The sequence below is a fragment of the Sceloporus occidentalis genome, unplaced genomic scaffold (genome assembly GCF_023333645.1).
Source record: "Sceloporus occidentalis isolate IW3139 unplaced genomic scaffold, rSceOcc1.0.p SCAF_7, whole genome shotgun sequence".
Classification (NCBI taxonomy): domain Eukaryota; kingdom Metazoa; phylum Chordata; class Lepidosauria; order Squamata; family Phrynosomatidae; genus Sceloporus; species Sceloporus occidentalis.
Window position 1 is genome coordinate 43,868,621 of NW_028316987.1, and position 121,896 is coordinate 43,990,516.

Consider the following 121,896-nt stretch of genomic DNA (forward strand, 5'->3'; position numbering starts at 1 on the left):
ATATTTATTAATAAAATTTGGCACCGCATAGTTTGAAAGTGGGATCTGACTCATGACCAAACAAGTCATGAAAACTGTGGGCTAGACAGTGTTACATTTACAGTTAGATGGATCCATAATTGTTTGACAGATCAAACCCACAGAGTACTCACCAATTATTGTTCTTCACCCTGGAGAGAAGTGACAAGTAGGGTGCCTCAGGATTCGGCTCTGGATCTGGTGTCATTTAACATCTTTATAAACGATTCAGACTGGATGATGGAATAGAAGGCACACTTATCAAATTTGAAGATAACACCAAATGGAGCGGGTGGGTAGCAAATATTCCAGCGGACAGCGACAGAATTCCAGAAATGACCCTAACAGATTGGAGAGCTGTGTCAGAACCAACAAAATGAATTTCAACAGGGATAAATGTAAAGTACTATATCTCAGCAGAAAAAACAAAATGCATAAATATTGTTAAGCCAGCTTGAGTGCTATACTAGAAAATAGGCAGGAGGATTAGATGATAGATAGATAGATAGATAGATAGATAGATAGATAGATAGACAGACAGACAGACATCAGGTCTGCCGAGGCTGTGCTACATAATTGCTCTGTCTCACAGATACATAGGAAGCTATCTCATGCCAGGTCAGAATATTTGTGCATTTAGCCCAGTGTTTTCTATTGGCAATGGTTCTCTAGGGTCACAGTCTTTCCATCAGCTACTGATTTTGAGATTTCTGGGAAGCATCTAACTTGGTCTGATGTTGCTATCAAATGCTGCAGAGAGTACTAGAGATAAAGGGGAACAGGGTAGAAAGGGGTAATACTTACATTTTACTTCTTCAGTAGACTGAGAAATAGTGTTGCGAAGAAACCTCTCAGGAAACCTCTCTGGGGAAAAATACCAGAGAAATATATGGGAAGCATGGAGGCCAACAACTAGAAGATGCATACAATGAGGTGCACAGCAAAAAAGACACAGATAAGGGAAATGGAGCACTAGGGTGGTGGAAGGGAGACAGACAGTTAAAATCATGACGTGTCTTTAGCTAAAAAAAAATTGTAGACATGATATTCCAAGTGATCCAAGCTGCATGTTTCTTCTTTAAAATTTGTTGAAAAATGAAGTACTAGTTCTATGGTAACCTGCAGATATTCTATCATTATACATTATGCCAGCAAATATGCCCACAGCATTAGTGAAACATTGCTGGATGTCAACACAATGGCTCTGTTTTGTGATATAGTCCTGTTGCTGAGGCAGCCAAAGCTGACACATGCATTCTGTCAGTGTTTCATTTGAGCAGGCCTTTACCTGCCTGATGCAGACAACAGGAGGCAAGCAAGATTCCTGCAGTCTACACAGACAGTTCCAGAATGATTCCTACATTCTGCGCCATTTCACACATTGTATAGTAGAAAAGCGTGGTACGTGGTCAAGAGTTGTAAGAGCCAGTGTGTTGTAGTGGTTTGAGTGCTGGACTGCAACTCTGGAGATCAAGGTTCGATTCCCCGCTCAGCCACAGCAGCTCATTGTGTGACCTTGTGCAAGTCACACACTCTGTCAGCCCCAGAAGAGTCCATGACAGATTTGCTTCAACAACGAAAGCCAGAAATGACTTGAAGGCACACAACAATAGTGGAAAACCTAGCTCCACCCTCACTGAATGTGCATTCAACAAGGAACTGCAGCTCATTCATGCTCCATGAGGCAAATATTACCTGCACTTATATTTTTACATGTTTAGGTGTACTCAAGACATCATATCTGAAGTGCCCCTCAGAGCAAGGCTTTTCAAACAGACATCATGTCAGCTATTGTAGGAGTACTTTCTGTGCTTCTGGATGTGCATAATACAGATAAGGTAGCCAAATAGACATTTGCTTTGAGAACATGATTGAAATGTAAAAAAAAATTGGCTAGCAGCTCAAAGAACAAAGTTTTGGGTGCAAATCAAGTTTGGAGCATGAGCCAAACCAGAAAAACAAGGCATTGGTTCTGAAGAAATGTCCAATTTCTAATTAAGCAAAATCTTTCCCCCAAAAGGTTGCTATCAAAGGATTATTTCACATGACATTGTTAGAGCTGATGGGATGAACAGTGGCTCTCTTGAGGTCACCAAGTAATGTAAATATAAGACACATTAGTAGTATTTCACAGGTTGACCTGCAATTTAAAAGAATTCTGAAATTGCATATTGTAAAATGCTAAGTAAAATAGTACTCGGCATTGTAAACCAAAGGCATTAACTGGTATTCTCAGTGTTTGCTTCCCGTAGGCTTGCTTTAAGTGCTTGTGACAGCTTTTTCTGGATGGAAAAGCAATGAAATGATGACTAAAGCACTAATTATTTCTAGGATGGCATAAGCATTAAACTTCAGAATACCAGAGCATACAACATGTTCAAGGACTAACATGATTCTACAGAGTGGTTGCCAGTAAGCCTATGCTTCTTAGAATATCTTCCCCATATGGCTTGTTTGGAAGCCAGATTTACAATCCAGATCCCAAATTTCATATGTATGAAAGACATCATTCCTTGATAGTCTGGGCAGCATAAGGATCATCATGGTATATATTACCTGCACAACTGATTCTCTGGGATGATTTTATTGGGAAAGTATTTCAACAGAAAAAATATTTGATTTTTTAATCAATTTTTAAATTGTAAAATGCAACATAGTTATAGTGTGAGTGTGCATGTGTGCCTTCAAGTCAGCGGTTAAATTATAGTGAGCCCATTAATTTCATAGGGATTTTTAAACAAAGAAATGCCCACAGGTAATTTTGCCAATTCCTTCCTCTGAAATATAGCCTATAGAACCTGGTATGTCAGTCTCCTGTCAAAGTACTAACCTGGGCTACTACTGTTTAGCTTTCAAGATTAGACAGTATCTGATGCATTTATGTTATTTCATCTTTAAAAAATCACTAATGTTGATGGCTTGCAAGTCCTGTTCATTTCAGTTGTTAGACTTTAATTGTGACTAACACTGGATATAACCCACAAAACTCCCTTACTGATTTCTTCCTAGATATATCAGTGCACACTGAAGCCCTGTAACATTCTCTCCTTTCTCTCCTCTTAGCTGGCATCTGAGATTAAAGTGGCTTTTTAAAAACTTCTGTTTGAGAAGATTCATTTATTAGGAGAAGTTTGAGAACTCTTGACTGACTGTTGTTCCATTGAATCCAACATTGGAACAATCTTAAATTAAAGACATGATACCCATTAGTTTTAATGTCAACAGACTGGATTCAAATTTAGTCATATTTATGGTGGACCCTTTGAAATTAATTGGGCTTGAATGAGTCATCATGACTACCAAGTCCCTTTGATTTCTGTGAATCAGCTCTAAATATGGCTAAACCTCAAAGGCTGACCGTTTTATTTGTTGATTTTGCCAGAATCTTATCCAATGTGCTTTTACAAAATCAGCTGAGATCAGGATCGTGTTTAATGGAAAGTTTTTCACTTGGATAACTAATTCAGGAAAGAGTCAGCAAATTGGTTACACTTGCAAATGTAGAAGAACTGTTCTGAAGCAAAATGTATGTGCCTTTATATGATGTTCATGAAAGTCATAGCTTGGATAAATTTAAAATTATCCCAGTTGAGAGAAAGAGAAAATGTGTTTACTATCTGCAGTTTTTATTAGCACTTACACTTCTTGAAATCTTGGCTGTTACAAACTCTGCTCCCTAGTCTATTGGGAGAACATTTTTGAATCACTGGACAAGATGTGGTCCTCCAGATATGTTGGACTATAACACCCATAAACCCAGGCCAGCAGAGCCAAAGTTGAGGAACAATGGGCATTGCAGTCCCAAAACATTTTGGTAGCCACATGTTCCCTTATCCTTTAAAAAAAACAACAACAGATGAATCCTGCAATGGGTATAATATTGGAGGCCTTTGGAATAATTTTCCAAAGAACACAGAGAGAGACTGCAGTCTAGCAAGTTCATGCAGACATGGGTACATCAATAAATCAGTAAGGTTTATTCTCCCGCCCACAGCCTCTCACTCACTTCACTTGAGGAAAAACCTTTGCATGCACACAAAGCTGGGAAGGCAGAGTTATGTCCCTCCACTGTTATGAGTGAGAAAACTAATCTGTGAAGGAGCTTTGCATGTAGTATATCAAATCACACATGAAATCTGTGAGTGGTGCCAGTTGAGAGCACAGATGTGCATAGAGAAAGTTCGGTATAGCAAGCCATCATTGCTGACAATCGTTTCACAGCTCAGACAAAAACCCAATTAGCAATTCACAGTTTTGGATCTGCAATTAATTAAATAGTGAGTTTATCATACTAATCAAATGTCACATGCTTTCAGTGCTCATTTTAGCGGACGCACCAATTTACACCTTTGTAAGTGAAAAGAGAATGTTGCTTTGATATGAAAGTGAGAAACTAAATAAACATTTCAGACATAATCTCTCTTCAGCACCAGAGTTCGTCCTCTTGTTATGCAAATAGCTTTAGTGATGAAAAAAGTGAGAACGAGGAAAAACACAGCAATGGCAGATTTTTCTTTTTACTCAATAGCTTGTTATTCACAAAGCAACAGCTGCCCTCCAAATGCACTATTGACTAAAAATGAGTGGGAGTAAAAGACTTGTCTGCTAAAACTGACCATTGTAAAATATGGTTGTTCTAACACAGTGGTAGGAGCTGTGCAGCCCTAACCAGCATAGTCCCTAGTGAGGAATATTTGTACTGTAATTGCAGTTGAACAGCTTCTGGAGGGTTGCAAGATTTTTGCCCCTAGTCTAACAGTATGGAATACCAGTTTTATTATAGAGACCTTTTCTGGCCTTTAATTAATTCAGGCTAAGAGAAGTGTATTTGATTTTTTACATCAAACTTTAAAAACAAGAAGCAAATCCAGGAATTTTTACATACTCTGCAATTCCCAACAAGAATAAACATGAGTAAAACAAATATCTATGAATGTCTTAGGCATCTATTGGATATCATAAAAACATACTCTCCAACAATTTACGGATGAAAAGGATGAGATGTGTGGCCAAAAAACATCAGAATGAGGTCAAGGTTGCATACGTTAACAGTGAGATGGTAGACATAAACTAGGAAAGGCTGCAGCAGTTTGCATTTGCCTGAGCCTAGTGGGAAGAGCAAAATTCAACCCCTTTTTTTCTGCTTTCCCAGTTGAGTTAATGGAATTTAAATTATTTTGGCATTTTGAATTCACTTTGGAGTAACTGAAGCAAGCCATGTGGGAGGAGGACAGAAAAAATGGGGCATTTTAAAAGCATCTGAAAAAGTGGGATGTTTGTCACTCTCAATGTAGTAGTTGTTAAGGAAAAAGCAACATGGGATATACAGTGAGTGAAATAAAACTTGTATGTGAGAGTCAGGGTGACTCAGCAGAAGCAATTAAGAGCTACACAGGTGTAGAAGGTAATGTGATTAGCAAGTCCTGAATGCCAAGGACAGAAATGCAAAGTGGATAATTGAACACACCTGAGAATTGTTAAGTGGTCAAGGCTGAGATGATGAAATCATTAATTCTGGGTAGAAACAAGAGAACCAATGAGAGTGGATGTACACGCCCACTGGGTGGATACTGACAAGAGTGGGTGGTATTATCCAAGGACTATAATAATGACTATGAATCCTAATGTATTTTGTGGGTAGTAGTAGTGAGGAGTTGTGTTGGATAGTTTTGGAGCTGTATATAGTAGAATAAAGTAGATCTTTTATATAAGACTATTGAGTTGTCTGGTGTCTTGGGTGAAGATACAAGAGCCAGCTGGATCCTGTAGAAGTGTGAAGACTTCTGTGGAAGCAAGAGTGAGAAGGCTTGGAGAGTTTGTCAGGGTCTTCAGCCTATTCTCTGTAACTCTGCTGCTTTTGAAGCAAAGCTTTAACCACTGACCAAAACTGGTCAGCGCCGGTGTGTAACAAGGTGGTGAGTTCGAGCCAGAGGTGAAGAGCTACAACTCCCATCATCCCTGACAGTAGTAACCCAGGTTTCAATATTTTAAAAAGTGTGTCATAACTTTAGACGATGGCAATGTCAAACCCTCTGGAAAAACACACCAAGAAAACCCCATGATAGGTTCAGTTTAGGGTCACCATAACTGAGAAACAACTTGAAGGCACATAAAAACAACAAACTTTGCAGAACGTGTGTGTGTGGATGTGTGTGTGTGTGTATGTGCATACATATGTGCATGAGCTTTCAAGGTCAACTTTTGGTGACCTCTTGAAATTCATAGAGCTTTTAAAGAAAATAAATAGTTTGAGTTGGTTTTTCCAGTTCCTTCCTCTGAAATACAGCTTAGTAAATCTGGTATTTATTTGGGGTCTCCCATCCAAGTATTAACCAGAGCTGACCCTGCTTAGCTTTGAAGATCAGGTGGGATCTGGTGCCTTTAGGCTATTTAGGCAGATATCAAGATATCAGGATTAATTTGTTGTTATTGTTTTGTGCCTTCAGAGGATTTGTTCAGAGGAGGTTTGCCATTGCATTCCTCTGAGAGTCTTTGACTTGCCCAAGGTCACCCAGTGGGTCTCATGGCTAAACAGGGAATCGAACCATGGTCTCCAGAGTCATAGTCTAACACTTAAACCACTATGCCATGCTGGCTCCCATCAGGGTATATAAACATTAAAAAAAATAAAGACACTATTACTAGAGATCTTACTAATACTTGCTATCCCCAGCAGGATGACTAGCAGGAACAATAGCATCATCTGCCAGCCCCTTTGGACTCTGTTCCTTCTGGGTTCAGCTGCAATCTCCACAGTAAGTGAAGAAGAAATTGATTTTTCCAGCACTGGGCTATTGTTATAAGCTTGTCTACGCTATTTTTAAAAAGTTTTAAAAACCACCCACCCCCCAAAACTGCGGTGATAAAGCCACACAATACATGGCTCTATCTGTTTCAGATTTAAGGTGGTCTATGATGAGGTTTTTATGATCCAGAGTTAACATCAGAGTTTGCTCTGGAATTTATCACACGGGAGGAATTTCTCTTAATTTCGTATGAAAAGACAGTGGGGCCAGAACGCATTCACGTGAATTCGCTAGCTCAGCGAATTTATGTGAATTTGAACTGACTTCGAACTGACTTCCCATTGCCCAAAAATAGCTTGCCATTGCCCAAAATTGTGTGTGGTAGTCTATCACGCAATAACGTGAAACCCCATGATTGCATTCAGTTTGCCATTGGATTATACGTCCAATTTCCCTTGTCTGATAAACTCCTCTGACAGGTGCCACCATTTAAATGTCTGGGCCAGTTTCTGAGACCTGAACACTGAGGCCATTCCCTCCTCCCTTGGCAGTGCTGTCACTGTTGCCTCACATCTGCTAGGTTTTAAGTTCAGACAAGGCAGCCAGATCATATGAGGGGCATACCAGCAGAGGTGGCGCTGCCAAGGGAAGAGGAGAGAAAAACCACCATTGGACCAGTGATGGTGCTTGCCAGGATTTGTCCTGGCTTTGAAAAATGGAAGGGACATCAGGGGTGGGTGCGTGGTGAAGCAACCATTGTGGACCCAAGAAATTTTGCAAAGACATTCAGGTAGTGTAGACAATCTACCCAATGTCCCTGTAGAAAAAAAGGTATGCAGGGTAGCTCTGGAGTAGGTGCAGCAGCAGGAGTCTACTCAGACCTGATGAAGACCTGCTCCAAATGGAGGTGAAAACTTCAGTACCTGCTTTTTTGAACTCTTCCTAGAGGTGTTACTATTGGGGCTTTCATGATTATGGCCTCCATTTAAAAGTTTATTTCAGCTAGGGTTGCCATACCTGACGACCTCCAAACCGGGAAAAATGTAGGACAAGGTTTAAAAATGTAGGACCTTTTAAAAAAAATTTCCTGGCCAGGAAATTAAAAAAAAAGGTCCTACATTTTTAAACCTTGTCCTCCTTCCCGGCTTGGGAGGAAGCCTCGGCCTCCTCTCAGGCCGGGAAGGGGCATGGGATCACCCGTCATCGCGGCCATCGCCACAGTGGCAAGTGGCCTCCTCCTCCTCCCAGGTCCCGGCGAGGCCTTGGAGGACTCTACGATTGCAGAGCCACCTACAAGGCCTCGCTGGGGCCTGGGAGGGAGCGTCTCCTTGGCCAGAGTTCCGACCGTGGAGAGCGCTCCTAGGCCCCAGCGAGGCCTTGGAGGCCCCCACGGCGCGTGCGGGGGCAGAGGTGGCTGCAGGTGGTGCCATCCCAGTTTTGGCGCCAAACCGGACCGGGACTGGGTCGGCACCGCCCAAAGAGGGATTGTCCCGCCTACAGGCGGGATATGGCATCCCTAATTTCAGCATAACCTCTACTGATTATTATTCTTGTTCATAGCCCCTTTAATCTAGCCCTATTTACTGTTTCCTTTGCTATCTTCTGTTCATATAGAATCATAGAATCATAGAGTTGGAAGAGACCACAAGGGCCATCCAGTCCAACCCCCTGCCATGCAGGAAATCCAAATCAAAGCATCCCTGACAGTTGGCCATCCAGCCTCTTCTTAAAGACCTCCAAAGAAGGAGACTCCACTACACTCTGAGGGAGTTTGTTCCACTGTCGAAGAGCCCTGTCAGGAAGTTCCTCCTAATGTTGAGGTGAAATATCTTTTCCTGTAGCTTGCATCTGTTGTTCCGGGTTCTGTTCTCTGGAGCAGCAGAAAACATGCTTGCTCCCTCCTCAGTATGACATCCCTTCAAATATTTAAACAGGGCGATCATATCACCTCTTAATCTTCTTTTCTCCGGGCTAAACATCCCCAGCTCCCTAAGTTGTTCCTCATAGGACATGGTTTCCAGACCTTTGTGTGTTTAGCGATGTGGCTTTCTGGTGTCAACTGCTTTCCAAGTCATTATAAACTTTTAATAGATTTAATGGAAGGCAACAAACAAATGCTTTAAAATGTATGTGTATGTACAATCTTGAAGGCACATACATGGTGTTTTTTGTTTTGGTTTGGTTTTTGTTTGTTTGTTTGTTATTTTTCTTCATTTCTTCCCCCAAACAACTAGCCATGCACCAATCCAGCACTAGGATGCTATAGATTCCTTCCTAGCCTTCAATTCAACATTGCTACAAACAACTCCAGAAACTGGAACTGGGGGAACTGTCCGAAGTAAGCAAACAAACAATTTTTCAAAGTTGGCTTAATTTATATAGATTTTGGAAAGAATTTGCTTTCCTTTGCTGAAAACTTGGAACTCTTTTGTAACTTAAAATTATTCACAATCCTAATTATAACAGCAATACTTAATCTGGAAAGTACAGAATTAAGAAAACATGGGTGGATATGGACAGAAAGAGGGGCATCCAGTTCATGCTCCAGCTCTGCCATAAACATGAGACACAGCAATTCTCTTTCTTTCTCGCATGTGCCTTACTGTTTTGTATATTTGTTAATTGTAAATGGTTTAGGGAGCTGCAGACATACAGGATAACGTAAAGGAGAAGGGATCTACACAGACTTAAAGTGTAAGAGAAAACTTCAGAGAACAGTGTAGAGTGCCAAGAAAAATCCATGTAGAAATCTGGTCTCCACTGTTGGTGAAATATCATCTTACCATTTCCTTTTTAGACCAGAACTCGCTTCTTCACTCAAGATGGATGTCTCCCCAAGCTTCTAGTTTGATACCCTGTCATAATTTAATAAAAGTTCTGTACTTTTTCTTAAAATTCTGTGAAGCACAGGACGCCAGCCATGTTCTTTGGGTACCCAGATCAGTCTCTGAAAGAGAGAACATCCATACAGACTAAAAAAACCTTCTAGGATTTAGTACACAAAAACAAGGTAATGGAAGCAGGAAATGAAATGCAAACTGAAACAAACAAACAGGTGGAGAGGAAAAAAGAGATTATCTTGCTCTCCTTTTCTAAAGCCTTCCACATAATCTACTTGTCTGGGGATGTATTACACAGTAGTTAAGAACATGAAATATGAAATGAAAAATCCATAGTTCACAAAGTTCAGCGACTAATTACTGGGTAACATTAGTCTTGTCCTCCTCACCCTTATCCTGCTTATTATATGTGTGATTATAACTGCCCTGCTTTGCAGGGTTCTTCTTAAGACGTCTGTGAAGTTCTTTGTGCCCTTACAAAACATACTTGATTAATATTTACAATACATTTCATATCTTATTTTTATATTATGCCCTACAGTTTTTAGTGAGAACCCTTTTCTGTTTTACACAGAACTGCATTTTACTTTATCCTTTTTAAAATTCATTATAGCATACTTAGTAATTTGTTTTTGCTGTGCCCAAAATAAAGTATCAGTATAAGTGACATCATGTTGCAGTTCGCATGTCCAAGGACATACCCTTTTCCAAGATACTCCATTGTTTGGCCTCATATATACACACACAGTCATTCTTGCTTTTTCTGTTAAGACTGACTTAACAGAGGTTATGTAAGAGTGAGTTTTGTGCACTGGCAAGAGGATGACCCTTTCAGCTTAAGTGATGGTTACCCTGTTCTTGCTACTCTTTAATAAGATCTCTTCTCTTTCCTTACAATGATCTGTCATCATCTGAACACTAACATCATTCTGTTGCCATAACCTGAGAACAAGCAGAGAGGAGATGCAACATAGCCACTGAATTTAATCCTCTTTTTGTCATAGTGAATAGCATAGTAGACAGATCCCTAGCTGCCCTTTATGTAAGAATCATTATCTCTCAAAGAAAAGAGATTTGATGTATGATATTTTCTGCCTATAAGCTGAAAAAACAGGGTGATAGAATGCAGCAGACAGAATGCCTGACACCTTTGCCAATTGCAAAACATTCTGTTTCTCTGTATTATGTTCTTCTCCCAAGTACAGATTTCACATCAGGACTATCAGGTGTAGTGGCATTCCCATGTTGTTAAGGACCATCCAAAGTTTTCGTGATCTACATAGTCAAATGCTTTGCTATAGTCTATAAAGAACATGCTGATTTTATTTCTGGAATGTCTTGGTATGCTTGCTTAGCCGTGATATGTTTTTAGTGTGGCTTCTAGTGCCTCTTCCTTTCTTGAACCCCACTTGCATCTCTGGGACTTCTCTCTCTGTGTATGGTTGGAGTCTATGCTGCAGAATTTTGAGTATAATTTTGCTTGCATGGAAAAGTAATGCAATGATCCTATAGCTGCTTAGAAGATTCCTTAGTAGTAGTTTGACCCTTGTATTGATATATGTAGTTTTCCATGAAACTTCTTTGAAAGCCATCAAATTATCAAAGTCAGTAGTTTGGTGAGGAACTAGAGCTCTCTTGGTGAGAATTCTAACAATATAGCAGTGTCTCTCTTCCCCCCACTTTCCCTCTTTGTCATCTGCTTACTTCAATGGCTACAAACTCAGTTCAAACTGGAAAAATAGTTGGCACTCAATTAACTCAAGAGTGAAGAGGAGGAGATGAAATCTGCCCTTCTCAGTAGGCTCAGGCAAAAGCAAATTGCTGCAAGCCTCTCCTAGATTGTATATTCTTCCTCATTAATAATTTTTTGACATCTTGCATTCTTCTCCTTTCTTCCCTGCTGAATTAATTGAGTGCCAACTATTTTTCAGTTTGAACACAGTCTGCAGAAACAATGGAAGTAAGTGGAGGGCAGAGCAGAAAAGTGGGAGAAAGAGAGAGAAACTGGGACATTTTAAAAGCAGCTGGGAAAGTGGGACAACAAAGGATTAATCAAGATTGTCCCTGCCAAATTGGGATAGTTGGAGAATAGGTATCCCTTCCACCCACCGCCTCTTTTCTTTTCATACTCCTTTCTATCCACGCTGATTTAATTTTTTTTAAAGTGCCAGTAGTCAGTGGTGTAGAATGTCATAAACTGATGTAAACAAAGAAAGTCAACAAGTTCAGAATACCTAATGTTTCTTAAGAGTGTTAATTGTTTAGCAGAAAGCAGTTTTATCCTACAGTGTAGGAAACCATATGCCATGAGGTGGAAGTGGGAGAGATATCCTTCAGAACTAGAAGAATATGCTTGAGATCAGCATTAGGCCTTGTATATTGAAGAATGATAATATGATTCATGCAGTTAGCAACAGTACCTTGGGATGCTGTGGGAGGAAAAGTGAAAAATATATGCAAAATTTCCACAGTTTATTAATATATATTTCAACACATTATCATTGCTTCTTAGAAAGAACTCATTATGAATTGAATTCTCTCTCTCTCTCTCTCTCTCACACACACACACACATATGACAGACAGAGACATGGTTCCTTAGGACCTAATAAATGTAGCTGACAATTATAAGTTGAACAAGACTAAGGCTATTTCAGGAAGATGTTTTTTTGTTAACCTTTGCAGATTGCTCTTCAGTATTTAAATATATTATGCAATCTAGAAATGAGCAAACTTTGGAAGGGAAGGGAGACTGTACAGAATATATTCCAAACAGAATTTAAACTGGTGGGTTCAAACCTTTTCTGTTGTGGTTCCCACTTCCTTGCCTCTGAAATTCCATCTCATAGCATAAGAGGAAAATTATTTTCATTGTTACATTCAGATCATCACTGAGCTGTGAAGTTGAACAGATGACCTTAACCAGGGGTAGGCAACCTGCGGCCTGCGGGCCGGATGCGGCCCGGCGAGGCCTTGGGACCAGCCCCAGCCCGGTCCTGCTGCCAATTGCCGACGGGGCCTTTGGCCTCTTGCGCGCAGGGGTAAGGGGGGCAATTGTCTATAGACGCCTCAGAAACATGCATTTATATTAACATTTTTTTAAAATCAGCAAATTTTTTTGCGTGTCCTCCACTTTTTTTAAAAAAGTGTCCACCATTTGAAAATGTTGTCCTACATTTGTCCCAGTTTATTTGTTTATTTTAAAAAATTTAAATTATTTAATTATTTATTTTTTGGCTTCGGCCCCCCAGTTGTCTGAGGGACAGCAACCCGGCCCCGGCTCAAAACGGTTGCCTACCCCTGACCTTAACAAACTCTTCTTTTTAGCCAAATCTACTTTGTAGGACTGTTATGGGTTATGATGGGGGGAAATGAAATAAAGATAAAGAGATATGGAAATTATTTTAAAAGACCATACTGTCTCTGAGGATTGGTGCTAATTTAGGGCATGACATTTGTAGATGCCATGCAGAGGTATATAATTTGTGTAGTCTTGAATGCCTCATATAAAAAAACCTGTTCATGTTAAATTGATATAGTTAATCACATTATATCTTGTAAGAACTTCTTTTGTTTCTGTGACATGGCATCTGATCTTTCACATATTCTTTCAGTTGTTTTGGTTCCCTTAAATTAGGAGAGGTTAAGGCATGAATAATCTTGTGGGGTGATGTTGCGGATGTGCCACTATTGAGACTGCCTGCACCTTCCCCCCAAATTGTCATGATGTCTTTCTAACTTTTTTCATTTTCCAAACTCCCACTAAAATGAGAATGCAGAATGATTACCAGTAAGTATGTACTAATAGATTTGCACTTTTAAAATGCACCAAGATGTTGTTCAGTTAGTTACGGTCCCAAGAGCCACCACATGGGAGAACAGTTTTGTCAGTTCCTTTCCTCATTTTTTATACTCTGTGGAAGCTGTTTCCCTACATGTGTACAATGTACAATGTGTACTTTGTATAATGTGTAGTATTGTGCATATTTAGTTACACTGGAGAGATAAAAACATTTTTTTGTTCAAATATAACATTGTTTTGCATTTACTCAGTGTATTGAGATGTATCTCTGTAATGTAGTGATCCTTATGGCTTTCAAATTACTGGCCCTAACCCTTGAAGCAGACTGAGAGCTATTGCTACTTCAGACAGATTGTCCTTTCATGTTCTGCATCAGTTAGAAAATGCAGCATTATATCTTGAGCCAAAAAGCAACCATCACTTTCTAATCTGCAGCTGCTCCTTCTCAGGTTTCTGTCCTGTTTCCCATTTCCTACTCAGAGTACTTAGACACTATGGGAGCCAATACTGGTGGGCTTATACTAATCTGCCCTACCTTTGTGGTCCTATTCTCAACATAAGTCAGTTGTACCAAGTGTAGGTGATAGAACACATGGTTCTTTTCTTTATATAAACCCCCAGGAGGGGAAAAGGCTATAATGGAGGGAGCAAGGTTAAGGATTCTCTGGAGTTTTTGTAGATCAGGGTCTATGTATGGCAAAGTCTTTCTTTACATTATAAAGTTCATGATTTTACATCTTGGTTTCTTCAGTAGTTGTCACTTGTTAGTATCAAAATGGCTTTCATGTGCTGACCTCACTAAGCAGATTTTATGCTAATATCATCCCATTTAAAGCAGCATTTGTGCTATTAGCTATGATTAGGTAGAATCACTTCCCTTGGAAATGATTCAGTCATGCAGCTCTCTGGATAATAGCTCTAGAGGAACATAGGCAGGGAATTATGAGAACTTGAGATACATTTGTTAGGATCTTTGTCTAAGCCAAATAAGAGCTCACTTTGAGGTCTTAACTACAAACTATTTTGGCATGGTTTGCACATCCTATGCAAATTAGTCATGAGATAAGCTAGTATTGTTATCATTCTTCTTCCAATATCTTAGGTTAGGGCCTCTTTCTCCTCCATCTCATGTGCATTTCAGAAAACACAAGAATTTCTTTCAAAATTGCTTAGACAATAAAGTTACTAAAACTTGCAGTGAGTCTTTGATTGATGAAACAAACATCTCTACACTGACCTCTAAAATAAGTGAGAATGGAAAAGCCCTTTATCAAAATGTGTTAAGTGGAATAATCTTTGCAAATGTGGAAAATACATTGGCTACTAAGTCTTCCTACATAATATTTCTCTGTTGGCCAATTGGAATCTGCATTAAAGAGAAAGGTGGAGTATGGCTGAGACAGCAGTGAAACCCTTGAGCTGCAGTGAAGATAGAGGGCTTTCAGATCAAATATATTTTGCTGGTGAAGAATAAAATGAAAGTCTTTCCCATTCTAAGTACATGTCCTCTAACTGTTTCAGTGTGATAAGAACAGTCTAGATCAATCCTGTGTCATCCCACTTTTTCACTTGCTTTAAAATGTCCCAGTTTATCTCTCATCCTCTGCCTTTCTCCCCTTTGTCTTTGGCTTATTTCAGTTGTGATGAACTGAGTTAAAAGTGCAAAAGTAGTTTGCACTCAATTAACTCAGCAGAAGAGAAGAGGAAAGGACAAGAGAGGGTGAACCCTTGCCTATCTTGGGCAAAAGCAAACTGCTGCAACTTACTCCCCCAGCTTGTGTATTCTTTTCCATTAATAACTTTTGCCATTTTGACCACATTCTGATGTTGCTTGGCTACATGTGTCCCTGTTTTCTTTTGTGAAATGTTGGAGGATATGCAAGTACAAAAGCCAAATAGATTGGCAATCAAATCTTTTGGTGATGAGAAAACATCTTCCATCACATTGGAATGCTAGCTTCAGGGGTGCAGGGCTTTCCCTTCCTACGCTTTGCTTCTCCCTTCGAGACCATACTGTCTGAGATGACCCTTAATTCGGGTTAATAGCTGGCCTGCCCCTGTCACAGATGAGGACCTCATTGTGTGATTGCCTCATTCACAGAGGGGGAAACCAATGCTTTCTACTTGCAGCCTCCCATGATTACATTAATTAAATGCATTTATACACATATTTTCCCATGGTTTCTTCTATCTTTTTTCTTTTGTGCAAATAAGTGGAAGAGGTTTCTAATGTTATTTGACCAGCAATATGAGCAACATCCTTTTTGAATTGTGGTACCGAGAACTGGACACAATCTTTGTGGCATGTAACGGCTGTGGAATATTATTGGCATGTTCAGGCAGGAAGCTCCAGAGTCCAGAGTGCCTGAGATATCTCGGTGCGGTACCAAGTGCAGCAAGTGGGGATGGGAAAGGTCCATGCCTTCATTTTGTCAGTTTTAAGTACATTGGCTGCTTCACTTTCATGTAAATGTTGCCTTTTCCCTGGTTACCAAGCATCTTCTAAAACTCTTTTGCTGTATATGATTTCTGAATTCAAATGAGGGATGGGAAATGAATGAGCATCCTCCTCCTCCTCCCAGTCCCTGCCAAACAGAAGGTAAATCTAGATTTTTGATGAATGATTGCTTTCTGTTCTAGAAAAGTGTGAAAGGGGAAAGATAAATATTAGAAAATGTAAAGGCTACAGAAATGGATAGAGGAGGGAAGGCACTGTGATATGCATCAGGTTCCTTTTTAACAAAAATCTATTCTACAAGATGGAAGGAAATCATACTTTAACTTCTGTGCGAGGTAAGAAATGATGAGCATCCTTTACATGATTGGGAGAAAAATGCACTGGAGACACAGATTCAAGCTTTGAATCAGGTCCAGCTCGCATCAGCTTCTGATTCATTATCTTGCATGTTTCAGTTGAAAAGCAACATCCAATTAACCATCCAATTAACAAGGGCAGGATCAACAGGTTAAAAAAGGTCATTCTTGCTGCACAAAAGGCTTGTGGAGAACATTGCTATTTTTTAAGCATCTGGGTATGTGGAAGAGAAAGCTGCCTTCTTGGTACTTCCCAGCTTTGGGACTTTGGTCCAAAACACACTGCAAAAATAATCCATCTTGGGACCAATTTACTCCCTGGCTCAGTGCCAGTGAATTCTGTGAACTGTAGTTTAATTTAGTCTTCTTTGTCAGAGAGCTCTGGTGCGACAATAAACTACAGTTCCCAGGATTCCCCAACACTGAGCCAGGGAAAGTCGTCTCAAACTGGATTATTTCTGCAATGTGTTTTGGACCTTTGTGTTTTAGGATGCTCAGTTTTCACCAGTTTTCTTCCCTCTCATTGTCACTTACAAATTTCATCATTTCAGCAATTGATTATGTAAAGCAAAGAACGGTCATAGTCTCCTTCAGGATTGCTTACTTTTAACTGTGCTCGTATTGCTGTTGTCTGTTTAGTTTTAATTGTGCTATTATTAATTCAAAGAGATAGTCATGTTAGTTTGTTTTGGCAACAGAAAATATAGAGGAATCCAGTAACACCCACTGAGACTAATTGAGAAGAAGGTTTCATAAACTCATTCTATTTCATCAGAGGCATTTCACCAAAGTTTATGTTAGAAATTTCTTCCTTTCATTTAATCTGAAAGATGCTATTGGACTCCGTTATGTCTCATTATTAATTGCTTCTTAAGATTGCTGGTTGTCTTATGCATCATATGTATGGACTTGTCCCTCCATATTCACTAGGGTTAGGGGCACATGATCCCTGTGAATATGGGAAAACCACAAATAACAAAAACATCATGTTTTTACCTGAGAGGACACCTCTCTAGGAATCTCTAGAACCTCCAGTGCAACTCTGTGGTCAACGTCCAACAGACACTGACTATAGGACTGCACTGGAGGAGCTACAAATGCCTAGTAGAGTATTCTCTCCAGGAATCTCTAGGTCTTTCAGTGCAACTTTTAGTTAAAGTTTACCATAGAGTTGCACTGGAGGACCTAGATATTCCTAGAGAGAAAACATTAATAAAATCCGTGAATAATCAAATCCACAAATATCAAATCCGCAAATATGGAGGGATGAGTGTATATGTAAATAGTCTTAATGAGTTGAGGACCAGCAGAATGTGATGTAACACTGATGGCACCTGTTATTCTTCTGCAACCGCTTACCATGCTTCCCAGTTTTGCACTGCTTACAACAAATTACAGCCAAGAAACACAACATGTAGCATAGGCAAAAGCTTTTATTGGCAGCATCAAGAAAACTTTGACATGATTATTGATAGAAGAGAACCTGAAAGAGAAAAATAGGTATTGGCAGATACAGTAGGCCTGCCACATTCACTGGGGATAGAGGCACAGGACCTCTGTGGAAGAGAAAACACCACAAATAAAAATCCACTATATTTTTAAACTGAGAGAACCCCTCTCTAAGAATTTCTAGGTCCTCCAGTGCAACTCTATGGTCAGCATCCAACAGATGTTGACCATAGAATTATGCTGAAGGAGCTACAAATGTGTAAAGAAGTGTTTTCTCTAGGAATCTTTGGGTCTTCCAGTGTGACTCTATGGCCACTTTGTAGCCAGTAGCATCCGCACCACTGGAATCATTGAGTGCAGGGGGGATTTCCAGGGAGATAGCCAAAAGGGTGCACTCAGCCCTCTCCTTCGCTGCAGTGGTGCCAGCCTTCTGATAAGGAGACTTGCCCTGCCACATCAAAGGCAGGAGGGGACCACTTAGCCCTTTTCACCCTGCAGTGGGAGGAGGGCCTGACCAGGTTTACCCCTCTCCTGGGTTGTCACCCAATGTGACCCATACCTCATAGTGAAGCCACAGCTTCCAGAAGCATTGTTCTAGAGCAGGGGTAGGCAACCTGCGGCCCGCGGGCCGGATGCGGCCCGGCAAGGCCTTGGGACCGGCCCCAGCCCTGTCCTGCCGCCGAAGCCTTTGGCCTCTCGCGTGAGGGCGTGGGGCCTTTGGCCTATCAGGAGGAGGTGAGCAAGGGGGGGCAAGCGGCGGGCAAGGAGGGCAATTGTCTATAGATGCCTCAGAAACATGCATTTATATTAACATTTTTTTTAAAAAATTAGCAATTTTTTTGCGTGTCCTCCATTTTTTTTTATAAAAAAGTGTCCTCCATTTGAAAATTTTGTCCCACATTTGTCCCGGTTTATTTATTTATTTAATTTTTTTAAAAAAATTATTTAATTATTTATTTTTTGGCTTCGGCCCCCCAGTTGTCTGAGGGACAGCAACCCAGCCCCCGGCTCAAAAAGGTTGCCTACCCCTGTTCTAGAGGACCTAGAGATTCCTAGAGATAAACATATTAATATAATCCGTGAATAATCAAATCTGCAAAAATCAAAATTGCAAATGTGGAGGGACAACTGTATATAGAGCTCTGTCAATACATCAACGGGCAGGTTTTGTGACCATGTAAAGTTGTACTGTTGATAGAGGTATTGCTGTATTTTGAAGTGGTATGAGGATATGGTAATAGAGTTAGCCTGGTGTAGTATTATTGCTTAGAAAAGAGTTAATGCTTCGAAAAGTTATTTTAGGGGCTATAACGTCCAGAAATCTCCAGGTAGCATGACCAGTGTCTCTGTGAATGTTCCCCCCCCCCCCGAAACTCGAGGGAAGTTTGGAAACATGGACTAAGGGCATTAAAGAAAGATGATAAATAATTCCCTAATGAATTCCATGATTCAGTGAGAAGCCTGCGTGGAGAAACTCTGAGTGCCTGGAGCTTGCAGTATTTATTACAGGTGTCAGATCTAGATTCTAGCAGAGCCTTTTGCGTGCCTAATGGAATCCACAGGAGTCTGCTTAGTTGAGTGGTGTTATTTTGATAATATATACTGTAAACTGAGGTTGCTGACAGTTGTCTTTAGAATAATGTAAAGAAAAGAGCTTGGAACATGTCAGCGACGAAGGAGAGGGATCATCCAATACAGAAGACAAAACAGGCAAAAATTGCATTCGCTGCACAAGGAGGGCTCCCCATAGAGAAAGTAGGTGATTTACTGCCCACGCTTCCATTTACTTGTGCTGAGATTAGGATAAGATACAGTGCAATATAATTTATGTGGTATTTTATTTGATTTTATGTTTACAGTGGGTTCTGTATCCCAGTGGGAAAGTCAGAGAACATTACAGATCTCTACCACAGCTCCCACAGAAACATAAAAGAATTAGAAGGAGAGGCTAAGTTCTTTTTATTTCTGCATTAACCTCTCCTCTGTAATCAGGGAGAGAGAAAGAGAGAGAGAGATGTGCCTAACAATGACTATCCAAATTGTTCCTATTGACAGCATAGCAGGCTGCAAGAGCTGTATGCTAACAAGCAGATATTCTCAGATTGTGCTCCATGAGTTCTGTGACAGGTTGGAGAACATCTATATTTGCAGATTTGCCCTGGCAAATATTATAACTGACTTGACAGGACTCTGCTCACAAAAACAGACAAATCTACCATATATTAGAAATTAAATTACAGTTACTGACTAGGAGCTGTGTACAAACTTTGAACAGCAGAAAAATATATATGCAGTAGTCCATGGGGATCCCCAGCAATTTTCAAATGGTCCATGGAGGCAGACGTGTGTGTGAGAACTGAGAGAACCACTGTTACAGAGAAATTCTGAGCCACATTTTCTGCTTATGGAGTACTTATGCTGCAGTTGCCTATTTTACATTTTTCTGACCAACTTTGCTATGAAATAAAACACTGGATTGCAGAGAGGTTCTATGGGCTACACTGGAGGCCTTGGGGGCCATATGAGGCCATGGGCCAGACTTTGCTCACTCCTAAGATAGTGAAGCAGTTGCCCCAGGTGGCTGGAAATTATAAGTGGCAGCCACTCAGGTCATTCCTCCTGAGTACATCAAATTTTTCCTCTCAGTTGTCTGACAGAGAAGTATATGTCATATGACATATCCCTAACCCTCTCAATGCTTAACTTCGAAGCTTATTGCACACCTTTTCCCCCTGTTATGGGAATTGGAAGGGGACACTGGGGGCCGTGTGCAACCTGGAAAAAACAAAGTTTATCGCACAGCAAATCATCCTCAAAAGGGCCCTGTCCCATTCTCCTGGCGTCAAGCCGTCCCCATTCAGTGCTGAGGGGTGCCATTTTCCTCGGTTCAAAGACTTCCGACCAGAACATTTAATGCTCCTCAGCACTGAATGGGAATGGCTTGACACCGGGGGATGGAACGGGGCCCTTTTGAAGATGATTTGCTGTGCGATAAACTCCGTTTTTTCAGATTGCTTGTGTCCCTGAGCGTCCTCTTCCAGTTACCATAATGGGGGGGAAAGGTGTGCGATAAACTTCTTCCTCAGATATGGTGGAAGACACCATCCTATCCACAGACAGTCCAGGCAGCTTCTGTCCATGCAATGCAGAAAGGGCATTCCCATTGTCTCAGGCCAACAACATACCCAGGGCCAGCCTTATCCTTTACACAGGCTCTTTAACAGAAGTGAGTGTCTTTACAGCTGCAGAACCCTAATGTGGCTGGCTCTTGTTATTGTGTTCCTTCAAGTTGTTTCCCAACATGTGGCAACCCTAAGACAAATCTATCCTGGGGTTTTCTTGGCCAGATTTGTTCAGAGGGTGTTCCCTTTACCTTCCTCTGAAACTGAGAGAGTGTGATTTGGCCAAGGTTACCCAGCGGGTTTCATGACCAAGCTGGGAATCAAACCCTGATCTCCAGAGTTAAAGGTCAATGCCATGCTGACTGCCTCCCATGTGCCTGTTAAAAACACATCTGCTTCAGAAGGAAGGAAAACAGCAAGGCTCCTGATTCCAGACCAGTTTGCTCTATCCTGTGCAGTTTAGCAAAGCAATCAATTCATTTACCTTGAGGCTATATTCCCCTGCCACCATCTTTTCCCACACCTCAAAATTAAGGATGTAGCAGAGAGAAGGTTTTTAATCTGTTGCCTTGGAGTTTCATTTGGTGCTTCCTGGTTCTTGTGTTATTATGTGAAAGAATAAATAGCAGTAACTACTTACTTTCAGTGTGTCTTGCATTATATTAGACATCTCTGCCCTTTCTGTCTAAAATAAACAGTGAATCTCCTGGCCTTTTGCCAGTCCTTTTAATTGCAATTACCTACCCCAGTGCCACTCCAGATCTCCTTGTTTTTGTAACTTAAAGTGAATAGATGAAGACAAGAACATTTTCTAAGGAGGAGAGCAAAGCACATTTGGGGCTGTCTCCAGATCTGAGTGGGTTGTTCTCAAGAGCTTTATTTGGTAGCAAAGCTGATATAAGTTACGGCTGCAAAATAAGCTTTATTGGTGATAACTGATGCAGCAGATGATCTACAGTAGAAGAAAGCATTATAACCCTTTTAGCTGTAAACATCCCAGCTACCCTGAATTGTATAGAATAATAAACCTCCTCTAGCTACTACAGGGGCCTAAATAACTTAAGGGCACCAGATCCCATCTGATCCTGGAAGCTCAGTAGAGTCAGTCATCATTACTACCTGGAAGAGAAACTGCCAATGAATACCAGGTGCTGTAGGCTTTACCTCTTCTCTGAGAAGAGTGGCAAAAACTGAAAGCTAAGGGGGTATACATATGGGCGGCTCCATGCCCCTCGTCGGTGCTGTGCCAGCTGCATGGAGCAATACCAACATGCTCCCTAAAAAGAAGCCGCTTCTTTTTGGGAGCATCATGATGGCACGGGGATACTGCGCCCCGTGTGGGCAGGGCCATGACAAGATGGCACATGGGCGCCGATTGTAGGGCTGGGTGCATATAGACGTGTAGCCCTCAGGAGCCCTAAAATCGGCTTCAGGCCGGTGCAAAGCACCAGTCTGTACCAGGCCTAAGTCTCTCACTAACCCCACTCTACTCTCTATGCTGTGGCACTGCTTTTGGCCTTTCTGAATGCCTGGTCAGAAAAATGGCAGCAGTGGCTGTTTGGTGCTTCTTCTCAAAGGAGCACTGCAAGAATTAGACTTTAAAGGATCTTAATCATTTGTCTATATTTGTTGGCTTTTCTGGGTTAAAATCAGACAACATTATTACATTAAAGTTAAAGGCTATAATCACTGCTAATGTAGTTGCCATGTTCTCTGCTTTGCCTTTTCATCCTCTTTGATACGTGTGCGTTTTCTTAAACCTACCTGTGCCTAGTTGCCTGCCATACACATTGCACAACCATGATTTACTGTAGTTCCTTCCTCATCCATCCAGCCTTTTGGGTGAGCGCAAAAAGTTTTGCCTGTCAGAATTTTGTAAGTTCTATGGCATCATTTTCCTTTACTTTGTCTTTTACATCCTTTGTTACATGGCCCTAATTTTTACTCTTGACTTATCCATGGGTCATATCAAAATCCATAATTTTGGCTCCAAAATTTGCCTTTGATTTATATATGAGGTTGACTTATAGTTGAGTATATATAAATCTGTACTATACTATTGCGAACAACAGATAGCATTTCATGCATCTTACCCACATAAATATATGGTTGATAAATTCTTTGTAAGGCTAAGAAGTCAAACATTGTTTTAAGTGCAAAGAATATCACTGTGCATGTGCTCAGATAGAGTGAGCCTACTAAAAATAAGAATCCAGGCTATGTACTTGTTCAAATGAAAGCGTTAAAACAGAGAAAGCCATAAATGCCAAAGTGTTCCTTCTTTTGTTCATCGGTTTAACAAGCAGGTATTGCCAAACCTATCCAACAGTTGTCTCTGAGCAGGGAGTACTGGATTTTTCTCCCAAAAAATCAATAGTGCAATATTTGTGATGGCTACCTACCAAAAAAATTAGTGCCAGGGAAGAGAACCTAGAGTTCTTCAGCTGCTTCTGTGCCTCAGAACAAAGTGTTACAGGAAGAAGAGACAGGAGCACATGCACACGCAAATCATACCAGTGCAATCAATCTGTGTGGAGGTTGTATTATGATCATTCATGCCATCTGTGTCTCTGTCTCTACAATTAGAACTCAGAGTTCTGAAAATGAAGAGAATTCCTTTGCCAGTGCTACTGTTAACCATTATCTATGCAATAAAATGTGGTGATTCAAGCAAAATGGCTGGTCTGCCCTAAACCTGGTACCTTTCTGGTATGTTGTATAGCATTCATCATCTTAGCCTGTTTTACCTCCACAATGCTGTGACAAAGAATTCTAGGTTAGAACCTGGATACTGTCTGAAGATGATAGGAGTCCAGCTTTCACATCTATACACAGAAGTCAGAAATACTATGGCATTTTTTGGCAAGCCATAGTTGGTGTCACTCAGTGCGGGGGGGGGGACTGCCTTGCCCTCCCCCAACCAGTGAGACCACTGCCACCACCACCCCAGCCCCTCAGGATCCAGCATAGCAAGAGCTATGCTGTACCATGAAGCAGTGGTGTTACCAGCCCTGGTACCACCTTGGAGGGGAGGGGGACTGCCAGGGAGCTTGGCCAAAAGGCTCCGCTCATCCCTTCTTCTTCCCCATTCTTCCTCATGAGGAGACTGCCATTGTGATGGGGAGAAAGGTGCCCTTGGCCTTGGTCTCCCCCATGGTGGTGGTGGTGGCTCCTTGAGGAACCACCACTACCACCACCACAAGGTGTTCTGCCCTCTCCCCAGCAGGGGGAGGTCTTGATCGGGTGTCACCCCTCTTCTGCGGTGTCACCTGGTGCGAACCATATCACCGCGTGCACACTCCAGTGATGCCACTGCACATTGATATTTCTGAAATGGAAAAAATACAGACAATTAAATTGTTTTAATGCAAGTTTTTTATTAATTCCAATTCCTTTGCCACCTACTGTCACATTGTAAATTATGCAGCAAAACTAACTATAAGCTTACTGATAATTTTTCAGAGTATTATCATGTGCAGATGCAATTCAAATGGCTCCTCAGAACTTCCTCTAGAGACTTCTACAGTGCTTTCCTTATTCTAACACATATCCTTGAAGCCTGCTGATGAACCAAAATGACTCCAAAGATTAGAAGGCTGCACCAAGGAGAGGCACAAAACTTCACTAATTCATTCTTATTTGAGATCTTTGTTTCTTTTTGAGGTTGTGTTGTAATTCTCACTCATTAGTGTTACACATTAAGGATTGCTGATAATATTTTCAGCGTCATTGACCTGTCAAGGTAAAGCTATGCTTTAGGGTTTCCCAGTGCACTAGAGGCTTGGGGTCATGTGGATTTTCCTACAATTACATGTGGCCTTTTCATCTCAGGTAGCATACCTGGGAGGTGGCAGTAAGGCATTGAAGGAAACACCTCTATACTTGCTACCTTTATTATGGAGGAGAATATTGTTCCATTGGCAACACAAAATATAGATTCGTCCAGTGGTGGATGGCTGGTGGCATGTCACTGGAGAAGTGAATCTGTGCTGGGTTTCAGATCAGAACAAACTTTACTTTTCCACTTGTCTTGTTGTTGTGTGTCTTCAAGTCACTGCTGACTTATAGTGATCCTATCATCAGGTTTTCTTTGGCAAGATTTATTAGACATGACTTGCCACTGACTTCCTATAAGGTTGAGAGATGTGACTTGTCCAAGATCACGGGGTGGCTTTCCATGGTTAACAGGATATTAGAACCCTGGTCTCCCAGAGTTCTGGCCCAACATTCAAATCACTACACCATGCTATCTTCTCCTTTGCAAAGAACCTTGAATAGCTCCATTAAAGTTCAGACTAAAACCTGGAATGGTTTGGGTTCCCAAGTGCCACATGGGATCCTCCAAAGGCTGCCTGCAGCCCACTTCCCACACAATTTCCATCCTTCAGTCAGAAGAACATGTGCAAGTGGCCAAACTACAGGGTTGGTCCAATATATGTACCAACTGCATGAGCTGACAAATAAATAATAATAATAAATAAAACTTTTATTTCTACCCCGCTTTTTGTGAGAACAAGACAACACTCCTTTCTGCTCCACATACAAAAGTGAACTGGACTGGCAATTGAATCTACAGTCACCACTGGTGATGGGACAAGATCCTCCACTATTCTTCATCACATTGCTGCTCCCTCCCCACAAGCACATTCTGCTCAATGTGAAATGCTGCCTCACCAAATGGCTGCCAAACTATATAATTATTGCCTTCCAAATGGCAATGTTGATGAGCAGCTCCTACAAAACTCTGGCAAGATCACTAAGGATCACTAAACTGTGGTAACAATCACTAAAGAAAGTCAAAGAAAATGGTGCAACGACAGGCCTAATATTAAAGAAAACAAAAATAATGACCATAAAGGATTTATATAAATTCAACCTAGATAACGAGGAAATCAGAATAGTTAAAGATTTCCCATACCTTGGATCAAAAACTGATCAGAACGGAGACTGCACTCAATAAATCGGAAGAAGATCAGAAATGGGAAGGGAAACTATGAAAGAACTAGATAAAATCCTAAAGTGTAAAGATATACTAAAAGTACACTAAAGTTAGAATCATTCAACCCACTATATTCCCCTTCACCATGTACAGCTGTGAGAACTGGATAGTGAAGAAAACAGTTGATACTAGAGAAGAATGCTGAGGATACCATGGACAACTAAAAAGACAAATGGGTCCTAGAACAAATCAAGCCTGATCTCTTCCTGGAAGCCAAGATGATTAAACTGAGGCTGTCATACTTCAGCCACATAATGAGAAGGCATGGCTTATTAGAAAAAGACAGTGATGCTGGGGAAGGTGGAAGGCAGTAGAAAGAGAGGAAGATCGCATGCCAGATCAGGCATGCTCAATCAGAGAGACCATGGGCCTAAGCCTGCAGGATCTGAGGAGGGAGGTAGAGGATAGGGGGACTTGGAGACATCTTATTCACATGGTCACCATTTGTCAAGAGCAACTCGAAAGCAGCTACCAAGAACAAGATGGGAACATCTAACTGCTGTAGACTCTGTATCTTTCCAAAATGTGTCCACCTTAAAATTACTCAGGTAGTTGGCACCAAAAAAGCCTCCTTTCAAATGCAGAAAACAACTCATTCCACCTTAGCTGTGCTTCCTTATGTAAAAAGTGCTAAACAGGAATAATGAAGAGTATCTGTGACCATGTGCACAGTACCTTTTCCCACTCCCAAATACCCATATCCAACTACATAACTCTGGGAGGACGAAGGGAAAACATACAGGTAAAAGAATAAAGTTTTAATTAAGCGTCCTTTCTGGTAATTAAACATCTCTGTTATTGTACAGAAAATAAGCATTTCTGTTATCATCTGTTGTACAATCGATACCTACTGCCATATGCTCACATGTGAAATGAAAGCCCTGCATATTCATTCAAGCATTATGCTTTATGGCACATACTTACTGAAGCATTACTTATGCCGCTAATTGCCATCGTTCTCCCTAGGTAGGTGGCAGTGCTGAGAATTATTTTCATGGGTCACAGTCTGGCCATTAAGCATTTTGGAGAGATGATTTATTTCGATGCTGGCATTAAGCACATGCTTAGAACACTCCTGCAGAAATCAGTGGGATTAAAAACTGTTTAAGGCTGGTGAAGCTCATGCCTCCACCTCTTAGGACTACATCTCCTTTGTTTACTGAGGTATAGTATTACTTTTCAGGACATTAGATGAGCGCTGTTCTTGCAGGAATAATGTCAGTTTTTTAAAAATGAGAACATAACAGATGCAGAGCAGCCACTATCGCACATCATCGTAATTGTGTGACTGGGGCTACTTATGCCATTGCACTCTGTACCTGACTCCCCCTTAACCCTGCCTCCCTGCCCTATAAGCAGCATGCCATTTGGGGTTTTTTATTTTAACTTTTTCATGCAACTCCAGAGCTCTGCTACTATGAAGTAAGTTTTTAAAAAGAGAAGAAACAGAAATAGATAGATAGATGATAGATAGATAGATGATAGATAGATAGATAGATAGATAGATAGATAGATAGATAGATGTAATTTAGGCTACTTAGGAATAGCAAGGGGGAGGGAAAGACACTGCCACCATGTGACTGGTAGTAATGTTTAGCACTTGGGGACAAGTATGATTGGGAGGTCATTGATGGGTTTCCCCATCAATGAAAAGAGTTGTCCTAAGTGCACTTGGGGGACACAGCAGCTACTAATTGGAGACGGCTTGGTGTGAAAGGTATCGCCAAAGACGCTTCCTTCTGGGCCTAATCATGGTTTAAAAGCCATGCATAGTATTCTCCTCAGACAGATGATGCTAATGTGAACTGGTCCATCTTTGTACTGTACGTGTGCATTTGAACTTGGAAACATTATTTCGTGGATAACGGCTCCCAGAATCTTCTAAGCCTATGATCAGTGGCTACAAGGGCGGCTGGGGATTCTTGGAATTGTAGTCCACAAAGCTCCCATGTGCCTTCATCCTTTACAATGCCAGGTACAAAAGAAAAGCCTGCTGTATTGGCAAGCACAGAAGCACACCACTTTCCAACTCTAATCAACATGAAATATATAATAACATCATTAAATCTCATCTTTTCTTTCCTATAGCTTTTCCTCCTGACCCTAGCACAGTGGCAGTGTAATCAAATAAAAGAGGCAACAAGAGATAATCATTTAGAAGCAATTAGAGGATTTAGACATGACAAATAATAGGAAGGCGGAAACTGCGAGACTGGAGCTGAAACTCAAGATAATAAAATACCCAGTGCAGCAGCTCATCATCCATTGTACAGCACAATTAGGTGAACTTTCAGCTAAGAAAGAAAAGGCAGTGTGTTGGTAAATGGTCAGCAAAAGTCTAACGGCAGAGTGCTTTGGGGGCTCTTGTGTGCTTTCTTGGACAATGTCCCAGCAGACTTGAGAAATAAGGAGGTTCTTGTTGGTTCTGATACTTTAAGGAGTTTGCAATTTTTTTTAAAAAGGTTTTTCCTGAAACTTCCACAAGGTTCAACTTAGGCAGACTGTATGCCTCCCATCCAAGGACCAGCCTAGCTAAGTACAGAGAGCCTTGTCACCAGGAGGCTAGCTAACTAGGCAATGCACTGGCCACAGCAACCATTTAATCAATAATGGTGGAACATCTGTGCTCTTCCTTGGTAGAGGGACTATCTGCATCAAGGAGGTTATTCTTCAAGGGCCATTTCCATTATATATTTAAAGTAACTTACTGTAACAGCAGAGTGAGCAAGAGAGAACAAGCTACTAGTAATAAGGAGTCTGGTTTATCTTTCAAGATTGCTCTGAGGTAGAGAACTTTTGGTCCTCCAGATGTTGCTGGGCCACAACTTCCATCATCCCTTACATGGGCCAAAACATCTCAAGGGCTAAAATTTCCCAGCCTAATAATTTATTGTAATAAATATTCTAATAATTTATTGATTTTACATTTTATGTGTATGAATACAGCCATTGTTTTCAGAATCTCTCTATGAGCGACAGCCTCTTTTTACTGAAGAACAGAGTTCAATATGTCTATATCTAAACTATCCACATGTGTGCAGGATTGTTTCCTAGATAATAATGAACAGCTTATATTCTGCACATAGCTGGGCCAGGCTCTTATTTCACCAGAGACAATGGACAATACCTCTATCACCACCCCATGTATAGAAGAATCACACAGAAGTAGCAACTGAATCTTATTTCAGTATTGGCAATTCAGCAGGGGTCTGCCATTCTTGAAGGCACCAGAGAAATTTGAGGGATTCTGACCAGACAGTATAGTACCCACACAGTTGTGCCCCGCAACTGGAGGATTGGGTGGAAGGAATGATTGAGGTTTCATTGCTGTTTCCCAGCATTTTCCATCTGAGGCAGTTGCCTCATTCTGCCTAAAACAGCCCACATTTCTGTCCTCAATTAAAGTTCAGCTTCCAGGCTTCTTCACATAAGATCAATACACCATTATGATCCTCCTTCATTATTGGAATAGGCCTTAAAATAAAGGTGGGTTTGCACATACAGTGTTGATCAGGCTCACTTATTCCTTCTGCTGATAGGGAGAGGAATATCCCTCTGGATCTGGGATCTCATTTTGGGAGAAAAGTAAAATATAAGTGCAATAAATAAATACATAAATATCCATGCACGAGGGAAAATTGAAGTGGGTTTTCTTGAGAGCGTACTGCAATAAAAAGCCAAATGTATGTGTCTCTAATCACTCCAGATTCTATCTGATCTTGGGAGCCAAGCAGGGCCAGCTCTGGTTCATACTTGGATACTGGGAGACTGCCAGCAAATATCAGGTACTGTAGACTATATCAGAGGAAGAAAGTGGCAAAACTACCTCTGAGTATTTATTGCCTAACAAAACCCTATGAAAGTCATGGGGCCGCCATACATGCACAGGCAACCTTATGGAGTGCACACACATACACATGCACTCTAAAATAAGTTTTGAAATATCAGATAATTTGATTTTATTAAATAACTATGTCAATTTTTAATAAAAATTATGATTATAGATATTAAATTGACACTGGCCAATGGATTATTTACAGGAACAAAATGCATTCTTGCTGAGCAATTGGACAGAATCTACAATCTAAATTTCCTGCTCTATCACATAAATAAAAGAGCTACAGACTATTTAGTAAAAAACAAGCCTGGAAACTTAAATTTTAAAAAGGTGTTTTAGTAAGATTCTGAGCCAAGAGTTGTGAAGTCCTTGTCCTTCCATTCCTGGATATTCTGATCTGATACAATGATGTTTTAGAGACCCAGAGAGAGGTCTGAAAGCTCCACTTCCCATTTTGGGTACATATCAGGTGCCTTCTTGGACTTATTACTTATGTATTAATTTATTTATATCCTGCCTTATTATGTCCAAACATCTCATGGCAAGTTTTGGGAATGTGTGTCAAAGTAATTGTTCAGTTGCTGCCTTGTGCATTGGATAAGCTGTTTAATAAGTTGAGTAACTGACACAGAGCTCTTGGGGAAAACCAGTGGAACAATCCAGACTTCCTCAGTCAAGTGAAATCTGAAGTTATTGAGCTGGAACTACCATCAGCCTCAGTCAATGCAGCTATTGAAGGAGGCTGTCTGGCAGTGTTGCCTAATGGATTCCCTGTCAGTGGAGCGCTAATCCCACTCTGGGTTGTAGTCTTAACGTTTAGGGCAATCCAATATGCTGGATCTATTTGGGGGTGCACTATCTGAAGATAAGGGGTATATTTTGGGGATAAACACCTTTAATGTTGGGACAAAAATCAAGAGCCAATTCACTGCTCCATTGTCACGGAACCCAGTGGAATCTAGTTGGAGATAGGTGCTCTAATCCAGAGATCATGCTGTTAGAAACACACTTGAAGAAGAGCGGGGGAGAGAAAAAACGTGGCAGCACCTTTAAGACTAATTGGTTTTTATTTTACCATGAGCTTTCCTAGGTATAAACTCACTTCTTCAGATGCAGTAATGAGTGGTACTAAGCCCTCATGTATCAAAGAAGCGATTTAACATGGTCTGAGGTCACTCAAAATGTTACCTTTTAACGTATCTATATATATTTATAGTGTGTGTGTGTAATCTCTCTATATGTAATCTATAACTTCCAAAATCCTCCAATCAGCATGACCAGTGATCATGTTGGCTGGAAGATTTTGGGAACTGTATGACTTTAAAATTCTGTCTGGAGGTCATTTTGTAGTAAGACTTTTATAGCCTGGCTCAAACACTGGATAAAAATTTGGAAAGCTCCTGGATTCTCTTCCTTGATAAAAGTGCAGAAGTCACTTTTCTCCCAGCTCTTTCACTGAGTGTGTCTTTCAGAAGTGTGAGAAATGGCTTGCTCTCTGAGCTTTTCTATTTGGCTGTTGCCATGAAGAAGGCCTGACTCTAATTGCATCCCAGCCTTTAGCGTAATCCTCAACCATGCATGCATTCTGCTGGGCAGAAGAAAGGCAAGAACAGCTGCTTATCGGAGGATATTTTTTTCTTCCTTTCAGATCAGCTTTTTCTCATTAAATTGACTGGTAGGCCAGAGAGATTAAAATCTCTCTCCCTCAATAGCATGCATGCAGATTCTCACCAAGCAGCGTTTGGCACGAAGCCATCATCCACTGCCAGCCGTCTTTGAAAGCTATGAGTAATTGGTACAATTGGTCAAGATGAAATTGCTCATAATTGTCACGACTGGGCTGTTCTGCACTGCCATTGCCAACACTAGCAACATTCTGCTTTTTAATAAAGAGAAGTTCTAAATATGTACAATATTCACACAGTTACAAAACTGGTGAACTGGGGCAACCCTACCATTAGGTGGAATAAGGCAGCAAGATTTGGGGTGCCGTCAAAGGGCAGCAAGTTCATAGTTGTTGCTTGTTGTTGTCTTTTCTTGCTGCTAGATATAGGATGGGATTTCTATCCCATGTTTCCAAATAACTGACCTGGCTTTAGGTGCCATGCCTTGCCTAGGCTGGGAAGCCATAGTGGTCGGTAGTTCCCATGTTAGTGAGGTGATGGATCTGTTCTGTTGAACCTTTAAAACAACCATTCAAGGTCCTGAACCTGTTTTGGAAATATAGTGCAGCACTTTCAATAGATCTGGTTCAGACAAAAACCCAGAGTTTATTCAGTATGCCACTGACAGAGAAGCTGCCCACCACCACTAGTGAAGGGATACTGTGGGAGTGGGACATGCTGCTTTGCCTCAGGCAGCAAAATGCCCTGGTTTAGGTTTCGGCACACTCACAAACATTTGCTCAGGAGGAAGCAATTAACTCGGAGCTCTGACAGGTAACAGCATCTAAAGCAGCCAGAGGAAATCAATCTCGCCTGTAAGTGTCCATTTGCAAGGGAGATATGCAGGAGAGAGGTCAAGTCAGTCTGAAGTACTAAGAGTCAAAAAGGGCTGTCAGCCAATTCAAGAGTCTGAGATTCAAGATTGTAATACGTTGCCCCGGGAGGCATTGGTTCTATATCACTGGAGTATTTTAGCTGTGGTTGAATAGCCATAAAGGATGCTATAGACACATTTGAGATTCTACATTGATCAGGTGATTGGACTAACCTCCAAGCTACCTTCCAGCTAACTGAACCAACACTACAAAAGCGAGACTGGACATAAGGTCTTATTTCATACAGTAGACGTTCATATCAGCATAAAATCCAAGCAGTAGATATGGTCAGCTCACCAAATGTAATGCAACCAAGTGATAATGTGCATATTTAAGTCATCCCAAGTGTATTGTAACAAGTACAGGAGACCAAGAAGAGAGGTAAGTACGTAAATGTATGAAGTACATGTGGGTAGTGAATCCACTCTGAGCTTGAGTCCAAGCTCAAAAAGGACTATGCAAGCTGTGGATCCTATTTTAGGACCAGTGTTCAGAATCTTTTATAGTTTCTTTAAAGTTCAAACCAAAATCCAGAATGGATCTACTCACATGGAAGCCACCAGCCACCACTGGTCTGAAAATAATGCTGTTACAGACAAGTGTTCAAGAATGTTCAATCCTGTTAAAGACATATATTGCATGGATGAATGTCTGTTCAGTGGCATCTATCTTCCAGGCAAAAAGGCTGTGAAGACAGTTGATTTCTTCAAGATGCCTCAGTTGAACATGTCAGGAAATTCATATCTAATGTGTGGAAAATTGTTGGGAAGCCTTCCCCAACAGAAGCAAAGAATTTAAAAGAGATGAAGTTTCACAATTCATAAGATGGTGGTGACAATTCAGATAACAGTGCATTCTTGAATGCATTAGATTGGCCTAGTTTATTTTTGTACTGAAGATCCCACTTTGCAACCAGACAGGTGCTTTCCACTCTAAAGTTAGCACAATGACCTTTCCCATACAATAAGCTCTCCTCTGCCAGTAGCCACTTGCAATCAAACGCCAGAAATTTTATAACCTGATGGCATGCTATGTGAGCTCTAGCATTCCTAAAGGGCCCTGCTATATATTTGCATTTTCCATTAACAGTTGTCAGCTCAAAGTCACTAATAGTTTTCACCTTCAGCTGTCACAAAAGAATAGCTGGAGAGCGTTGGTGGTGTTTTGGGGTGTTTTTTTAATTGCATGGGTGAGGCAGCAAAACAAGATACTAATAATCTTTCGGTGATCCAAATTAATTCAGGAGAAAGTTATCAGTCTGATTTCAGTTAACTAACACACCACTTATTTTTTTCTGATGGTTTACACGATGAAAGAATTTGCTGCAGAATCTATGTAGTGGATAGTTCTTAGGTCTCTCTCACACAAATTAACATTCTATTATTATTATTATTATTATTATTATTATTATTATTATTATTATTATCTAAGATCCCTTCTTTCTCCCAATATAGGGACTCAAGGTGGTGAACAGCAGATTTAAAACATTGCAATGTAGCCTGGAAAACGTAATTTAAGGACTGTAACTCCCAGAATCCTCCAGCCAGCATAGGGATCAGGATGCTGCTTTTCATGGCTATGTATCTTTCCTAATGTCAAGCCATAACTGTCTGCATTGCAAAGTTTGCAGAACTGATCCATTTCAGCAGGAAACTAAATTAAACAGGCGACCTAATGTGATTTCCTTGCTATTTACTTTCTGAGGTCTTAAGCACATCTCTCCAATGTTCTGCTGCCTGTATTTTATCCAAGAGGAAAGGCTGAACTTTTATTTAGAAGGTCAATTCCACAGCAGAAAAGGTTACCCTGTTTTCATATACTTTGCCTTGTGCGGTGTAGGTGTCAGGTGATATCACCAGTCACAGCATAGCCTCTCTTGTTTTTTTGTTTCTTGGTTTCAGTCTGAACCAAACACAAATTCAGTACCTGATGATTTGATGCAATATATTACAAGGACAGACAGGGATAGATTTTCTTAGAGTTAGTAATTGCACAAAAGAACTGTGACACATATTCCTTGCAACCTGCCCTTTGTTACAGACCACAGCAAAACAACACAGCTATCATGTGTATTGGCTTTTTTGGCAGCAGCTAATTGGTGGAAGCTTACATTTTCCATCAAAACAGAGCGGATGGTTCAGTCTTTGGAACAACAATTCTTCGGAAGGCTGGGGTGAGGAGCAGGCTGCATTTGGATGAATTGTGATTTCCATAGCTTCTGCCCAGTCTGAAGTCTGAAAGATACATTGGTTTAAATGCCTTACTAGCCCAACAACCTCAAAAGCACCAGATCCTCACAGATCCTGGAAGCTAAGCAAGGTCAGTCTTGGTTAGAAGTTGGATGGGAAACCACCAACAAATATCAGGCTATATTTCAGGGGAAAGAACTGGCAAAACCACCTCTGAGTATTCCTTGCCTAAGAAAACTCAATGAAAAATTCATTGTCAGCAGATAACTTGCAGGCATATACACAAGTTTTCACTGCAGTCATAGTAAAACCTATGGTCTTGACCAATGCAGAAATACTCTGGCATTAAAACTATCAGCCTCCCCCTTTGGGTTCTCCAGAACTTATCCACATGTTTTCAAGCTTTAGTTAGTGCGTTACAGAATTTACAAAACCGCATCATACCAAGGTTTTTTAGAGCCACATACAATAAATTAAAATGCAACCATACTATTGAGCAATAAAAACAAATTGCCACATTTTAAAGGATTAGAAATATGTTTTCAAAAGGTGGGAGGGGAGGTGCTCAGAATGCCATGTTTTATGCCCAGTTTTTAATTCCATGCTTTTCTTCTTAGAGAATTCATATTTCTTGGTTAAGAACTATACAAAAATGCCCTTAGGTTCCAACTGATGTGGGTTAGTGTTTGGAAGCTTTGGAAATGTTCTCTGCTTCAGACAGTCCTACAAGACAGAAAGGCCTTCTGTTACTGGAAATGGATTTCAACTGTTGCTATGGAAGGGAAGTTTCTCATTTCTCTAAATAATTTGGCCAGAAGCTGTTTTGGCCTTTAACTGGAGAACTGAGAGCTACCATATAATACGACTGTAAGTGAGAGGATTTGTCATCTTATATGCCAATACAAGCTATGTTTTAAAAAAAACCTTCAGCATTTCTTTCTACATTTTATGGAGCTAAATAACTCTTCCCTAAGTAGACTTGGCTGTCATCTGTCCTCTATTACAATTGGTGATGATGAACGAGACAGAAGAGCCCAATATAGCATCCAAACCTGAAGTTACAGCACTGTAATTTTGTTTTTTTAATTTAAAATGTCATCTGTTGCTGCCGGTGCACATATGTTGCCTTGTTTAAAAAAGAAAGTGGAAGCGTTAAGTATGTTCAAGCGAAACCTGCAACAAAATGTTGCAATACAGAGTGTTCCTACTCAGCTCCCTCTTCCAGTATACTCTAATTCTTTTCCCCTCCTACCCAGTCCTCCCCATCACAACACAAAACCAATTCCAAGACTACACAAGGTGTGTTCATTGGGTTCTTCTTGGAATTACTTCCATACTTGTCTTGGACATTACAGATTACAGTATGCACAAAATGGAAGAATACAGCTGTGTCCATGCAGTTAGATTGGTTGCTAAAACTGAATGACTTGGTGGAACTAGACAAATTACTGTATCAAACCTAGGCTGCATCTGCACTGCAGAAATAATCCAGTTTGACATCACTAACTGCCATGGCTCAATGCTATGAAATTCTGGGATTTGTAGTTTTGTGAGACATTTAGCCTTCTTTGTCAGAGTGCTCTGGTGCCACAACAAACTACAATTCCCAGCATTCTGTAGCATTGAGCCATGGCAGTTAAAGTGGTGTCAATCTGGATTATTTCTACAGTGCAGGTGCAGCCTTAGTGAAGGCTAAAACAACAGACTTTTTAAAAGAAGAGTGGAATCCAGTTATTGACTATATGAGTAAAAATTGGGGAGAAATAGTACTTCTAGGATTTGGAGAACAGTAGTTACAAGAAACAAGTAGAACTGTCTTTCTTATTAGTAATTACTAAAATAATAAATTTGAAATGCTTTGTACTGTATTTAACTTAGGGAAAGTAGAACTATTGGCCAACTATAACCATAAGCTGGCAAGTTGGAAGTTAGTTAGTGTTTTAGTAATATGTAGTAGCTTAGGTGAGCATTGTTTTGTGTTTATAATTTACATTACAAAAATGGTGTGTTAATACAAATATGAAATATATAAAAAAGTAAACATAGTGCCACATAGATAGTGTAGTAACTGGCACTGGAGAAGAACTGAAACAGAATAAAGGTCAAGTATGGCATTTTCTTGTGTAACTGTCATGGCAGCTGATGAGGCAGCAGAGGGAAAGGGGGATCAGAGTGCTAAAGGCAAGAGTAACCTAGTTGCTGCACAAAAGTCAGCCATCAGGGTTGATAGTATTACTATTTAATGCCCTTTTGGCATAGTGAAAGATAGTGGGCACCTAGAATTTTATCATTCCTGAGGATTCTCTTGGCATGCTTAATTAAGAAAGATGAGAATATGTTCCAGGGATCAGGGGGGCATTTTCTGCTTTAATCCTTTCAGTGTGCCACAGCAGTGTGCCTGACAGAACCTGGAAATGATGCTTCAGGTGATAGGAAGTTACTTCCAGGTACCCAAACAAAAAAGCAATTTGGTGTAGGACTCATCAGTTGTAGTTCTGGGAAATGTCAACATTTATCCCACACTGTCTAGTCTAGTACAACTCAGAATGTCAAGGCTACGACAAAAAAGGCCCTGTACCTACTGGATACCAATCAGTCCAACATATGTACGTACATCTTTTATCTAGTATTTTCAGGGAGGAAGAATAACAAATGTTTGCAGGGGGTGCTAACTCCTTTGACATGATTGAAAAGTTTCTGGTAGCTCATAATAGCATTTATGCCTTTGCAAAGATAGTGAACTTAAGAAATGATTTATGGATCCCTGGATAATTTACAGATGACTGCTAGAACACAAATGGTAGAAAACATCAACTGCAAATCAGTGAACATAGGTTGGGGCTCCTCTTTAGCTTAAGAACACAAATCCTACCACAAAAGTAAGGTGATCAAATGGAAAATCACAGCCATTATCCCCTCAAAGGTAAGTGTCTGAACATAATCTCTATTTGTGCTATTCAGTGGGTCTAACAGAGGTTCTCTTCCAGATGTTTTGAATCATTACTCTCACAATCCTTAACCAGCATGATGGGATTTGGTGTCTATCACATTCAGAGGGTAGATTTAGTTTTCCAGGCAACTATTCTTCTTTACTACATACACTAGGTTCAACTGAGATAATGGCCTGCATTGCTTTCTAAGTAATCCAAAATAGATTTGAGCTAATCATATTATCATCCTACAGAGATGTGAACAGCTTCTCGTAGTTCTGTCATTTTCTTTGCTACCTGATGCAGCTCCTGCGAAAAGCCAAAGTTTAATGATTTTACTGAGAAATCTTAATGACAGCTATCCTACTTTTGCTGCTGGAAGGAGCAATTAATAAGATTGCAATCCCCTGGCAATTATCAAGGGATAATTGCCCCAAACCAGTGCCATGCAGAAGCATCACCAACATAAACAGACATGCATACATGTCTTCACTTCAGCTGCCCTTGTCTAGCTTAGCAAAAGCAAAAGAATACTGAAGTTACGTGTCCATATCAGCATGACAGATCAGCCATTTTAAGCAATAATTAAGCTGAGACACGTGAAACACCAAGTATTCACTTCTCTCACCGCTGAAGACCCATGTGTTTATTCTTTGTGTAGGTCAAAAAATAAAATAAAAGCAACAACTGTCATTGTTGACAGAAGCAGACATGACTAGTTGGCTTAGAGAGCCTGTTTCTCCTGCACTGTGACTCAAGAAGCATGAATAACTTTCTCTATGTATGTCTTAAACCAGTTTCTTAGAACCTTTTCCTTTTTCTGTTTTTTAAACTTTCTCAGACGTAGACCTTTGATCATTTCAGGTTCCACATACACACACTTCAGACAGCTTCACATATAACCTCCATCATGTACCTCTTTAAGATGATACACAAATATGACATTTATGCATATATGTGGGTGTTTTATTCCAAGGACATATGATCTCTACTGCAGAAGCATACAACACAGATGGGGAAGCACTTAGGCCTCATTATTGTTTTTGGACTACAACTCCTACATCTCATACTATTGCTATAGCGGCTGGGGCTTCTGGGAGTTGATGTCCATGGGATCTGGAGACCTGAATTTTTTTTTTTCATTTCCATTACCCTTGAATCATATTGATATGTTACACAAAATGTACAGTTGTGGTACTGCTGAAAGGAGCCAAGCCAAATGGTTAGTGGCACATCCCATTAAAATTTGTGGCTCAGCTCCCATGAGCAATAGCCATGGAATTTAACAGATGGAAGGCCTAATGCTGAGGCCTTCCAGATGTGTCTGACCACAACGTAGTGTACTGGTTATAGATGATGAGAGCAGTAGTCCAAAAGATCCAGAATACTTTGAAAAATTATATAGCACAGAGGAGGCATCACAGGAACAGAGTGTAACCATGGGAGATTATTCAAAGATGACTTTTCTGTGGTTGGCTAGTTTAGCACAACAACTTTACAGGTGAAGTAGGGTCTATAAATCTTACTAAACACAACAGGGCTCTTTGTTAGCTAAGGCAGAGCAGTAAAAAGCTAATCCCTCTGCCTCCAATCAAAGTGCACAGGACCCCAAGTTGGAAATCCTGCAGGTGCTGCCCCCATCCCTAAAAAATACAATAACAAGAATAACTCTACAATAAGAAAAAAATAAGTATTTTTAAAGTAAGTTTACATAGGTAGGTTTTTACATAAGACATAAGTATGTTTTTATTTTAGCTGTTGGTTTTATGTGTTATCTTTTAAAATTGTGTTTTATATTTTAACATGTTGTACCCCACCTCAAGCCTTGAGGAGAGGCAGAAAAGAAATAAAATAATAATAATAGTAATTAATATTATTATGTGATGATCCTCTCAGCTAAACAGCTCAGGTTTTTTTAATTTTCCTATTCACTAATAGTAAGAAAAGGTGAGGAAGAGAAGTAAAACCATACAATACTGGAACAATACAACTTGCAACAGGGCAAGGCAAATGCACAGCCAAGACAGGAATCAGACTGTTGGCACCAGAATGCAGATGGCGAAGGCAGATTTAGAAAACCCAGCAGGATTCTCCATGAGCCACTCTCAGACTGCATACTCCTGTTTGTGAGCACAAAGAATCAAATCGAGATTCCCCAAGACACCAGCTGGCATTTTGATGTGCACACTTGTTACTGCAGATTAGAAAGCCAAAGATCAGAGCTTAAAGGGAAGAGCTTGTCATATTTGGAAACATTTCCCCCTTTTTCTCTCTCTCCGTCAAATACGTCTGCAACATTTTCCACTGAACTGTTTATGTCTTATAGTGCTCACCCACAAGCTTGTCTCCCAAATGCCCAAGTACTCCAAAATGACCCTGAAAATTTAGTGGGACCTTTCGGAAATGGGAAACAGCTTGATTTTTTTGTTTTCTATTAACAAGTCAGATTGCGGGCTGCCTGCCTTTGGGAATGATCACTGGAAGCAAACAGCTTAAGAGGAATGAAAATTTAAATCAAGTCAGCCTCCTCTACTAGTGAAATGAAAGTCAAAACATTACTGTCTCCAAACTAATTCATATTTGAGGTCGTTATCGCTTCAGTTGGGCCTGGAAAGTCCTATTTATCTCAGTGGGACTACTCTAAGTATTAATAAATGTAGATCCAACTCTATGAACTCATCAAATTCTGCATTTTGGAAATGGGTAAGTTAAGATTCTGTGTGTTTGTGCCTTCATGTTGCCTGTTGATTTGTGGTGACACTATGAATTCCATAGGGTTTTCTTATTTCTCTCTAAAGCAAATGTGGGTAAGCTCTGGACTGCAAAATATAATACTGCCTGATCTTTTGTTCCTCCAAAGGATGGCAGTATGGTACGAGTGCAGCCATTTGGGGCAAATGAAAAAGACATTGTCAGTCCCAGCTAATGTTGTTTAGTAGTTTGAGTATTGGACTACAACCCAGCAGGGTTCAATTCTTTGCTCAGTCATGGAAACCCACTGGGTGACTTGGGAAAGTCACAGCCTGAGAGAAAGGTAAAGGCAAACCCCCTCTGAACAAATCTCACCAAGAAAACCCTGTGAGAGGGTCGCCATAAGTCAGAAACGACTTGAAGGCACACACTACCAACAACAACAGTCCCAGTTGCTTTTCAGACTACAAGTATGTTATGAGATGGAGCTCTCCTCGCCCCAAAATAAAATATTTCCACAGTTGTTATTGTTGTGTGCCTTCAAGTCATTTCCAACTGAAGGTGATCCTTATCATGGGGTTTTCTTGGCAAAATTTGTTCAGTGGAGGGTTGTCATTGCCTTTTCCCGAGGCTGGGAACCTCAAAAAAGACCACCAAACAAGAAATGACATGACATGTATCTTTAGAAAGATACGCAAACCAACACCTACTGAGTATGGACATGTTAAGATTGCTACCTTTAGCAAGCTATAGCCTGGAATGGATTTCTATTAGACTGGTAAGATTTTGATGCGATTAACACACATCCCTCCAGTCTTAGCTTAAATTTAAAGTGAAAAGAAATGGGATTCACACCTACCTTTAATCTTTCTCAGTCCTAACCTCAGATTATTATTAGGAACTTTTAAAAGAAAGCCCAGACTTAATTATTAACATTTTGGTTGAAATTCTGCAATTTTAAAAGAAAGACTAGAAATACTGTACAAGCATTTCAGCAGTAATCCTATGTACATATATCTGGGAATAAGCTACATTATGTTCAACCAGACTTACTTCTTCACATACAGGCATTACAGCTGCATTGTTGACAAAAACAATGCTAGTCTGTAGAATCAGTACGTAGAGAGATCTTGTAGCACCTTTGAGACTAAGTGAAAGAAAGAAGTTGGCAGCATGAGCTTTCATAGATTCAGTCTACTTCCTCTCTCTACAATGTTATTCATTGTTGTTCCTATATGCGTTCAAGTAATTTCTGATAATGGCAATCCTAAGGCAAAGCTATCATAGGGTTTACTTGGCAGAATTTGTTCAGCAGGGGATTGCCCTTGCCTTTCTCTGAGGCTGGGAGAGTGTGACTTGACCAAGGTCAGCCAGTACTTTTCCATGGCCAAACAGGGAATTGAACCGTGGTTTCCTCATATTCTAGTCCAACACTCAAACCACAATGGCTTGTATTTATTTCTGAATTAAGAATAACAAGAGAGCCAGCATCACATTTATGCTTGTATTTAATTTACTCTTAACTTTAATCAAAGCTTTACTTTTCAGTTTTTCTTTGCCAGTGCAGAACATGCTGGGAGTATAGGAATCCACATGTCTGGGGAATCTCTGCTTTTGTTGTTCAAACTTTTTCAGCTTCCACCCATTGGGACTGCAAGGATGTTTTTCAGAACATGTATCATTAGGTAATAAATATTTCCAGAGTGCTGATTATCTCTTGTAGTCATGGAATATGAATTTTGCATTGCCTTTGTGACCAGCAGCTGCAGAATGAATTATATCTAATAATAAGTTAAGAGTAAGAGACAGTGTGTGCTATTCTTTACTCTTAACTTATTGTTAGGCATAATTCATTTTGCAGATGCTGATCACAAAGAGAATACGAAACTCACATCCCATGACCACAATAGATACACAAACCCTTTGGAAATATTTACTGACGAATGCCTACATGTTTTGAAAAATATCCATGGCTAGAAACTGTAAAGGTTTGAACAAATGCAGAGATTCTCCAGAAGTATGGATTTCCATGCTGGCCTCTGGTCTCAAGGATTTTGACTAAGGGAAACTCAACCAGTATAAGTTTTAATCGAGAACAAGGTTATTTCTTAAAACAGATGAAAAAGAAATAGAAAATGTAAAACATTACTGGTACCTTTCAGTCTTTATAAGCTTATATTAAAAGTGTATTATTGGGAGCAACTACCTGACTTCTCTATCAATAATTAAGGACTGTATATACACGAAGATGTATAGATGCTTTAGAGCCAGCTGCATCTAGCTGTAAGTATTGTCAACAGCATCTAGTATTCCAGACCACAGCTACAGGACTTGCTGGCAACTAGAAGGTACTGTACAGTTGGTCCATTTTACACAACACAGTTATAGATGATACCACGTTAACTGCCATGGAAACAGCCTATGGAATCCTAGATTTGTAGTTTGGTAAGACACTCATTCTCCAGCTAAGAATTCTAAATATCCCTCCCTAAACTGTAAATCCCAGGATTCTATAGGGTGGATGGAGGGTAATTAGAGTGGAATCATAGTTCTGTGATTGTGTAGCATGCTGCGCCTGTTCCTTAAGAAGCCAGATCTGGGTATGGTAATACATGTCTTGATTCCATCCTGTTTGGATTGCTGTAAAACACTCTATGATGGGCTGCTTTTGGAAACTGTTCGGAAACTTCAGTAGGTTCAAAATACTCCAGCCAGAATGCTGACTGGGACCAGTTATAAGGATCCCTTGTTAAAAAGTTTGCTTTTTCCAGACAGAATTCGAAGTGCTGGTCATGACCAATAAAGCCCTATTCAATTTAGCTTCAGACTGTCTATATGAAACTGCCAGTCTTAAGAACCACAGGGGGGGGAGGGCTTTTTCTTGGTCCTGTCATCATCAGAGGGTTGTTTGGTAAGGACACAAAAGAGCCTTCCCAGTGGGAGCTCCCACCTTCTGGAATTCCCTTCCATGGGAGGCTAGGCTGGCCCCTTTCCAGCTCCCCTTTCGCCAGTAGGGTAAAACCTTTTGTTCAAGGTTGTTTTTTTTTAAATGTGTAATTAATTGCAGGAAGGCTGCTTATGGGATGTGTGTGCTTCATTTTTAACTTATATATATTTTAAATTGAGTTTGTATCTATGTTTTAATGTGATTATTTTAATTTGGGCTTTAACATTTTATTTTTGCAGATTTTTTTTTCATGAGCCATCCTGGACCCCAGCTTTAGTAATGACTTTCACCATTATGAACATACATTTTGTCCATTCTGGTTTGATCCACAGTGCCATCACACCTCAGGGACAAGGTGTGATGGCATTGTACCATCACTTTCTACAACGTTGCAACATGGTTGAACAAAATAACATGCAATGTCAAGCAGATCATAGAGAAGATTTCTTTGGAACCAGTAGGAATAGAAGCATAGAATAAACCCTGAGCTATCCATCTTGCTACCATTTGCAGCAAATAAGGTGTATCAGGTCCGCTGGAAGATCCCTGGGTGTCTTTTAACAAAGACGTCTGAGTCAATAGTAGCAACAAAATATCATTTCCCCCCTTAAAACATATTACTGAAATGAAGAAACGTGGGATAATTAGGAGATATTTGTGAGGACAAACAGTGAGCTTTATTCAGATTTGGTACTGAGAACAAATCCTTTGGCTCAGAATTCCTAATTCCAAGTGTATGCCTTTTGCAACAAGCTGTGGTTGGTAGATTTGGTTTTCTAGTTTTTTGCTTTTTCAAAACCACTCTAAAATAGATCAAGGAAGCCTAAAGTGTGCTCTTCCCTCAGTCACAGTAATTATCGCATGAAACCCTGACGGGCAAGCAGAATCTCAAAGTTCCTTGTAGGAAAAAGAAAGTTGCAATCTAAAAGGTGCAGGTACTTTCTATAGTAGAGAATTTAAAAGGACAAGAATCAATCTTCTGCTATGAGAACAGGGAAAACATACCCAAATCATATGGAGCATGAAACCAAGATGACGTGGAAACCCAGATGTCAACTGCTATTTGGTCTCATTGTGGATTTTAATTAGCCAACTATTTATTTTTCAAAATTCTAAATAAATTAAATGAACAGCTGTTAATATCTCATTTCAGACTGTGAGGGCAGAAAAGTTCCACGATTTATTTTCAAGGACCTTTTTATTACAACTGACAATTAAAAGGCTAAAAAGAACATCCTGAAAGAGTGTGTGCAAATATTAGGCTACAAGAAAGTGTTTCTGTTAGATTGTCCTTCGTAGTGCGTACAAATATTAGGCTACAAGAAAGTGTTTCTGTTAGACTGTCCTTCGCAGGCATTTCATCAGTTCTTGCCCATCTTCTACATACACTTATCTCTCAAAAGGAGCTGGGGAATGGACAACCAGGGGCTGAAGGGGACGCAGAGCTAGGTCCATACCAAGTTCACCACGGGCCATCTGGGAAAGGAGCCCATCCACCTGCATGAAAAAGAATGGTTGGAGCAGATCCAAGCCACAATCCTATGTCCGATATAAAACCTTATACTCCTCCTACATACAGCTGCTGAGGCCCCTTCAGTCTACACAGTTAAAGCACATTTAAACCCCTCTATTGCTATGGTTGCAGCCTATGGAATCCTGGAAGTTATAGTTTGATGAGGTACTAGAGCTCTGGCTGAGAATTCTAAATCTTCCCCCTTGAACTGCTAGTCCCATAATTCTAGGGTGCTACTATGGCAATCATAGCACTACTCTTCTCTATATAGCTGTCATATATAGCTGTTTGGACTATGCTGGCTTTAGGATTCTGGGAACTACAGTCCAAAAAAGTGACTTTCCAAACTCTGTCCTCATCCTTACTTATTTTTATTGTACAGAAATGTCATCCCACTCTTCCAAATCAAGCAGACTGGATTGTCATTTATATGAGGCAGCCCAGTGTTACCTGAGCTAACCATTTTTTTTCTGAGGCAGTTCTTACCTTAGGAGAAAGACTCAGGGATGTGAGTAACAGGATATACCCATAAAAGAAGAACTCGGCTGGATCTGACCCAAGGTCCATTTGCTCCTGCTTTCCCAGAATCCCAGAAGATATGGGTGTAATAATGCTGTTCCCCAGAACTGGTATTAAGAATGTCCCCATATTGAGTATTGGAGGCATGATTAAGCACCAATGATAATCTTTAACTTTCACAGATTTGACTAATTCCCTTTTAAAGCTATATATACTTGTGGCTGTCCTCATGACGTGTGGTACCCTCAAACAAGCAGCAAAGGCCTCTGTCAGGTGAAAAGCAGCACTGCTACTGGAGATATGGCTCCTTTTCCCACCCCTTGACACTCACCCGCTGAGCATAAGCCTGGTCCTCTTGGGCCTGGTAGAGTTTCCTAATTTCTCTGGTCCTACAGAGCCAGAAAACAAAAGAGCTTAAATAGCACCAGATAAATGGCACAACATAATATATATAAGCTATCCTATGCAAGACTCTACTTACTTAAAGTAACTCTCAGAACAACTGGGAAGAATCTGTTAGAGCATCAGTCAACCAGACTTGTATTGACTTCCCAAAGAGCTTTTACTGTAGCTGCTCCGAAACTGCACAATAGTCTTCTGGAAGGGATCCGTCTTATTACCTCCTTGGAGGCATTTAAGAAGGCACTTAGGACAGATCTCTTCTGGCAAGCTTACCCACCTGATCTTGTCTAAGAGACATCGCTCCACTCCTTGATCATTGTATAATTTGATTGCCACTGTCACTTGATGATGTGTTAGAGTTTTTAATGGAATTATCACTGTTATTGTATTTTATTGATGTGTTTGTATGCATTTTTTAGATTGGAATCCCGCCTCAATCCATCTGGGAGAGGCAGGAAAATATAAATAATTATTATAATATTATATTAAAAGCAACCACTTTCTAACATGAAGGGACAACAGACTGGTCAGAGCCTAGGAAAGTTATGTTTGGACTATAACTACCAGAATTCCCATGACCATGACCATGCTGGATTTGAGGGGATGGGACTGGATTTGTAGTAGAAGAAAATACTGTCCTAATTCAGGTTTTGTCTTTTTGACACAAGGGTAAGCAGGCCTGATAGAAGGAACAAGATGCAATGTTTTCTGGTACTTGTTTCTTTGCAACATAGGCGCGTTACACACGCGCAGAAAGTACATGCTCCGCGCGTACTAGGGTTAGAAAGGGGCGTATTAGGGTTAGAAAGGGGTGTCTATTCTAGATGCCCTTCAACCCTAGTACGCGTGGAGCACGTAGAAAATGGCGCTGCCCTTCCACACGGCGCCGCCATCTTGACATCACGGACACATAGCATCGTGGGCGTCGCGCAGCGGAAGTGACGCTGCGAGTGCACGACTAGCGCCTCGTGGCGCCACTTCCAGGGTGCAGAAAGAAGCACCATTTTCGGGCTTCTTTTTTGCTGCGCCTGGGAACTGCGCGGTTTGGCCGCTGCGGTTCCTGGACGCAGCAACTGGCAGCGCCAGCAGAGTCTGTAAAACGCCACAGATACAAATCATCACAATTACCACTACTTCACAATGCATACTGGTACTAACATTTCCCAGAGGTCTCACAAAAGATGTGTACACATGTGCACAAAATATTAAACTGGAGGCACATTTATTCCTATTTAGTTATAAATGAACTTTGGATGGCAACTCCCACCATTCACAATAGTTGGCCATACTGGCTGGGGCTCATGAGAGTTGGAACCCAATATCACAAATTGGCCACAAATTGCTCACCCCTGATATGGAGGGAAGCCTAGAGCAGCAACTTGCACAGAGACCCGGTAAAAGTTCTTCTCTAAAGCAGACAGGGGAAAGGTCTAGGAGCAGGGAAAGAACAGAAAAATGACACTGGTTCTCCCTCTCCATCAGCTTTTCCAATGGAAAAAAAATGGACATCTAGAAGAACACATTAAAAAGAAAACCCTACAAAACACTCCCGCATTTGAAACAAGTAAAATGCTTTTAAGACCAGCTTTTACTCATTCAAAGTGTCTATGAATTCTTTCAAGTCAGATAATCTACAGTGGTAGAGAGTGATGATTCCTGTAGAATGTACAGCACTCAGAACCTAAATGCGTTTCTGCATTCAAGTATTATAGAGAACATACTTGGCACCTCCCTTTCTCATATTAGATATATTTCCATTTTTGGTTGTACAAACTAAAGCATGTACACTTTTGAGGCTACCATTCTTTTTGCACTTGGGAGAACAAATGTAAATCTTTACTTATGTTGCCCTCACATGGAATAACAAAATATCTCAAAACTCTTCTTGCTGGTTGAGGCTAAATGGGGTTTTGTGCATTTTTGAAAGGATTACTCCCTTGCAAGACTGGTTTTTGCACAAGATGCACTCACAGTTTTAATGCAAACTTTGATTATGGGGGGGTGTTGTTGCATGAACTTGGTAAAAACAGAAGGACTGGATGGGTTGTTTATAGTTTTTTTGGCCAATAACCCTGTCTTTTGCATTTGCTGTTTGGAGGTGTTTTGCTTCACAAAGAAATGAAAACAAAGAGTGTATAATGTTGCACAGTGATTTCTTACACAAATTTTAAGATGTTGACTGCTCATCACCTCTCACTCACATTGGAGTTGAAAAATCTCATGGCAGTTTTAACTGTTTCATTATTGTAAGCTGCCTTGGCAGGAGAAAAGTAGGATATAAATTTAATAAATAACAACAACAACAAAAACAGCTTGTCCTGTTGTATCAAGATACACTTTCTTGTTAAGGACAAGAAATCTACCCTACCATACAGAGTTGGTTTAATTTCTGAGCAATCATATCTAGAATCACTCTGTAAATTTCATAAATAAGCCATCATCTATAATTTTATTCACTCACAAAATTAAAAATGCCGTTTGTGTTTTTTGAGCAGTTGGCTGTAAGAAAATATATTTTGCATATATATATCAGCTTATCTCAACATTCAACTGCACTTTCTAAAACTAAAAACAGGATAAAAAAACGTATCCTTCACTCCAGCTCCATAATGATGGGAAATGATACACTTCTACTGTGAAAACAAGAAACACTGCTCCATTAGGGACATCTGAATGCTTCCATTGAATGACATGAGAAGTGGCACAAGTTGACTACAACTTTTGCCATCCCTGACCATTGAGCCAGCTGGTTAGTTCTGATGGGCTTTTGAGTCCCAAACATCTGAGAAATCAGGCTGCTTACCCTTGCAATAAGGTGTGGTCAGAATGTGAATCTTGTCTGCAGACCACCACTGAGAGACCGCCAGGAGTTTGTTTTAATTTTGAAATTGCTGCCTGAAACCCTCATCCATTCCACCACCCCTAATGGTACCATTCCACTTGACCAGACGTTTCTGTCTCCATGATCATTCCTCTCATAGACATATAATCTGAAAAGGAGAACTGGGCAAGTTCCATATGTCTCAGAACCAATTTTCAACTCCTGGGACGACACCGGGCTACATCAACCCAAAAAAACACAAAACAAAGAAAGAAATCTGAAACTGGCCTGAAATAATATTTTGATTTTGTAATTCTTCGTTGGGATTTTAATGGAAGACAAAACAAGGTGAAGGGAGGGCCATTAAGGCAAATATCAAAAAATGTTGTCACCTTTTTTTGTTGTCAGCAGAGAGGTTAAAGTTTTAGGGGGGCACATGAGCCCATGGGCAGAATTCCCATCCCTGCTCTAAAGATGGGCAGCTTCATGGATACTTTACTCACCTTCTCCTATCTTTGGAGACGCTGGTTTCAAGGAGTGAAGGCCGAGATGTGCTATCGGTCAGGTTCGTTAAATCAATCTTGGGTAATGAAACCCGATTAACTTTTCTGGGTATTTGCTGGCACAAGAGACATCTCTTTGGCTTTTCTTGATTCCTGTGACAGTGAAACAAGGCGTTAAAGCTGAAATGCTGGAGGAGAACTTCAAGCTCTCCTGGAGGAGTTAATTTTTTGCAGTAAGAGTCCCAGAATCCCACAAGTGGCCATGCTGGCAGGGGATGTGTGGGAGTTTGCTATGCTCTGGAGAAGAGGCAAGGATGTTGCATTACCTCAGCACGCAGTCCTGACAGACATAGTTATCTGACAAGCCATCAGGAACAGAGATGTTTAGTGGAGGTAGGTGAAAGGGGACAATGTTCTCTCCATCTTGGACACAGACCATGCCACCACGGAGCAACAAAGGAGACCAACTGGATGCTGGGCGGTAGAGTACCATTCCATGGACTACACACCACCCACGGACGAGTTCTGAAAGGAAAGTAGATTGGCACAATAACAAACCACAGACTTGAGCCCTTTCACACTACTCAGTTATAGCACTAGGATTCTATGGCTGCATCCTATGGGATCCTTAGATTCACAGTTTAAGGAGGGATGTTTACAATTCATAACCAGAGAGTTTTAGTGCCTCACCAAACCACAATCCCTAGGATTCTATGGATGCATGAAATCACGGCACTATAAATATGTAGTGTGGAAGGGCCTTTGGGTTTCTTTCATCCCCCTTCATGCAATTCTGCCCTGTTAGTACCTCTTCTTCTGAGTCCGACATTCCTTCCTTCAACACATTTTTACTTTCAAGCCTAAATTCCCTAGCTCACTATCCCAGAAACCATCTAGTCACCTGTTTTCTCTTCAGAGGGCTCAGTTTTTATTTCGTTGGTCAGATCCACATGAGTGACTGCAGGTGGAGCCTAGAATGGGGTAGAGATGGTAGTGTTTGTTAGAGAGGCAGTATGTTAGAGACACAGCTTGGCTCCATATTCATGACTATGCTTTTCCTTATTTCTCTCAAAGCACTTCCTGTCTCCCATTCAATTGGCTCAATGCTCTCCACAATTAGTGACAGAAAGTTGGAGAAGCAGTCTTCCTTGAGCATGAAAAATTACTCTTTGATCTACGTCTCCCCAAATCCCCCAGCCAAAAGTAATACTGATCAGTTTTGACCCTTACCCCCACCTGTACTCCCCCTTTACCTTTTTGGTGCCTTTTTTCCTTTCATGAGGAGCCACAGCTGAATTCGGTCCAGACTTGGTACAGAAGCGATAGGTGGTAGCAGTAGGAATACAAGAGCCCTGCTGGATCAGGGATTAAAAAGTCAGTTTAGTCTAGCAGTTTGTCAAACAGATGTTTTCAGGAAGCTCACAAGTAGACCCAGAAAGCAATAGCACACCTCCATGTTCTTCACTCCTGCTATCTGCTATTCAAAGATATACTGCCTCTGAATATGGAAGTTCCGTTTGTCTATCATAGATAAGTGCGGGTGATAGAGATGTTCTCTAACACAAATGTTACAAATCCACACAGGAAGCTGCTTCATATTGTAGCTGTTACTGGCAACGTCTTTTAAGCAGATGTGGGGAATGGGTTGCCCTCCAGGAGTTTCTGGATTATAGTTCCCATCAGTCCTCACCAAAATAGCCAATAGTAAGGTATCATGGGAGCTGCAGTTCAAAAATATCAACAATGCCACCCATTACTACTCTTGTGTTAAAAAGACAAACAGAAATCTATCTCCATGTAGGGATGGTGAAAGTATAAACAAAATATAGGCTTCATCATCCATTCTCATTCTTGCCAAGAAATATTTTTATACCATTCCTTCAGAATTTCCAACCCAGTGGATTTTTTCCCCATTTAACCAATGGCTATTCAAACAGAGCTTAGAAAAGTTCTCAGAATCCTCCAGCTAGTATGGCTTCACATAGAAGTATCTGCTTCTGAAGGTTTTGTCATGAGACCTGCAGCTACTGACCTGGGGTTTTTGGCCTTGCTCTTCATTCTTCTTTGTATTTTCTTCTTCGCCATTTCCTGTTTCCAGCAGAGGTTCTTTGTGAAAGGCTTTCAACCTTTCTACAAGTTCAGCATTCTTGGGGGGGGGGGAGCACAAATATAAGCAGATTAAAAATTTTAACAATTGGAGGCAGTCCAAGGTTTGAAGTGGATAACTTGGCAGCTTTACTGACAGCAGCAGAAGCCACAACACTCCAACTAGTACCATGTGGTTAGAAGCTGCCATTTTAAATTTCCTTCAGTTCCTTCATGTAATGCTATACTAGAGGTATTGCGGAAAATTAAAATGGTAGATTCAACAATTTGGCGAACTGTGGTATGGGGGAAATGAAGATGGCCCCATGGCAGTTGTCAGCGGTAGGTCTTATGCATGCATCATTTCAACTGCTCTTTCTAAATTCATTTTGCTATTGTTATGCAACAAAACAAACAAGAGACTAACAGATTTATTATAGCATGTCTTTTTGTGGATTACAATCCACTTTGTCCAATACAGGGAGTTTTTTTAATGGCCACTTCTAATAATGTAACTGTCACTGTTCATACTTTCTGCATCTAGTTTTGTTCTGATCCTGCATCTGGCAATATGCATCTGAGACTCTAAGATTATATTTTATGCATCTGATGAAGTGGATTGTAACCTATCAAAGCACATGCTAAGAACAGATATGTTAGTCTTAAAGAGATCACAGGACCCAACATTTTGTATAACTCTCTCTGATCACAATTTGTGAGTATGCCCAGAATATTCTATTTTGTTGCGGCTGTGTGCCTTCAAGCTGTTTCAGACATATGGTAGTCCTAAAATGAACCTATCAAGAGTTTTCTTGACAAGATTTGTTAAGAGCTGGTTTACCACCATTGCTGCCCTTTGAGACTGAAAGAACGTGACTTGTTGAAAGTTACACTATGGATTTTCATGGCCAAGCAAGGATTCAAACCCTGGTCTCCCAATGTTCTACTTCAACAATGTAAATCACTATATCATATTGGATCTATTCTACTTTAAGATGAATGTTATAGGCAGGATGTCTTGATTGTCATCTGAATGCAGAAGAGGACAGGAAGACTTCTTCCATTATTTTTCAGTGAGATGATGTAACTTTCCAAGGCTGGTCCTCCCATTAGACACAAGGAATAGGAACTGGGACCCATATAAGTCCATATTTCCATGTAATAACTAAGAGTGAGCGGGGCAAAGAAAGGACATACAAGTTCATGAGTGGAACAATCTCTTCTCACCTTTCCTGTGGCACGAATTCCCAACTTCTTACACTGTTGTTGCAACTGGGCCCTTTTTAAGACATGGTAGTCCACTGAAGTTGTCTTTTGTGGTAGGTGACATGAAGATCCACTGGCTGGTGTACATTGAGGAGGGGTGGAAACAGATTTGGCTACTTTGCGGCCTTGTCGCGGCATTCTGAGAACTCTACAACGAACAAAAACAAGATGGCAGAAATCAGAGGGGGCAAAATCAGTCCCCATATTTCTTCATCACTGATGCCCAAGATCAGTAGAAGTTTAGTAATAGCCTTCATTTGTAACAAGAATGGGGGAATGCTTTCAACTTGAGGACCAAATTCAACTTCAAATAAGTTGTCGAAGACTGTAGCCCAGGAAGACAAGATTTGGCCCCAGGACCACAAGTTCCTGAGTCCTAACTTACAGGAAAGATGACATGGGTGGCTGTGGCATATTTCACTTCTTTACCCATGGAACAGCAGATAACACTGGTTACCACACATTTTATCTTCCCATTTCATTTGTAATTTAGGGACCACCTACATTACGGAGCAATTTGGATAAGAACAGAAGATTAAGATACAGGTGGTGTTTAACATGTACCAGAGCCCATAATTTGCACAGCAAAGCAAATGGCCACTACTTGTACGCTGAATTTCTATGTTCTTTACAAAAAAAACCCTATTGCTAACACTGATCCTGTATCCTAGATTATGTTTCAATGGGTTGAAACTGATTTGAGTGTTGGACTAGAACTCTGGAGACCAGGGATTGAAACCCCTCTCAGCCATACAAACCAATGAGAACAGTATGATGCCTCTTCCGCCTGCTGGAAGAGATCCATCTTAAGTGCCTTCTTAAAGGCATCTGCATTGGTAAAAAGACGGATCTCTTCTGGTAGGCTTTTCCATAAAATGGGGACTGCAGCTGTAAATGCTCTGTGGGAAGTAGAAATTAATCTCGTATTATATTCCAATAAATTCTTCCCAGATGTTCTAAATGTGCGGGGCAGATTATGTAGGGAGAAGCGTTCCCGCAAGTAATTTGGGCCCGAGCCATGCAGGGCTTTAAAGGTGATAACCAACACCTTGTACTTTGCCTGGAAGCTAACTGGCAGCCAGTGAAGTGATTTTAACACTGGTGTTATATGATCAAACCTAGATGCATTTTGAACCAATTGAAGCTTCCAAACTTGATACAAGGATAGCCCCAAGTACCGCGCATTGCAGAAATCTAAACGAGAGATTACTAGTGCATGTACCACTGCTTTCAGTCCAAGTAAGGATGCAGTTGGCGTATCAACCGAAGTTGGTACCAAGCACTCCTGGCCATCGCATCCACTTGAGATGACAACTGTAGAGATGGATCCAAGAGTACTCCCAAACTGTGAACTTCATCCTTTAGGGGAAGTGTGACCCCATCCAGGTCAGGCTGACAAATTTCTGTCCCCGGGCCTGGGGTACCTATCACTCACCTTACTATTGTTGTTGTGTGTCTTCAAGTCGTTTCCAACTTATGGCAACCCTAAGGTGACCCTGTCATGAGGTTTTCATGGCAAGAGTTGTTCAGAGGAGGTTTGCCATTGCTTTCCCCTGAGGCTGAGAGCAAGTGACTTGCCCAAGGTCATCCAATGGGTTTCATGTCAAATGGAGGGGAGGACAGCCTTTGCAGGTAACAACTAAGGCTGCATCTGTGCTGCAGGAATAATCTATCTTGATACCACTTTAACTGCCATGACTCAATGTTATAGAATCCTGGGATTTGTAGTTTGCAACGGCACCAGAACTCCCTGACAGAGAAGGCTAAACATCTCACAAAACTACAAATCTCAAACTTCCATAGCATTGAGCCACAGCTGTTCAAGTGATGATGTCAAACTGGATTATTTCTGCAGTGTGGTTGCAGCCTAAGATCTACAAGAAAATTTGCAGTGAGAAAAATTCCTGTACACTGTTTTAGCCACTTCAGCAACAAAGATATAGAAGCTGACAGACAAGGAAAGACAAATCAAATAAAACTGTAGCAAAAATGTTAAACTCACATATCAGATAAATTGGCTTAAAACAAACAAACAATAAAACAGGAGCAAAAATGTACATCTTTAATAAGGAATGTGTCACCCTCCAGATGTTGTTGGACTATAGTTCCCATCAACTCTAGTCAGAATATTCAATAGCGAAAGATGATAGGAGTTGTTGATTAGGAATATCTGGAAGGCCAGAAATTTCCAAACATATGAGCTATGTTTCGCTAAAACTATACTTTATTATAAAATGCTTGAGTATACAAAGATACAGAGCCAGTATGGTTTGAGCATTGGAGTGCGATTCTGAAGACCTGGGTTCAAATCCTGGCTCAGCCATGTAAAGCCACTGGGTGACCTCGAGCAAGTCACACACTCTCAGCTTCAGAGGATGTCCATGGCAAACCCCACCTTGAAGAAACTTGCCAAGAAAACCCCACGCAACGACTTGAAGGCACACAACAACAATACAAAGAAACAGAATAAAGCAAAGAGTCACTTTTTTTGGCAGGAAGTGCAGTCTGCGTTTTACCCTACGATTTCTTTATTACAAGCATTGCTTTACCTGGGGGTGCATTCACACTGTAGAAATAATGCAGTTTGACACCATTTTAAGTGCTGCTGCAGTTCCATCCTATGGAATACTGAGATTTGTAGCTTTACAAGGTCTTTGGCCTTCTCTGCCCAAGAGTGCTGGCACCTCACCAAACTACAAATCCCAGGATTCTGTTGGCTGGAGCCATGGCAGCTAAAAGTGGTGTCGAACCACACTATTTCAACAGTGTATATATGTGTACACTTAGTTGCAAACGAACTGAACTCTTTTGCAACAACAATGAGAAATCCCAGGCTTAATAAATGCACAGCCCTTCTGTTTCAAGACTGCAGGAGAGCTGCCAAGGACATCCCTGATTTAAGGGTTTATTCCAAAATGCTGCAACTCCATAATAGGACACAAGGAAGCAGGAACCAATCAGAGAGTTTCCCTCATTTTAAACCATTTCCCCCCACATCCATAGCATTTTTAGCCAAGAAGACACAAGAAATGTAATGGAACTAATACCAGCAACATCCCCTTGTAACAAACTACAAATCCCAGAATTCCATAGCAGTACAAAGGTTCAAGTTAACAGACACTGCAGAAACAATCCAGTTTGAGACCGCTTCAACTGCCCTGGCTCAGTGCTAGGGAATTAATTTGGGAACTGTAGTTCTGTGAGACATTTAGCACCTTCCCGGTCAGAGAAGTGCCACAGCAAACTACAATTCCCAGGATTCCCTAGCACTGAGCCAGGACAGTTATAAAGTGGCCTCGAAGTGGGCTGCATCCACACTGGAGAGATAACCTGGTTTGGCACTGCTTTAACTCTCTTCTGGCTCAAGGCTATGGAATTCTGGGAGCTGGAGTTTGTTGTAGGGCCCTGGCTTTAACTCTCTTCTGGCTCACGACTGTGGAATTCTGGGAGCTGGAGTTTGTTGTAGGGCCCTGGCTTTAACTCTCTTCTGGCTCAAGACTATGGAATTCTGGGAGTTGGAGCTTGCTGTGGGGCCTTGGTTTTAACTCTCTTGTGTCTGAAGGCTATGGAATTCTGGGAGCTGGAGCTTGTTGTGGGCCCAGACAACAAACTCCAACTCCCAGAACTCCATAGCCTTCAGACACAAGAGAGTTAAAGCGGTGCCAAACCGGGTTATTTCTCCAGTGTAGATGCAGCCGACATGTGATATAAAGGGGGGGCAATAAAAAGTGTGGAAAGGAACAGCTAAACCGACCTGTTGGTTGGAAGGGCCCACAGCAGCTGCAAGAAGACTTTGGTTTTCAAAGTACGCGCTCAGGCTCACTCTGTGCGTTCCAGACCGTTCTGCGCAGGCGCACCAGGAACGCTAGCAAAGAGGCGTCATTCATAGGCAAGAGCCTGACTCTGCCGCTGTCAAGTCAAGAGGCTTCTGCCTAATGACGCCCCTCCGGCAGCGTTCCTGGCGCGCCTGCGCAGAACGGTCTCTCGGTCTGGGAGCAACTAAGATGGCGGCGCCCATCTGAGGCACAGAAAGGGGAGGCGGGTGGGACTGAGAAGCCAGGTCTCAGGCTGCTTCTCCTCGGTTTCCCTGACTCTGAGGCAGCTGTGTGAGGGCTGGCGAAGGTGAGCAGGAAGAGCAGAAGGGGATGGGTGCTTTGGGTCCTTCATCTTAGTAAAGACCCATTTAAAACAGTAATAAGTTGGTGAGGAATGATGGGGGTACTTTGTCCTGCTTTTCTCCCTGCATAGAGACTCGCTGATGAATAAAAGCTAAACACACTCATATATATATATATATATATATATATCTTAGTTATGCTCAAAATGTCAAGACAAGTGGAGGCCGCTATTATTATTATTATTATTATAATTATTATTGTTTTATTTTCTTACACTGCTTTTCTCCCAAGGTAGGGTCTCAAAGGGATTTGCTACCAAATAAAAGCTAAACACACTTATATAAAAATCTAAATTCGTTCTTTTTAGTTCTGCTCAAAATGCAGGGCATTACACGATAGAGCCCAAAAGCACTCATAGAAATGTCCATTGATGCTTCTTAGTCATGCTCAAAATGGAGGACATTCAAGACAAGTGGAGGACACTTATTACTATTGTTGTTGTTGTTATCATTATTATTTTATTTTTATATGTACCACTTTTCTCCCAACATAGAAACTCGCTACCAAATAAAAACTAAATACGTGATTCTTAGTCATGCTCAAAATGGAGGACATTCAAGACAAGTGGAGGACACTATTAAAACTGGATTATTTTTGCGGTGCGGATGCAGCCGTAGACATAGATGTGTTAGTCTGGAAAATCAGTATGCAAAGGGATCTTGCAGAGCGTTTTGAGACTAAAAGAAAGAAGTTGGTCGCATGAGCTTTGCAGACAAGCCTACATTGGAGCAAATTCATTGGAGGAAGTAAGCTCAAGTCTACGAAAGCTCATGCTACCAACTTGTTTCTTTCAATTAGTCTCAAACGTGCTATAAGATACCTTGGTTGTTGTGTACCTTCAAGTTGATTCCTACTTATGGCGATTCTAATTTATTTAATAGTATTATTTTATTCATTTATATCCCGCCTTTCTCCCAATAATAGGACTCAAGGTGGCTCACAACAAAAACCATTCAGGTTAAAAATACTTTGTTGGTGGTGATGAGGCATCGCCAAGGGCCCATACAGATAGGCCAAAATAAAGGTGCTTTGGGTCATTTTGGAGGTTTGCAGTTTAAATGACACATGCATCTTAATAGACAAGAAGCTACACCAAAGCTTCATTCCACTCCTTAGGACTGGAGTGTGGCTTTGGCACAGTTTCTGGCCTCTTAGGACTCATGCATCATTTAAACATCATACCTACAAAGTGACCCAAAGCAGCTTTATTTTAGCTTGTCTGCACAAGCTCCAAGACTCCCTTTCCTCCATTGCTCTGCTTAGTTCTTGCAGATTCATACCCGTTGCTTCCTTAATAGAGACCATCCATCTAGCATGCAGCCTTCCTCTCTTTCTCCTTCCCTCCATCTTTCCTAGCATTATTGTTTTTTTCCAGTGAGTTGTGCCGTCTCATGATGTGCCTGAAGTGTGACGGCCTCAGTTTTGTCATCTTGAAGTTATATAAAAGTATAAAACATGCAATTAAACAATCATATATTCAAACAAGTACAATTAAACAATCATATATTCAAACAGTCACAAATAATAAAATGCATTAAAACAAATAAACAATATAAACAGATTCTTTAAAAATTCAAAAACAGTACCACATAGCACAAAGAGCCCAACCACAATACTTTGTAAAGGCCTGGTGGCACAAAAATGTTTTAAATTTCCTCCAGAAGGATTGCAAGGACAGGGCCAACTTGGCCTCTCTAAGGAGGGAGTTCCAGAGACTGAGAGCGACCTCAAGAAGGCCCTCTCCCTTGTTCCCATCAAATGAGCCTGAGAAGTGGTGGGACAGAAAATAGATGATCATAAGACATACAGGGAGAAGTGATCCTTCAAACAGCCTGGGCCCACGTTTTATTGGTTCAGAGGCAGTTTGTCTTTCCCTTTCTCTGAGGCTGAGAAAGTGTGACTTGCCTAAGGTCACCCAGTGGGTTTTCGTGGCTGAGTAGAGATTTGAACCTTGATCTCCAGAGTTGTCCAACACTCAAACTATTACTCCACGCTGGCTCTGCCACTTATTTGTCTTAGTTTAATTCTTCTGCTCAAAAGCTGTTGCACACATAGTCCAAATCTTGTAAAAAATAATTTGGACCAAAGTAAGTTTGTAATAATGCAAAATAATTTACAACAAGGCAATAGTGATACACTGCAGAAATAATCCAGTTTATTAAAGATCTCTTTAACTGTTCTGGCTCAGTGCTAAGGAATCCTGGGAATTATAGGCGGGATACAGACCGCCGCTTTGAGGCGGTCTCTCGCTGGCGCCATTTGCTCCGCGCGGGAGCCGCAGCAGCCAAACCGCGCGGCTCCCGCGCGGAGCAAAAAAGAAGCTCCATTTTGGAGCTTCTTTTTGCGGCGCCTTTATGACGTCGCGACACGTCTGGACGCTATGTGTCCAGTACGTAAACATGGTGGCCCCCATGTGGAAGTGGTGCCGCCATGTTGTACGTATTCTATACGTACTAGGGTTAGGGGGGTGCGGAAGCACCGCCCCTTCCTAACCCTAGTACGTATAGAATACGTACTATATGGCGGTCTATATCCCGCCATAATTTATTGTAGCACCAGAGGTCTCTGACAGAGAAGGCTAAATGTCTCAAAACTACAGTTCCTAGAATTCCCTAGCATTGAGCCAGGGCAGTTAAAGTGGTCTTAAACTAATACACAACCTGTGTGGTTTGAGCATTAGACTGCTACTTTGGAGACCAGGGTTTGAATCCCTGCTTAGTGATGGAAACCCATTGGATGATCTTGGGCAAGCACCCACTCTCAGTCTCAGAGGAAGGCAAAGGCAAATCCCCTCCGAACAAATCTTGCTAAGAAAACACTAGGATAAGTTCATCTTAGAGTTGCCATAAGTTAGAATGACTTGAAGGCATGCAACAACAACAATGTAGTAGCATAGCAACAGACAGCAAAGGCCCTAACAACTCAAGAGAAGGATCACTATTTAGCTGCCATGCCACCTGCAACCTGAGAGGAGAAAATTGTCTCTTAAAAGTAGAAGGGAACCCAAGATATGGTCTCATATAGGAGGACTTTTCTGTAGATAGTGGGCACCACAACAGAGATTTAAACATTTGAATGGATGACACACTGAAAAAGCAAAATCTCAGAAGGTGAAGGTGGATATCTTTCTGAACCTATGTTTGACCCAGCGCAGTAACCTTTAACTATAAAGTTATCATTGTTTTACTTTTAAACCAAAGCACGGCATGTCTATCAGGCTGATATTTTTTTTTTCTTTTCCTTTATAGGTTTTCATTTTAATTACAGTTGACTTTTTTTTAAAAAAACAGGCTTCCTGAAATATTCGGCAGAATGTGGCTCCTTTACCACAGAATTTTTACATGTCCTGTATGCTGGAGGAAACAGTTAAATCGAGTAGTGGACCCAACAAAATGGCAGAAGACGATAGTTCCAAATTGTACCAGAACTATTTATAGTGAAACAGGGAACTGGGGAAAAAAATATGGATTGGAGACTAGAAAAAAAGTTGAAAACTGGTGGCATTCAAGAATAAAAGAAGAGTTCAAGAAAACTGCCGAAATAGATGTAAGGATTATTTGCAACATTCACTTCTTTTTCTCCTCTGCATTAAGTATTCTTTGTATAAGAAAACATTGATTAATGGTTGTGTATTTTACTGACTTCATGAAATTGTATCTGCCCATTAGAATCCTCTCACCATGTATTTTCATTTCAGCCTTTTGGAGTATACCTTTTCATCTTCTATCTCATCCTTCCCATATAAGTTGCCACTCACTATCTTAGTCTTTTAAAATCCTCAGCTCATCCTGTTTGATCACTAGTCTGAAATAATTGATATATACCACTAAAGACTTCAGAACATATTCTTGCATTCTGCAGCTCCTGGGGATTGTAATTCAAATTTGGAGGGTCATTTGCTACCCACTTAGAATTAGATATCCATGATTATTTTGATTTCTTTCTCTTAAATGTATGCAACACACCAATTTCTTTCAGAAACATCATTGCTCCACATGCATATGCTTTTATCAGGCATTCCCAGTTCTCAGTTGGCTGTTACAACAAGGTAGAGAACATTTAAAGGTTGTTATTTGACATTTGTATGCTGCCCTTCCTTCTAGTTGCTCAGAATGATAAAAGTGAAGGTAGGTTATTTATGAAGCAAGCTGGGCTGAGAATTAGTCACTCAGTGAGATTCCTGTTTTTGGTAGGGATTTGAACCCAAATCTTGTCAGTAGGAATTCAGCACTGAACCTCTACACCATTCTGGCCCTCTGGAGTCATGCAGAATCTGAGTGACATCCTAGGCTGGTGTTTCAGGTTCACTGAAAGTTAACTTATATATTAACTGGGACATATTTGTGTTGATTTCATGGACTTGATATCATGGAGTGTAAATATTTTTCTTGAGATCAGAATATGAGGAAGAAAAATCAAAACACAGAAGTACTAACCTAGCATTGCCATCATTTTCTCCCACCAGGATGTTTGTTTCTTTAATAGCTAGTTAGCTGCATGGCAAGTAGAAATTCAGCTTGTGAAACTCTTCTATCATTAAATTTGTGTGCTGGAAAAAGTTCATTTTCTAAATTTTTGCTTTTCATGCTTTGTAAAAGGGACAAGATCCCTACCTGGAAAAGCTGGCTACTTAGGTCCAAAACACACTGCAGAAATAATCCAGTTTGAGACTCCTTTACAATTCCCAGGATTCCCTAACACTGAGCCAGGGCAGTTAAAGCGGTCTCAAACTGGATTATTTCTGCAGTGTGTTTTGGAACAAATTTACTGTTGGTGAAGATAATTATGATTAATAAACATAATTAGATTATGGATGCCTTTTTCTAAAAAAGACCCAAGCTGAATTCTTTCATTGCAATGGGCAGGTTAAAAGGACTTGGAGTTTTAAGGTGAATCTGGAGTGGGAGGTTTGAGAAAAGATTTGTTGAGCTAATTGATAGTTAGAGAAGATATTCACCAACTTGTTTTATAATATTAGATTTGAAAATAAACTGACAAATGCTACCACCACTTTTCATACTGGGTGCAAATTGGAAATTTATCCAAATGGTTACCTTTCAAATGTTCCCCATACATCTACTTCTGAATTTGGCCTTTTTAGAAGAACATTGTGTAATTGCATGCATGGGGAGAGAACAAGTTTATTCTTGCATTGATCCTGGGTTCAAATGGAACAAATGAAAATAAAGGATGTAGGGCCAGAGTGTGACTACATTAGGACTCAGAATTTTTTTAATGAAATGTGCATCCTAGTATATTTGAAACTGATTGTTCATCTTGATAAATGTTTCACAGAATAATGCTAAGAGGCTTGCACAGTGGTATTAGTTATGTAAATAACAATCTCAGGACAGAACTAATTTAAAAGAGTTTTAGTTGACTGTTCATATATATTACAGAAGATTAGATTAGCCTTCCTCAGTAGAGTGCTCTATGTTTGTACTGTGTTAAAAATTCCAATATCGACAGAATCATGACCATGTCGTGTGTTGAAAGGCATTGTAGTCCCACACATCAGAAGTGCTCAGAGTGTTCAAGGGTTTTTAGTTTGAACACACAGTACCAAATTGTCACTGTCTGTACCCTTTGAGATATTAAGGAAAATGTGAGAACTTATCATTAAACAGAAACTATCTATTATTATCTGAAAGGAAGGTCATAGTTAACAATTCCTTTGTCATCTCCTTGTACCAGAACAAAAGTACCCTTAATCTTTTTTATATATGAGTAAATATCTAACTCAGTTATTAAAATTAATCCTCACCATTACTGGCTGATTCAGCCCTGCTTTTGAGACAAGCAGTATAAACAGAAAGCAAAAATAATGTGTAATTTTTTTTTCTTTGTCTGTTTTTGACTAGAAATCAAGACCAAAGTTTTATGTTCTGTCAATGTTTCCATACCCTTCTGGAAAACTTCACATGGGTCATGTTCGAGTCTACACCATCAGTGATACAATCGCACGGTTTCAGAAAATGAGAGGATTGCAGGTACCTATTGATACTAGCTTAGATAAGTCTTAGGGTAAAAGAAAAATTCGTGCTACTTGTTGTTTTAGTGGCAAAACTTATTCAAGAGCAAATCAAAGCAGAGGTAACAATAATAAATTGAAAGATTATGATATTATAAAGAAATGAATGGCCATATTGTGAGTTACTCAATATATAAATCTTTCCAAAAATTTTTTTCCTTTTGTCTGTTCTTTACACTGGCCCATTACATTTCTGCAAAGAATAGTATACTTCATTTAACATCTGCCAACCTGGATGTGTGACACACACAGTTTTTTTCCTCTGAATACTTATACCTGATTAAAACTCTATGCATTTTGCAAGTTTACAATGATTTTCAAGTAGCTGCTGGCCCAGCAAAAGGTATTCGTTTCAATTTCTCATGCATTTGTCATTCTGTGGAGTCAATGCAGTTTTACACTCAGAGGAAGTGGGGAAATTGCTATTTAAAAAAGAAAAAAAATCTATTTAGAATTCTTATTAAAATGAGCTAACAGGTTGTCCAGTCTTATACAGAATACCTTATATCAAATAACTACTGCAAAGTAGAATAAATAATCATTGAAAAATCTAGTAGCATAATTGCCATTACTGCTGTGTTTTTCTGGCTTTCTCTTTCCCCTGTTCTCATACCTTATTCTGTGCATAGTTTGTGACTATCTTTCTGTATATGTATTTCTGTACTAGACTTTTTCTTTGTATAATTTTTGCGTTGTTGCCTTTAAATGCCTTCATGTCAACTCCAGGTTATTGCAAACCGATTGTAGGGCTTTCTTGGCAGCATTTGTTCAGAGGAGGTTTGCCCTTGCCTTCCTCTGAGGCTGAGAGAGACTTCCTCTAGTAGATTTGCATTACTGAGCAGGGATTTGAACCCTGATATCCCAGAGTCCAACACTCAAAACACTACACAAAATTGGCTCTTATAAACTCATAAAATCACGTTTGGAATGCTTACCCAAGTGCAATTTGGGGACATTTTTAGACTGTCAAGACTAGTTTTTCCCCCCTGCCATATCATTTTAAAATGTGTATTTGGGTGTTCTGTTCTTTGCTGGTGTGTGCATGTGTTTCTGTTGAAAGAGATGGATATCAGAAATGACTGGCAAGGCTTAACATTCCACTCATGATGGGACACCAAGCTTCCCATGCTGATCAAGGACTGGACTTTGAGTCATGATGCATTACAGGGATGTTGCTCTTTGTATTTAGACCGAAGAGAATTTGTAACAGAACATTAAAATGGCTTAAATTAAAAGATGGTGTTTTACCACACAGCAAATCAATTTCTGCTTCTCTTCATCATTAAATAAGTGCCTCTCCTGGACTTAAAAGAACCCATTGATAGCCAGAAACATGGCAAAATTGTGAGGGGAGGGGGTGTTTTTAGTTATTAATAAAAACGAGAGAGAGAGAGATTCTCTGAGATCTTGCAGTGGACCAGTGTGGCCTCCAAAATCCTGGCAATTGCTACCTTTGTGGTAGCGAGATGGACAGACAGACAGACAGACAGACAGGAGGTTGCCAAAGGAGGAACCTACTATGAACTGTCTTGGGTCCCATATTAGGTGAAAGAAAGAAAGAAAGAAAAAGATAGACAATGGGGAAGAGAAAGAGGTGGTAGAATGAGAAATGATGTGGGATGGAGAGAGAGAGAGAAAAGAATAGCAGAAGGAGAAACTGAGAGAAAGGAATATAGTAGATGAAGGAAGAGAGATGTGGAGGGACAAGAGATGGAAAGAGAAAGGATGGTGATAGAAGGAGAGGTTTAAAAAGGAATTTCAGAAGAAGAGATGAAAACATTGAACATGGCAGAAGAGGAGGTGGGGGAAGAGTGGCAGAAGCTTAGACAGGAGATTGAGAGTGCGAAGTTGATAGAAATGTAGAGAAGGGTGTGGTAGAAGATGGGGAGAGAAGTGGGAAACAGAAGGAGAGATGGGATAATAAGAGAAAGAAAGAAAGAAAGAAAGAAAGAAAGAAAGAAAGAAAGAAATTGTAGAAATAGAGATTTGGGGAGGCCAAAGGGGATAGTGGAAGGTGAATAGAGAAAGAAAAGAGAGGACCCAAAAGGGAAGCACCTTGGTTGGAAAGAGTTTAATGGTGATTGATCAATCCTTAAATACAGTCATTTTGTTTAAATGCATTCCTTACAGGTAAGCAGTTAAATATATATGTAGTGGTGTTCTCATAGCAAGCAGACAGGTTCAAGTCCCAGTCCTGGAAAAAGAGTGGAAAAAGAGTGGAAAAGTGTAATAATAAATAAGTCAGTCTACACATGCAAATCAGTGTTGTTACCTGGTTAAAGAAATTTTACAGCATAATCCTGATTATTTTTATGTTCAAATAAATCCCACTGTGTTAAATGAAGTTTACTTCTGGGTAAATGTGCATAGGATTTTAACAGTAGCTGGTTAATCAGTAATTTATCTATTTTTATATTTACTAATGTATTTAATATTTAATCTATTTTCTTTTTTTCATGTGCAAAAGCTGAAGGAAGGGGAAATATGATTTCATCTTAAAAATTGGCTACATGTGGCATAGTATTCACTGCCTTTCTCTTGAACAACAGAATATGCCATTTTTAATATTTTTTAAAAAATAAATATTCTGTTTGTTGACCAGTGAGTAGAGGGAACTTTTTAGTTTTTTAAATCAATTCCGTCTAACTGTTCAAGTGAAATCTTTCAGCGATGAGACAGTAAATTTTCTTTCAAGTCTGTGTTATCAGATGATGCTGTTGAGTTCCCATGGCAAAGAACAGTGATTCAGAAACTTAAGGAACTGGTGGGAGTATCCGTGTGCTGTCTTCTGTGGTTTAATTCTTCTTCCTTGCTTCTGTGAAGAATTGTTTCTATAGGTTTGTCAGAGTTTTTTTTTATTTTGTTTTGTTTTTTTAAAAAAGATTGTAGCATCACCATTTGCAATTTTAACCCTTCTCTGGTCTTGACTGCAGTCTGTCTCTTTGGATGTCATTCTCTTTGAATAACATGTTTCCTTGAATATTGACCTATCACAATTTCATTAAAGTACATTTTTAGCACCTTTAAAATCTATTTACAGCCTAGAGTGAAGATACAATGAACATGCAACAATGCTTCTCCTTAACATATTTGAAAGCTACATTAGTCTCCATGGTAACAGATAAATACATCTGCTTCTGCAAATAATCTATGGATATTTGATAGTGGACTTAAAGTGGTTTCTTACGTGTATTGTACAATACATTCATCCCTACAGTACCAGCTAAATACATCTGTTCCAGATATTAATGTATATTTCTTTTTAGGTAAATGTTTACTTGTAGACAAAACAATTAAATACAGGCCAGTTCTAGCAGAGGGAAGAGCTGTTTTCTGTCTTTGTACTGGGCATTTTTGGGGCAGTGCTATTGCTTCACTTTAGCTCATGATGATAATATTGATTAAAAGGGTAAAAGAAAATACAATGTAAAACATAGAATAAAAGAAATAACATTGTAACCCCAACAATTAAACCCCACTCACAACCTAGCAGTTTGAAAGCATGCGAATACAAGTAGATAAATAGGTATCACTTCAGTGGGAAGGTAACTGCATTCGGTGCAGTCATATTGGCCACATGACCATCAGAGCAGTCCTTAGACAATGCTGGCTCTTTGGCTTAGTAACGGAGATGAGCACCACCCCTGCAGTCAGTTATGACTAGACATTCATGTCAAGGGACTACCTTTATCTTTACCTTTACCTTTAGGGGAAAGGAAAACACTGGGCAAAGGGGAAAAAAACTATAATAAAATACCTCATTTAATTGGTATGGCAATTTGTCCAGTATGATAAGCACAACAGATTTGAATTTGAGCTTTGAATTGAAGGTGAGACTTAACAAATTTCTGGAGACAATGAACTGGAAAAAATGGACAGAGGCTTGACTCAACAGAGTCAGTTTTATGTCTACAATGCTAGTACCAAAGGAACACAAAGTGGAGTATGAAAAGTAATTAAGTAAAGTGAGTGGAGATCAGCAGAAGAAAAGGATTTAAAAATAAGATTTTAAAATGAACACACCAGGAAAATGCAAAGAGAGAAGAGAAGAAACTGGATATTGAAGGGCAGGAAAGCAGAGATGAATTGTGGTGTGAAATGTAGATACATGGAATGATATGTAATTATAGATATTGATACTCAAATCTATCAAATAAAGTGAATGAAAGTTTAAAGTTATATCTTCAGAGAGACAACTTACTGTGGAAATATTTTAAATATCAAGAAGTTGATAATAACAAAATTCAACATTTAAATCTGCATTAAAAAGAGGTCAAAGATGACACCTAAATTCTTGGCTTGTGAAGTGAGAGAAATGGCAACACTTTTAAGAATTAAGCCAACAAAATGAAAAACAGGAAATGTTAACAAACCAACAGCATGATTCTGTGCATATTTACCTGAAGAAGGTTCTACTGAATTCAGTCAGACCCCTAGATAAGCTTTTGTAGCATTATAGCCTCAGTCTTTCAGACATCCAACAACAAATATGTTTCTTCTGAGTTTCTGCTTTTGCACCAGAATTTATCTGTAGGTCAAGCAGACATCTTTGTGTTTGAACATTTGGAACATCTGCCATTGGTGTGCAGGATAATGATTTTATTTGTGCAGTCTTCATTATAAGATGCTTCAGTGGCTAATATTTGGAATGATATAGGTGAACCTATTTTCAAAATTGCAAGTGACTTTCTGGGTCTGGTCAGTCTGGAGGCACAATTAGTATCTGGGTCATGAATAACCAGTCCCTCCTACCCCATTGAGGGTTCTGGTGGTTTGATTCTCCTCATCCCAAGAGCGTAGTCTTTGACCTAAATTCACTGTCTTCTTCCTTCTGAGAGCTAAAGCTCTCACTATATACATTATAAGATGGAAACAGAAGATGGAGAAATTCCATTCTTTTTGCAAAAACAAGACCAGGAACAGATTGTGCTGTTTAATACCAAAAAGAAGAGTAAAGCTAAAGAACACTAAATCAACATGCCAAAATGCAGCTTAGAGAATTTAAAGACCATGAAGGGGGGAGGAGATTGATTGCATGACTTAGCCTAATTGATCAGCAGCTACAGAATACAGGACTAAGATCAGGGACATTGTCACAGAAGACACTATCTGCAGCCAAAAAGAATGAGAAGGTTCATTGGATGACAGATGAAGCCCTATTAGGGGTGGATGAGAAGTACAGTGGGCCCTTGCTATCTGCTGTGGTTTCTAAACAATCAAGACACAGCCAGTTGGGACTAGTTGATATATGGTATTAGGTCAGTGGCGCACCAGATGAAGTGTTTTCTGATGGTTTATAGGCTGGCATTGGCCATTAAAACCTTAAATAATTTATTCCAAGTTATTTGAAGAACCACCTCCACCTTTTTAGATTTGATCATTATTACAGAATCTGTGATGTGGATACTCTATAGAGAGGGCTTTCTCATTTACTGACATTGCCTTGTGTAGTTCTCTCTTCGCATGTACTCATGACTTTTTTTCCCCATTCCCAAATAATTCATTACTAAATATTTCCATTTTTACACCACATACATTTCAACCCTCCTCCCCCAAACCTATTTTATGTATATCATTGAGCATAAAATCAATACACAGAGAAAAAAATATACTCATGACTCTTACCTGCTTCTGTTTTAAAAAGAGATATTAAAACATATTTGTTTTCTTTAATTTTAAACTGAAATGTTTTTACTGGGAGTATTGCTTTGTATTATAAGCCTATAGTTTGGTTAAATTTTGGATTTCTTTTATTTAAGTTTTAGATTTGGTTTGTTTTAACTGGTTTACTCTTAAATTTGTTTCAAACTGATTTATGGTCATCTTATAGTGATACTGAATTGTATGTTTAATATTGTAAGCCACCTTGAGAAAACTGAGGATGTGAAAGGTGATTAAGAAGTACATACAAAAACAACAGCAGTAAAAAAGCAAGTCTCTACATAGGGCTAAATCTAAAGTGATGCCGACTCAGAGCACATTGCTTTTTTCCCCCTTTCCTGTCTGCCTGTAGACCTTGGAATCTCTTGATCACTAGTTCCCACTCTTCTAGAGCATGTTTTTGAGGTACTGAGGCTGCAGGGGAAAGGGAGATTGGCTCCTTTGTGTTGGATTTCAGTGTTACACAAGCAGATGTCCCATGTTTGAAAGAGTTGCTGCTTTCCTGATCATTACTTGAATCATTGTTAAGAAGAGCCTTGAATTGGGAGGCCAACTGATCAAATTATCTTCTCAGTTTAAACTTTTATAGCCATCGTAACAAAAAATCTCGGCAGGATCTTTGCTGATGAGAACTTCAGGGGAGGGATTCCAGTTTTGTATGTGTGCTGCATAAGGGGCTAATGGAGCCCTTCCTATTCTCAAGCAAGACAAAAAATATGGCATACGTTGTGCTTAAAGCTAAATTGTTTGTGACAGGCACAGTTTGGCTGATTCAATGAAAGAGCAAAAATGCTGAATTTGGAAAGGTGCTTCATTATTTTGAGCCCTGGAGGTGTTACTAAATCTACTCAGGAAAATGACAAAGGATGACATTTCTTACTTTTGTTGCAGGTGATAAATCCAATGGGATGGGATGCGTTTGGATTACCTGCAGAGAATGCAGCAATTGAACATGGATTGCATCCAGCAAACTGGACAGAAAGGTGTTTGTTTTTCTAGTTACTTGACAAACCCAACAGTGCTAAAGGAGGAGATGTCATGCTTTGATTGCTGTTTTTGTTCCTTTACAGATTCATTTACTCTCCACTTCATAGAAAAAGTCTTATACTGTACATAGATTTTGAACAACATATCTATCCTTAGAGTTTGTCTGTCACGGAGTATGTTGCCAAATATTAGGATTGTGTTTTCCTGGCTCAGTGTGAACTACTGGATTTTTTTCTCCTATATTGGGGAAGAATGGAAGTGACCCTGCAGTACATTAGGCCAAAAATTAACTCCACTACTTGGAAAAGTTATTTTTTTAGATTACAACTGCAAAAATCCTCCCTCCATCTGGGTCAGTTTGAAGGAATTGTCAACCGAAAGAACAACCTTTCTAATATCTGGGGTTAGCTACTCCAGATGTGTGTGTGTGGGAGAGAGAGTTTGCAGGTCACTTTTCCACTGGTCCATTCTGGCACATTTAGAAAGAAAGTTGTCTTTCAAAGCATTGTGGCAAAAGGAATGATGGCTAGAGATGTGACATGGATGGGAAGAGCTGTCCTTGCTCTGCCGATCTTAAAGCTGGAGGGGTTTAATTGGGGGGAGTTTAAAGTACAGCCTCATATGTCGTGGCAGCTGCCCCTGAAATAATGGCTTTTATTTTGTCTTACAGTAACATTCAACACATGCAGGACCAGCTTGATGCCTTAGGTCTCTCTTTTAGCTGGGATCGGGTAAGGGTTTTAAAACATGGTGACATATTTCAAATATATTTTAAATCAAGCTTTCATTAGAAAGCAAAATGACTAAACTGAGACTATTATACATTGGATATATTATAAGACAACAGCAGGAGGAAAAGAGGAAGACCACAACAGAGGGGGATTAACTACAGTAAGTCAAGGTAGCCGTGGCCCTGAGTTTTCAAGTCCTGAGTAGGACCATTAATAATAGAGCATCTTGGAGGTCTCTCATTCATAGAATTGCCATAAGTCAAAGTCCACTTGTCAGCAATTAACAGCAACAAATTTTATATGTTATTAGTGCATTTATAGAATCTAAATTATCTAAACCAGCTTTCTGCAACCCAGGGCTCTCCACGTGTGTTGGACCATAGTTCCCATCACCCTAGTGGCTTGAGCTAATGGGAATTGTTTGAAGAAGGAAGACTTGTGCATAATGTTTCATTTTGCTAAAATGCATGTGGAAGCCCCTATTCATTATTTCTTTCAGAGTGAATGGTTTGTATTATCGTGACCTCACACTAGAACTGTTTGTTTTTCCCCCTTTTTGTTTTCAGGAAATAACCACTTGTTTCCCAGACTACTATAAGTGGACACAGTATCTTTTTATTAAACTTTATGAAGCTGGATTAGTCTATCAAAATGAAGTAAGTTGAATTATGCTGTTTCAGATCATGGAAGTGCCCTTAAAAGCCTTGGGTGATTGTTATTAATTTGAAAACTTTCTGGTTTATCATAGGCCATATTTCTCTCTCTCTCTCTCTCTCTCTCTCTCTCTGTCTCTCTCTGTGTGTGTGTGTGTGTGTGAGAGAGAGAGAGAGAGAGAGAGAGAGAGAAGTGATGTTAGTTTTGGCAGTCAGGATTTTGGCAGTGCAAGAAAGGGAAACGCTTCTATGAGATAGTCAGGATCCTATTGAGACACTATATGGGTGCATTTTCTGTACAAATATCAAGCCTGAAACTTGATTGAATTGAATGTAGAGAATCAGTTTCATTAGACTACTAGCAGCTTTTGACAGATTATTCCTCTGGCCTTTTTAATGATTACTATTTCTTTTAGCCCTGCATTGTTTTAATAGCAAGTTACAGAATGCCTCTTCCAGTATGTTTTTAAGCATGATTTCTAAGTTATAATTTTAACACAACTGTATTTTATGTTTACCATATATACTCAAATATAGGTCGACTTCATGTATAAGTTGAGAGCATCTTTCAGGGCCAAAATTAGGGATTTTGATATGGCCCATGGATAAGTCAAGGGTAAAACTTAGGGGCATGTAATATAGGTTGTAAACATGAAGCAAAGAAAAAACAGTGCCACAGAACTTAGCAAATTCCAGTGAGCAGTAGTTTTTGTGCTCCCCTTAAAGGCTGCATGGAAGAGAGAGTAAAGGGGGTTGGTGCTTCTTTTAGGTGATCTGAGGTGATCAGGAGATGGTTCCTTTTTAAAATAAGAGTTAAAGGACAGTACTTAAATTGACCCATGTATAAGTCGACTCAGGTTTTTTGGGTCAGTTTTTTTACTAAAATCTCTAGACTTATAAACGAGTATATACAGTATATCTTCTGCTGAAAGAAGACAGCACTTTGCTTTCAAGATAGACCCATATTTATGAGTGAAAGTATTTCTGCTTCAATTTAGTGGGGTGAAGAGTTTACCTCCCCTTTCTCCCCCTTGATGCTGACTGTTCCATTAAGGATAATGTAGTGGTTGTTTCACATGGGAGATATTGAGTGGTGAAAAGTGGTAGCAAGTCACTGGCAAAGATATTGGTCTATATTTCTCAGATGCGGTGAATCATCATCTGTGCCAGTCCAGTCAGCTTCTTTATGTGGAATGCAGGTATGCTGCCATTTTGTCCTTCACCTCAGGCAGTTAAGTGTCTTGGGTGAGGGCTTTCCTTCCTCCTGAAAAGCCACTATAGGGGCTCCAAGGATCTTTGGAGCACTATATAAAGGACTAGTGCTTTAGCGCCTTACTTCATCATGCTCTTTTATCTTTTAACACTTTTTAAAATTTCTGTACGACACACTATATGGGAAATAAAGCATGTTTTAGATTTCTACGTACACTAACTATCACATATTAGGTCTACATTTCTTGTTTCTTGCTGTATTCTTGAAGAGACTGTATTTGACAGTTCTGTAACACTCCCTGCAAGGAACTACATGGTGGAGAGCAAATGCCATTGAACCAGACTCCATATGTATAATCAAAGTTTTCACTTGAGATGAAGGGTTTGATCCAAGGCAGAGCACTGTATTTTAAAATATTTGGACAGGAAGGATTTCTGAAATATAAATATAAAGAAAGGGAATATGAAAAAGAAAAGTAGGGGAGGGCAAAAGTAAGGGGGAAATACATAGGAGAAGAATGTGGGCTTGGCATATATGTTCATATAAGTTAACCATGTGTCTGAAAATATACATATTTGGAATTGATGTCTGTAGAATACATGTTCATATCTAAGCCGAAGCACTCTTCAGTATTGAAGGGATTAACTACAAACAGGATTTTAATAATATGTGTGACTTTTAATTTCCCTTTAATAGTGAAAGATAAGAAAAATGTTGTGTCTGTACAGGAAAGACAAAAAAGATAGCTCAGTCTTCCTGAGATAAATTCCTATTACCCGATATTCATGTATAGTTGTTTTAATTTGTGCCATTGTGTTATCTGTTAGTCGTCAGGCAATGTGCAAAAGGCTATGTATTGTAAAAGGAGCAAAAAATTTCCGTTTTGCAGTGGTAATGTGTTGAATTTGACTGGCTTGAACAATGAGAGTAAATATACCTCTCAGGTCTTACACTGGCAGAGTTGATAACATAGACCACCCAAACCAGCAAATCATTTTTACCTTCTCTTCTAAAGAAAAGTCTGCAAGCTTGTGTGATAAGATATATATCCTGATCCTAAGAATGGGAAAAGAAAAATACTGCCTCTTAATATAATATTTCTATTCAGTATACTATTCTGTGTAGCAGAGTATTTGGACACAAATGCTACAGTTTCTTTTTGTGCAGTTCCATTTCATCCAGAAGCATCAACAAAGACTTGGGCTAGTAATGCTCTGGCAAAGAGGTCCAAAACCAGGATCTGAAGCATCATGCAGTTAGTTTCAAACCTCCAAAGATGTTTTGCTCTTTGTTTTTTTCAAATGGCTGGATTCACGTGCCTCACAGCAAACCATATTCTAAACTGAGGAACAGTTCAAACGCAGCTTGATCTTTTGTGGGGATCTATCATTCCAAAGTGGGGAGGAGAACCTGAGAAATCCCACTGGATGCATACAATCCTTTGGAAAACATTTAAAGAATCACTTTCAGTTTTGGCCCAGATTTCTCTAACCTCTTTTAAGGTTCATTAGAATGCAGTTCAACATTTGTCCTGCATGCCATTTTATGTAAGCTTTTTAATGCTGCATGTCATTTTAAGTAAGTTTAAAAATGAATAAATCCTGACATATGTACCTCCTGTAAAAGAAATTATGGGTCGTGTCTCTAATTGCCATGTGCTTTTTCAGATTGGCATATGCTTTGAGAGCCTGCAGAAAAGATACCAGGCATCCATCTGAAATGTTGGCTGCACATTTTGGTGATTTGCTTACTAATACCAGCATTTCCTCTTCTTTGATTTGTGGCATCATTTAGGCAATGGTTAATTGGGACCCCGTAGACCAGACTGTTCTTGCAAATGAACAGGTAGATGAAAATGGCTGTTCATGGCGTTCAGGAGCAAAAGTGGAAAAGAAGTACCTCAAACAGTGGTTCATTAAAACATCTGCCTATGCAAAGGTGAGAGTAAAAATGATTTTGGATCATTATCCAACTGATGTGTATGAAGAATTATTTTCTCTTTCAGGTCACTTAGTATAAGAGCAGTATTTTTCCATTATAGCTGTGCTGGCACAAAAACTGGCAGAGCTGCATCATTATGTTCTTAGTGTTTATTTAGATTTGCACAGTTTCACCCTTGAAGAATGTCTCCTGGTCTAGATGTGCTAAACTGGCAGGCCAGGCTAGCATAACTTCTAGTATAATCAGCCTTTCCCCAATTGTCATTATATTTGTTCATACAGAAAATGTGTAGTGTAGTAGATGAACGTTTTTTGAGAACTATTTCTCTAAAGCAGTATTTGCTTTTATTCATTCCCCCTCCCCCCCCCCCCCCCCCCGTGTAGTGAATTGGGACAGTATGTGCAGACTATTTGTCTCTGGAGTGTCTTCAGACATAGTGTGAAATGAAAGATTAAGATCCCCCAAATCCTCATGCAAGCCCTCCATGCCAGTGTACATGTGATGGGAGTCTTTATTTCTTATATTCATTATTAAGTGAGAGAGAACATTTTCTGGTACCCCCTTTTCTATGAGTCATGGTTACTGTAGCTATACGTCTAGAAATTTTAGTCAAAAATTGACTCCAAAAACCAAAGTCGACTTATCCATGGGTCAGTGTTAGTACAGATCTTGTTACCACACTGCAGGGTGGGGGGGATTTGGAATAATTGCCAGCATCCCAAACAGTCACTGGACAATTGCCCAGTAGTAAGAAAAAGCGTGTTTTTGTACTTGCTAGAATTAGGCCTCACTTTACCTCCTGGCAGAGCATTCCTGCCAATATAGGGATGAACAAAGTATGTGCTTTCTTGTGAGAGTATTTAACCCGGCCAGGAAAGGTTTTACATTTTTTTTTTACTTCACCTCTTTACTTTTCCAATTCTCATAATTTATAGAGGTAGAAGAGATACAGGCCATACATTCTCAATATGAATTTCTTTTTATAGCCCTTTGGTATTTACGCTTCAGGCAAATGCCCATAATTTGGGGTGAAATAGGGGAAAACCTGTATTAGCTGTAGGAATATGGGTAAGATACATTGCTTAAGGATTCATCAGCTGTGAAGGGTTTCTGGCTTCCTGTCAGCTAACAGATGTGTAGATACAGAAGAATAGATGTTTTTCTGTACTGTGAAAAAACTATTAGGTCCATTATGTGCCAGTGGCTCAACATGGGCTGCACCCACATTGCAGAAATAATCCAGGTTGATTCTACTTTAGCTGCCCTAGTAGGGAATCCTGGGAATTGTAGTTTGTTGTGGCATCAGAGCTCTCTGACAGAGAAGGCTAAATGTCTCACAAAACTACAGTTCCCAGAATTCTGTAACATTGAGCCATGGCAGTTAAAGTGGTGTCAGCCTGGATTTTTTCTGCAATGTGGATGCAGCCTTAATCACCCACAAATCTGTTCTGATGTAGTGAGTCATATCTAACCTCATTCTCATCAAGTTCACTGGTGAAGATCTGCTGAAATGACTCCACTCTCTTGGAATTGGTTGTATTTCAACTTTTCACTGGTGCACAACTCTTGAAGTACATTTTACTTGTTTGTCCTATTCACAAGGATGTTGGAATGGACTTTGTACAGTCGTATAACTTCATCTTTCATTATGAAATTCCATACTTAGTTTTAGGCCCATTTATCAGTATTGATGCTGCTTGTGTTTTATATTTGCTTTCTAGCTGTACACATTCTTACAAGTGTTACTGTTGTTGTGTGCCTCTAAATAATTTTTGACTTATGGTGGCAAGTTTCTTCATCAGGGGTTTGCCATGGCCATCCTCTGAAGTTGAGAGAGTGTGACTTGCCCAAGTTCACCCAGTGGGGTTTTCTGCTCAAAAGGGGAATCGAGCCTTCGTCTCCACAGTCATAGTCCAACACTGAAACCACTACACCATGCTTACTCTCTACAAGTGTTATACATTATTTTTATAGTTGTCATTTGCTTATACAGTATATTCCAAGTTGTGATTTTCAGATATACTGTGTTATATTGTCCCTTTTGTTTGGCACAGTATTATTTCCTGCCTTATTAATACTTTTTTCATAATCTGTTTGGAGTCGTCATCCCTCCCTTGTTTAGAGACCCTCCCTTGATTCCCAGTGTTCAAGGAAAGACCATTGTTCATACTGTATTTTAATTCTCTGATAAGGACAGTTTAAAATGCCTGACAGATTTTTTTTCTACCATTAGACTTCTACTGTTTAAATTGTTTATATAGGTTTTCTTGCTCTTGAATACAATTTGAAATGTTCACTTCTGGAAACAAATCCTTTCTCTTTGCAACATCTCAGATCTTTTTTTTCAATCTAGGTCAGCACTGCGCTAGGTACGCCCAGCTCCATAATTCCCTCATCTCTCTTGTTTCTTAGCAACTGGTGCTATTGACTGCCATTTCCATATGGTATCAAAATTTCCTGCGTTGCTAGATTATCTTCTCTACAAAGTTTTTTGTTTCGTTTGTTGCTCTGTTGCAGCCACTTGTTACCTTTAAGAAAGCTAGTTGGAGTAGTGCTCAATGATGTTTCTGACTTCTCCCTATTTAATGTAAATATATGTGATAGATGTGGGCCACTGCTAATTCCCCTCTGCAATAACTATTTATAGAGGTGGGCAGTGTTTAGCCATATACAGCCTTCTGCCTGTTTCAAAAAAAGAAAAGGGGCAAACCTGGTCCCCAAATTCGTGCAAGTTGATCAGTCCAGCTGTAAATGAAGATTTGTTGGTCTATACTTGATACTTCACTTATGAAATGTGGATGTTTTATCTGACGGATGCAACATTGCTACTTTCACCAGTGGCCACATGTATACTTGGAAAATTTAGTTTTGCCTTCAAAGTTCTCATGCTTTCAGTGCCACCTTCCTAAACTTAAAATTCTCTGACTTGTATCCTATTGATGTTTTTAGATAAATAACTTTCCTTACCAACATATTAAATTGCTTCCTTGCTGGCCTGCCTTGGGGCTGGAGCTGCAGCCAGTTTGCTCCAGTATCTAAATTGAAGTTGCTTTAGGTTTAAAAGGGAAAATTGCAACTCATTTTGTTCCGGATATCACTAGAAAGGTTCTCCAAAGGTGGTCTGGCAAGATAATTTATAAACTCTGAGTAAATTTGAGCTAGTCTGGTCTAGCAGGCAATATATTATCTCTTCATTTTATTTTGGGTAGTCTAGAAGAAGACCATTGTGGAAAGAGGCAGCTACAATGGGACTGGAGTCTCTGAGGGATTGAATGCATTCCTTTCCCCCTCTATATTAGTTTTCTAGATCAGCTTCAAGAACAAGTATCTGTTTCCTTTTTAGAATTCACTATGATAGTTGTGACAGCAAGAGACTTGTTTGTATCATACTCATCTGTGGTGGATGGTTTCCTCTGTCTTGCCTAGTTAGGTGGTTTCTGTGTAACAAGCCAACTTCATAAGGAAGTGCACTTTGTTTCTGTGCTATCTTTTCCTATGTTTGTCCACCAGATTCTATTGTTATTGTTCCTAACAGTGCATTCAGCAGCATGCACTGATATAGCCGTTGTAGCTTCCAGAATTAGCAAAGCCCAGAATGCTGTCCTGCATTCAGCGTAAATCACATTCTTATGTTGTACTGACAAGTGTTGTGTACATAAATATTTCATGGCTTTCAACTGTCAAGCATTTGAATGACTATACAGAGAAATCAGAGCTTGGAAATGTTCTCTTCCCTTTTAACTTTTCCTTCATGAGGTCGGAAAGTTTCTTTCTCCAACATGCACACTGAATGCCTTTTTGTTTCGGTGAAGGGCATATTGTCGAACACTGTTCGATTTGCAAAGGCTTTACTGCCCAAGCCCTCAGAAATTGGGCACAGCGCCTTAAAGTTTTTTGTTGGGAACAATTCCTTAAAGTTTCCACTGAGGTTTCTACAAAATTCACTTTGTCTACCGTCCTGCTCTCCAAGCCTAGAAAAGTGGTCACAATGGATGTTCCTCAACCAAGACTGACTGTGCCTTCCACTTCTCATGTTGTACTGACAAGTGTTGTGTACATAAATATTTCATGACTCACAACTGTCAAGCATTTGAGTGAGTATACAGAGAGGTCAGAGCTTGGAATTATTTTCTTTTGGAGTATAGTTCCCAGTATCTCCCAATGCAATTTCTAGCATCTCCCAATGCAATCCCATTGTCAATGCTAGCAGAGGGATTCTTGGATCTGTAGTTAGAAATTTAACTTTTCTGAGCTCTGAGATTGGTTATGCTTGCAATGCCTTATAAAGGGCCACTTCTTTTATTTATTAGAGTATTTCTATATTGTACTGCTTTTCACTTTTAAAAAGCAACATTAGCTTAAATATTGTAACATTTAAAACAACAGAATAAAATTATTTAAACATTACAATATTTTTTTATTTTGTATCTTGATTGGGAGACCACATGAGCTCAATGAGGAGATCATATTACGTGGTGAGTCCCATCACTGAGAAGGCTGTGTAACAGTTGTGTGTACAGGAAACACTTACTGCACTAATGATGGTTTGCCCAGTACAATATCATTAATCTGTTTGTAAGACTATTGCAGTGTTCCAGGTGTGACATATTTAACCTTAGCAGATTAAACCAGACAAGCATCTGTTAATTGAAATCATATAGTTATGTACCTTTCTAAATATAATTATTTGTTTATTTCATGTATTAAAGAAATTGACAGTAACAGTATGTCTGTAATTTCTTTATTTATTTATTACTATTTATTTATTACTTATTATTTATTACTATTACTATTATGACAGTAACAGTATGTCTGTATTTTCTGTCTGATTCAGGTTTGGAATTGCATTGTAAACCACTTAGAGAGTGCTTAGTTCACTATGAATCGGTATAGAAATGTAAAGTGCCATTGCTATTGCAGTTACTAGCCATTAAAACTTTACCAGAACAGTGTCATCTCTTCCTTCTCTCTCAGTGTTCAGGGGGAAAAGGAACAAACAAACATCTGCCAGTTTATAAATTAGCTTGTTTGCATCCTGTTAATATTTCAAAGTGTCATTTTAATACATTCTTTTTCCATTTAATAAAATCCTTCCTAGCCTCTAAGTTGTGTAGTCAGATGTTCCAACTTCTCAGAAGTCACATTTTCATATGAAATCTTAGCATTTGTTATGATTCCTTCTGTTTGCCCTCTTGATGGTGCAGAATGCTAACATCCGCTTTCTCATTTTTGAATACAAATAATGACTTATTATTTCCTTTGCTCTCTTGGTACATTATGTGAGTGATGCTTACTGTGATATGCTCTTAATGTGTGCTAAATTACATTTTAACCTTTAGCTACATCCTTATTTCCCCTTTGAATTCATTTCCTTATATTAAATCTTGGCTGTGGTTATTTCATGAGAATTTTATTTAGTAATTTGTGTGGGTTTCTTTGGCTCTTTCAGAGTACCATGTCTATGTTGTTTCTTCCTTCTACAAATTTAATTGCTTGCTAATTCAATTCAGTTTTCTCCCAATGCTGATCTATCATTGAGTAAGACTCATCAGCAGCTAACATGATACTAACATGAAAGGGAAGTAAATAGTCAATGACTAAGAAAATAGGTGTACATACAACATCCCCTTGACAATACGCCACATCCGTGCACACACCCTTATGCGTGCAATTTAGCACAGCAGTCCATGTATATGAGATGTACCTGTAGTATACAAAAGTATATGTTATAATGCTTATGTTAGTCTATGATGCCAGTGCAATGTAGTGTCTTAAGTGCTGGACAATGATTCTGGAGATTAGAGTTCAAATCCCCACTCAGCCATGGAAACCCACTGGGTGGCTGTGAGTAAGTCACACTCTCTGAAACTCAGAGGATGGCAAAGACAAACCTCTGAACAAATTTTGCCAAGAAAACCCTGCAATAGATTTGCTTTTGAGTCACCATAAGTCAGCAATGATGTGAAAGCACAGAACAACAACAATGGTGCCATAAGACTCACTGTTGGTTTTGCTTCAATTGATTATTATTATTATTATTATTATTATTATTATTATTATTATTTTATCATTATAAATAAATTAAAAATAGAACTTTAATTTATATCCCGCTTTTTGTTAAAACAGTCAAAGCGGCATACAGCATTAAAATATACAATATATACAATACCCCCCTTAGAAAAGGATTAAACAGTTCTAAGAATTAAAATTACAAAGCAATAAAATCTAAAAACAATAATACAATAACTGTGGGCAGAATCATCATATATATATATATATATATATATATATATATATATATATATATGGGGGGATCTTTACATGGCTGGGTGCTATTCTGGGAAGACTTGCCAGAAGAGATCCGTCTTGACAGCTTTCTTAAAGCTATCTAGGTTGGTAATTTGCCGGATCTCATCCAGCAGGCCATTCCATAAGATGGGAGTGACTGCGGAGAAAGTCCTCTGGGAGGTCGCAGTCAATCTGGTCTTTACGGACTGCAACAGGTTCCTCCCAGAGGATCTGAGTGCGCGGGGCAGATTATATGGAAGTTGGTGATTCCTTAAATAGGTTGGGCCCAAGCCATTAAGGGCTTTAAAGGTGATAATCAACACCTTGTACTGTGCCCATAAACAATGGGCAGCCAGTGGAGTGACTTCAATATTGGTGTAATATGGTCACTTCTAGTTGTTCCTGTAATCAGCCTGGCTACCGTATTTTGTACCAGTTGGCATTTCTGGACTATGCACAAGGGTAGCCCCATGTAGAGCACATTGCAAAAATTAAGTCTTGAGGTTACCAGTGCGTGTACTACAGTTTTGAGGTCACCCGGTCCCAAGAAAGGACGCAGCTGGTGTATCAGCCGAAGCTGATAACAGGCGCTCTTGACCGTCGCATTCACCTGATTTCTCATCTGAAGCGACGGATCAAGAAGCACCTCCAAACTGCGAACACAGTCCTTCGAGGGGAGCGTGAGCCTCCCTAGGACTGGCGGTTGCAATCCAATACCTGGTTTAGGGGCCTCTGCCATAAGTACATCCATTTTGTCTGGATTCAACTTGAGCTTGTTTTCCCTCATCCAGTCCATTACTGCCGCAAGACAATGATTGAGGGCAGAAATGGCATCTGTTGTTGTCACCGATGACTGAGACATGGAGAAGTATATATGGGTGTCATCAGCATACTGATAACACTCCACCCCATGTCTATGGATGATTTCTCCCAGTGACTTCATATAAATGTTGAATAGCATCGGCGACAGGATGGCTCCCTAAGGGATGCCACAATCAAGCTCTGTTTTTGAAGAGCAACTGTCCCCAAGCATCACCTTCTGGAACCTGCACGAGAGGAAGTAACGGAACTACTGCAAAGCAGTGCCTCCAATTCCTAACTTTCTCAGGTGTTCCAAGAGGATGTCATGGTCTATTGTTATTATTGTCATTGTTTATATAGCGTAATCAGTGCACATGCAGCTTTACAAGTAGAACAACAACACCAGAAAAACAGCTCTACCAAAGGTGTACTTACTATCTGTCTATCTATCAGTCCACCAATCCCCACACATAGGGGTGAGGAAGGAGTACGAGAAAAATAAAACTATACAATACAGTTGTAAAACAAATTATTAAAAAATATAACATGTAATAAAGCAAACTGACAAATACAGTGCGCCCAGATCATACGCGGGTTTAAGCATATGCTCAAACCTGCAGAGAGCCGTGCGGGGACGCAAAGGGCGGTGCGTCCCATTCAAATGAATGGGGGGTGCACCCATGGCGTGCGTGCGCACCGCCATCACATGCACGAGCACCATTCAAGTGAATGGGGCTCAAGCATACATGTTTTTTGGCTTATACGGGGGGGGGGGGGTCCCTACTTGTGGAGGGCATCTTTGGTTTGGGAGAAGAGAACACAGAGCCAGATTTAGACAAATATCCTTTATGTGTGTTTGAATTCTATAATTTCTTCTGTTGTTATTATAGTCCATGCTTGATGGCCTGTCAGACCTCCCAAAGTGGTATGGAATAAAGGAAATGCAAGCCAATTGGCTAGGAGACTGCACTGGATCCCACTTTGAGTTTATTTTAAAGGTGAGTGCAATCACTGAAAACTGCAGTGACATTTCCATAATCATCTCAGAGCTTATGTTATGTTAGAAACAAACATGTAATCTGGGTAAAATGGGGAACTCTTTGAATGAAGTACTTCATATGGCCTTATGAAGAATCAATGAAATACACCTTCAAATACTGCTGACCTGGACCCAGGTTGCCCAATTTCCTGATCATATTTAAATATCAAACATGCCAATAGGTGGCATGTTCTTTAATATCACCCATTTTGGGCCCAAATCCACCCCTCCTTTTCATAGTTTGAACTACAGTAACTGTTATGTAGTGTTGCACACTACAGACTTTAGTTGCAAACCACAGTTAGTAACAGCTAGAATTGATTTATAAACTATGTTTTTAATTAAACATGGTTAATGAATATATTGGTGCAGATAATTCAAGGGTAGGTTGCTTGACCGTTAAACAAAATCGAGAATTCCAAGTAAAGTAGTATATAATGCTCTTTGTAGGAGTGAGTCAATCACTTTTTATTTTCTATTATGTTGCACTTTGCTATATGTACAAAATACATGACAAAAGGGAAATTCCTAATCCCAGCGGCCACCAATGTTTTGTGATTTGAGTAGAATGTCTGTAACCAAGATTGTTCAGAAAATCATCATATCTGTAAGCATTCTGACTGTGGCTGCAGCCATAAGCACATTGCTGAGCTTAGTTGGACTGATGCCTATATACACAAATAGAATTGAACTGTAATAAGTATTCAAGTTTGGTTATTGTGCTAAGGCATAGTAAGGGCAGAGATAGTCCTAGTTTGTAGAACAAAGATAGGATCTGTTGCAAAAATGTTCAAACAAACCAGAGTTTGTTTCACTAACTGTTCTGTTGCATATCCCCACCTACCTCGAGGGTATACAATATCAAAGCCATTTGAATCATGACATTGCCAGTTCTTGACTTGCTAAAATGGGTTGGGAACATGGATGCTTTGCTCATGGAGATAATGACACTCAGAGTAAAAAAAAAATCATCCCTAAAGCATCCTACGCTTTTAAACAAACAGGCTCCCACTGTGACAGTTCTTTCAATAAAACATACTTGGTTTTTTAAGTATGAAAACTTTGCTGGTAAGTAAGACAGCAATAACTGAAGTCTTTGGATAATAAAAGGAGACAGGTAAATTGTTGTAGAAATAAATAGTCTGGGAAAATAAGTTGGTGGTGGCAGTTCAGGAGGCTTTAAATCAGGGGTGGGCAAAGTGCAGCACATGGTCTACATTGACAAGTCTTGGAAACATTTATTTTCTGGACTACAGCTCCAAGAACCTCCCAGCCAATGTCATCACTGGCTGTGATAGCTGATGAATTGAGCATTCTGTCTGAACTGAGCCATTATATTCTCAGATGCAGCGAATGGCCTCCAGAAGAGAATATGTTGGTAGAATTTATAAACAGTTAGAATCTTTAAGTATCCCTGCAAGAGAAAGTCATCTGGTTTAATGGAGAAGATTGCAGTAACCTTTTCTCTCTTTTGTCAGGTTAATAACAAATCAACAGGAGAGACAATAGCAGCCTATGCATATGCACCTGAAGCCATATATGGCATGTCCTACATACACATCTTACCTAGCCATAGACTGTTACATGGAAATAACAGTCTAAAAGAAGCCTTCCAGAAGGATTTGGTGCCAGGCAAAGGTGATTTCCCTCTCAGTTATCCTTTAGTTCTTGTGCTTGTTTTATTAAGACAGAGTTTTATTTTGGCAGCCTGACAAGTTTCAGCAAAATGGGTGATTCACATGTAATATTTTCAAATATGAACACTGTGTATCTATTAAGAGAGATATAGAGCTATCAGCTCAGAAGTTGAGTAAAAGGGATAGGTGAGAAGATAAAATGGTGTGTAGGGGGGATAACTGGGTAAGGTCATGGGCTGCCCCCACCCCACAGCTGACCCAAATACCTCCATTTTCCTCTGCAGCTCTTCTCAAAATGACAACAGGTAGTGTGCATTTACTTTGGAGCAAAAATGGTACTGAAAATTTGTTTGAAATGAATTTGAGGAGGCTCTTTGGTGGACTGGTGAAAGACTTCAGAGCCTACAGTGGTAGGGCCCAGGGGCCACATGTCACGCATGGTCTGTACTTGACCCAGACCTGTTCTAAAATTATGTTTGGGGGAAAACCTATTATTCTTTTTCAAGAAAACAAAGAAGATATAAAATTGATAGGAAAAGCTTTGAACAAAGGAGAAATGTTAAATTCATTAGAAATTGATTACATTTAAAAAATCCTTTATAGCTTTAATCAAAGTATTATTTGATCTTCAAGGGCTGTTTTATGAGATTTTAGTAAGTAAACAGCAAGATGTGTGGGATAATAAATGGGCACTCTTGGCATTGTGTTTCTCTTATAATAAATTTTACTATAATAATTATTATAATCCTTAATTTTTTGCAGACACTCTTACCTCAGTAACAGCTGTGAGCTTGCTTACCAGCCAGGAGATCCCTGTAGTCATATCAGCAAAATCAGAGTTTGAAGGCTACCTTGATGCCAAAATTGGTGAGTATGAAAGACTTGCTATGATTTTTAAGTAGCATATTGAAATCATTCCACTTACAGTCAAAACTGCTAAAGTTGCAGTCTCTAGCTTCTAGAAGCAATAATGGAAGTATAATTAAGGATCTGCTGCTTGACGGTGCTACTACTGGGTTTGCCAGAGTCAGCAGTGGAAAAAATATATACTTCTGTCTCTCTTGGTGCACAGGAATTAAGGCAGTCCTGGCTTCTTTGGCTCTTTGACTCCCTGATTCTGTCACCAACCTTTCTCCCAACCTGTTGTCAATCTTGAAGGTTTCAGCTATGCCATGCAACAGGAAGACAGTGGGAATGGAGAAGAAGGCTGAGGAGAAATAGTTTGATTGTAAGATGAGCCTTTCTGAATCATACCAAAGGCCTGGCCAGCATACCAGTCTATTCACACAGTGGCCAGCCATATACTGTACCTAGGATAAGGCCACAAGCAGAACATGAGTACAACAGCACTCATGTTCCACAGCAACCAATATGCCAGGGCATATTGCCAATCATATGCCAGGACATCCCTGTGATATTAGAGTCCATATATGCACCCTGCATAATTTTATATACCTGTGCCTTAACTTGTCCTATACCTTATTTACCTTTTTTCTTAATGCAATGCCTAATGTTGTAAGCTTTTATTATGGATGAGTTGTTCCAGCTGCTTGATCGTTTTGACTGCCTTTTTCTGCATCTTTTCCAGCTCTATATTATCCCTTTTAAGGCAGGAAAATGGTGGTAATTTATTTCTATCATATCAGGAGATTTAAAGATATATGACTGTTCTTGGGTTTTGAATCTGTCAACCCTAGGTATGCAGATTTTTTTTTAAAATATTATATGAAGTTATGTTATGCAGTCCCAGCTTTGTGTTGTACTTGAAATACAGAGACCAAACCCATGCATTGTTTATTATTGTAAGCATTAATTAACATTAATTTGTTTTTAGTAAAATGTTTCTCAAGTTTATGCCTCTCCATTTTAAAAGCTGTCCATCTATACTTGTTAAAGATCAAACATTTTATTTATCGTTATCTTTTTTCAGTGGATAGCTTTAAAGAAACAAACACAGGCTCAAAACCTTTATTTGAATTATCAAATAAATAAAAATGAATATATGGAAGAAGGGAATATGAAAGAATTAATTTACTCAAATTGCTCATCCACCAGCATCATAAGTATTAATAGCCATCCCAATTACTTTTGTGGCTTACCAAAACAGCAGCATCCATATATAAATGCACACACAGCCACCTCTGGGAACAGCAGGCTTGCAGTGCTGCAAGATTTGCAGAAGTATACAAAGTTTACCCCCAAAAAAGTACCCTAGTGGACTTTTTTTAAAAGCCCAATAAAAAGTGAGTGTATTCACTAGCCAGAAAATGCTGATTGGTTATTTCAGAGAATAAATCAGAAAACTGTATGAGAGGCAATAGAATGGAATATGCTGGGAAAGGTGTGGCTGGCTACAATCCTGAATAGCGGTCCTCCACACTGCAATAATTGGTTGTAGATCCCATTTATTTATCCTTATTTTGATTGGGAAAGTTCACACGTGGTGTCTAGAGCAGCTGACATCCCCATCCAATCCAGCTGCAGAAACAGCATTTGAAATGTTTCTCTGTTTCAAAAGCAAGTTTGACATTTAGTGCAGGAACAGCTCTTTTAGATGAACACATCTAACTTCCACCTCACCCTCTTGTTACTCTTTGGTTTCATAGAATTATTGCTATTGAGGGTCTTAACATTTAGACTTTCTTTGTCACAGCAGAAGACCTGTTGAGGCTGGTGTCGCAACAAGAATGTAAACTATTTGAGTGTAGGCCAATAAGAAAATCGGGCTGAGAAAAGTAATCTCTGACATCTCAGAATAGGAAGCCCAAAATGAGAAGGTCAAATTCATCTCTAAATACACATTGAATTTAATCTGCAAATGGAGTACAGTTGGATTGAATGCAGAGCATTTCCATTTTACAGACCTTTTTAATTTTAAGACTCATAGGCTGAAAGGAATAAAGAAAATATGGGTTGAAGAAGTTGAAAGTACACACAAGGAGTGTACAGATTGTATTGCTGGTTAAGCTCTGAATAGGAAACCTGCTTGAATGAGCTTCCATTTTGAAATAATGAAATGTTATATAACCTCTGTTTTTTAAAAAAATGCTTTCCATTATTTTTCCTCCCCAGGAATCCCTTGTACTGGACCAGATGATGCTGAAATTGCTAGGAATTTGGGCCTTTCATTTGAAGAAGTTATTGAAACTCTGTCAGATGGCTCACAGAGACTGATCAACTCTGGAGAGGTTTGTGCATTACTGTGAGTTTCTTTTTATCATCTCTGCCCCTTAACATTGCTTAGGAACACTCTGACAAGGTTACAACAGAGCATCTGCTCCACAAAGAGACTCAAATTTGCTGCCTGAGACAAAGTAAGCTGGTATTACATCTATGTATAGAAGCTGGCTGGATAACTGAAGCTTATTTTAAGCCTTGTGATGAGATGGCATCTTCCACTAGACATGAAACACCAGGCAGGTTGGGGAGATCTTGGGATAAGTTGTGTGGCCTATACAATTCTGTCCACCACCAAAGGGGAAAGAGAATTCATGTGAAACAGCCAAGATACTGCCATTCTTTTCTCCTAGCGACTGTTTACTGAGGTGAACACCTCACACTTTCTAATCAATGGGCCAAAGTAACTTCTCAAGGTTGTGGGGCCCTGGTTTATGTATAGAACATCACACATTTGTTTCATGGGCTTAAGGTATTAATGTAGAAACATTTCTGCTTAGCATGTCATGTGGTTTTTATACTCATCAAATTACCTTTAGAGTCAGAAGGAAAATGAAATCTCAGAAAAGAGCTCTGTGAATCTTCCTGAACCCATCAAGTAAGTTGCATTATTATCTAAGGAAAGGAAACACTTTTAGCTGTTAATCACTAAAAAAAAGATAAATGTAAATGAGAGGCCTGAACAGAGAAAGAGTCTTTTGGGGGGGAAATCAGAATTATTATTGTTCACTAAATTATTATTTTAAGCATTTTAATCCTGCTCTTTGGTTGCAAGGCTCCCAGAGCAGCCTATATAAGGTTAGAGTAACAGAGAGCCATCATGATGTAGTTTGAGTGTTGGACAAGAACTTTGGGAAACCAGGGTTTGAATTCTCACTCAGCCACTGAAACACACTGGGTGACCTTGGGCAAGTTATATTCTCGGTCTAAAAGGAAGGCAGTGGCAAGCCTCCTCTGAATACCAAGGGTATTAAAAAAAACTGGCAGAAGTAATTTCAGAGCCATTGGCAATACTCTTTTAGAACTGGAGAACAGGAGAAGTCCCAGGAAACTGGAGGAGGACAAATGTTGTCCGCATCTTCAAAAAGGGGAAAAAAGAGGTACCCAACAATTACCGCCTAGTTAGTCCGATATCAAGACCAGGAAAAATTCTAGAGCAGATCCATTAAACAGAAAGTCTGTGAATTACAAAAAGTCAACATAGGTTTCTCAAAAATAAGTCATTCCAGACTAATCTCTGTCTCTCTCTCTCTATGTCTGTCTGTCTGTCTCTCTCTATCTCTGTCTCTCTCTCATTCTCTTGATAAAATTGCCAGCTTGGTAGATGAAGGGAGTGCTGTGGATATAGCATATCTTGATTTCAGTAAGACCTTTGACAAGGTCTCCCATGATATTCTTACAAATAAGCTAGTAAAGTATGGGCTAGACAATGCAACTGTTAGGTGGATTTTTAATTGGTTGGTCGGCCGAACCCAGAGGGTGCCTAGCCGTGGCTCCTCATCATCTTGGAGAGAAGTGACCAGTGGGTGCCACAGGGTTATGACCTGTGCTATTCCACATCTTTATAAATGACTTGGATGAAAGAATAGAAGGTATACATATCAAATTTGCAGATGACACCAAATTAGGAGGAGTAGCTAATACACCAGAGGAAAGGATCAGAATTCAGAATGACTTCTGAATAGATTAGAAAGCTAGGCCAAAACTAACAAAATAAATTTCAGCAGGGAGAAATTTACAGTACAGTGGGACCTTGGTGTCCACTGGGGTTTGGTACCAAGACTTCCAGTGGATAGCAAAACCCGTGGATGCTCAAATCCCATTAAATACAGTTGCATAGTAAAATGGTGTCCCTTATATAAAATAGCAAAATCAAACTTTGCTTTTTGCAATTGACATATTTAAAAAATATTTTCAAGCCATGGATGCTTCAAGTCATGGATAAAAAAATCTGTGGATATAGAGGGCTGACTGTACTGTACTTAGGCAGAAAAATGAAATGCATAGATATAGGATGGGGGACACCTGGCTTAAGAAGACTACATGTGAAAGGGATCTAGGAGTCCTGGTGGACCACAAGCTGAACATGAGCCAACAATGTGATGCGGCAGCTAAAAAAGCTAGTGCAATTCTAGACTGCATCAATAGAAGTATAGTGTCTAGATCAAGGGAAGTAATAGTGCCACTTTATTATGCTTTGATCAGGCCTCAACTAGTCCAGTTCTGGGCACCACAATTCAAAAAGAAAGTTAAGATGATGTACATGTACAGAGGAGGGCAATTAAAATGGTGAAAGGTCTGGAAACCATGCTGTATGAGGAGCAACTTAGGAAGCTGGGTATGTTTAGCCTGGAGAAGAGACAGTTAAAAGGTGATATGGTATCCTTACTTAAATATTTGAAGGGGTGTCATATTGAGGCTGAAGCATATTGAGACACAGAACAATGGATTCAAACTACAAGAAAAGAGATTCCACCTCAACATTAGGAGGAACATCCTGACAATAAGAGCTGGTTGACAGTGGAACACACTCCCTCAGAGACTAGTGGAGTCTTCTTCTTTGGAGGTCTTTAAGCAGAGGCTGGATAGTCATCTGTCAGGGATGCTTTGATTGTGAGTTCTTGCATGGCAGGGGGTTGGACTTTTGTGGCCTGTCCCAACTCTATGTTTCTATGATTCTATGAATAAATATTGCCAAGAAAACCCTAGGATAGGGTCACCACAAATAGGTATCTTTCCAGATCTCAGAACTGTTTAGTACCATTGGGACAAGCATAAGAGAGAGTGTAGCAAGAGCATCCTCAGATTCTGCACTGTGGAAAATAACTCTTTGGGATGTTTGCTGCGGGGGGGGGGGGGGGGGACAGAATGAAGAAGATATTTTAAAACACAGCATTATGTAATAGTTTGAGTGCTGGACTAGTACTTGGGAGATCGTGGAATCATAGAGTTGGAGGAGACCACAAGGGCCATCCCCCTGCCATGCAGGAACTCACAATCAAAACATTCCCGACCGATGGTTGTCCAGCCTCTGTTTTAAAACCTCCAAAGTAGGAGACTCTACCACACTCTGAGGGAGCATCTTCTACTGTCAAACAGCTCTTACTGTCACCTCATCCTAATGTTGAGGTGGAGATGCCAGGGTTTGAATCCTCACTCAGCCATGGAAACCCATTGGGTGATTTGGGGAACTTATACTCTTGTCAGTCTAAAAGGAAGACAACAGGAAACCTCCTCTGAATAAATGTTGCTAAGAAAATCCTAGAATAGGGTCACCACAAGTCAGAGTTCACTTGAAGGCACATACCAACACAACAACAAAGAATAATACATCATTAATAAATTAAAATGATATATTATTATGTCATGGGCCACCATTTTCTTCCAGCCATTTATTTCACTGATGTATTGGTTACATTCATGTTCAACCTTTTTTCTAATGATACATAGAAACATGACTGTGAGTGCTGTAACAGCATGATTAGTGCAGTATATTAGTTGTGTTCTCTCTCTTTCTTTTTATCAGTTCACAGGTATGAGCAGAAAACAAGCATTAAATGCCATCACGGAAAAAGCCAGAAATAAAAGAGTAGGGGGATACCTAACAAGCAATAAGTTAAAAGATTGGCTGATCTCCCGACAGCGTTATTGGGGGACACCTATTCCAATAATTCATTGCCAGTCCTGTGGTCCTGTGCCTGTGTCATACCAGGACTTACCTGTGCAGTTGCCCAAGATAACATCCTTTACAGGCAAGGGTGGCTCACCATTAGCTTCAGTTTCACATTGGGTCAACTGCACATGTCCAAGGTGAGTACCAGTATATTATGCTGCATATTTTCTATAGAGTGGTTAAAAAATGAAAAGTATGCTTTTAACTAGTTGAAAAAGTCTTTCAATCCTAACTACATTTTTAAATTTTTTATTATTGTATGTAACAACTGAATATTTTGTTTGGGGTGGGAACTGGGGAAGGAAAGCGCAGGTTATGTAACTCTTAAATAAAGGAACAGTCTTTTGGCCATTGTATGTGAATAATGGTGTATTTTTAAAATCTCTGCTTTGGGCTGTAGCTTGTTGTTAAAAAAAAGAAGACAAAAAATATTACCCCCTGTCAAAGCAGAGATGAGTCTTATGTTTCTTCCAGTGTGCCAAATCTTTTTAAAATAGGAGAAACATTGTAAGTTCGTGTGTTTGTTTCCTCTAGATTATCTATATCACAAGCAGAATCCTATTTAGAGAAAGATCTTTAAACTTCCTTTGTTATTTTACAGTCTCTTGCTGAAGAAATAAGGGATTTTTGTTCACTTCTTAAGGTGTACACATTACTTTAAAAAGAAATAGCAAATGGTAAACACTTTGTTTTATCTTGTTTGAAATCAAGGGATCAGGAAGTTACTGCTCTGTCCACCAGAAGATTATCTCTACACTGGAAAGTTATAATGTGCAAAGTCACTTTGAGACAAGTGCATTCATCATAAATCTGAGCACCCTGTTGTTTATGGCAGGCATCTTTTTGAATCAGAAAGATATTTTATGCTGACCAGATTTAAGCCTTCTGTTTGCTTGGTCAACAGACTCTAATTCAGACTGAGAGAACTACATATTCTTTTGACTTTTTTTTCCTATTTGTTGGATTTAAGCTGCTTATGGTGTATTGGATGTTTTTATTGTATTTTTATGGTAATTTTTTATCGATTTGTATTTTAAAATTGTCTGTTTTTACTGTTGTGAGCCGCCCTGATCGAAGGAAGGGCGGCATACAAATAAAATTTATTATTATTATTATTAATGGGGAAACTAAAGCTGTGCTGTCTTAGAATCTAAAGCTATGTGGATGGTAGGCAGAAAGTACTAGAATGTACTCTTATCCTGGGGAGACTCTTTCTTCATCATGTGAATAATGGAACATTGCTCTCAGCAGAGCTGTTATGATGAATTCTGTATTATTAGGCTGCCTTGCTGGAGTCGTAAGTGATCCCACACCTTTCACACTTCAGAACACAATCGCAGTAAACCTGCCACTTTCTCTGGACATTCAAACACTAGTGAAGACATTGTATCTGGTAATGAGGTGCCTCAGCAGTGTGGCTCAGGAGGAGTTTCTCCATTTGCTGTTGTTGTTACAAAAGGCAGTTGAGATAAAAAGAAGAACTCAGGCACTGGCAACTTTCAACAAAAAATCCTTGTACTATATATATATATATATATATATATATATATATATATATATTTCTTTTTTAATGTTGCCCACAGTAATCTCTTTAAAAACCTGACTAGTGCAAAAGACTGTCACAGAGTTATTCTGATACCAGCATTGTCTAAGAAGAGACAGGCTTAATGAGGGCTTAGCCTTCAGGGTTGCTTTTAATGCCAACTTTGTTTCTCAGATATTTTGAGGTAATAACGAATTCTTGTTTTCAGCATCATTGGGGAGGGCTTCTAATTGGAAATGGGACTGCAGTCACCTCGAGCTCCAGACTGAGTTGCCCAGTCTGTTCCAGTTACCCTTAGCATGTCTGACTTAGTGGTGAAGCTGAGTCCTAACCTACAAGTTCAAAACAATCATCTTGTACAACTCTCTTGAGACTCTTCTAATTCAGAATATAGGTGTTTTCTAATTCGGAAAACTGGCATGCTAGTTTTCTGTGGTCAGTGGAATGAATGTGGAGAGATATTCCGTCATGCAACTGCACAACTTTCAACACACACACACTTTCAGCAACCACAGCCAGCCTATATGGAGCACATGTAGCCAGTCCTATCCAACTTTGTGAAACTGAGCAGTCTACAGTACATCCTGTAATATTCAAAGAGAGGGAAAGAGAGAGAGAGAGAGAACAAACCTCATGTTCAAGACTACCAGTGAATTGGATCCAGATTAGGTTAGTTGCATTAAATTCCTTAAGTGATATTTAAGTTTTCAGATTGATTTTAAAGGGAATTATGTGCAATTAGCATAGTCTGGAGACAAATCATTATCAATATTTTATTACTCTGGCACATTTTGGCTTTCCTGGGTCACTAATAGGTTTCAGATTTCTACATTACAAAGGTCCAGATAGCAACAGCCTTTTGTCTCTAGCCATTTCCCAACAAACATTCTGTGCTGCCAATCCTTTGAGTTTTGGAGGACTCTGCATTGGAATACTGATAAAAGGGGGAAAGGGTTGTGACTCTAGTGAAATCTTAAGGTTTGACAATAATGCAGAAGAACTGGAAGTCATTGAAACCACATTGGAAAAGTAGCAGTGGTGATAGTGGTTAAAATGTGTACTCATGCATTTGTAAACTATTTGTATGAAGTTGAGAAAGGAAAACGGCATAGCACTGATTTTGTACATGAGTTAGAACAGACATTCTTGCGTGGTTTTCATTTATGATCCCCTTGATTACAAAGTACAGACTTGTGGATTTCAACTCTGCCAAGACCTGTGAGGCCTCATTTTCACATTTTGGTTAGAAGCTACATTTGTGAAATAAGTGTGAATCACAGAATTGAAGAGTGCACATTTGTTTCGATATGGCCTTTTTAATCTCTAGGGAATAATAGCAGCACATCACGCAAATAAAAACTTCTAGCCTATTACCTTATATCTCAGTGGAACCCTAATCATGATAATTTGTGTTCTTCAGATGCAAGAAACCTGCAAGGAGAGAAACAGATACCATGGATACATTTGTTGATTCAGCTTGGTATTATTTCAGATATACTGATCCCCATAACTCTATGAAGTAAGTAATTCAGGTGCCCTGCTTTCTGGCAGCCTGCCCTACCTGTAATCCTATTACTTGATCCAGTCTTTCATAGCCCAGGTTGGAAGACAAGACTAGATAATCCTTTTGTCTTCAGCTTACACAGAACACAGTGAAAAGAGGATTCCTGGAAGGAAATCTTTTGTGATTTTGTCATTGTTACCCATTCCCATTTACAATAGTGTTATTGGGTTGGCTCTTTTAAATTGTGCCACTTAGTGCAGTTTCTGATGTGGTACAGATCTTCTCATAACCTCAGAAGGCATGTTGTAGCTTGTCAAACCTCCCAGGATCTGAAAAACTAACCAAAGATAAAAAGTAATTGATATCCATCTACGTAAACAAATATTACCCCTTGGTATCAGAATAACACATAAGCCTCAATCCAGTTGGTAGCGTCAATTAAAGTAAACCAGTTAGATCAATGGGAATTACATAAACTTTTCCAGCCAACATTTCTTTCTGAAGCCCACTCAGTTTGGGACTAGCAATTTGATATAGATCAAAATGTATTTTATTTTCGGCTAAATTGGTTATGGATAACCAGGCAAGCTGTAACATCTGTTGTTATCATCGGTATTATTATTGGTTTCTACCAAATGTTACAGACTAGAATTCTAGACCATTAATAAGACGGATTCTATCCAAAAATCCAGGAGTCAGTGAGATAATGTGGCATCCTCCAAGCAGTATTGTTTTTTGCAGTAGTACTGTTCCTGTCTGTAGCAATTTCATTCAGATGTTTTGTCAGTTCATCTGAAACTGCTTCCAGAGCAGCTATCACGGCAGGAGCCACTGCTGTTTTCTTTTCAGCATTTTTATTTTCCTTTTTCCCTAGCCTTGGGACTCAAGGCAGATGAACAAAAGAGAACAACATACTGATAAAAGCTCACATTGCTAAAAAAAAACATACAAAGGTTAAAATGTAATTAAAGTATCAATATAAGAAGTTTCCAAAGGCCCATTGAAATAAGAGTGTTCTGCACTAGAAGGACACCATGAAGGGTCCAGTCCCACCTGAGGAGTAGCAATTCACTTTTAGGCATATAGATCCTATGTTGAATGGGGCACATATCCAAATAAATATTCATAAAAGTGCAGCATTAAAATTGCATGCATTTAGGAATCCATTTTATGAGAAACCTACATAGCTGGGCTATCTGAAAGCTGTTGCAGAAAACAATTCCTGCTAATTTACACTGTAATGGTTTGCATGTCTGGTGAGACATAACCATCATTCACTCCAGTTAGAATTATTTTGCCTAGGTTTAGAACTGCAGTTTTAGTTTCCTCAGTGTTAAAAATCGTTGAAAGGAGTTTGTCTCTCAGATGATGCATGGAGCTGATATATAAGACATAATGGAGCTTTTAAAAATATTTTAAGGTGATTTTTAAAAATATCTCATGGCTATCTCTTTACATGCTTTTAATAAAATCAGAGCCTAACTCTGCCCTTGTTTGCATGAAAGGTAGGTAAAAACTCAAATTCTTGAGCCATCTGTATTTGTGGCTCCATGTCTAGATGAAGTTGTTTGCTGCAATATAATCCTTGGGAAAAGGTTTCTTGCTGGGGATTTTGATAAGAATGAGAAGAAATTCTATTATTTCACAGCAAACTGCACCATTTTGCATCAGAAACTCAGGAAACCAAACAGATCATTTTGTAGTTTTTTGTGGGTTTTTCGGGCTATGTGGCCATGTTCTAGAAGAGGTTATTCCTGACGTTTTGCCAGCATTTGTGGCTGGCATCTTCATAGAAAATATTTTGCGTTTTATGCTATATTAGAGACCACTTGTTTGAAATGAGCTTGAAGTTATTTTAGGTTGTTGTTCCTGGTGGTCTCTTTTAACTCTAAACAGAGGAAATAGCTCACTTTTGCTGTTGCTGGGCTTTAAAAAAAAGAGCTTTTATTTAATTTTAAGTGGAATGGTTACCTTGTAATGACATTGCTGTTATTAGAACATAAATGTATTCCTGTTTGCCTTTTCTAACTATGGCACTGTATCCCAGCGGGTATATCCCTTGCATGGAATATATTTCTAGGCAGTCCATAAGTCACATACACAGACCCAAATAACACACACAGAACTGTCAGATACCCTTGACTCTTATCCAAGTGAACACAGACAGTATGAAGACTGGATTTTGTGATCCAGCAATTCAGATTATAGTAACCACTGAACATTCAGAATGGATTTTGTTCTATTGTAATAACACCAGGTTGCCCCCTAATGGTAACATTTAAGCATAAGCCTTCTCTGTAAGACTGAAATCCTTTGGTATATATTCATTCTAATTGGAATACTTTTCATCTTTCTTGATCATATATATATATATATCTGTGGGTGGTTTATTTTTTATTTTTTGCCAACAGGCCTTTTGACAAAGACTTGGCAGATCATTGGATGCCTGTGGATCTGTACATTGGAGGAAAAGAACATGCAGTGATGCATTTGTACTATGCCAGATTCTTCTGCCATTTTTGCCATGATCAGAAGATGACTAAACACAGGTAAGTAGGACATCCATTGTCATCCCTGCCCTGAAATAACAGACACTGAGTGTAATAGAAGCTGTATAGAGAAAGAAGGTTCTTAAATATGCTTAGTGTAGCCTTAGGTTCTGTGCATACCCTAGCTTTTCAGAGACCTGTCAGTATCCTGGTTAGTACCCTGTTTAGGGATGGATGAGTCCAGCCTGTTCAGCTACAGTTTTAAAGCCAAGAAGTACATTGCAGAAAGGATAATGGTGTTCCAGTCTGTATTATTTTGAGAAATGCACTTAGTTAAAAATGTACATCAAATAAAATTTCATTTCCTCCCTATCCATGGTACATACTTTTCATTTTCATTTCCACAGTAGTCATTTTAGTCAAATTGGATTTATCATGTTTCAGACAATACTTACAGAAATCTCGAAGTAACTCGACAACACTACCAGTTCAGCTGGGAGAATATTTTCATGCTGCAGTGTAACTATCCCAGGCGCGTTACAGAGCGCCGAAAAGCGGTGCTCTCCCTGCGCTGTCATTAGCTGCGCCAGAAAGCCCCAGCAGCCAGACCTACTCGCACACTCGCGGCGTCATATCTGGGGCGCGCCATGCGGACACTATGCGTCCAGCACGTAATAATGGCAGCGCCCGTGTGTATAGGGCACTGCCATTATTACGCCCCCGTCACGTGCTAGGGGTGAGGCCGGTGTGGACGCTAGGTCCTCGGCCAGCCCCTAGCACGTGACGGGGGCGCCGGAAGGGCCCATCTGTAACGGGCCGTAGTTACCTATGAGATAGTGTTTTCAACTACCATCCTTCCTCACATACATTATGTTAAGCAGGTTTGAATCAGAGCTTAACAGTAACATGTTACTTGTAACAAATTATTTTGATAACTAGTTACATAATGCAGTAATAAGCTGGAGTGAATTGAGTCAGTGTGAGTGATGGGAGCGGAGGATAACTTTTATATTGAATTTTTATCTTGTATTGTAATGTTTTAAATTTTGTAAGCCGCCTTGATCATAACTATGGAAAGGCGGGGTAAAAATAAAATTTATTATTATTATTATTATTATTATTATTATTATTATTATTATGCCTTAGCTGCTCCAAACAGTGGCACACTTGGTCTGGCATGATTGGAGTGAATGGTGAGAGAGAGTTTGGAGTAGGAAGGAGTTTGCTGTGCATGACTGAAATTGACCCAAGCAGTTATTTGAAGCAATTGTTTGGAGGAGAGGATGCTAGAAAAGGAAGAAGGAGATAGTAAGTGACTCCTTCTGCATGCCTCTCCAGAGCATCTGTGTCCAGTGATCATTGAAGTTGTATGTTCTGTTGAGTAAGAGGGGGAGGATAGGAATCCAGGTAGGGTAGTCTGTTGAAAATCAAGATGATACAAGATGGAGGAAACCAGGGTTGCATGTATGTTCCTGTGCTTTTCAGTGCTTCCAGGACAGATTACACTCTTGTGTTTCACCAGAGGATAGTTCCTGTTTTTAAATAAGAGTTAAGGTATAATACTTACATTGATCCGTGGATAAGTCAACAAAGTTTTTTGGGTCAATTTTTTGATTTAAATTTCTAGACTTATACATGAGTATATGCAGTATGAACATAGGCCTAAGATCTAAAAGACATGACAGAAAAAGAGAAGGAGAAGAGGAGGGGGAAAGAATTAAAGCAAACTCACACAGATGCAATATAGTAACAGCTAAAATGAGCTGTTAGAAATAGAACAACTTACAAAGAGGAGGAGGCTGATGAAACTGGTCTTTCGGCAGGATTGATGAAAGGAATGGACTCACTTTTATCTCCCTCTGTGTTTTATTGCCCCCAGTATTTGTTATAATGAGATGGTTCTAAATGAGGTGAAGAGTGGCATTGTGAAAAACACAGAGAGAAGGGGGTCTGGGGAGTGAGGATAGGATAGTGGCACAGTATGAGCTGGGGAATAGATAGTGTGACTTATTTTAAAACATAACAGAATCCAAAATTGTGTTTCAAATTGTGGTGTGGTATAATAAAAGAATAAAATCTGAAGCAAGCTCTCTCCATTATGTGACTTACAAAGACAGTGAGTCTGTGACCATGAGAGGGAGCTATTACTGTAAATCTATTAATTATTGACAGTAAACCTTAGACTAAGGGAAAAGGTGGTAGAAGGCAGAGTTCGCTGAAAGTGAGAACGGCTTGTTTCCCAGACTTTTCTAGGCTCTCTTGGCTGTTCTTTCCTCTTGTTTCCCAACCCACAACTTATCTTTTTAATAAACAAATATTTTTTGAATTTACCATAGATGGTAAAATATTTTGTGTACTTACCAACATCTGTCTCTGTAAACAAACACATTCTGAAAACTCTTCTTGTATCAACATGGCAATGTATGTGAATTAGGATCGTGTCATTAAATCATAAATATTCCCTGAAAAATTAGCTTCTATCTGGTGACATACCAATTTTCTCATATTTTGAACTAAAGCTGGCTTTCCCATGTAGGTCAAGCATGATTTCAAATAATTTCATTTATTTTTAATGGCAAGAGATGTGTGGGATGAAATCTAAACATCAAAAATTCCTACATTTAGCAATTGTAATTAAAAGTACATAAAGTTTTAGTAACAGGGTATTAAACCTGGAAAGGGATCTTGTAACACCTTTAAGACTTCACTGAAGGAAAGAAAATAGTAGCATAAGCTTTCATAGACTACATTTTCTTCATCAGATTGTGTTAAACTGTTAATGACAGTTTAGCAATTAATAACATTCTAAGAAAATATTACTTTATTTCCTTCTTCCTATCCCTTCCCTTCCTCCTCAGTTTTTCCTCTGAGGTGGAAAGCAGCATCTCAAATCATTTGACTAGTAAAATGAGCAAACTATTTGATCATGTGCCATAAAATAAAGATCACTCTGTATGATCATCTGCCACAAAATAAAGATGTCCCATAAATTCTAGGCATTCCCTTTTATGTTATGTTAGTTATGTAGTGACTGTGGCGGTGTGAGAAGAAACCATGCTAAGCAATCCCTGTGTTAGCGCTAAAAGTTACTGTTTGGACTGCAACATCCCGAATCCCCTGAGCCACCTTCCTTGAGTAGGCAATAGCAATAGGAGTAATGATGAAAAATCCTCATGTTGCATCCTTCAGAGTTGATTACAGTGCAATGGCTGGGATGGCCAGATACTGTCCGTGGTCCCCATGTCCTACTTACAGACTTCCCAGAGGCATCTGGTTGGCAAGGGTAAGAATAGAAGGGCTATTAGCCATGATGGCTGCATATTATTTACATGATCGGAGGGAGGATGTCTGTGTATGTTATTTGTTGTGGAGGATGAGCAGGATGATACATCCCTTGTCTGAAATACATGAGACCAGAAGTGTTCTGTATTTTGGATTTGTTCGGATTTCGTAATACTGTACCTGTATTTGAATATAGATAAAGACATAATGAGGCTGGAGAGATACTGAGGATCTGTGAAATGGTAAGAATCCAAGTGCAGTGCTTGACACCAATCCACATCACCCACCATTTCACAGATCCTTGCTTCTCTCTCCAGCTGCGTCTCATTCAAGGCTTGCAAATACATTACAGGAACATAGTTCAAAAAATGTTTAGATTTTGGAGTATTTCAGAATTCTGAATAAGGAATACTCAACCTGTGTTGCATTCCTGTCATCCTTGTGGACTTCCTAAGGACTTCACTTTGGCCACTATGAGAACAGAATGCTGGACTAGAGGTTTTTATTCTGACCAGAGCTTGTTTTATGCTTGTATCTTCTGTTACAGCAGGTGTATAAATTAACGTCTGTCATATATATAATTTAAAACTTCTGTGTTTCACTATTCAACAATTACAAGGCTCTCTAAACCATTCATAAAGGGTTTCCAGAGAGGAGAAACGCCATGGGATATGTTAAAACTGCAGAGCAGCATAAAATTAAATTTATAACAAGCCCAGTATTTTGCAAATTAAAACTCAGCCCTAGAACAGAAGATTTAAAAGGCCTGGGACAATAAAAGTCTTGATCTGACACCAGCAAGGCACGGCTAGTGCTAGAAAAGCCTTTCTAGGGAGGGGCTTAGAAAGCTGGAGTGCCACATCAGAAAAGACCCCATCTTTAGTCACTACTTGCCTCATGTTTGTAGACAAGGGAACACTGAAGGGTCCAATCAGATCCATATAGGACACAGCTGCTCTTCGGAGAACATCCTGTTTAAGCAGGTACTGCCCTAATAGAAATCCTATAGAAACCCTACTTTTACCTGTGGTGAAGGGGGACTCTGCAGGAATGGGGACCTTGTGTCTTTCTAGATATTATTGAACTACAGTTCCCGCCACTCTTCGCTTTTGGTTATGCTAGCTCAGACTGCTGAAAGTTGACATCCAACAATAGTTTATCCACCTGTGCTTTACAGGGAACATCTATGCAAGTTACCCATTTCTACATAGAGAAATTCAAATGTAAGGGGAAGTTGCTTCTGGCAAAGAGCTGGATTCCAAATGGCAGATCTCCATTCTTTATCCTTGGAATGCTCAACTTGATGTTCCTCCATCAAATTATGCAAGTTTGGAATTGGCTTAAAATATATTTTGTCTGTTAATGTCAACATTATTGTTTCTTTGTCCTTAGAGAGCCTTTTCATAAGCTCCTAGTTCAAGGCCTTATCAAGAATCGAACATTCAGGCTAGCGACAACTGGGAAATATTTGAAGAGAGGAGAAGTGGATCTTACTGGTAAGTGAGGTTGTGATGAGCATTGGTTTTTGTTTTTGTTTTTAACATTGCAGCTTTATGTGTTATTTTCTGAATCCCAGTTTTGGAAACAAGGAAGGATATAAATCATTCTATTAGGAGGGATACAGACAGCCCAAAAGGGGTGGCTTAGAGTTGCCCCTTTTAGGCTGCATCGAGGCCCGGGCAAACAAGATCAGCTCCTTTAGGGTGCGAAAAAAGACACCCCTTCCCCCATAGAGCTGGCTTTTCCTCCGCAAAAGCCGGCTCTGGAGAAAGTGGCACCTAAGCACCATTCCCCCAAGCGGGAGAGAAACTGGCTGGCATGTAATTGCCAGTATGGCTTCTGTCCCACTTGGGGGCATGCCACATCTAAATGCAACACCTCAAAGCCAGCCCCAAACGGGCTCAAATGGGCTGTCTGTTCAGTCCCTTAATTGACTAATTAACTAATTACTTTAAAGGGATTTCTGCTTTCATATGTTTTAAAATGTCTGTATGGGATAGAATGAAAAACAAACATAGATTCTTTTATGGGTTTATGGGGCAAAAACAGACTGTTTTCTCCATGTATATATTTAGGTCCTGAACCTGTTCACCTTAAAACCAAAGAGAAGCTCCAAGTGATGTGGGAAAAAATGAGTAAATCCAAGCACAATGGTATAGAGCCCAAAGAAATGGTCCAGCAGTATGGAATTGATACAGTCCGACTCTACATCCTATTTGCTGCACCTCCAGAGCAAGACATCTTGTGGGATGCAAAGAGTAAGGCTTCCTTCTGATAACAACACCCCAGTTCTTCTGTTCTTGATTTGTATTTAAACTTTAAAATACTTTTTGGGGTTTACATCCTTGACAAAGTCTTTCTGGTCGGGCTTTCTTTTTGGACAGTACTTCTGATTAAATGCATGTAATTTTTTTTACTGTTGCTGCTTTGTATTTTATTTGATTTCTGAGCTATTTAGGAATTGTCACAGATGCACACGTTATGTACATCTAGTTTTCTAGAGCTTGCTGACTTAAGATGTGACACAGGAGATCTTTTAAAGGATTTTTCTCTGCTCTTTTTTCCTGATCTACATTTTCCCCTGAAGCTGTTATTAGTGCCACTGCAGAAGAATGCAGTTGCAATACCTATACCTGTTTCTTTTTCTCCTGCAGGCTGAATACCAACTCAGGGACTTGGATAATCCAGACCAGGAGAAATAATCATCCATCTATCAAAGCTTTTTATTCTGACATAAAGCAGAGCAGTTGCTTTAAACTGTGTTTATAAATTTTAAATTGATTTATTATTTCATACACACACACATCTGCTACTTTTGGTATTTAGAATATTGGGTTGTGATTGACTTTGCTTTAACACACAGAAAATTGATGTTTGGCAGAGCTTAAAAGCCACAGGGAGAATGTTTGCTTTTTAATTTTTATTTTATTTTGAATGCTGTGAGAAACACAAACAAAAGACTTTCACTAAGGGAGCTTTCAGAGAGAGTTTGTTTGCCATGTCACAGTGATGATCCAATGAGCTTTGTGTTCACAAAGCATGTGGGCAAAACTGATTGTCCTTGCCAGTTTAAAAGGTAGACTGGGGATCAGCAATATCAGCACAGCTGGCAGAAATGATGCCAGATTTATGTGCCAATTATGTAAGGCTGCAGCAGCATGAAAGCCTGCACATGGAGGAGTAGGATTCCACTGGTTTTCTAAGTGTGCTTGTTAGCCCTTAAAGCCACATAATAGTGGTAAGAAGGGCAATGATCTATATGTAGACAAGGCCATGTGTTTTGTTCTTTACACCTCTTGACGCTGTTCCCATGTTACAGATGGAAATGAGACATGCATCCTCTGGGATGGGCAGCTGCAGTTCTGTTGCTCTGCCATACAAAGTTATAACTCATTCTGAGTCCTTCATTCTGAGCGTGGTGTAGTGGTTTGAGCTTTTGACTGCAACTTCAGAGACTAGGGTTGGAATCTTTGCTCAGCCATGGAAACCCACTGGGTGACTTTGAGCAAGTCACACTCTCTCATAGGAAGGCAAAGGCAAACATCCTCTGTACAAATCTTGCCTAGAAAATCCTTTGAAAGGGTTCCCTTAGGGTCACCATAAATCAGAAGTGACTTAAAGGCACAGAACAACAGACAGCATACTGATTTCACTGGTTAGTGTCAGCTGAAGTGAGGGTTATGGAAAAATTGATTGTTGGATTGCAGTTTTGGAACACCCAATAACTGAAGTTCACTGGATAGTGTACAATACATTAAAAACATAAATGCAAACAATAAATTAATGATAAAACCAGTGCATAAAACAATGCTAAGAGCTAAATGCACTAAAACAATTATGAAATGTCTAGAAGAATGAAAAGATCTTTTCATCTGATGCCCCAAAGACCATGCTATATAGACTAATCCTTCCCCCCCCCCCACTGCCCCCCTGTAATTAGGCTAGAAATTACAAAATGAGATACCACAACTGAAGAGGCCCTGTTGGTTGTAGCGATCTCACTGCAGTTCATGAGGTTCTTGAGATCTAGGTCGTATAAAAATAAATACTGCTTCCCAGTTTTGTTTTGTTTTGTTCTTTAAGGTCAGGGATATTGCAAAAAGTATATGCAAAATTTCCAGAGTTGATCCAGATGCTTTTGAAAAGTTCTGTTATTGTTCATTTTTCCATAAAGAATTCTTCCCACAATCCTTTCTGAAGAAACAGAACTACCTGTCAAATCTGGATTTCTTTCTTCATCAAGGACCTCTGTTCTGTTGATTTTTTTTCAGGCTTGTAGTGGAGATGGGAGGTCATGCCTCTCCTCCAGTGTGTGATAGGATCAGTGTGTTCAGGAATGGTACTTGAATATAATGCTTTAGTCTTTTAGGTCAGGCCTAAAATACAAATCTATCTGATTTCTATAAGTAACTGAAATCTGTCCTGATTCAATCATCAGGGCTATCTTGAACTTGGCTTAATTAGTTTTGAAGAGTTGAGGGTGCTTCTTTTATCTTCTTTTTCCAATTTGTACCACTTGAAGCCATATCTTTTTCTTTTATCTCCATGACAAGAATGTCCTTATTTTTGTCATCACCTTGCATCGCACTTGGGAGGACATCTTTGGTAAAGATTTTCTGTCACTAGCCTTCAGCTTGAATATTTTTACAAATACAGTGTGTGGCTGCTGTAGCATAAACCCATGGAGATTTGTTTAACTTGGTTTAATAAGGTTTATAATTAAATGTTTTTTTAGATTCAAAATGGTTAAATGCTGACTCACTACAAAGGGCAGTACTTCTTGTCAAGTGTTCCTCTTCAGGCAACGTTATGTCAGCTCATGCTAATGAAATCCTCTCTCCTACTTGTCATTTTTCACTCAGCTGATGCCATCCCTGGGGTGCAGCGATGGCAGTCTCGCCTCTGGCACTTAGCAACCAAATTTATTGAAGCCAGGAATTCTGGAACTCAGCCCAGTCCTCAGATGCTGAATCAGAAAGAGAAAGCCGAAGCCAAACATATCTGGGAGCAGAAGAACCATGTGGTCTCAGAGGTTAGAACAGACTTCTGTTTGTTTTTAAAATGATGAAGTCACCTTGCTATGGAGTGATGTACTAGCCATTGTCAGACTGAGAAGAGTATGCACTTTTAGTGCTACTTAAAATTTCCTGCTTTTAAAAGCAGAAGAAAGTAAATATGATTCCACTTTGGCAGGGCAATTTTCTGTGGGTCTGGGAGACTTTATTTATTTATTTATTTATTTATTTATTTTTGTGAATTTATACCCCGTTTTTCAGCCACAAAGGTTCTCAGAGTGGTTTACAGATTGCTAATTTGACAGCTCCCTGCCCTCAGGCTTACAGTCTAATAAGACATGTCACAGCAGGAGAAAGGAATGGCAGAGGGAACAGAATCAAGTCTAGCAGATACTGCCAGCTTCTTTCCCTCTAAGGCCAGTACAATGGCAGTTGGAATGGAGAGAGGGCCTTTCATCTGCCTCTGGGTTAGGCATGGTGGAGCTATCCATCCCTAAATCTGAAACCATTTGAAAGTCCACTTCTGATTTCCTGAAAAATTTCATTTTTGTAAAAAACAAGTATGGTGGGGGCCACACACTTTGTCTCAGGGCGAAATTGTTTTTCCTGGAAGCTTCCAAGAACACAAATATTTTATTGTTTATTTATTTATTTCATTTGTGTGCTGCCTTTCTCCCAGAACGGGGACCCAAGGTAGCGCATAGATAAAAAATAAATAAATTACAATAAAACTTAAAAGAATGATCTAAGAGCATTATAAAATCATGTAAAAATATACAAAATTTAAAAACATGACTAAAACACACCTACTCCATAAAAACCACCCTGATGTGATTATATATCAAACACCTGCTTAAATAAAAACATCTTGGCTTGCTGATGAAAAGCAAGCAAGGAGGGGGCCAGCCTACTTTCCCATGGAAGGGCATTCCAAAGGGTGGGAGCAGCCACTGAGAAGGCTCTCTCTCATTTCCTCACCAACAAGCCTGTGATGGTAGTGGGACCGAGAGAAAGCCTTCCCCCAAAGATCTTAGTGTTATGGCAGGTTTGTATGGGGAGATACGTTTCTTCAGATAGTCTAGACCTCAGCCAAGTAGGACTTTATAGGTCATGAACAACACTTTTATTTATTTATTTTTTAATGAAAAGTGTACTGATAGTTGGAGGGGCACTCTTGGAAGCAGACAAAGGGGCTGGAGGCGTGTATTATCTGTGGATCATATGTTGTTCATCTCTGCTTTAGAGCCTAAAACAATGATCCCCAACTATGGCAAGCCTAGACAAGACAAGGCTAAGCTGGTGACCTCCAGTTGAGGCTACGGGGTCTGGGCGTAGAGAGGGTTGTAGCCCAAGACATCTGAAGAGCACCAGTTAGAGGAAGCTAGAATACTTATCTATATATTTCATGAAGTTTGTTGCCTTGCTAGTCTTGGTGGTGCAGTGATTAAATGCCTGTACTGCAGCCACTCACTCAAATCCATAAGGTTGTGAGTTCAATCCCAGCAAAAGGGCTCAAGCTTGACTCAGGCTTGCATCCTTCCGAGGTCGCTAAAATAAGTACCCAGATTGTTGGGGGACAATTAGTTTACAGTTATAAACCACTTAGACACTGTTAGTTCAGTATGAAGCGGTATATAAATTGCGCTGTTTGTTGTGGGTTTTTTTGTTTCTTCTTCACTATATTGCAAAGCTGAAAAAACGCTTCTAGATGCTGATAATTTTTATCTTGCTCCAAAAGCTAAGGGTGCTTGATTAACATAAATCATGTTCACTTATGGAGAGTAAGATAAACACTAAAGCGGGCCTTTCTTTGGAGGCTGTGCAGTGTTGTTTGTGACAGAACACTGACAATCTGCCTATGTAGCAATTAATGCAGGAACTCCAGTATCTGTGTATCAGAGAAGGGTCTATAGTGGTAGAGCACATTTTCTAGATTTTCTAGAAGGCCTCAAGTTCAGTCTCTGTCATCAAGTGAAAAGAAGCAGCTGTTAAGACAGACTTCTCCCAACAATCCTGGGGACCAGTACCACTTAGGCCCTCCACATGCTGTTGAGCTCCAACTTCTATCAGTCCCAGGTGCCACATGGGATAACTTTTAAACATTTGGCTCTTTTTGTTGAATATTTATTGCAATTTTTTATGCTTTGTTCAACTGTATGGTCTTACTCAAAGTCTTTCAAGAAACAAAAGCAGAAGAGATCAAGCTTTTGTTCCCTTTTTATTGCTGTAGCAAAGTTGGGTAATTTTGTGATTCATCAAATAAAAAAATGTTACTTTTGTATGATTAGGTGACAGAATACTTTTTGGAAGATTATACGTTTAATGCTGCAATTTCTCAACTAATGGGCCTCAGTAACGTGTTGTCAGTAAGTATACCATACTTTGAAACTTTTTAAAATGATATGAATGTACATTCTAGATTGAAGCTAGCATGAAAGTATGTTTATCACTATCTACAAATCTACACTTTCTACAAATATACAAAGATTAGAATTTGCATTTTTGTGGAATAGTTTTATTCAGTTGCATTTTGATTTGATTTGAGAGTCTGAAATATTCCTTTTTACTATTACATACAGCTGACACTTTCAGTATTGCTGAAATTAATTTTATTTTAATTACAGTACTAATGAAATGTAGTATAAACCATCTCTGTTAACTGCAAGTAGTATGTTTTATAGAAAGAAAAAAATAATTGTTAGACTTGTTTTTATTGGTTTGCCTGTTGAACTTAAATGTTCCAAAACAGTTATTGGTTAAATGTTGTACATGTTGAAAGAATGCATAGTAATTATAGGTACCTTGAGGACAGTATAATGCCAGCCTTTTACCATGTAGAACTGTTGTTCATATCCTTGGCTAACTAGTTAGTGTAGAATAAAACCTTATTGTGTTGTGACGGCATGGTAGAACAGATGTTTACCAACAGAATATCCATTTTCACTCCTATCTGAATACAGGAAGTGTGCAAACTAAAATTAGAACAAGCTCAAGAAGTTTCACTTCATCAGAAAACAATGAAGTCTGTTCTTATTTCACTTCAAAAATATATTTCCTGTGAATAGTTGCACAGAGAATTGCTGCAAATAGATGTCTTATGACGAGTGCTTCCATTGACTAATTTTTAGTTTGCTTTAATTCTGAGTGACATCAAAAAGCACCAATCTACCCATCCCAGCCATTTTGTTAACATTTTAGCGTTTGCCCCCTTGTCCTGGAAAGCTCATCTAATCTTATTCTATGTGTGTGTCTGCACACACAAGCAAACACAATTTGTAGGTCATTTGTAGAGTTACTTGTGGCTTTATTTGTTTCATCTTCTATATTTGGAAGTTGTATCCTCCCATAACATAGCTCCTATATGAGCATAAACATCTACACTGGGTTCCCTCCCACCTTTTAATGATGAAGAGCAGTAGGTCTGTTCCTTGTACAGTGAGCACCTGCACCATTTATTCTTTGGTGGCTGCACTCTCCATTGATGTATAAATACTTCATAATAGCTTATCTAGCCAGATATTTTAAAGTACCTAGTGGTAAGGCTTTTCTCTTATGGAAATTTCATATAGTTGATCATGTGGCAATGAGAAATCATGTTGCTATCACAGAGAAATCTTTTGTGACAGTAATGTGGTTCTGGGAAGTCAGAACCATATTGCTGTCATAGTGTTGGGCTAGACCAGTGAGATCCAAGCTCAAATCATCACTCAGCAATTAAGCTTTTTGGGTGGTTACTCTTTCTTATCCTCAGCTACATCTCTGGGAACTTAAAAAGCTAAAATGAGGTACAGAGGTGCCACTTTGAGATACGTGGAGGAAAGTCAGGATGTAAATGTAATAAAGAATCAATACCGTATAACTAAATATATGCAGTGACAGAAAAAGCAAATAACACCATGTCGGTCCATCTTTTTACCTTATATCTTGCAACTGCAAAACAAATTATGACTTCAGTTAGTATTACAACAGTGAATTCAAGTTTGCAAAATGTTTTTAGGGCTCTAATCCAATGAAAGGATCTTCACACACATTATTTGGATTCTCTAAGGAGTTGCAGGAGTCTCAAAAGCATGCCAAGTGTTTAAGTAAGGCCCTCTGAACTTACTTTTTCTGTAAACCATAAACTCTGTTTTTTAAACTTTTTTAACCCTATGTTTTTCTGACAGAAAAGTTAGAAATTTCTTTCCATTGAAAAAATATTCCTTTTCAAGATACAGCTCTTCAGTTTTTGACTTCTGACACTTTTCTTCATAAATGGCCACTTTTTATTCTTGTTGTATGCCTTCAAGTCAATGTGAGGCTGTCCTGGGTGTTCTTGGCAAGATTTATTCAACAGAGGTTTGTCATTGCCTTTTTGTGGGACTGATAGAATAACACTTCCCCGAGGTCACCCAGCAGGTTTCTATAGCTGAGTGAGGATTCAAACCCTGGTATCCTTGAGTCCTAGTCTAGCACTCAGATGACTACACAATGCTGTATTTTACAATCGTCTTCTTTATTCTGTTTTTCCCCCTACAGCAAGCATCCAAGAAAGTTACTCTCCACAGTGCAGAATTTGAGGATGCTCTTGCTACACTGTTTGTTATGCTTGCCCCAATGGCACCACACATCAGTTCTGAGATTTGGAAAGGTAATTGCTAGAGTTTTGTTTATTGTTACCACTGTAGAGAAAAATATTTCCAGAAAAATTGTAAATGTTTTGATCATCTGATGACATGAGACAAGTAGGGTTCATTCAGCTCTCCAGATGTTGTTGGACTGTAGCTCCCAGGATTCCTCACTTTGGTTATGCTTACAAGGTTTTGCTGGGAGCTGCTGTCCAACAACATCTGGAAGGCCACATGATTCCCACTCCAATATAAGAAGCAAATTAGTAATAATGAAATTTTACTGACCAGTAGCTCTGAATAATGTTACAAATTGCTTGTTTGCTATTTTCAGTCAGATTGAGATTAGCTACTCTTCATAATCCAGCACTATCATACTCTGGTTTTACATATAAATTTCAAAGGTTGTTCATAGATTGAAAGGACTAACTAAAGCATTCATAAAATAATTGACTAAATAAATCAGAGAGGAAACAACAACAACAAAAAAGAAGAAAAGGAATGGTGAAAAAGAATACAATTTATTTTCACATACCCAAGAAGAGCAGCTGTGTTCAACAATAAGCATGAACAGAGGACAGTGTACCTTTATTATGACCAACCAAAAAATATTCAAGCTGTTCAAATCTTAAGAACTTTTCATCACATATGACACAAAAATTATAAGATGGCGAAGAAACAGGAAAGTGCAAAAATTAAACCAGATATTGCTACCTAATTTTAAATAATCAGTTAATTAACCACAGAGAGAAAGTTTGTAGTTTTGAAGGTTCCATGCTTGGAATTTTCTTCCTACCCAACTGAGAACTGTTATTTCCTTGGCCAATTTTAAGGCTGAGTTGAAGACAACTTTGTTTAGGGAGGCATTCCCTATCACTGACTGTTAATTAGTCATATGATGCTTATGTTTTGAGTGAATGCTTGCTGTATTATTTTAGAGATGTTTTAATTTTGTAATATTGATGTTTTAGGCTGTACACCATTTAGTAGGTTTTAATTCTTATTTCATTTTGATTTCTACTATGTAAAGCGCTATGCAAATCCTACAGCACTCTATAAATAAATGTTAATAATAATAATAACAACAACAACAACAACAACAACAACAATTTATTCAGCTGCTGCTGCTTGTAATGAGATCCATCAAGCAGCATTCTACAGAATTCTGGCATATTATGTTCAGACACTAGATAGTTTATTGCCTGGCGCATTATAAAAGAGGGTGGGATGGGAACAGGAGGTGGCATAGAACACATCTTACAGCACAAGAGAACACCAACACCGCTGCAGCCAGAAGTTCTCATTCCGTTTCAGATGCGTTCCCCAGGAGGCGATTTTCAGGAACACTTCTACACAGTCCCAGGGGCCTGTGCAATAAACTCCTGTCTTAGTGTAGGGGCTCCCTTTGAAGAGTGTTTAGAACTGTCAGCTGGTCCAGATTGCTAACTGGGGCTGACTACAGAGAACATACAATGATCTTGTTGCAACAGCTTCACTGACTGCCAGTCCATTTCCAAGCACAATTCAAACTGCTGGTTTTGATCTATAAGGCTCAGGTCTAGGGTAAAGGACCATATTCTGCATTTCAAATGAGTCCATGTGTTAAGATCTGCTAGAGAGGCCCTTCTCTCTGTCTCACCACCCTCACAGATACCTTTAGTGGAAACATGGGAGAGGGCCTTTTCAGTGGCTGGCTCCAGGCTCTGGAACCCTTTTCCCAGAAAACTTAGACTGGCATCCTCTATGCTTTCTTTTCACAGTCAAGTAAAGATTTTTCTGTTTCGACAGGCATTTGATGATTAACTGTATAAGGCCTGTTTCATCTAAAAAGTGAGCTGGGTCCTGCTAATTGTTGTGTCTGTGTGTGTCTGTGTGTGTGTGTGTGAGAGTGATAATATGTTTTTACCTGATTTTAATTTTTTTTATTTTTTAATCTTGTTCTAACTTTGGTATCATGTGAATTTTTGATGATTTTCTTAACTTGTATTCTGCTTTGAGTCCCAAACACAGAAAAAGGTGGAATAGAAATAATAATAATAATAATAATAATAATAATAATAATAATAAATTAGTGTATGGGCTGGAAGACCAATAGAGTTCAAATTATGAACCTGGAATTAAGAACATTAAGCACATGGGGCTTGCACAGAATGAAAACATCTGTGTTCTGAAAACTCTTCCATATTTTTGTAGGATGCTTAGCATTCATGCCATTTGGGGGAGCCATTTTCACAAAACTATATATTATCAAACATACTGAGGTGAAAGCTACTGCATTGTAACTGTAGTCTCTGAAAGAGCTGTAGAGATTTGGCTCATTGTCAGCAACTAAGTATTTCCTTTTGTTTGTGTTGCAATACAGTGTGTTACAAGTCTTACAGATCAGGTTTAGTTGTATAAATAGTATGGGGAGCAGATAAGATCTTTTCATCTTTCTTGTGTGAGGGGAATCCAGTGTATGTTCTCTTCTACCTAACCCATATACTTACGGATTTAAAAAACACATGTTGAGTGATGTCTGGAGTATTTTTGGACCTCACTAGTATTGCAGGGTACGGGGAGGGAATGTTCCATATCCACAGGGGTATTTGTGAGTGGAGAATCAAGGGTATTCTTCAGTACCCACCCATCCAAAGTCAAAGCCCATTTCACATGAAAAGGAACTATTCTTTTAAGAAATGGGTTTTGTCTTTGGGTGTTTAAGTACTGGAGAATACCCTTGATTCTGCAACCACAAACACTCCTGTGGACATAGGACATCCACCCCCACAATACATTCTACTCTATGGTCAGAGTAGCTGCCACTCCTTTTCTGCAAATATATATATATATATATATAGAGAGAGAGAGAGAGAGAGAGAGAGTGTGTGTGTATCCTTAAAATACTACCTTTTTTATTGGTAGTCACTTAAAGAAATATGAATATACACACAAAACATTAGGAAACGTACATAAACTCTGAAATAAAATAACTCCTTTTATTTATTTTCAGAAAGACTTGGCACTAATGGTAATATGGGGAAAATTTCTAACTCATTGACAAAGTAGTCCCTGCTGAGGGAAGCATTCCCCAATGAAGGCTATTCTTTATATCAGTCAGTATATAAACAACCAGAGCATGCCACTACTGTGGTCCTAGTAAGCAAGTGACCTACAGGTCTGCTGGTTTTATTTATTTATTTATTTATTTATTTATTTATTTATTTTGTGATTACTGCAGAAGCAGTGAGAGTGGTGGCATATGGCGTGAATGGTACCAGTATATGTCAGCTTAGCAGACCTTCTGCCAGTTTTAAACTGGTGAAAAGAATTATCTCTCACTATAATGATTCTGGTGTAAAAGTATGGCACAGTCACCATACTGTAACCAAGCAGTGCTCCCTGTAGTGTAGCAGGCTGAATACCCAGGTAAATATCCCCTTTCACCACACTTTTATGCCCTGTTTTCTTGCTTTATTTGGCATACAAATTGGAATAGGCATGTACCTTTGAATTCATCAGTGATTATATCTATTGGAACCATATTTAAAGCTCAACAGACATAGTCCACATGTCCTTAGAAGGCAACCAGCTTAACAGTGAGTGAATCACTCTTGTTCCAGTTTGTTATACCTCAAGTACTGGTGGGTGCTCAAAATCTCTTCAGATTTATCATCGTTCTGAAGTGGTAGCATGTTTGGATGGAAAGACCATAATTCCATCAAAGGCTCCGTTTGTTCATAATGTACCTCTGCCAGGATAGTAAGTTTCAGATCCTTAAAATCAAGAGACTGACAGTTTTCACTTGGATGGGGTTAATTTCATTTGATGCCCTGACATATCATGCCTCTGTATTGAATTTTATAGATCATTTTATTGTTTTAAAATAACCTTTATGCATTTTAACTTAGGTTTTTGTATGTTTTAATCTGTATTTATTTTAATAAACTGAAGAGCTCCTTGAATCCAAGTAGTTCGGAAAAAGTACGCCATAAATGAAAATAATAATAGTAAAAAATAATTGTAGTAGTAGTGGTAGTAATCATTGTCTTTGGTCTCATAATCATCGCTCTATTACATTAGAGTTTGAGAACATTTCTTTCCAGATGGTGTACACTGTTTGGGTGACCTCAGGCTGATAGATTTGTTTTATAATAGCATTCCATTGTTAATGGGTTTTCTGCTGCTTTCCATGTTGCTTCTGTCCAAAACTCCTATGGGATTCTTAAGATTCAGACTGACAGACAGCTAGAACATAATGTGGCAAATGTAACTGCAGTTGAGAAAAAGAAAGCTTGGATTGTAGATGTGGTGCACCAAGGGATTGCAGAATCAAAGACAAAGAGGAAAAGCTTATGAAATCTCAGGGCCTACAAAATTAGATTTAGCACTTATGGGAATTGAAAACTATGGTTCCACTAATGATAGGTGCTCTGGGAGCAATTCCAAATGGATTGAAAACACATCTGGATGAAATCACCACAGATAGGATCATATTGGCACAATTAGAAAAAGCAACACTGGATGGAACATACCATGTTATTTGACAATACTGCATTGATTCCTAGATTCTCGGACAGCATCCAAATCACTGATGGTCCAAAATTCCAACCAGTAATCTGTGGTAGAGTGTGAAACCAAATGTTTTTTCACAAATTTTGTTTTAAGTAATGCTTTCTGTGAGAAGATATTCAAAGATTTTGACTGCTGTTTCCTTGAAACATTCTTTGGCCCTGAGCATTCCCAAAATATGTCTCGGGCTGCTCTGTGGCAAATTGTCAGTAGATGGCTGCACCAGGTCCTTTCATCCTTGCCTCTCATGACATCTGCATCTCAAGTTGGTCCTTCCTGAACAGGAACAAGTGATGAACATGCATTTGCTGCCATCCAGCTTTAGTGAAGGGTTGATTCTCATCCAAACACTCACTGGTTTTTCTGCATCAGGTTTCACCCACACAAGAATATGGGATAGTTCTAGTCCCAATATATTACGTTGTGCATGGGTGGGACCAGAAACTACCAGTAGCAAAATGCAGTAGTTTTGTTATGACACTTTTTGTCTCTGTTCTTTTGCTTGTGAAAAAAACAATCAATGCAGATGCCTGAAATATTGTTTAAACTGTTGAAATGAGAGTGTCATGAGATGCCTATTATGGCTAAGTTCCTATATCCCTAAGCATAATGTGCAGGTTCCAGAGGTGGAACTCTCACTACCATATTATGGTAGACACCCTGCTCCACACCCATTTAGTGACTGGTGAGAAGAAAGGAATTGGAGAAGTTTCTTTATTTAGTATTGTACTGATGATTTAGTCTTGTACTGATGCATTTGTGATCCCACTCCACACAGGAAATAGTTGACTTCTCTCTTGAGAATGAAGTCCACTTTAGTGAATTACTGGGTACAATTTAGAACATTTTCATAATTTGCATTTTGGAGTGTAGAACTTTGCAGATTTACACCATCCCTTTCTTTTTAAATATAAAATGTTCCTCTGGCTTGCATGTGGTTCCCTCTGTCTGTGAGCTGCTCTGCATATGGTTGTATTCTAAAAAGTGTGTCAGCCCTTTTACTCCTGGCCCAAGTTCATCAGACTGATAGCTTGGCAATGTGGATATGCAAACAGGATGAAGAAAAGTATTTCCTTCCTGAAATCGTGCATCTGAGCAACATTCAAACACCACATCTAAGAACTTTTTTATTGTTTATAAAATAAAATATTTTCCTCTCCAGACAAGGACATAAGGTTGTTTGACTGAGAAAGTTCCTTTTTGTGCGGAGTCTAGTAAAGCAAAAGTAAAAGTTTTTACTTTTAGGGTAGATCAGTGGCTGTAGGGTCTTTTCTTTAATTTAAAATTACACTTTTAGATATTGTCAGTTATGCCCTCTAGACTAGTGCTACTCAAAGTGGTGGTCCCTGAACCATTAACTGATAGTCCTTGACATGTTTCCAGGAAAGAAGGGAACAGTTGTACCCAGTGGGTACATCTAGTGTTGTTCCCTGCCATCTCTCACATTAGATAGTCTGGGAAGCACTGCCCTAATCAGTTCACACAGTCCTCCAACATATGGACAGCATGGAAGCACTGCATGAAGAGTATCATATGTGTTCTGTGTCTATATCCAATATAAGTTACTACTCTGTTTTAATATTGTGTTATTAGCAGGGGAACTTCTGCTATCTTTGCATAAAGATCAGCTTCATAGAATTACCAAGATCCATGCATATACTGCTGGATGTCCTGTCCTATTTTGAGACAGCAGGTGATTTTGTGTTCTTTGGTGGCCCTTCTTGTCACTGGAGTGAAGGAACTGTGCTTAGACAAGTTCCTTTGGCATGGTTTTTGAATACATAGAACTAGTTTAATCTGTGTGTGGCATTTTTAAGTGCTCTGAATATCACTGACATCTTCCTTTACATTTTCAAGTTATTTGTTCACCAAATTATCTTAACAGACAGCAGCAGCCTTTATGTGAAACTACTACACAATATGCTGTGGCAGCCTATGGTCAAAGTGAAGACAGGATATGCCTCATAACACCAGTACAGGCTAAGTCCCTCCCCCCATATTTGCTTGGACCACAGAATACAAGCAAAAGGAAGTATACAAACAGATGCTTTAAACATATTTCCAGCGCACAAGCTAGACTTAATTGGCAAGTAACATATTCCTTCTTCTATAAAGCAGATGTTTAGACAGATATACTTGTGCACCCTGTGTCTGCTGAGAAGCAAGATCCATTGACTTGGTTAAGAGTCACAGGCCTATATTCTGTCCACCTTCACTGAAATCCCTCAATACCATCTTAACTGAGAACTTCTCAAAAACGATTTAAGCCTGTGGCTCTTACATCAACACCATTTTTTGCTGTATGATTTTCAACATCTTTGTCTTATGAAGAAGCCAGTGAAGCTTTGAAAGGCTGCATAATTATGCTTTGGAGTTGACCACTGCTTATGGATTGTGGATTTTGATATATTTTGCTGCATAACCAGCACTGTTACTTCGATAGAGAGAGAGAGAGAGAGAGAGATTCCATTGAGATTGGTGAGACTTAACCGTTAAATGTGGGTGGTATTCTAGCCTAACTATACAAAAGGTTTCTGAATATTAAAAATTATTAAAGCTTTATCTTTATACTGAAGGCAATAGTGACTTCTACTTTTGAACTGCCAAAGTGTGAAACAGGTTAAAAAAAATTAAACAAGCTAAATAAACAGAAAATTCATTTGTTGGTAGCTTCCCTGCACTTCTTAAAGACATATTTGCCTAGGTGTCCAAGAAAATTAGGTACTTGTCTCTAGAAAAGGTACTTTATTTGCTAGAGTGGCTGCATCCGCACCGCAGAAATAATCCAGTTTGACACTGTTTTAACTGCCATGGTTCAGTGCTATGGAATTCTGGGAAGTGTAGTTTCTTGTGGCACCAGAACAGAGCAACAAACTACCCTTCAGAGAATTCCATAGCACTGAGCCAAGGCAGTTAAAGCAGTGTCAAACCAGATTATTTCTGCAGTGTGAGTGGATTCAGTGATATTGTGAGCCAGGTATGGGAATATCCATCTTGAAATGGGAGGTAACAGAGGAAGGGGATGTGAGGCAGGTTTGGAGAGGAGAAGACAATTAGTTCATTATAGTCAGAGAGATTTAGATTTCATTTGGTTTGTTAGTGCACCCTCTGCTCCCTTTTTCTTTTGTATCATAACTGTAGATTGGGGATCTGTCTTCCAGTGGTTTTCAGACTTGCACTTCTCACCATGATTATGCTGGACTGGGCTTCTGGGATTTATAGTTCGATAACAGGCCTGGGGCTGCATAATTCCCACCCCACCTTGAGTAGTCTTCCAGATGTGCTTTGTTTTCTTTATGAGTCATGTGAGCAGTATGTCACTGATTTGTGTTTTTTAAAAAGTTGAGAGGATTGCAAAAACGTTGTGAAAATCCCGTTAAACAGGAAAATAGTGAACTGTTTATAACTGCATGTATTTTCTTTCCTATCCAACATGGGAGCATAGGAAAAAACTGTGATTATTTACAAATGGAAAAATCCCAAGGAGAAGGGCCCAGCCAAAAAAAAAAAAAGAGTAACTCTTCTGGAAGCTTTTTTCCTTTATTACATTTTAAAAGTTTTCAGATATGTTGTGATGATTCAATGCTTCCATCATGAAAACTAATTTTCTTCTTCGAGGTCTCTGTGACTCACACAAATGGGTTATCCTTTGCCTGTGCAATGCCATTTTCAGACCATTCTCTAGTAATCTGTAGAATTTCGCTGGTAGCCCCCTCCAACTCCGCCAGCCCTATATAAGGGCTTCTTCTCAAAAGTCTTCATAACACTATAGAATGCTCCAAAAGAGGTTCTGCACAGGCACAGGATAACCCATTTGTGGGAATTCACAGATGACCACTGGAAGAACTACAGTTATAGGTATGCAACCTGTCCTTTCCATTCTAATGGAATTCCATTCATATATTCAGCACCTGACCAACAAGGTACCACACAGCACATATGAGAAGTATAACTAGCAGTTGTTCAGGTGAGGAAACAAAAGATCAAAAATTACTTTCTTACATTCTTCACTCAGGCTAATGCAAGACAAGTGTCTGAAATTATTTTATGGATTATAGAAATTCTAAGCTTTTATCTGACTTTGGCCTTCAGGCAACCAACATCTTTTACATAGGACACATGTTGAGCCAGATCATGATCTCTGTTTTGAGAATAGTACCACTTATTTCACATATGTTTCTCTTTCAGTACAGTCCTATATATGTTTGTTTGGAAGTACACCTGATGTTCAGTGAGACCTTCTCCTAGTAAATGTATTATACTGCACTGTATTATTTCATTTATATCCTACCTTTTCCCAAAGCTAAGACTCAAAATAGTTCTGTAAAAAGCAATACACACACACACACACACACACACACACACACACGCGTAAAACCACGTATCACAAAAATGAAGTATAAAATGACATATTTCATGTGTTGAAATTTCCTGTAGAATTAAAATCTTTTAAAACATCTCTATTTAAAAGCAAAAATTGAAAAGTAGTATAAGACACCAAGGAAATCCCTTGAAAAACAGCCAGTTCACAAAGGTGATAAAAAAGTTTTCATCTAATGATGAAAAGGAACCAGTCTACTTTCCCTAAAAAGAGTTCTAGTCCCTAAGAGCAGCCACCAAGAAGGTGTTCCTTTAAAATGTGCCTGTGAAGTAGTAGGATTAAGAGGAACATGTTTGGGATGCAGCCTAAACATATTTGGGACTACAGCCTAAATTAATTTTTGTGATCAAACGTTTTTGTTATATTTTGGAAAGAGGTCCTATCTCCTACAACTTCTTTATTAGGCTCCTTACAAATCTCTTATGGCCCTTTTCCCCTCATCTTCTTTCCTTGGTTTATTGCTTGAGTCTGTGATGGTGAAATGATTTTGGGTTTCTTCCCTCTCATCCTCTTTAACTCTAATCTAGAATCCAGTGCATTTTCCATTTCCAATGTACCATCTGTTCTGTGCTAAGACAAATTAGCAAAGGTTGTGTCCTGGGCCAAGGGTTCCAGGTAAATAAGCAAACTATAAAAACAAATGTTTATTCAAGTACAAGCAAATCCATCATTTGTGTATTTCAGGTTTATCTCATGTTCAGAACAAACTTTGTAGTAATCACCGTTGGGACATGGATGTACTACAGCAGTCCTGGCCTACTGTGGACCCAGAATACATTCAGCAGCCAGATATAGTAGAAGTGTCTGTTCTGGTAAGAACATGTACTCTTACTTTAGTCATGATCACTAAGACATACTGGTATGTAAATATTCTTGAATACCCCTTCCCCAACCTCATCTGCTCAGAGGACCAGTGCATGCGGTGCAGGGCTGCCCTGCTCCCACCTCCATTAGGCAGAATGATGTACCCATCCCTGGCAGTAGCAGTAATCCTGAGAACCTCTGCCACTTTGGAGAAACTTACACAAAGTCATATAAAGGAGGGTAATTTGGCCAAAGGACTTGAAACATTACTCCTTGTGATAGGCTATTCTCGTGATGGAAAGACTAGTTCAGGTGAGAATACTGTGTCCAGTGGGCCATCTACCCTTGTCCTCCCCCCGGCCATTTTTGTGGTTCCTTTGCAGTGGCTCAAGTGGTTAAGACACTGACTCTGTTGATTGCAAGATCGGCAGGTTGGCAGGATCAAGGCCCAGGTGCTGCATGATGGGGTGAGCTCCCATCACAAGTCCCAGCTTCTGCCAACCTGGCAGTTTGAACGCATGCAAATGCAAGTAGATAAATAGGTACCACTTCTCAGTAGGAAAGAAACAGCATTCAGTGGAGTCATGTTGGCCATATGACCACCAGAGGAGTCCTCTGACAATGCTGGTTCTTTGGCTTAGAAATGGAGATGAGCACCACCCCCTACAGTCTGTTACTACTATACATTTATGTCAAGGGATTACCTTTACCTTTATGTTCCTCCTAAAGAAATCTATGCTAATTTTTTTTCTAACTTGACACTGCTTGAAGTCTCCAAGAGAAGCTGTGCCCATTTAATTTTTTAAAAAATAAATAGAAAACCAGAAATAGACTTTCAAATACTTCCAGTTTTGTTTCTTCCCTTCCTTCCTTTGTATGTGTTTTTTTAAAAACTGAGATCAGTGTGTCCTCCACTGGCAGGAAATTGGCTCCCAGACCCCTGGAATTTGCCCACAGCTGGCCTACATAGTCTCCAGAGTTCCATATATTGGATGGATATGTATAAAAAATATTTTGCATTAATGTATGTTTGACTTACAACTGTACATAGGTCCAAAACACACTGCAGAAATAATCCAGTTTGAGACTGCTTTTGCTCCCCTGGCTCAGTGCTAGGGAATCCTGGGTATTGTAGTTTATTGTGGCACCAGAGGACTCTGACAAAGAAGTCTAAATGTCTCATAAAACTACACTTCTCAGAATTCTCTAAGCATTGAGCCAGGGCAGTTAAAGCAGTCTCAAACTGGATTATTTCTGCAGTGTGTTTTGGACCACAGACACAGCTGCTGTGGAAAATGACATCCTCCTATCAAGACATCTTCCATAAAATGTTGAATCAACGGACCCCTGTGCTCCTGTACCACACCCACTCACACTGCATCTCATTGCTACCTCAAGTGTGGGCAGAGGGGTGCATAGCCCAGTCTTATCAAGGCATATGAAGAAGACACAACATAGTTAATCCAACATTTGCTTTCATAAACCTCTACCCTGAACTTTCATTCCAAGCCACAGCCTGACATTTGTCACAATAACTCAACTTAATGACATGTTGCATTTTTAGACAATTGTAGTCCTATCTGAGTTGGCATAATGTACTCCTTTATTTCCATTTGGTGCTGGATCTATAGCTGTCCATATTCACCCCAAAGTACAACAGGAAGCAACATGAAACAGATCACTGCACATTTGGGTTATGTGCTGGAGACATAATGATGGATATATCTGCATTATTACAGGGTTGTGTCAGCTGCAGTACATGGTAGCCTCTGGAATAGCATGTTTTTTTAATATTTAAATTACTTGCCACAGCTTAACAGACTGGAATTGAGAAACGTAATGTTAAAGAAGTTCAAGATCTGTTCAGATACTCTGGAAACAAGTTTTCACACCTATTTCAGGATGGACTGTTTGATTTCATGTATTTATTTTTAAATATGTATATCCCATCTTTTGATTAAAGGCTGTTTCATCAGCTCGAGGTTCTGCTGGGGCATTGGCTAAAGATGCCAGATCCTGATCACTCATCCTATAATCAGCCCACAGTGTCAGAGAGGAACCTGTCATAGCAGGAGTTGACCATGGTTGCTGATTATTTGTTCCAGTTTAGCTCTGTTCTTTAAATCCCCCTTCCCTTTTCAGTTTTCTACTTTCACAGCAGTTGCCCTTGTCAGTCTTGAAAAACTATGCTTTACATAGTCTGGGGAAAATACTCTTTAAAATTAAATATCCCCAGCAACAGGGGAAATTATTGCCTAAAAACTGATCAGTGTTTGTTTAGTATCTCATTAAGCCAATAAGTTGGGCCACATCTGATTTCTTGGACATGTCTTCTCTTTCAATCAGTCCCAGTGGTTGTGTTAGTGTAGTGTAGTGTAATTCTAATTTAGTGCTTTGTGTACGAGGTATGCATTGTACACCATGACAGCAGAAATGTCAAGACAGATGGAAACAAATTAACTTCCTTAATGGACTGTATATTTTAAATCTGTATCTCAATTTATGTAACCGTATTGTTCTGTTTTGTAGGAGTATATATTGGGGAGATGGATTAAGAACCAAGAGGCAAGAGAGAGCACCCATTTTTAATGTATCTTTTGGTTCTCATCTGTGTCTTTTCCTCTTCTAGATTAACAACAAGCCCTGTGGTAAAGTTGGGGTGCCTCAGCAAGTAGCCCGAGATGCAGAAACAGTCCGTGAACTAGTTGTTCAAAGTGAGCTGGGGAATGAATATCTTCAAGGACGTACAATTACAAAGTTCTTTTTGTCTCCTCGAACTGCCCTCGTCAACTTCCTCATTCAGGAGTAGGAGGCAGAGACATTTCTGAAACTGTCTATTTAACATATCCAGATGAAATTCATCAAAAGATTTTTTTATTTTGTCAGACTTGGTGGCACAGAGCTACAGAAAGAGCCGTGAGAGGGAGGGGCACAGCTGTAGGGATATGTTCTCATAAAGAGAGCCCCTACTTAGAGGAGACATGCTGACTGAGGAGATCTGAACAGTTCCAGAGATTGATAACGTGCGTCCATATTCTCAGTCTACATATGTGTTCATTCACATAGGTAGAGTGTTGTGTATCTCCTCTATTATCACTTTACATAACAATGAAAAAACATTTAATGCATTAGGATTGTGCATACTTTCTCATTAAGAATGGAAGCCACCCAATTGTATTGTCCTACTTGAACAAAGATTGGGCAGAAGAATGAAGGGAATAGACAACTAAATAAGAAAGAACTAATACAAGCATTTCTCTGGAAATCATGTACAAAAAGACTTTTTAACGAAGTTGTCAGATGCATGCCAAAGTGTTACATTGGTTATTTAGGGCATGTTGATTCTCAACTCATAAAAGAGTATTTGTATCTAGTTCTCTCTCTCTCTCTCTCTCTCTCTCTCTCTCTCTCTCTCTCTGCGCATATATGCGCGCGCACACAAACATGCAACACACTGGAGTTCTTCAGTGGATTGATCATGTGGGTAATGGACAATGGGCTCTTGGTATCTGCTGGGGTTTGGTTCCTGGACCCCCTCTACATACCAAAATTGGTGGATGTTCAGGTTCTGTTATATACAGTGGCCTAGTAAAATGATGTCCCTTATATAAAATGAAGAAATCAAGTTTGCTTTTTAAAAATACTTTCATGCCATGGGTGGTTGACTCCATGGATGCAG

General features: G+C 39.5%; 2 protein-coding genes across 4 annotated transcripts; one reads left to right on the plus strand and one right to left on the minus strand.

Annotated features, from left to right (window-relative positions):
- Positions 1-44,092: 44,092 nt before the first annotated feature.
- Positions 44,093-55,950, minus strand: LOC149309639 (uncharacterized). Of its 2 annotated transcripts, none has more exons than XM_089532774.1 (9): positions 55,786-55,950; positions 51,993-52,179; positions 50,713-50,826; positions 49,934-50,032; positions 49,582-49,651; positions 49,007-49,205; positions 48,681-48,833; positions 45,286-45,343; positions 44,093-44,419 (listed from the first exon to the last, which is right to left on the minus strand). In XM_089532774.1, the coding sequence occupies exons 2-9, from the start codon at positions 52,167-52,169 to the stop codon at positions 44,312-44,314; spliced, it is 978 nt and encodes a 325-aa protein (XP_089388900.1). In that variant the 5' UTR covers positions 52,170-52,179; positions 55,786-55,950; the 3' UTR covers positions 44,093-44,311. The 2 variants fall into 2 exon arrangements, with proteins under 2 accessions (XP_089388900.1, XP_089388899.1); XM_089532773.1 differs by having other exon boundaries at positions 49,934-50,035.
- Positions 55,951-56,041: 91 nt separating this feature from the next.
- Positions 56,042-121,616, plus strand: LARS2 (leucyl-tRNA synthetase 2, mitochondrial). Of its 2 annotated transcripts, none has more exons than XM_089532771.1 (21): positions 56,042-56,153; positions 59,458-59,755; positions 62,071-62,199; positions 68,793-68,884; positions 69,559-69,619; positions 70,186-70,275; positions 73,280-73,423; positions 81,406-81,513; positions 83,033-83,192; positions 83,954-84,058; positions 86,264-86,379; positions 89,895-90,178; positions 93,005-93,103; positions 95,500-95,637; positions 100,252-100,355; positions 100,935-101,117; positions 103,722-103,891; positions 106,163-106,240; positions 108,393-108,504; positions 118,098-118,225; positions 120,847-121,616. In XM_089532771.1, exons 2-21 carry the CDS (start codon positions 59,522-59,524, stop codon positions 121,024-121,026), a joined length of 2,715 nt encoding a protein of 904 aa, XP_089388897.1. In that variant the 5' UTR covers positions 56,042-56,153; positions 59,458-59,521; the 3' UTR covers positions 121,027-121,616. The 2 variants fall into 2 exon arrangements, with proteins under 2 accessions (XP_089388897.1, XP_089388898.1); XM_089532772.1 differs by having other exon boundaries at positions 59,500-59,755.
- Positions 121,617-121,896: the final 280 nt, after the last annotated feature.

What these genes read in the sequence shown, in the direction of transcription:
- LOC149309639 (XM_089532773.1), bottom strand. Translation starts at nt 52,169, where the DNA reads ATGCCGCGACAAGGCCGCAAAGTAGCCAAATCTGTTTCCACCCCTCCT. An exon ending in GCCCTCTGAAGAGAAAACAG is followed by an intron (nt 49,206 to 49,581) that starts GTGACTAGATGG and finishes CTTTCCTTTCAG; the next exon opens with AACTCGTCCGTGGGTGGTGT. An exon ending in ACCAGGCTTATGCTCAGCGG is followed by an intron (nt 44,420 to 45,285) that starts GTGAGTGTCAAG and finishes TTTTTCATGCAG; the next exon opens with GTGGATGGGCTCCTTTCCCA.
- LARS2 (XM_089532771.1), top strand. Translation starts at nt 59,522, where the DNA reads ATGTGGCTCCTTTACCACAGAATTTTTACATGTCCTGTATGCTGGAGG. An exon ending in CTACCTTGATGCCAAAATTG is followed by an intron (nt 84,059 to 86,263) that starts GTGAGTATGAAA and finishes TTTCCTCCCCAG; the next exon opens with GAATCCCTTGTACTGGACCA. An exon ending in CATCTTGTGGGATGCAAAGA is followed by an intron (nt 101,118 to 103,721) that starts GTAAGGCTTCCT and finishes TTTTTCACTCAG; the next exon opens with CTGATGCCATCCCTGGGGTG.